The sequence below is a fragment of the Haemorhous mexicanus genome, chromosome 1 (assembly GCF_027477595.1).
Source record: "Haemorhous mexicanus isolate bHaeMex1 chromosome 1, bHaeMex1.pri, whole genome shotgun sequence".
NCBI classification, from domain to species: Eukaryota; Metazoa; Chordata; class Aves; order Passeriformes; family Fringillidae; genus Haemorhous; species Haemorhous mexicanus.
Window position 1 is genome coordinate 15469389 of NC_082341.1, and position 103233 is coordinate 15572621.

Genomic DNA, 103233 nt, shown 5'->3' on the forward strand with positions numbered 1-103233 from the left:
GTTGCCTCTTTCTCTTCTTTTTTTTTTTTTAAGATCTTGGATGTTTGTGTGCTTTGGAAAAGTAATTACTTGACATGACTGATGAAACAGATGCATTGCAGAATCAATAAACCTATTCCTATCAGAAGAAAATAAAATGCACAGAAAACTTCTGTTCCATGTAGACATAAACAGAAAGTAATAGGAATGCTTCTACGGGACAATTTACAGTTCTTCTGCAATCAAGGTTAAACTAAAACTTTCAATTAATTGCTATGCATCTCAGCTTCACTGGTTAGTAGGAAGATAGAGTGGATGAAGTTCTTTCAGAACTGTTTTTTATGGGCAGAATTCAGGTGGGGAGGCACTGGGGGGAGAAACATGTTTAGCAGCTATTTACAATCCCCGGATGTCCTAGATGGTGATGAAGAGAGGTGAATATAGTAAGAGTGGTAGGAACAGTTTGTCAACAAGTATTGCTACACAGCATGTGCAAGAGTTAATAAAAAAAAACATACACCACATTTTCTTTTCAAGCAAGCTTTAAATAGTCCATATGTAACAGAATCATGTGTTACAGACAAGAAACTCTTGCTGCCAAAACACAGGATGAGTGTTTTTCCCGATCGTTCTTTCCAAATTACAGACTTAGGAAAAAATATTTCAAGAAATTACAAGATTTTAAAAAATAAAATTATGCTAAAACCCAGAGAAGGCCAATAGAATAGACTGCTGAAGTACATGAACAAGTCATCAGAAAAATGTTAGTACACAGGTACTTACAAAAAACTTACAGGAATGGACATAAAGGCTTTTAAGACACAGATAATTAGCAGGCTAATTCAGGATCAAAGGGCAGAATGCATAGGCTTTATTATAAATTCTGTAATTCATGCATTTGTGTGTGCAGATAAAATATATTTAAAGCCATGTATTTAAATGCCATCAAAAAGACACCCGAACTTCTCCCCAGCAACACCTGGTGACTTCAGGGAAGAAGAACCCAGTTTTGCTTACTTTTGTGCACTGGCCTAATCCAAACTCATAATCTGTAAAAGGGAACAAAGTATAAGAAAGCAAGCAAGTATTTTATCTGAGCCACTTGGCAACACTGGGACAAAGATCCAAACCCACTTTTTGGTGATCAGCGTCCCTGGAATGGAATGGCAGCAGCACCAGCCTGGAGAGTTCTCAGTGTGCTTCAGAAAGTGGCTCCAAAAAGAATGATCAAAGGGTTGAGTGGGGAAAATTAGAAATTACCCTGTGGTAGATGGATAGATAGATAGATAGATAGATAGATAGATAGATAGATAGATAGATAGATAGATAGATAGATAGATGGATGACTTTTTTTTCAGAGCAAAATAAAGTAGCACTACCAAGTAAGTGGCAATATGGTGTGTGCATTAAGATATATAAGTGAAATCTGCTTGGGGCACCTTCACTCAGAGGAATAAGTCTTCTTAAAATATAATTATAATAATTATAATAATAATAATAATACTTCTTTATACTTGCCACTTGTTAGCAATTGTTTACATCGTAGAAAAATAGATAGTATTCTGTAACAAGAAATATAGTTACTTTGTTAAAATGGGCTATTTTAAACCAGCTACTATTCTTTCATATAAAGAATTTCTAAACAGCAAAACAAAAACAGGTAATACTGAGTGCAAAACAGCCAGTGGTATACTTTGCATTGGTTTGAAACATAGTTGCCAGATACTATAATTACATGTTCTGTACACTGTACTACAAAAGTCTTCCATCTTTTAGAAGCTTTTGGGTTTTGTTTTTCTTCTTTATAGGTGGCAAGTAAGTATTTAATCCAAGTAAATTCAAACTCTGGAAGTCAGAGAGAATTTCACAATCAGTCTTTGCTACGATTCTTTCCCATTCCTTTCCCCACACAGTGCAGCAGCACTTTCTACTTATGGCCAAAAATCCCTTAAGTTAAACAAAGTTTAGAATGTAGATACTTAGAAGTTTAGCTTATAGATTCACATTCTTTTAAAAATAATTTCACAAATTTCCCACATTTACATTTACACCAATGTAACACCTCACTTGATGCATTTCATTATCCTTGCTAAAGACTGAAATAAAGTTCAGATGAAAACTCTTTGCTAATGGTAGGTATTGTCTTAAAAACACTACAAAGCCAGATGGTTCCAACGTAGAAGTCATCTTCCTGTGGTCTCCGCAACAGTTTCAGACATGAATAGCTAATTCCTAGTGGCAGTGGTAAAGGCATTATCAGTACACCATGAACATCACAAATGGAGATAATTTCCAAATGTTAAAGAACAAAAACCAAACAAAAAGCACCCAGAAAAATATCAGTGAAACATTCTTAGTAGAGCAGAAATTTCTCTATTCTCCTCTTCATTAATCTCACACCTTTTCAACTTTGGTGGGGTCATATGTATCTGGAAAAAAACCAAGAAAACTCTATTAATAATGTACTGTGAAATCTATTCAATATTTCTAGCTGTGGAAACAACAAATTTTTTCCCTAGTTTTTGTTTAAAAAAAGAGAAGCTGATAAAGCTTGCTGCATTAAAGATACATATCGCATTCATGACCCAATTTCTGTGTTTTTACCAGCATAATTCAGGAACAACTCTGACCACATGCATGAAGATAGAATTTGGGAAGGCCTTGGGTAGGTAGGAATAAGCACACTGAATGCTAAGTGATTACTTCCAGTTTTCAGGTGCTTTGACAGGAAGAAAAAGACATAAGATTTGCTCCCCCTTGTACTGAACACTAAGGACCAGCAAATGCTTTAAGCATCCTAGCAGGGTGTGTAAGGCAGGCTGAAGGAGTGATTATGCCACGCAGTCATCAGGGTCTTTTCATTTGATTGAAAATCCTTCATTTCAGATTAATTCAACAGAAAATAGGAAAGTACAGCTGCATTGCATCACTATGGTTAGTCTGTCTTGCTTCAGTGTGCAAAACTGCAGCTCATGTTTCAGCCTTACTCACTAAAGCACTGGAATGGCTTGCTAACACTCTTCACTTCCAGCCTCCCTCCTGCCAGTTCACAGGACATACCACAAGTTGGTTTTCCTTTTCCCAAATCCCTGAGGACACTCTTCTATCAGATTTCTTAATTGGATTTATCCCACTGCTGGCCATGTAGTGAGCAGGCATGAACCTTTTACTTCACCCTTGTCCCTCTGGGACAGGATAGCAACGAAAAGGCTTTGCCCTGTGAGCTCTGCCTGCCCAATGCCATCATGCAGACACCTGGCTTGCCCTTGATGTGCATGGTCATGGCATGAAGGAGCCAGGGCTACCTAGGGAGGAGTCTGCAGGCGCAGAGGGGCCCAGACAAACCGGCACTGCAGCCGCGCTGCCGCGTGCTGCTTCTGCTCTTACACAACCTGAGTATCTGTGCTAACCTTAAACGTCCCTCCCGTAGGCTGTACTCCCACTGCACTCACATTTAAACAGCTGAGCATGAAAATAATTCCACACACAAATATCACACTTTGGAGTAAAACATTCATCCTCAGGACTTTTGTGTTGATGTGAGTGAATGTCTTTATTCAAACATAAAAAGCATAAAAATCCTCCAGGGAAATTTTTGCTCCTATGTGCAAGTGTCCATCTGCTACATCCACACTCACGTCAAGGGGGAACTGGCTAAGAAAGGACTTCTGGATTTGGCCCCAGTGGGTGGATTTGTGTTGCAGAATCTTTTATCACTTCTCTTGCCCACCCTCCTTGAGCTGCTAGTCCAGCCAAGAAAGGAGTCTGTGCCAGCAACACCTATGATTTCTGCTAAGCCTTTTCTGGTATTTCCAAACAGACACCACATGAATGCAAAAAATCAACAGAAATAAAGTTTTTGAGGGCTAGTGTGCTCTAGGATAATGCAGCATCTTTTTAAGCTGATAGTACACTGATAGTGTACAAAGATGCCTCTAAAGCAGTAACTTTTTTTTTTTTATGGTAAATATTTTGCCATCTAAAGTGTTAGAACATAAAATTCTGAAGTGTTCTGTGACAGGCTGACCTAAGAATAAAAATGGATTTACATTTCAGAAACCTGATTTTCCTAAGGCCAGACACATTCACATTAACAGAATTCCCCACAAAATTTCAGGGAGTGGCAGGACAGGGGTGGGGAGGAAGGAAGAAAACAAGGCCACAAGACATGGAGCCTCTGCATGGCTCAGTATATTCCCTGAAAGCTTACCCACGTCCTCAGCACCTAAACCTAAAGGACACAAAAGTGCCAGACTGACAGGCCAGGTCACCCTTTTGAGAGCAACAGACATTGGAGTTCTAGCACTGACACAGAAATGCTTATTCAACATTCGGTTAAGCTCATTTGAAATGCTCTCTACAGAAACAAAGCCAGATTAGCAGACTCATGTCTTCCAACAGCAAAGGAGAAAAGACATCCAATGCATTTGGGAACACTTAGAGATGTTCTCCTAATGGCAGTATTTGCATAGTAAGATGAGCTTCTTGCACTCAGTTTTGGCAGGGCTCTTACTCTGAGATGACTGTTCGCCTGCCAAGCCACATTATACATGTGAAAGCCTGTTTCTGCTAAGGGCTGCAGCCTCTGTGACAGGCCCAGTCTGCAGTTATAAGACTAACATCACCCTACCTTGCTCCAAATAGAGTGGCCTTTTAGAATGGAATATTTACTCTTTGAAAGCAACAATACAATGGTTTTCCAGGATTAATTCTCATTTGGGTATTCTCAATTCTCATTTCAATGGTACCAATGAGCTATTGTGAAAATTGGAGTGAGATTTAAAAGAGGAAGACACAACATCAGGCCTTTTTACAAACATGAATCTATAGTCCCTCTGTAAGGTGAAGCTTTTGGGGCCAGCAACAAATCAGGGTCTCTTTGGATGGGAAGAGGCCAGAAGCCACCTGCCTATCCCATGTGTGTCACCCTGGACATGCACAGCAGGAAGGGACATTCATGCCATCCAAACATGGGGAGGGCTGTTATGGCTGTGAGGGAGCTGCTGCAGTGGGAACACACTGCAGAATATAAGCCTGGCATTGTCAGCAAGAGGGATAAATTTAGACCTAATTTACTGCAGAATAACTCTCCAATAAAACGCACACAATCTGTTTTGATACATCCCTGAAGTCATGTCACCACAACAGTTATTTTCTTCACTCCAGCAGAAACCCCAAGGGAGGAAAGCATATGAAATGCATGTGGGGCAGACTAGACCTGATGGGTACAAGAAAGCTGAATCAGTCTGTTTGAAAAATCTGGTCTGGAGAAATACAGTTCAGAGCAGAAAGAGACAAAGATGTGGGATACAGAAAAAGACATGGAGAAAAGGGCTTCAAGGCTGGGGGAGTCAATACTTAGAACATTTCTTTTCAGCTGGAATTGCATAAATCCAGTTTAAAGTATACCTCATTTAATTTCAGTCCCTCTGTACTGGAAAACTGTGAATAGATTTTTATCAATAAGGTTAAATGAATAACCTGAGCAGATTTCAAGGCAAAGTGTCAACTGTAACAGAAAGAATGGAAAAAGGAAGGAGGAGATTAATACTAATTTAACAGCTTTCACACTCTATGTTTGCTCACTCCAATTTATTTAATGGACTAGGCAGGTGGCCTGGGAAATTTATCCCTTTACACAGGTCTATAGCAACAACTGATTTTCAGTTGTTAAAAAAAATGCCAAATGAAAACTGTTTCAGAGAGGGAACTGCTCATTTTACTTTGGGGATGGACTACACAAGTTTATATGTTTTAGAGAGAGATGAGAAACACCAAAAAATAGTTAAAAAAAAAAAAAAAAAAAAAAAAAAGGTGTTCACTGAAAAAGTCAACTTTCCATTTATCCTGGGGTTAATAGTGATTCTCAACATCTGATCTGGAAAATATGCGAGAGAGAGAATTTCCAGGCCCCTATATACAGCCATTTCCCAGAGGCTTCATAGAAGAACATCAGATTTTTATTTTTAGTTTCTTCTGAACTATGATATAGTATGTGTCTACTTAAGTATTAGAGAAGGAAAAAAATGGCATTCAAGGAACAGCTATGATTAAATGACCACATGTTCCCAAACACTGGCATTAGAGTGACTGTCTTTGAACTCCACTGTTTTAGCCTGGCCATTCCCTGAAACAATTAGACAGAGATAAGACCTTAGGGAGCACTCCAGTCTCTGTGAATGAGTTTCTGTATCACAAGTGAGTTTTAAAGTAACAATTCCTAAAATGGGACCAGAGAACACTCATCTTTTCCACAAGGAGAGCAAAGTGGGTGGCTCCCAGATGAGGATAGTACCACCTACAGCCTGTTACTATTTGAGCAGCATTACGTGGGCATAAGCAAACTGATCATGCCCATTACATAAGAAACGAGTACCCATCTGGATCTCCCATAACAGGCTCTTACCTAACGAAAAATCTCTGTCGATCTTCTTCTTGTCCATTCCACCTAAACATCCATTTTCACTGAGAGAGATAACACGCTTGGAAACAGCCCCTGAGCTTGCCAGTTTGCTTCCTCTCTCCTCTGATACCTTTGACAGCTTCTCCTCATCCACCTCCTCTCCCGAGTCTGCGCTCTTAATGCTCAGGCGTCTCATGCGCGACACAGAGTCAACTTCTTTCATTCGCACCAAGCGATCCATGGCAGTCCGGCTGGGTGGAGACGTGAGCTTGCCTTGGAGCGTCTCTATCACTTTAGAGGTGCTCCTCACTCTCTTCTCTGAATGCTGATAAGCAGCTGACTTGCAAACCAAGTTTTGGTCCTCAGTTTGGCTGGGACTCACAGGTTGTTCAAGAACTTGCTCAGTCACCAGTGGTTTAGCGCTGGCTTCCTGGAGAGTGGCCTGGCTTTCAATAGGGTATAAAGATCGCCCTCCTGCTCTGACAAAGAGAGCACTCTCTGTCCAGCCACACTTTCGTCTGCCTTCATAAGAATCTTCTTTTTTTCCTTCTTTGTTACTTGCTGTACTCCCTGTTGTTGATGACTTAAAGTCCTGAGCACCATTTGAAGGGCTAGTCCCTGGGTGGGGTCCAACATGGTCATCTGGAAGGAGAGACTCCACTGCTATATCTATACCTAAAATTCTTGCAGCTCTTGCCTGCAATGACTCATTCACAGGGATTTCCACTGCGTTTGCATCCGAAGAGTGATCAGAGTTGTTAGCACCATGTTCTGGGGCCACATCAAGTCCCACTGACCTCAAATCTGGCTCAGAGCACCTGTGGTTCCTCTTTGTTAGTGACAAGCGTACTACTGACCCTCTCTCTAATACCCTATCATTTGTGGGAGTTGCAGCTTTGCTCAGTTTAACAAAGTCTAGGTAATTTTGGTCTTCATTCATCTCCTGAAAGACAGGGTTATTGAAAGGATTACTGTGACATGAACTACTTGGGCTACTGGACAAAACTCTTTTGACAGGACCCTCATGAACTGGCTGTTTGCTTGTTCTGCTCTTGGCTTCCCTCATCCCCATTTCTGTTATCAGTCTTCCATCTGCTGGCCTGACTCCTTCACTGCTCCCTCCTGGCTTTGAGGAGCCTTGAGAGCCACCACATCTTGGCTCGCCACCATACTCTGTCCCCATGCTCCAACTTTCAGACTTACTTTTAACCCTTCCTGACCTAATTACAGGCACCTCTGGCACAACCATTTCTGATTTCCCACCACGTTTTGGCTCCTGGCTTGATTTCTCATTTCGGGACTCCCTTCTCTGCATAAAGGCACTTGCCTGCAGAGGAACTGCAGCACTTTCCAAATCTTCTTCACTGCTTGAGCTCTCCTCCTGCCCCTGCAGCTCCTTGTTAAAACTTTCTAGCTCACTTATTGCATCCCAGGGACGGCGACTTACAGGTTTCAACAGGAACTGCCCAAACGGTTCCGTACTGTTGCAGGGAGCACCTGGTTCTCCCTTAACTACATCTCCCTTGGAAAGAAGGCCATTTTCCCTCTCTTGGACAGGCACAGGCTGGCTCTGGTGGGCTTTTGGGGAGGGAGACTGAAGGACTGAGGTGCCAGTCCTAGAAAATGCACTGTTGCTGGACTGGCTGAAGTGAGTCTGGCCCTTCATACTGTAACTGCTCTGTCTGCAGCCTCTCTCATCAGAAGGTGACCCTGTCTGTTTTGCCCCCATTGTGGATGTTGTACATCCCGGGAATTTTGGAGATAGCTGTTTGCTACTATCAGGCTTCCCAGGCTTTGTACCATGGAAAAATTCTGGGCTCTCAGATTCTTCAGAGAAACTTGTCTGAGTCTGCTGGTCTTTGTACTGATCACCTGGCCAGGAGCCAGAATATTTGAGCTCTCTGTGTTTTGTAGGCTGAATAAATCTGAGGTCATTCATTTGTTTGAACTCTTCTGGTCTCCACAGCTCTTGTTTTTGTAACTCATTTTTACTGGTCATGCTTCCTGTAAGCGCTTGTAACTCCAAGTCTGTTGAAGACATACTTAAGAGACTTTGTTCTTGCAAAGCTCCATTGTTATCAAACCTATTCTTATCAGGGCTCTGAGTTATGTTGTTGTTCCTATCTGTATCTGGCAGATTGGATTCTGATTTAACTGGGATGGAGACCAAACAAAATATAGTTTCATTCATTTTTTTCTTTGAACTCTTTTTGCTCTGCATCCCAGTTCCAGGTTCAAACTTTTTCACTTTCGTAACAGTCTCACAGGTGTTGTCCATATGTGAATTTCTTACAGAAAGTTTGCCTTTTGTGTAGTCTGTGCTGGCTGCGTTACGGGGGCTGTGATTAGTTGCTCTACAATTGTCTCTTTGGTCCGGCAAGGCACAGTTTTCCTGATCTCGGATGGATGGTGCCAACCATCTGTTGCTATGGGTGGAGCTGTCGGAAGTTCTTTCTCCCTTCGCAGAACTGGACAAGTTTGATGCATCCACAAAGGCACTGTTGTACTGCACTTCAAGATTTCTCCCTTGCAAAGCACCAGAACTGGGACTACATGCATTTTCAGTGTGGTTAGAGTTGCCCTGCAGACCTTCCAGTGGTGCAATTTTAATGTGTCGTATCCGAGGATCATCGAAGGGAATATACTGAATGGAACGCAGGTGGTCAGCAGGGCGCCTTGCATGGCTTTGCTTCCCATGAGGAGAATGATTGTCTTTGCAAGGGTCACCCCCCACTTCAAAAGTATTCATTGCTGGTCGTTGGCAGGGGACAACCCGCTCTGCAGGACCCTGTGGATCACTGCTGGCGCACGTGTTGGTGTTAGGCACTTCACTGGGGGAATGTGGGGTCACGTGTTGGTGAGATGGGGATTTGTAAGAAGGAGGAGGTACATACACTGGGGGCTCCAAACCAGAGTCTGGAATGCCAGCATCTTGCCTTGGCTCATTGACTTTGGCTAAGTAGGAGATAGGTTCCTCTTTCTGGTAGTGGTCCTGGAAACCCACGGTTTCGGCAGGTGCCCGTGTCTGCCGCTGCAGTTCATAGGATGGAGGCTTGAGAGGTCTCCCATACTTGGGCTTCACCAGGGGAAGGAAATTGCCTCCTGTTCCATGGTGCTTGGCTGGTTCCACACTCGGTCTGTTTGGGGAATAGGAGGGGGTTTTAGTGACGCTGAGCGAGTTGTTGGTCAGGGAGGGCATTTCCACGCACCTCATGCTCTCAGGTGAAAGGACCCTCGGCAACGACTGCGATTTCCCCCTGCTCTGGGTGCTGAGGACGTTGTCTCCCAGGGTCAGCGAATACAGCTCTTGAAGCAGCTTCTCCCTGTCACCCTCAGACATTTGCCTCCCTACCTTTTTTGGCTGGTTCCAGCTCTCTACTTCCAGACTTTGCCATTTGCAGTTGCTGGGCACTTCGCAGCTTTCCTGCAAGCCGCTTCTTCTGACATACCCTGCACCTGTCCCCACCTTCAGCTGATTCTCCTTGGGGTGCCGGGGTGCCCCTGGGGCTGCAGCCAGGCCTTTCATCTCCACACTGGCCTTCTGGGAACAGCCCAGTAGCACACTGAAGTCCTGTCCTCGTCTTCTCCAGTAGGCCAGATCTTTATCAGTCTTGGGCTGGGAAGACCATGCTAAATGAGGCCTGTCATAAACCCTGGAAAAAAAAGCAGTGTCAGAGGCAGTGTGCACAGGTGCCTGTTCTTTCTGCCATGGGTAAGGCCATTAGGAGGTCAAATGATGAGTTATGCCAATGGGGTTTTGTGTAATCTATTTGCAACCAGATGACAATTTTAATGAGAGGATTTAAAAGTCAGTCAATTAACATGGGTAAAGGAAGGGAAAGAAGCTCTTCTGACAGGTTGTTAGCTATGCAAAGATGTTAGAAAGAGAGACAAATGCACACAGTTACCTGCTGTGCAAACATGCACAGCCCTCCTTGATGGACATTAGAAAATTCCCTGCCCACAGCAGGGGGCTTGGAACTAGATGATCTTGAAGGTCCCTTCCAAACCAGGCCAGCCTCTGATTCTAAGATGCCATTCTAAAACCAGAAGTGACTGTCTTAAATTACTTCTATATCCTGAAAAATTAAAATCTATAGATGTCAAGGAGACTACTGTGGTATTCAAGTTTAATAGGATTCCAAGAAGCAGAGGTAGGGAGAATAGGTAGATGTCTATATCGTATGATTTCATAAGATTTAGTCTGTAAGAAACACAATTTGCATCCTGGTGAAAGTGCTGAAATTAAACATGTCAGTTCCTGAATTGATTCTTGTTCATCTTTCTGAGGGAAAAAATTTCTTCAGGGTGCTTTGGATTAAATGACACATGTCACAACAATGGTGATGTATCAACACAGTTCTGAATAAGACAGAACCAATATTTTAAATGTAAAATACCTCAAAAGAAGTATAAAATTCTTAAATAAAAGAATCCATCAGTGAAATATGAAAGACATTAGACACTGCATATCAGAAATTCAGAACACAGATTTACATGAACAGAATAGGTTCATTGTCTGTTCTGAACAGACTGTAAACTGTTTCATACATTTCTACAGAACAAAATTGGTACTCTTCTATATAAATAATTAATTTTCTACTTGAATTGCATTCTGCTATTCTTGTACCTAAGGTGTCCAACAATATAACTGCCTTTACACTATGTGGCTGCCACCAGCATAAGACTGGAAAGAAAAATCAAAATTGACAGAAATAGGACAAGTATGTACATAGAATCCAAGAATTTCTTCCTCCTCCCTCCACCCCAAGGTACATAAACAGTGTCATCTGGCTTTTTTTTCCCAAAACCATGATCTATTTAAATGATCTATTTAAATAGGACTTTATGAAGACATAATACTAGTCAAAATTCAGAATGAAAATTAAGCCATGCAGATCCACAGCAATTTTCTTTTATGTATATTACTTTCATCCTGTGAGTCTAAAAGTTTAAAAACCAGACTGGGATAAGGAGCATCTTGTTCACATTAATTCAATTGGATTAAGATTGAACTTCTGAACAAAATGTTCTGCCTCTGAAGCATGAAATACAGTTTGATTGCTGAACCCCAAGAAGGAATAGACATCTCCATTAATTAATGAAATATAACAGGACACCTCCTCTATCAGAAGCTGACTGTAGTAACAACAAAAACTTCCATGTGGAATCACACAGCTGAACAAATGTTGTTTTCTACCTTTTATCTCATCCCCATACTGCTGTGGCACCATTTGTATCAGTGTTTACAAAATGAGGTGAGAAACAGGGTCCAGCAAGAGTGAGGAGAAAATGAACAGGTTGCTCTTTCTGATTGATTTTATCCATCATTGTAAAAGGGTCTACAGAAATTGCAGGAAGTACAGTCGGAGATTCCAAGATCAGAAGAGACCATTAGAATTATTTAGTTTGACATCTCACTCAGCACAGGCCATCAGACTTCTTTGAGATGATTCCAGGTTAAGTGGTAGTATCTCTTAAAAAAACACCTAAAAATTCTGATTTTTAAATTTCCTGTGATGTTGCAAAGCTTAATTCACCATTAAAAAAACCCACACAAAGTAACCTAAAATCCTTTCCAACAGAAGGAGAAAAGGCTCCTCCATTTTCTAAAAGCTGTTTAAAAGATTAAATTTATTTTTAAAGGCTAATAACTAGGCTCCAGTAATGAACTTCAGAACATGATACAAACCACCGTGTAACCTGTACTGTGTCATCCCTGCAACAAGACTGTAAAAAAGACATTTAAAAGCAGGCATTTAGAGCATTTTAAACCTGATCCTTGCTAAGATCTCCTCATAGGACAGACAGTATCTGTCTCTCTAAGTCCTGGCTAAGGCACTAGAAGTGGTTACATGGCCAGCCTCTATCAGGGACGCTGTAAACTTGTGAAGATGACACTGCACCATGTGGTGGGAAGAGGATGCTCCAAGGACCTTCCAGTGCAGCTCCATCCTGAAGTCTCCTCTGCTCCCAGTGATGGAGAGCAGCTCCTGCACACCTGCATGCAGTCATGGTAGGCAGGCACAGCAAACCACCCTGCTTGAGGCCACAGCTGCAGCAGAAAGTGCCTCCCTCCTGGACATGTGGCCCTTCTGGCTCTTGCAGTCAATGAAGTGCTGGAAGGGGAAACTTCCAAGAGCCACTGCAAGTTTAAAATGCTTCACTGCAGCTTCACCAAAGATCAGGTGGTGCATATCACCAAAGAGAAGACTTCACAGCCCCTCTGTGCAGCAGCTCATCTCTGACTCTGTCACTACACAATTCTGTGTATCTCCAGGATGTGCTGGTGCTGATGCACAAAGAAATGCACACCCAGACACAGCAGCTCCCATGTGCCTGACAGCCGGGAGGAGGATGGAGCCAAGGATGGAGCAGTCCCATGGGACTAACTGTGGAGATTTAAGTCCCAGGAACAGAGTGGTCCCAAGGGATCAAGGAGGTGGGTTTTAACATTATGAACTCTTTTCTAACAGGCCTGCTTCTAATGAATATCACATTTGCTCTCATAAAATGCTTTGAATTGATTCTATATAAAGTTAGTTTAATTAAAATTGTTTAAAACCCCCAAAACTATTTCTAGCTTTCTGTGAATTTTAGGCCTTTACAAAAAATGAGGCCATAAGTCTACTCTGCACTGGCTGTATGACCACAGTTCACTGAGCTGTCTTGCTCAGAGCCATGGATTGAAGCTGCCTTTTTCCCCTAGGGTGACACTGGACCAGCAGGACCTCACATGATGCAATAATGGGGCCAAAAGTGAAGTAGCATGGCACAGGCATCCAAGTCCAAACCCTGCAGAATTAGGCCACTGCAAGGCTATGTAGGGAATGCCTGTCCCTGTTGCTGGCTGCGAGAGTGCAAGTGGAAGGTGTTGGGCACTCAGCAGCTCATCCTGCATGAGCTGTAGGCACTGGCACAGACTTTGCCAGAGAGCACTGTTAAGAAAGTCAGCAAGGTGGAAAAATTTTCAGAGGGCTGTTCTGGACACTGGCAGTTTCTGTTCTGTTTTGAGATCCTATCCTCACATACACATTCTGAGACCCAGCACTGGAAAATACCAATATAGTTTTCTAATTGTTCCAGCAGGTGATCTCATTAATGATATCTATTTATCACTAAATTTGCTAGCTACTAACAGTTCCTCCCACACAAACAGCTAAGCAAAGTGCTTCTTCTCTCTACTTAGGACACAATCAGAAGGGAGTTCTCCTGTGAAAAGAACTCTCATCTATACCCATAGGATCAGCTTTCCCATATTTCTTTACTTGTCTCCTCTTCCAAACCTTTACCGTGTGGCCTCCAAATGCTCAGTTAAGCAAGGACAGCCAGGAGAGCCCTCCCACCATCTGCTCCCTCACACTGTGCCTGAAGAGCAATAGGATGGAGCCAAACACCACTTCACCACACCACTGAGGCACCACTCTCCCCTCACAAGCAGCAGGAGCAATGGCTATGAAGCCTCTACCCTCCTCAACAAGGTCTGATTAGCAGAACAACTTCAATAAGCAGAGACAACAGCAACATCCCCTGCCATCACAAAACACCGCCAGCCCTGCAAACCTGCCCGCAAAGGCAGCCACGAGGCTGGCAACATCACCCACTTCTGTGGTGTATGGGAAATGATTAGTTCTACATCTGTGGTATAAACAAGAGTATGGTGTAGATAATTCCCTGGACAAGGAGCCTAAGCCATGCTCAGGGTTGCTGTGGAACTGTCACCATCCCTGAAGGACACACACACAGCCTGCTCAGGCCCTCTCCTGCCCTGTGCTAACTGGGAAAGCAGCACCCAGAAATGGTGGCAGGAAGCCTGCCATGCCCAGAGGGTAACTCGCTGGGCGGTCATCTTCTCTTTGGGCCCAAATTGTGCCCAGGTCTCTGCAGTGTGCAGCCCTTTCCCAGCCTGGGAACCAGAAGCTGATTTCCCAGAGCAGCCCAGAAACCAAGAGCGATATCAAAACGTCTGCTGGAGCTCACCATGGCCCGCCTGTCACCAGCCTGAGCACGCCCACCTGGACCACCACAGGCCCAGCTTTGGAGCAGCTCACATGCACATGGCAGCCTTGTGACTTGGGAGGGGACCTGGAGGGGCTCAGGAGCTGACACGAGGCGCTGGATCCAGCCTGGAGAGCTCCCTCCTCCTTTCCCAGCCTGGCCATGGCTGTGCCATGCACCTAACCAGAGGCACTCCACACTCCCAGGCATGGCAAGGAAGGGATGATACAAAGGTTTTCCAGCTGCTAGTCCCTTGTGACAGTTCCCAGTAGGCTCACTGAGAATCAGATTTTGCTTAACAGTAAAAGCAAGAAAATATTTCTATTTTTATGAAAGTGTGACAAAGCCATTTCCAGGGTTGCGTTCCCTATGTTATGTGGAAAAGCCACTTTTAAAAATCAGTATTAAGATTTAACTATGCTGTAGACTGGCAGGTCTCACCCCTTGCATTTAGAAAGAGATGTTTAAACTGTTAGAGAGCATTATTTGATATTTAGCCAGGGCCAGCAATTACAGGTATTTTTTCCATATCCAAGATGTGGGGCAGATGTGTGAGCCCCCACAGATGCACCCAGAGGAATGGGAAGCAGGGAGGCAGCAGCCCTCCCAAACCCCTGTGCTTCCACAGAGGCTCTGACAAACGGGCTGCAGGAGCAGCAGGGCTGTGGTAGCTTCCAGCTTCACACAGCAAGATCCTCTTCACAACTAAACTGAGCATCAGCTTCAGCACCAGTGCATGCTCTCTTCCCCTGCTTCAAAACCTTCCCTTGCATTCTTTTTCAGTATCTTTCCTCACTTTTTTTGTTGTCCAGTTTACTTCATCCAAAACACACCAGAAAGGACCCTCCCAATTACCCTTACATCTGTGTTCTGTCCTTCCTTCTCTAGAATGGATGGTTCCACCTGGAGACCTTCACCAGGACTTGCTGTCCTATGACTGCTTTAGAAGGCTCATATCTCTTCCTGCCCATTATCCTAACTGGCAACCAGCAGCCATTCCTGCTCCAGGCAAACAGACTTGCAAGGGGAAAAGATGTGAAGGGAAAGAGCAGACGAGCCCAGGAGTAAGGGGACACATGGCTTTGCCACATGTTACTGAAGGTCTTTGTAAGAGGACAAGCTCCCAAGGTGACAGTGTTTGCCCTGCTTTCAGTTTCAAGCCCACTCGGCAGGAGGAAGGGGCTTTTCCTTGTAAACCATCGTCATACTTGGGCTGGCTTCCAGTCCTGCTCGAGCCCCCTTCCTTTGTCCATCTGCAGCACTCAAATAGCTGCAGAACAATGGCCGAGTGTCGGTGTGTACACTCAGCTCTTCCTGCCCAGCCGGCCCCGGCCCCGGCGTGCACGTACTCGGTGCTGAGCAAGCCATGGCTGTACAAGCACGTTTTCTGGAGTGACAACAAGAGCTTCCACTGGCTTGGAGCTGTTTGTAAAAGAAGTGTACAGGCACCTTCTCATGTTTACTCCACAAGAGCAGCCTTAGGAGAACAAGCAAGTCTTCAATGAATGTAGGATCACCCACCAAGAGCTGCATGTGGCTGAATCCACAGTAAAACCTGGGTGTGTAAGTGGCAGAAGAAGCTGGGTGCAGTTTTAAAACTGAAGAAAAGGATGACTTTTTTCCCTTTTCTTTCCCCCTGTGCTGGAACTAAGCTTTCCTAAGTCCATCAGAAAGGCCTTTCTCATTAGTAAAACACATTTTCCCACACACAGCCACTTCCCATTATCCCAGTGTTCCCAAAGGCCTTTCTCTAGCAGAAGGTGAATGGATGTGTCACTGGATGTGGACATCCAGTGAACGGAAATGGTTACTAGGATGGGAGCAGGAAAGGATCACAGGAAGATTGTGTTAAGGGTTAGAGTCATGATTAGTTATTTGTCAAGACCAAAAGAAAGAGAAAGCAAAGCCATGGCATGATGCTGAAACTTACCCCCCTTCTGAAGTATGAAAAGTGGACAAACCCTGAAGGTCATGGTGGTAACCAGGACCTGCTTGCCTCCCTTGGCTCCCATGGCTGCTTTCAGTGCTGCTTGAGCTGGTTTTCACCAGAGGTTTCTTGCTGTAGGCCCCAGCTCTGGATTCTGCTTCAATCCCATTCAGTGCTGGTCTCTGAGCAGATCTGCTCCCCGTGACTTCATGCCGGTATCCATCGTATCTGTTCTCGTATGAAACAGGGGGATTTTTCGACAATTTGTATCCATGAGAAATCAGAAGGTCTTCGACACTGAACATGTTGTGCTGGATTCACTCACAGCTGTGCCATCAGAAAGCTCTTTCCAGCTGGACCCATCACTACAAAACATAACAAAAAACAATCAGAAGGCCACTTTAGACAAGAGATACCTTTGATCAGCTGGTAGGCTCAGGAAGCTAGAAGTCTCATCTCCTCTACTCAGTTTTTCACCCTCTTAATAAAATAGAAGAAGCAAAGTGCATGCAGATGCTGATGAATCATGGGCTGTCCTTCCCTAGACAATACACCTCCCTGCACTCAGCCAGGCAGCAGATGCTGTGCTGCTGCTGCTGACTCAGTCCCTTTCACTCAAGAATTCACTGGTGATTGCAGCTTTCAGGTTTCACTAATGTAACCTCAAAATAAAAACTTTGCACTGGAGGAAAGCCTACAACTTGAGCAGGCATTTCCTTAGACAACTATCCTCCAGTCATGGAGAGGTGTGCTCTGTATTATGATTTAAGTTACTGCAGGAGGAGGGGGTGGATTACAGAGCAATAAGCCTCTCCCTACAGTTCTGCATATTCCAATTAAAAAAAAATGTTCACATGAACAAGGACAAAATATGCATAAGAACAAAAACGAATTATGCAACCACATGAGAAACCCAGGTAATATCATGCAATACCCCAGCTAAACAGTCCTTTTTACAGATTGCTTTCTTTTCTCCCTGCATTAGTCTGCTGCAATCCTCAGCTAGAATAACACAAAACCTAAGATTTCAAATATGCTGTTTTTACAGCACACTTCCATTGTGTAACATGACAATAAACAACACGTGATGCCCATGTGTATTGTATCTCAAGGATCTGCAAGACACAGGATGGTCAAGATTTTTCTTCCCCAGTGACAGCCCTCAATTCCGCACTGACTAGAGCAAAGATCCAGCAAACTGATTTAGTTGGCTGAAAACAGTCTCTATTATCTATACCACTCTCACAGCTTATAATGGCAATCATAGAATACCCATTCTTCCAGAGTTTTAAAATGTGTGGAAGGTAATGTTCTGTTCTGAAGCTTGTACAAATCAATGGACCCATCCTGATACATTCCTACCTGTTTGAACTGTGTTAAAAAAATAATGAATTTTTTAAAAGGTGGATAAAAAGGTAAAACACACAAAACACACAGAAACAGATTTATGTAAAATATAACCACAAGATTCTTTTCCTTGCATGAAGAGTTCATTTAACACATCTAGTGAGTACTGTGTGTCCTTAGTAGCAGCAGGTCCACCTGAGGATCATGAGTCCTGCACTGGCAGCTCCTTAAAGGAGACTGTCTCTGCAAAGATCATAACAAAAGTGCACTTTATACACTGCCTCTAATGCTCGTCCTGGGCATGAAGAAAGGGAGAAGTCTGTTCACTATTGTTCACAAGGATTTACCTGAAATGGAGCAACTCCTGAGATGGCTGTTCCATGTTTACTAGTACTAAATCTCTCAGGCTCCATATACACAGAAGTGGATGGGTTGGCGTGCTATATAAACCAGTTTCTGTGCTGCAGCACTCCATGTGTTATGGCCACTTTTTGCCTATCAGTGCCCAATCCATTTTCTGTCCCAAGTTGACTCCTGGATGCTGTGCCAGCTGTGGAGCCAGTCTGGCCAGCTGTTCTGGGCCAGCCTGCAGGAGTGCAGCTCCAGGCACCCAGGAACCCTCCAGCTATTGCTGCACTGCCCACAGTGGCCACAGCACTCACCCAAGAAGAGCTCACAGTGTAGAAAAACAGGCACAGTTGTTATGCAGAGCCACAATTTAACCTGGAACACTGCAAAAGTGGCTTTCCATCCTGAGCGCCTCCTGAACACCTAAACCAGTCTGTTCCTAGAGCTCAATGAATACCCTCCCTTTTCACACATGCAATACTACACACCCTTTCAAAACAGAGAAATAAAGCCCTGTGCTAAAGATATTAGCCCCTGCTAGAACAGAACTCCAAATTCCCAGTAAGAGCTCAGAGTAGATGAGCCAGCAGTAAGTACAAGCAGGCAGAAAGCAGGGAGGAAAGGGACCCTTCCCTCATTGAAGGAAGAGAAGGCTTTGTGGGTTATTTTTGAATGCTGACCTAAAAAGCTGATTTTCCATCCACCCCCTGCCCAGACTGTGCAAGGAGCCAGGTACGAGCAGAGCAGAGGGAACAGCTGGCTGCTAGAGCTGTTCAGCTTCTAACAGGAGAAAGATCCAATGTGACTACCATAAACAGCAGAAAGCCTATCGAAGTGCTCACAGGTGCAAGGAAGAAATGTGCTTTTCCTGCTGTTAGAGGGCTGCTTTGGAGAAGAGTTTAACCCCCTCTCTGCCCTGCACTGCAGCATCACAGAGGCAAAGCTGCGTGGGTGAGAAACCTCCAGCCCATGGGGTTTACTCTGATCCTTCTTTTGGCACCCGTGGTGAGGAGCAACAAGTGGAAGTGTGCCATGAGGAACTGGTATGACTGTCTCTTCCTGCTCTGCAAACTCACCATGTGTGGAAGGGGAAACCCCATGGTGTTATGTGTGCTGGGGAGGCCCATCTGGGAGAAGGATGCTATCACTATGCCCACCACAGCACCGCAATGGGAACAACCAAGGGGGAGAATCCTGCTCCGTGCTCATGGCACAAGCTCCAAGGAGCCAGCAGCAGTGGTGGCAGATGGCCACTAGTTGGGACATTGTCAGGACACAGCCTCAAAGGGCAGTGCAGAAGTCATAGCCAATCAAAGCTTGCAGGACATCAACCATGTCAGCACCCATCATCTGCAAGGATGCTGGCCAGCTTTCTGAATCTGGCTAGAGTTCTGGGACACTCACCCCACCCTCCCTTAGATAAATAAACCTAAAAAATAAAATCAAAGGAATTGGATTGGCAGGAGTAACAAAACCATTGCTGCAGCACTCCATGTAAATAATCTGTCAGTCTGGACCGCAGAGTAAAGGCTGTGCAGAGCTTCTAATTTGAGGGAAGATCAACAACGCTGCAAAACAGTTTGTTTTTCCAGCCCTCGTTTGTTTTGTTTGCAAATGACATCACTGCTTTCTGATAGGGTTTGCTTCCTGAGGATGCCTGCTATCTTGCCAGTGTTTCCGACTTGTCCCCGGCAGCCGGTACAACTCTGCAGTACATTGGAAACAGGGGCCGAGCTTTTCTCTGGAAACTTCTCAGCAGCACTCTCAGATGCAAAGAAACAAGTGTGAACGGCGGAAATCAGCATCAGCCCCCATGTAGACAGACACAATGGAGACCCACAGCCTGGGCAAGCGGAACACAATGGGATCAGCAGATGGAAACGTCATCAGAGCACCTCACCTTGGGGTGCTCGTTCCAGGAGCACGGATCTCACCTCCGGCCTGAGAAAAGCCCAACGCACTCCTGAAAAACACCCTGAAGAAATTTGGTGCTAGCTTCCTTTGAGCTGCTTCTGGAACTCATTCTCAGTGGGGGAAACACATTGTTTTCTATTTATGATCTGCCTTTGTCTGCAGTTGTTTTCAGTGGCAGGGGTTCCCAAGCCTTGTTATTTCGGGGCCTACCACCCCCATCTGCAGGATGACCAGTACCAGTGATGATGAATGCCAACACCTGCAGCAATGGCAGAAGCAGGTCTTACCTGTGTGCTCTGAAATGACTTGCATGGCACTGAATGCTCCCTTCATGGTGCTCTGAGCAGCCCTTGGCAGGCTCCTTCCTTTGGCCCAAGTTCCACAGAGTGCCCTGGCACAGCAGCCACATATTGGGTGGGAGACCAGAAGTGTCAGAGGATTTGGTCCTGGCTGCCCCCTGTAACATCTCTCCTGCCCTCCACTATTTGAAATGTAGGGGAAGGTGTTAACCCTTTAACTGGCTGAATACAACCCCTGAAGTCCTTCTTGAGCATGATTTGCCCTCCCACCTCTGCAGAACTATTTATAAAAATAATATAAATGATTTTGTACAACTTTCAAGAAAATAAAACATTGAAGGAACATGATTCATACTGCAAAATGATGCATACAACATCAGGAATTGCCAAAATCAAGGACACACAATTTGCTGCAGTCTCTAATTACATTACTTGAGGCTACTGAATTCTGCAGGACTCTGGCCTCAATTGGTGTGCAGGCTAGGTGATGGCAGTTCTTCCTGGGCTGTCTCTACAGCAGCTATTCAAACACTGCTTTGAAGATATAGTTACTAACAGGCATCTGAATTACAAAGACTATTATCTAGATGGGTCACACATTAAACTAGCTTATCTTCACTCACGTCTGGGTGACATTATTCTCATTTCATATCAGACATGTGCCAGACAGAATATTTATGGAGACAGACTAAAGTGAAACAATCCTCTCCACTCTAGGCACGCAGTCTGAAGTGCTTACAACCTGATTTTTTGAAGGACTAAGCTCTAAAAGTGAATTAGGTACATTCAAAGCAACTGTTGCAAGAACCTAGTGCCTCTACACATGAACCTAAGTATGGCAAATAGCTGTCCAAACAATGAAGACATGGGATGAGCCAAAAAAACTGGTTGCAGTAATTTGTGTACTGTGCTTTCCTCCATCCCTCTGTCCATCTAATCCAAACTCCAACACTTTTGTCCAGGAAGCCTCATATCTCCCCAACCCTGTTAACTCCTCACCACCACATAACCAAGTGCCTTCATTTCCCCCTTCCCACACTCACCAATCCTTCTTGCTGTCCTCCCCCTCTCCTCCAGGATCTCTTCTCTGCCTTCCTGTCTCCTGGTCCCACCAGTTGAGCCACTCTTCCCACACAGCCCACCACTGTGGCAGTCAGCCCATCCTTCCTCCTGCACCCCTCACAGCTTCTGCTGGCCAGTCCTCAGTTTGCATCCATCACCCCAATTTCTTCCTTCCCCATCTGATGAACACCTACTGTCCTGTCTACACTTGCAGCAGAAGAACCTCTGTGCCTGCTCCCAGATTTGAGACCCCATCTCACCTATACTGGATGAAGCAGGAGCTGTCATTACAGGCATGATCCCAGTCCAGAAGCACAGCCCTACACAGGCACACTCTGCTGGCACATCCCTTGAGCAGTGAGGGCACAAGCACAGGGCTGGGTCACCAGTGGGCTGCTTAGCACCAGAGGCTGAGGACTGCTGATGGATGGGGAGAAAAGTCTTCAGAAAATGGAGTAACTCAAAACAGAGATGAGTGCAAGCCAAGAACATGCACAGATGTCTCCAAGCCTTGTCACCATAGATCCTGTTCTTGTACATGATGGCACCGCAGCTCTTAATCAAAAAGCTGAAAGATATATTTTCTTTCCCTTTTCTAATGTGGGCAAAACAACATTCCTTCTCTCCTCCCCTCTAGTTTTTCTTGGAAATGGTTGAATTGGTTTAGCTGACAATATTAAAATAAACCTAGCCTGAGAGAGAGACACAACCTGAAAGTCTCAGATCAAGTGATAAAAGCCTGACAGACTAGAGCAATGGAAAACAGGTTCTTATGGTTGTTTCAATACTAGATGGTGCTACTTGCTCTAAATATAACCCTGAGCTATATCCCAGGAGAATATCTAAGGCTTTGGACATTTTAATTGCTCCTCTTTTCTCACTCTGTCTTTGCATGTGTGCATATAAAATAGCCTATCAAAAGGACATTAAACAAGGTTTTTACCTTGCTAATTTCATCTTTTGCAGGACAATAAAGTCAGACGGTACTGTAACCAGCAGGTTGCAGTGGTGCTGTGCATGCAGCCACCCCAGAATGCCATGCCCCTGCCCTCTGCATGGAAACAGCCAGCACCACATCCACTGACTTGCAGATACATGCTCCATTGGGAAAGATAAAGATAATGTGTTTGAAGAGCCTTCCACAATAATGTTCACTATGATCAAATGTTAGCTATTTAATGCAAAGATACTGTAGAACACAGGAGAAAGAGACTGGAGAACATTAATGCAAGTTGGATGTATCCAGCTCAGTGGGGCTTAATTAAGCATAGGCTAGGAGTAAGGAAGGAGTAGGGAAATAGTCAGGGCTGCCTCCTAGCCATGAGTAAAGACCTTCTAGAAATTCTCAAAGGATGAGTGAAGGGCAAACATATTATCTGACTTCAAACAAAAGGGGGAAGAAGACAGATCTGAGGTATCATAGACCAAACAGCCTTTCTTTGATATCAAATCAGACAAATTATTATTCCATTCCCTTGAAAATACTTATAACAAATGTTGATTATCGTGGAGCAGGAGGGAGCAAGTGTGCGATCCAAGAAGAATTTCCATGTCCCTGCTTGCCGCCTTGTGCTGCAGCTGCATCCACTCCCACATGATAAAGCCATGAGAAAACAGAAAATACAGACTTGTCAAGAACAAATTAAGCCTAATCTATTTAATTTTCTGCTTTGACTGAGCTGGGAGCATAGTGACTAGGGAGGGAAAAACAGCACAAGTCACACATTGGAATGAGGAAAGCTTTGATGAATGCATGTGATAGTCTTATATGCAAACCAGGTGCATACAATTGAGGTATAATTTACTGTGGGCAGGCATACAGGGCAGCCTTCAAATTTGTACTCCAGGAACAGTAGCAAGTCCAATGGCAACCTGAAAAGACACATAAGGGCTGTGCCTGGGGTCTTGTTCTACTCAGTATTTCCATTAATGACTTGTAAATTAGGAGGAAGATTACAATTACAAATCTCTAGGGAATGCTGTGAGCATTTTCAGGGATTAAAATTAGAATAAAATCTTAATAAATCAAAGACCCAGTCTGAAATGAATGATTGAGATTCAATACAGGCAGGTGTAAAAAAACATGTTGAAGAAGAAGGATGTAATGCAAAACAAAAAGGAGTAGTACAGCAAAAGAGTCTCTGGGGCTGTCGTCACAAAGAGTGTTGACACGATTTGACTCAATGATCTTAGAGACTTTTTCCAAGTTTAACAATTCTATGGTTTCACGATGAGAGCAGTGCAGGGCTTGGTAGACACAAGTGAATAAGCTTGGAGATATATCAAGAGGAGCATCACACACCAGGCTCTTTACTCCTCAGCCCTATATCCAGTTTGTGTCCTACCTCAAGCAAGATGCTCACAGGAATGATAAAAGATTAAGCCAAGTGTGACCCCTAGAGAAGAGGGTACAAGAAGTGGGGTTGTTTAGGTCGAAGAAAAGTGTGGACGAAGGGGGGGTGAGAGAATGAGAGATGATAACAAGTTTTAAATATGTCAGGTTGCTAAAAGGCTGCAATAATCTTGTCCTACTCCCTGCAGAAGTGGATTACCAAAGGGACTGAGTTAGGAAACGGCAAGGGTGATTTAGATTAGGTATTAAAAGGAACTGTCTAGCCATAATGACAGTTATTGAATGTTTATGCTGGCAGGCTGTGAATCAATACAGGTTTTCAAGAACAGACTGAATGAACATCTATCAGAAGTGGAAGCAATCCTGCCTCAGAAACAAGGGACTTGGGATGGAAACTAAACTTTGTAATATTCTTCCTCTGCCTTTCCCCCAAAAAATGTCTTGTTGGCATGCCCCACACATTTCCAAGAAAATCAAAACTCTTTCCCACCAACCTCTCAGCGTTACAAATAGCTACCTCGCCTCAAACACAATGTGACTTTCCCATCTATCCCCAGCCTCCCTGCTACAACTCTGCCTGCACCCTCCTTTCCTGACACCTCTGCACTGCAGGGAAGAGTCAGGGGGTTGCTAAGGGGGAGCAGGTCTGGCACAGGGCTAGAAAAAGAAACTTCGCTTCTCCTCCAGGGATGGGAGGGACAGGGAGGCTGAGACACAAAACACACACCATGGGTTGAAGGCTCCTGAGCAGAGAAGAGGCAGCCGATGAGCAGAGGCACCAGAATGGGGTCCTGACCAAAAGACTCTGAACACATCATGGATACACACCAGGCAAAGCTTCAAGAAAGTTCCCATTGCAGCCAATGCTGTAGTGAAGGCTTCAAAGCTGCTAGTGCTACATGCATAATCATCTCTGCAGACTACATGGGAGGAAGACGTGCCAAAGCCTTTGCTGGAAGATAAGCCAACTTTATGTTGGTTCTGCATGTCTTCCCAGGCCAGTCCCTCCCATCCACCTCAAAGAAATTAAAAAGAAATATGTGAATTTTTGTGTTCAACTCTCATTACCTGCGGGCAGGAGAGTTCACATTTTTTCTCTAACACAGAGATTCACAGACAGTGAAAATTACAGCTCACATCCTCTTTGCATTCTTTGAGCAAAAAGACCTCACTGAAATCCTGGAGGAACTGTGCCAGAGAACAAATTAATGATACAATGTGTCTCCAATAAAATTAGGAAGTGGGAAGGATGAGAGGAACAAGTCTTAAAGAGTTTATTTAACTCTCAGAAGGTAGTTATTCCTGTCTTGTATCTCAGCAGTGCAGATGCATCTGCAAACCCACCATGGCATGAGAGAGAGTGCACAGCATCTCCTGGGGCAGATCTCCACTAGTGACAGCTGCTCTTCAGGTGCTGCCGTTGTTAGGAGGTTTCAGACTCTGCTTTCTCACATTCACCAGGGAAAAATGGTAGAGAGAGAGAGAGAGATAGATTTTTTTTTTAAGTAATATGGGTGTTTGAGTATTGAGGTCACACAATACTGAAAAACATGTCTGACTATGTATGGATGGGAGTTGGTATCCAAAATAAGTTTGATTTTTAAATTTGCCATGGACCAATCCAGGCCTGACTGAGCAGGATGCTCAGGCCGAGGCTCTTGAGCATCCAAATAGATGTAAGTGCCTAACATGGAGAGAGGATATGGCCAAGCATGCACAGATACCACTGTTTGTATTAGCTGGTTTTCAAAATGTCAACAGCTGGCTTTCACTGATGACAGACCAGCACATTAGTCCACTGAAATTGGCCCAGATTTTTTTCAGAGAAGGAGCAATTGTTTAAGAGCACTCACTGATACTCTGTGCTCCAGATATAACCAGTCCTTACACCAATTGGCAGCATATGGTGTATTTCCTCATATGACAGCTTTTGTCTGTCACAACAGGAGAGAAAAATAGTACATTTATTACACAAAGAGTAATTAGTCAACTCTTTGCCTCCCAAAAAGGAACTGCAGAAGAGGATGCTTTTTAGGATTCAAGAGAATATTTCCATGCTGTTTACAGTTTTGTATGGAGCAGTTCACTCTGGTAGAACAAAGCACAGGGGATCACATTTGTTGTTGACATCTCAAAATCAAGATATTATGGGCTAATCATCCCACCTAAAATACCTATGGGCAAAGTCCTAATAAGCTACTCCCACATTAGAATGTCATGTATTTTTTTAATAGAAAAGCTCTCCATCTGTACAAGACAAAAAAAAAAAAAATAAAGGATCTCAATAATAACTGTATTAAATCTGTCAAAGCAAAAATTTTTAATAAGGGATCTATCACATGGCTGAACTTCTTTGAGGTGACAGTGACATGACTTATAGAGCCTGGGCTCTGTGATCAAAAGGATTACACACATTAGCATCCTACTAATCACAGCAGGACAGGCCAGCCCATCAGGCCAGGACTCACGGAGGAGGGATCCATAAACAAACACTTTCTCCTGCTCACAAATGTGGCTGGGAGCAGAAGTGTTCCAAGGTTGGTGTGGTCTTCTCTTCTTTCAAAGAGATAAGGATTGTGTCTTCTGGAGTAAATAAATTCTCAGCATAGTCTTACACATCTGTTTGTTTACTCATTTTCGGACACTACCACCCTCTCCTGTGTGTTATCCCCTTTATATTACCCCTGTACTACAATCAAATGCCCTCTCTTCCGGACTGACCCTCTGCTTCTTCCTGTATTACAGACGCCTTTGATCTTTCTTTCTTGGATCTGTGTGTCCTGACTGGTAGTCTCAGCAGGATTTCCCCCTGACCCCTCGCTCTACCAGAAAATAAATGCCGAAGTAGCATTTTTATGCACTAGCATAGAAAAAAAACCTAGACAGATGCTTGAGAAGGTACACATGATCAATGTGCTGCTGAAGAACTGTGTGTGCTGGGCAGGGCTGCCCACCAGTAAGGTAAGCCCAGGCTGGTGAAAGGTGACCCACTTCCTGAGCACAGATAAGCCCCCTGGACCAACAAGGTAAGCAGTCATCATCACAAGGGGAAAGATTGACCATCCTGAAAATTCAGAAACAGCTGTTCATTTTTCCCCCCTTCATCACACTCTTAGTGACTTGCAGGCTGCTATAAGCATTTTCAAAATGCAGAACCCAGCCTTTAACTTTTTTTTTCCTTTTTTCAACTATCTCAGATTTTCTCCCTTGCCTCCCCATTTGAGACAGCCCAAGTTACGGCTGACAAATTCCATTAATATCCTAACTGTAATACTCTTGGGCAAAGAGGCTCCTGCGGCTTTTCGCTCCCTGCAGGCACTGGCAGTACCAGGGGAACTGAGGGTTATTTCTAGGTAGATGTGAAAAGATGCCATCAGTTCACACAGAGACCTTAACAATCGCATCAGGACTGCTGAAAGGCTGACCAACCCCTTCCTTCACAGCTGGAACTGGTGAGTAAGTTTCCCCAGCAAGCCCAAGCCCACTTGCCCTTGCAACAAAACACAATAACAAGATTGCAGAAAGCAAGATAACCCTTCCACTCAAGGATTAGAAAACAACATCTGTTAAAAAACAAATAAACTGGTGTAATGGCTTCAGCAAGAGACCCAGAGGATTTTAGAGATGTAGCTTGTAGCTTGGTCAACACATTGTGAACGGCAAATTACAAGAGAACAATTGTTTCATACCAAGCTCTCCCACCCCTGAACTCCCTCAAGGTTAATTAGGATGGCCTCTAGCCAAATTAATTAGAGGAGAAGATTTGGGCAGGACTTTGCTATGCACTCATAACTAGTTCCAAGGTGACCAAGAAGTTCAGAAATGCCTCACCTTCCAAGTAGAGCTTGCTTGGCAAAAAACAAGCTCACATGTGCCATGTCATTCTTCTGACAATCAGGAGAAACACTTAAAAGTCGTGTTTCCCTAACTAACAGCTAACGTAGAAGAACTTTCTGCATCCTTCCCACTGAACAATATGCCCTTGTTTATTTTCTGTGTGCTTTTTAGGTCATAAGAGGCCAGTGAAGTTATGCATCTAAAGAACAATATAGTACTGTAATATGCCAGTTGATACACACAGCCTGGCAGACCCTGAATGATCCATCTTTTCCAAGAGCTGGCAAATACATGTTGCAGCGTGGAGAAATACTTTACACCACCACAGGAAGCAAGGATGTAGAAGGGCCCAGCATTTGAAATGACAGACTAAATTGGTGTTTTAGTTGGTATTCTAATGTGCCCTGATGGTGCAGAGATGATCCTGCCTTGAGGGGCACAGCCATTCCCAGCTTCTCTATCCCTCGGCAGCAGTCTGCCTCAACTTCCTCCTGCTCCTGCTGCCCAAAGCGTCCTTGGAAAAGGGAATAGCTGGCAGGACCACACTTTTTCCCCTAAATGGTACCACGGTGAGTGGTAGAACTGCACAGCATGGTAGGGTAGAGAAGATCAAGCCTCTGTGATTACAAACCAAGTGCTGGCACAAATTAAGGCTCTGCAAGCGACTGCATCTCTGATCTCTAGAGCCCTTCTCTGTCATTAATCTGATATTGTTTAGTTTGAAGCTGGAAGGTTGTTATTTTCCATGTGTCTGTTACCCACAAAAAGCAACAGCCATTCTGGGCAGAATCGGAACTTCTGAAGTAACAATGAGAAACTGCTTCAGCTCACGCAAAGAAGTGCAGCTGAATACTTTTCAGCAGGACACAATTCTCATTGTCACTAGCCAAGATTTAATGTCTTGACTCTGTGAATCAGACTGACTACTTAGAACAGTTACATCGTGTGTTCACTTAAAGTCATGGGCTGGAGTAACTAAACGTGCAGAGCCCATGCCAATAAAAAGCCATTATTCTCAAGTCTTGACAAAAAAAAAAAAAAAAAAAAGAAAGGAGAAAAAAAAAGAAAATAAAAAAGGGAAAAGAACCCAAACAACTACCCATCCTTAATAGAGGCAAGAGTCTTTTGGCACAGATCCAGTGACAGACTAAGGCCATGATTTGCAATTCTGAGTCAATTATGAAATGACATAACAGCGCAGATCTCCTTCTGACAGAACAGCTGGGGTTTTGTCTCCTTTGCAGCAGGACATGGTTTAAAACAACCAGCAGAAAGTAAAATAACCCAAAGAGCCATTTAACTACTGTGTAAATACTGGAGTACAGATAAACACCAAGAGGGACGGCACTCGGTGTTTCAGACCCTGGTGCCACATCCTCTCGGGTCGGTGAGAGCCGGCACCGAGCCGCAGCCGGAGCCCCGGTCCCGGGCGCAGGGGTCCACGGCGACCGACGGTGAATGAAGGGGAGCGGCTCCAGCGAGCGGCACCGACCAACTTCCCTGGGACCTCAAGGCGAGCTCCCGGGGGGATGCCGGCAGAGAGCCCCGCAGAGACGGCGGCCACGGGGGGAGAGAAGAACGAGCAGGTGCAAAGGATGGGAACCCGAGGGATGTGCCCCCCACTGCCGCGAACCGCCGTCCGCTCCGGGACACCTCCGAGCGCCGTCCTTCCCCTCCCTCCCGCCCCCTCCAGCCGCCCGCTCCCGGGCCCGCCGGACTCACCGCTCCGGGCGGCCGCGCAGGACCCGCGGGTGGCGGCTGGGGCCGCCGCGCTCAGCGGCTGCGGGAGGCGCCGAGCCCGCGGCGGGCGGGGCGGGGCGGGGCGGGAAGGAGGGACGGACAGAGGGACGGAGGGAGGGACGGTGCCCGCGCCCCGCCCGTCCCCCCCGGCCCGGCCCGCCCCGGGCGGCTCCGCGGGGCAGCGGCGCACCGGGCGCTGCGGGAGGCGGTGTGGATGCTCCGGAAGGTTGAACGGGCAGCTCCTGCCCTCCCTCTCTCTCCACAGACAAGCACAACTCATGGCTCGGCTTTCATCAACTTTCTTAGCTCAGGGAAAATCCGCAGAAGGGAAGACAGGTCTATCAAGGATGGAGAGGGACGTGAGCAGACCTTCCCAAAACTTGCAGTTCCTGCTGGCACTCGGCCACGCGCCCAAAGGGCCTGTCTTCAACATGGTTTTCAAAAGTTTTTGAAGCACTGTTGATTGCCTGCTTCCCCACCTTTCTCCTCCCCATGATCTATTCAGCCTCTAGAAACAGGTGAATAATTTGCAAATCTCTTTAGGGTTAATGACACTCTCAAAAAAAGAGTGTGTTTGTGAATCATTTACTTTAGTAATTGGTTGGGCCCATCAACTGCTTGCCCTGTCTTAATTGACTTTTACCCCAGGCTATCAAAGCGCTCTTACACATGTTCATAAATTGAGTCCTATTCAATATGTGCTCTAGTTAATAGTGAGAAAACAAGAGCAGTAAAGTTACACGATGAGTCCAAGGTCATGGCAGAAGTCTGCAGGAGAGCCCAGAACTGAATACAGGTTTCCTGGTGCCCCGGTTTCCCAGGGCTCTGGGAGTAATTGTCATTGACCTGCTTTTCTACGGACATCTCCTTTTGTCTTCCAGCAGTGACGGTGTGAGCCTGCAGCTGCTGACACATGATGCAGCCACCAAAAACAATGCCACTGACAGCAGGGGGACCTTGAGCAAGACCCCTTGCACCCTGTCCCTGCAGGGTACCTGTGAAGTTCTTTGTGGCTTTGCTGGTTGGGAAACCCCTGTATTTTCCTGTGGTGAAGTCTTGTAGCTGACACAGTAGTCAGTCAGTAGAAGGTTTAAGTTTTGTCACAGAGCAGCTTCATGTGGATGTGACAATAGCAAGGGTTTCCATCAAGGAAGCTGTGCTGCCACAACTTCCAGTTTATTATTTAAATATCTTGACTCTGACAGGCAAATTGGGAGTTCTGGGTTTTTTAAATACTTGTCTCCTCTGTGTTGATAGAAAAAATTTCCAGAATGAGTTTCTCATCTGCGTGGCTGCAGCTCTGAGCTGTTTGTTCTCCTTGGCTGTAGAAGACAGTCCTGTTTAAATCACTTCTTCCCAAGACAAAAGCTTTTGCTCTGGTTGGGTAGCCATGGTGTGCCACATGGAGCAGGTCCTTGTTCATGGAGCTCACAGCTCTCTGTTGGGAAAGCTGCTTTGGCCCTGGATTTAGGAGATGGGAAGAGGTGGGGAGGGCAGGAACAGGCTGGACATTTCATCGGCCCATTTGAAATGGGACCATTAACTGAACGTTGTCAGAGTGAAGGGACATCTTTTTGTCTTCATGATATCGCAGCCTGTAGAGATCATGACAAAAGCACAGAGGACAGCACATCTCAGACCTGTCCTTCAGCACCTGGGGCTAATTTTTGCTAATCTCCTCTGGAACAATTTGTGGGCTGCAAAGGGATGTGCATTCCTTGGAAAGAGGCATTCCTGCAGATTTGTCTGGAGTCCTGCAGTCACTGAAGATTTCCCCCAAGTGAAGTCAAAAGACCTTGAAGTTAGAAAAAACAGAGGAAAAGATCCTAAAAAAAGAAAACAGTGCCCATGCTTCTAGGTCGTCTGTTACAGAGAAAAAACTGAAAACGTGAGCTGAACATAGCTCCACAGTCAGACACCAGAAAGCTAACATGATTTTTGAGACAATAGGAGGGATGCCTTGGGCTGGATTCACAATTAACAACAAATGATGGCTGGCAGCCCCAATTAATGTCCAAGGGGGATTGCCCAGAGGGTTGGTGTAACAAGTCTGTGATTTGGGAAGTCTGAGGACTGAGCTTCTCAGCATCAGTGCAGCTGCCAGGGACTCCCTTTGCTCCTGCAGCACCTTGCCCTCTAGAGAGCAAGTTCTTTGGGCAGATGTTGCTTCTTGCTGTGCCTTTGCCCGGTGCTCGAATCAGTGGGGTTGTGGTCTCAGGTTGCTACTGCAGTGCAGACTGTGACTGCCAGAAGGGCAAAGATGAAGGAAAGCAGAGGAGTCAGGAAAGCAATTCTGCCTTTTGATGGTCAATGTGCATAACTGATGGAGCATTGCTCCCATGCAAAGCCCACAGTCCTGCTGCTGCCTGAGGAGATCTCCCTCTCCTGGCTCTTTCCAGAGAAGCAGACCATAGTCAGACATTCTTGAGTTTAGCGCTTCATCCTTAAAAGGCTAAAAGAACTAAATGGGGCAGAGAGAGGCATACAAAGGGTGTTTGCAGAAGAGAAAAGAGCACTAAAGCCACTCACTGTCCTGCCATGTAGGACTCCTGAGGTGAGTAAAAATCAGTGTGATGGGGCAGGGTGACTCAATGGGGCAACAGAGGAGAGAACCATTGTTGTCCCCCTGCAAGGAGAAGGGCAAAGAAACACGGATCAAAAGCTGCTGATGGCTGTGTGTGCAAAGTTGGGTATGTGGACAGGAGCACAGTGGGGCTGCATGAACCCAGCAAGCAGTAGAGCATCCCTGTGTCACAGCAGGCAGGCTCAGATCAGGCTCCTGTGGGACATGGTAGAGCAGGTCTGCATGCCTGGGCAAGCAGGGAGCACCAGGACTTGGCTCCTCAGGAGATGAAGAGCAGCGCCTGCAAGTCTGGCCTGCAAGTGGCCATTATGGACAGAAATTGTGGAAAAGAGAAACACACAAACATGAGCAAGACAGGCCAGATGGGGGAAATACAGATGAATTAATTTAGAGGGAAGGGAAAAGGAAAAACACAGAGACATGCTGCACACCAGCCAACTCTTCAGCAACAGCACTGCAGCGTGTCATCACCGTGCCAAGTGAATGGGAAGTTGTGCTCTGCTCGATGCAAGTTATTGCTGTTTTATGCCTTTATAATTCTCCCTGGCCTCAAAAACTCCCTGACTGGGAGGTTTTATGTTTATGTTTTATGTCCCATCAACAGTGTCGCTGCTCGGGATTGGAACTCTCCTGCCATTCCTAAAGAACTTGTCGTGGGTCTGGAGCCTTATTTCTGGAGGTGATCATTCATCAGTGCTTTTTACAGTGAAATCAAGCATACTTTTTCATAATTTGGTGGGCTTTGAAGTGATTAGGTGCATTAATTATTCCCCAAAAGACTGTAACAGGTTTTGCCTTAGATCCAGTTGCTGGGAAAATATTTAGGAGCATATGCTGAAATCACCACATACCTGAAGTTTACCATAACTAACTAGCCACAGATGTGCTATTAAACCCTTTGTTATTTTTTCCTCTTGTCCATCCTATATGGCATGTTACAACCATAAGATATTAAACTTACTTAGAACAGCTGCTAGTCAAAACCAAAATAGCTATTACCTTTTCAGAAGAAAAAATTCACATTGCCCATCCCGACAGTAATCACTTGTTTATACGATTGGCACCTCTTTTAAGCTTGGAACAGAGAAACTTCAGATATTTTATTGCTACATCAAGGGAAACACTAAGCATTGCTGTGGAAAAGGGAGGTTTTCATTTGCCAGTTCTCTGGTGCTTCTTTAGCTGTATTTTGACTTGGTTTTCAGGGATCCATTTCTTGAAGAATCCTTTTCTTGAACTGTTTTATTGCTTCCTAGGCATTCCAAAAGAGCAGGAGGGGTGGTGTGTATTGAATAGAGGGAAATAGTTCATGATGTCAGATGGTGACACCATTCTGCAAAGATGATTTAATTCACAGCAATTGCTGTCTGTGCAAGGTGTTGGGCCACAGGCTGCTGGGGAACAGAAATAGTGCACTGATGGAGAGTATTTTCCTTTACGTGTAAGGACTAAGCTATCGGGTCTGTCAGATATACCTTGAAGTCCTAAAGTATGACACATGAAAGTGTGCTGGAGGGAGGGAAAAAATGGGGGGAAAAAGCTAAAAATAAAAGAGTAGCTAACACGGAGGAAGCGTACACCCATATTGTGTGAGTTCCTGAACATTGTGAAGACTGACGAAAAGGCTGAGGGGTGTGGCACACAAATTACCCAGCAGAATTTAGCTGGTTTACATTTGGGAAAATTAGGTAGTGCTTCCAAAACCTTTGAAGTGCTAAATATTGTTAAAATAATCCTTACAGCTCTTTCATTCAAGAACTTGGCTCAGGGTACTCAGAAAATAACTAATGAGTTTCTCATCATAACACCCAAGAGAAATGGGAAGTTATCACAGTAATTACCCCTGTCACCCAGCTGGGGAACAGAACAGCTATGCCTTGTTTTTCAGGGGTGTTTCTTGACCAAAATATTTGTACAGTCATTCAGCTGAAAAGCTCTTGAGAATGATTAGAAGCTCCAGCTGGCCTCTCAGCAAGGTGATGAGGGGGGAAGAGTCATCCCCCAAAGGTAGGGGGAGATAAAAGGAGAAAAGTTATGCAGTAGCAAGGCATGTTGGTGTTGGATCTATCCTAGTTCAAAATTTGAACGCTTTCTACTTCAGAGAAGACTAAGTCCTGCATTTCCTTCATAATGTACTCTAGATTTGATAGTATATGCATTATGTGCCAGGGTCCAGAGCGGTACAATGCAGATGTTATGGCAGCCCCATCCATCTCCATGAAGCTACACATGGAGGCTCAGCTGTGAATGCCACATTGGCATTCCTGCAAGAGATGTGAGCTTCACTTGGTAAGGAGGGAAGACACACAGACACTGTGAAGTGAGACATGTGCAACTGGGAAAAGGTTTTTTTCCAGGTACAGGCTTTAGCTTGATTTCTGTATTAAGAAGAAATTAGTAGGAGCTCTGGATGTCATCAACATAATTGTGCAGACTAGAGCATGAGGAAAACAGACTTCAAATAAGCTGAAAGAAAAGGCTGAGCAGCCTTTGGTCAGAACTCATGAGTTAGCACAACATGTTGATGATGTCTATGGCAGTGCCCACCTCACATTTAGTTGTAAGTGCTCAGCAGCCACCAGGTCATGCCTGATGTCCAGTGTAAGTCTAGTCAAGGAGAGGGTTCGACCCTGTCCTCCCATCAAACATCTGGCTACAGCTCAGCACCATCCTGCTGTGACTCCAGATTTACTGTGTCAAGCTCAGATACTGACCTGTTGGAGTTATGGTGAAGACTGAAAATAAACTGAGGTTACCCACAGGCTTTAGCTAAAAATTCTTTGCCTTTTTCATTAAATAAATTTCAAATTTACTTGGGAAAGAAAGAAAAGAGTCAACTTCATCTTCAAAACAGCTGCAATCATATTGTTACTAGTATAGATAATTTAACTTGCAAATACATAATGGGTGCTGACCAGGTCTTTATTTGGGAGAGTAGACTCTGAAACAGTGGAGCACCTGGGGGAAGAGAAGCACAAGTGCCAGAGTGATAAAGGTATGTGAAGTAATGTAGAAACCGGAGAGGCCTTTTGGGAATGTCTCCTCCCTTTCCTGAACATATATGTATAAACAATAAGCTGGAAGATGGCAAATAGAGTACAGATAAAATCATTCTTATTTATTTACACTGATATGTCTAGGCTGTGAAATCACTGCTATTAAGAGGCAACTGAAGCCCTGGGGTTTTTTAGAAACAAAAGAAAATATATACTGATGGCAGAGAAACCTATAACTACAGCATTAAATATCAAGAAATAGAGTCTGGAAAGGTTTTAGTCTTCAAAACTTTGGTCAGACTGTAATTATTGAGAAGATAAAGGAAAGCTGCCCTGGAGCAGGTTACTCCCTTCTCCCAAGCCCACTCACTGCCATACAGAGAGGCTCAGGGGTGCTGAGGCACCTGTGTGCAGCTGGCAAGGGCACGCAGCAGGAGGGGCAGCTGGGTCAGTGGCCATGGGCTGTGGGCCTGCCATTGCCATGGGAGTCCTCCTGCTTGCCCCAGGAGGCTGGAGAGAAATGCTGTGAGTGACTGTCCTTCCCCCAGCATTGCCACACTTTGGGTATCGGTCATGGTGAAGTCTGGAGTGAGCCCTTCCCTGGGGAGTGCAGATTCCCCCAGGGAGAGGAAAGCATCCTTGAAATTGTGTTTTAATACACAATAAAAACTCTCTTTTTAGTAATGCTTTGTGCCATAGTTTCTGTTAGGTCCATAAGGACTGAATTAATAGCTATTTGACCGATTTCAACTTTTAGCTGTGGTAATATAAATTTTCAAATCTTAAGTTTCAAAAGGCAGAAGTGCCCTTTCTGAAATACTGCCTCCCTCCAGTGGATCTGCATGAGCTGGTTTTATGAGATCAAGGGGAGAAAGCTATTTACAGTAGGTTGTTTGGGTTTTTTAAATAAAAGAATTCGAACACAGTAGCAAGGGCAGAGAGTGAAGAAAGGCTTGTTTGCAATGGGAGCACTCAAAAAGTTCAACAAGAGTTTGCAAGACCCCTTCATGTCAGTGCATTCCCACAGAGAGCCTCACCCAAAAAGCTGAAATTACAGTCTTCCTCGGTTAAGGAAAAAAAATGGGAGAATGGCTTGTAATTTTTGAACCAGGAAAGCTATGTTTATCTTCCAAGACACAGCCCCTTGAAGACATGACTGTCGTGCAGGGTTAAAGAGCAGGCAGAGAGCCCACGGAGGGATGGGCCTTGGCCGCTCAGCACCCAGCGCCAGGCATCTCTCTCCTGGGGCGAGGGGCTGCTCCTCTTATCTGTCTGATACAGAGCAGTGTCACGGCTTCCCGTATCCAAACACATCTTGACACTGGAGATTGCACAGATCCCAGGGCCCTGGAGGGAGGCCAGGGATGTGCCCCTGCCCCAGCAGCAGCTCAGGCCGCGGGAGCTGAGAGGCGGCACGGGAATCGTTATCGGGGAGCAGCGACATGTCACGGCCGTCTCGGATGGGCTGCAGGGTCAAAGGATTATGACTCAAATCCATTCTTCATAGAAAAATCTTTTCCAAATGCCTGGCTACGCTGTGAAATCACACAGGGAGTGTCCTGTTATCTGTGGGGGTGGTACAGACCCACCTCTGCTTCATGCAGAAAACCAGAGAAAGAAAAATACAGCTGTGCAGAGCATCCCTTCTGTACAGGGTCAGCTTTCCAAGCTGCTTCCCTCCCTTTCTACCTGCTTGTGGACAGGTTTAGCACAGTGAGTGGGGATGTATTTCAGTCCCACAGTAATAAACTTGCCCTGTGCATGTATACCTTAGTCCTGAATTTCATTCTTATTCGCTCTTATTCTTTTATATGCATTTCTGCAGATAGTGATGTCATCCCCATTTCTTATCTACTCTTCACTGGAATTGCTTTTTGAAGAGATAGGAAAGGAAATACTTTTTTGGAAAAGTACTGGAACCAAGAACTTATCTGAGCAGCATTATGGAAACAGAGTTTTGCTTGACAACCTTTTAAGTTACAGCAACTGTGCAAAGCATTGCAGCACCAGAATGTCAGCATGTACTGGGCTTCATCTGGATTTGAAAGTCATTGAAATATGTTAGTTATGTTGTTGAAATTTATATTGATATTATAAGGAAATCTTTCCTGGAAGGCAGAGAAATGCAAACTCTTACCAGAAGGTTTTCTTAATTAAGCTGTAAATTGTTTTATCTCCCTCCCTTCCTTCCTTCCTTCCTTCCTTCCTTCCTTCCTTCCTTCCTTCCTTCCTTCCTTCCTTCCTTCCTTCCTTCCTTCCTTCCTTCCTTCCTTCCTTCCTTCCTTCCTTCCTTCCTTCCTTCCTTCCTTCCTTCCTTCCTTCCGCCACTTCCTTCCGCCACTTCCTTCCGCCACTTCCTTCCTTCCGCCACTTCCTTCCTTCCGCCACTTCCTTCCTTCCGCCACTTCCTTCCTTCCTTCCTTCCTTCCGCCACTTCCTTCTGCCACTTCCTTCCGCCACTTCCTTCCGCCACTTCCTTCCTTCCGCCACTTCCTTCCTTCCTTCCGCCACTTCCTTCCGCCACTTCCTTCCGCCACTTCCTTCTTTCCTTCCCCAGAGAGAAAATGGAACTAAGCACCAAAATAATAGAAGATTAAAAATAATAGAAGATTATTTTTAGCAAAGCCTCATTCAGATTAATCAAAAGGCATCCATGTGCGTTTTACAAGGTGGGTTTGTTCTGAGGTCACCTTATGGACAATTTATGCAGCCCCCAATTCACTAAAAGACTTCCAGACTCTTTTGTGGAAATTACACCTCTACCTCACCATATTTTCTCTACTTCAGATGAGAAACAGACACCACTGAAGCCTTATTTATGACATCCTTTCCTTCCCTGGATCAAGCTTCACTGCTGCCATTTGGGCATATTGCAGCACTGTGATACAGAAGCATCATGCAGGCATCCCTTAGAGGAGACAGGCTGTTTAAAGACCAGGGTGCTGTGGGACATTTACACCGCACACTCTTTAATTGCATTGCCACTGTGCCCAAATCCAGTCACCCCCTCAGGCCAGTCCCTGCTCTGGGGGTCCCACATTCCCCTGTCTAGATGTGAGACCTCATAAGTTCTGCCTTCACCTGACAGAGATCTGAACCTGGAAGGAGATCCTTTGTTCAAGCTCTGGAGTGCTCTGGGAGAAAAGCAGCCAGCCAGGCTCTGAATGAATGGCTGTTTGAAAGGAGATTAAACTCTCCCCTGCGTGTGCAACTTACAGCCAGGCAGCCTACATCAGAGAAGTCAAGCTGCATCCACTCCAAGGGGAAAGTTAAAATAGAACTGAATCTTCTTACTTCAGCTCCATCTTTTGTTGTGCCCTGCAGGCAGTGTTCACCTGAACATCTACCCTCCAAAGTCAGAGTATGCTTGCCTAAAGTGAAAAATGGCACACACAGCCCTAGCTTTTTTATTCCCATCAGCTTCTCTTGTTCTTCTATTGAGCATGAACTCAGTGGTCATGAGCAGCACCACTAAACATGTAGGTACCTACATATTTCAGAAGGGAAGCTGAAGAGGGGGTTGCAAAAGTTGTGGGGTCCTTACAAATGGACACTGAGTATTTGGAAATAGAGACAAACAAATCCCAACAGAACTAACAATACTGCTTTAAGATGCTGTTCTCTGCCTGCCAGGATCCACCTTCCCCTCTAACAGTCAGATGTATGGACAGTGGGACCTGCACACCCATTTCCACACCAAGTCAGTGGCTCCAGACTGGATGGATTTCTGGGCTGCACTGGGCTGAAGGTTTTGCATTGAGGGAAGTTCTGCTGAGGGGTGTGTCCTTGTACAAGTGAAGGAAGCAGCCTGGGGCAATGACACCATAACCCAGTACAGCTGCTTCTGCAGCATCATTTGTTCGCATTCTAGGATGCATTGAAATAGCAGCTTGGAGCATTTCTGTTGCTGCTTATGTTCTGACTGGGCTGTTGTTAATGCAACACTCACTCAATGAAGTGTTTGGGATAAAGTCCAAAAAAGCACTTAGGTGCCTAAATCCAAGACAGTGATTCACAGCTGCCTAAGGACTTAGGTTCCCCCCTTTGTATGCCCCTTCCCTGAACCTCTTTAAAAACCTGGACTTCTGCAGAAGGTTGACTCTAGGTGCTGTCATCTTGACTGGGCTTGGCCACCAGAGCCCACCTGCTGTGTCTGTGCTGTCCAGCCCTGCAGATGAGGTGGCTGTGTTTGGGATACCCAGACACTCTGTGGCTTTGTGCCAGAGCTCTGAATTCAGCAGCCACAGCTGCTCTTGCTCAAACTGTGGCTAATGTTGGTTTTTCCAGCTGATAAAGTCACTGTGGGGCTCTTTGCAGCCAGAGGGTCGTGAAGAGAACGGCACAAAGGTGATTTTATGCTGATGAGGGAGGAGGCAGCCACTAGCCTGGCTTGAGTACATTTCCCCCGTGTAACACTCTCCTCCTGCCACTCTCTAACTCCACAGTAGAGGTGATGAAGAAGTCTTTCACAGAAAATGGGGTTTTTCTCCTCCACTGTTCTTGCCACTGGTGGCCTGATGGGGAATGGTGGAGTCAGGTCTGGCACCTGCTGCTTGTGTGGAAGCTGGATGGGTCATGGGATGCCAGGCTCAAATCCACTCATACTGCCACCTAGCAATAGAAATCTATACAAGAATAGCTTAAAGGCATTCCTAGCAAGGTACAAAATTCCTCCAATAGCCAACTCCTCTATTACATTGCAGAGTATGTATGTCCATGTGTCTTTTCTCAAGATAGAACTCAAAACAGTTGCAGAAATCTGGTTATCAAATTGCAGTAACTTACAGGGAGTGAGAAAGAGCATAGCTGCTCTTCTACTACAGCTTATTCACCTTGCTTTTGAAAAAGCCACTTACTTCCAAGAAAGCTCTGAGTAGATGACAAACTGAGGCACACAGTTCCCAGTGCTGGGAGCTGGTTATTTGGGATGGCAGCATCCCTTGCTGCACTATGTTTGGGTGCTCTGACATCTTGACTACATTCACATGTCTTGCCATGAGACCATTACGCTTTGCCAGGTTACTCCTCTTGTCTGATAAAGCAGTTAGGACTCTGTGTGACAGAAACTTGTACTTTTCAAATATAAATCTCAGGTAGAGCTCTACATGCACAGGCTGTTTTCCTCATTAAGCCCTTCAGTTACTGCTCTTTACCTAAATCCAAGCTGGGCTGTAAAAGGCTTAATCGATGCAACACATTCACTCCTGATGATGTCAGGGAGCCACTATAGCCATCTAACAGATGAGCTGATCTGCTAGCCAGCAAATTTGGGATGACAAGAAAAGTTTATCATGTTAAACCAGATGCCATCAGCACCCTTCAGCTCTGCAAAAAATGCTCTAGTTCTTCAAAAAGCTATTACTGAGATGTGTAAGGAAAACATGAGATCTGAGCCACTTCCTGCTCCAGCCTTCTGCAGTTGGCACCTCTTCCCACAATAAGGAGAAGAGCCCAATGTGGAAGCATGTTTCTGAAAAGATTTCAAGGATGAGATTTGGTGTCTTCTCTGCCTACATGTGTCCTCAGCAGGAAAACTGCAGAGCGGCAGAAGAGGGAAGATGAGAGCTACTGTGGGACAGAAAATGAATCTCCTGTAGATCTGTCCATCCATGTGTGTCCGTCTGGGCCCCATCCTCTGGCCCTGCTGTGATCCATATTTCAAAGGGGCCATGATTCCTTCTCAAGTTACTGCTGCTGGCAGAACAGCAGATCTGGCAAGCGAGCTTTCAGGAATGTCTTTATCCTTCACGATCCATATGAAATAGGTCCAAGTAGTAATATTTTTGGAGAGCCAGATACACAGATTTTGCAAAGGTTGGGAGCAGCAAAGCACACTATTAATAAAACAGTCACACTGCTCTTGGTTTTGGTCTTATTGTGATAATTATAAGCAGAAGTTTTCTTTTGTCTGGTCAAAGATTCCGCTGCTTCAAATTCAGAGCTGTCAGAGAGAGCTGAGCAAGAGGGCTTCGTTCAATGGATGGCATTATCTGCTTCAGTGAGTGCCATCATTCTGCTTTGGTAAGATCACTGGAAGAATAAAGAGGAGCTTGTCTGAGGACCCACCTCCCATCCACTATTAACACTACTGTAGCTCAGAGTAGCCTACCAGTGGTGTCTTGGCTTAGAGAAAAAATAGATTTTTTTAAAATATATGTAAGCATATCCATCACTGTATACAATGATGAAAGCTAGAACTACTTTAATTGTCATATTTTTTTATTAATGCTGACTTCTTTTAATGTGGTACCTTCAACAGGGAGAAAAAAAGGAAATACTCTCAAAATACTGGGAATTAGATACAAAGAAGAAGCTGCTTATAATTGTCTTTTTTTTATGCTCAGCCAAACATGAAAAAAGTGCCTTCTGGCAGCATGAACCTGCCTAGGAGTGGGGATTTTATTCTGATAATCAGTAATTTTCTCTTCACATTTTCAACTGGTAAGTCTCAACAGCTACCATTAAGAATCAGTCTTGATGCTCCAGAGGCCAAAGCGCCCACTATTTCACCTCATTTGTAATTTAACAGGTTTATCATTTACACTATGATGTCTCTTTTAAAGGAAATCCCAGTGGAATTAACCAGTACTCAGTTTCAGGTGCAGGAGGAAAATGTGCAGTGGAGCATATTTATGCTAGAGACAGACTTTTGTGCCTGGCCACGCTGCAGTGGATATTGCTGAAAAGGGCAGCTTTTCTGCAAAGTTCTGGTATATCCCTTCAGCAGGAAACAATTATCTGTAATACCAATTTCCCGCAGAATTTTGCAAATCCTTCCCTACAGGGATTTCACCTTTCTTTGTTTCCCCTGCACAGCACAGAAAGTCTGACTGCAGTGATACAAAATCAGATCTGACTCATTTTTATTTTCAGCCTCTGGCAGCTGAAGGGAATAATCTCATTCTTGACTAGAAGGAGATGAGCAAACAGGGTAAGGGCTGGTGATCTGAATCCCCAGAGGACCTCCAGCAGTGCCTTCCCACTGTGTCCATTTTGTGATGAGATGCCCAAAAGGAGGGGTGGAGGATGCAGTGGGGTGGTCCCTGCTCTAGGGGCACCCATGCCTTGGAAGGAGAAGGGGTCCAAATCCAGGCATGCCGGGGCCCCAAAACATCTGTAGGAGGGGGCACTGTCATAACCAGTGTGTGCCTGGAGATGCCCCTTGCAACACCTGCTGCCACCCCAAATGTTGTCTGAAGACCATGAAATCCCCGTGGCAGAGCCTGAGGCTGCCTTGAACCACTTTTCTTTCAGCTGCAGCATAGAGGTGTTGTGAGGAGGATTACAGCCATGGTAACCAGGAGTCACATTTTCAGCAGTTTTCTGCATTTTTTGTCTTTTTCCCCTCTTCCAAAGCAAGATATCTCCTGCACAGCTTCCTGGCAGTGTGGGCACAGCCCTGCCTGTGCAAGCAGTCCTAGAACCAACCCACGGCACATGGGAGGAGTCTGCCTTTTTCTCCCACCCTAGAAAGAAGCTCTGAGCTCAGTGTGGGGGTGCTCAGATTCCATACTGGGCAGGACATGTCCAGGGAAATAGGATGTGTGGGGTTCACAGGGGTGTGGGCATGCAGAGCAGGAACGCTCTCCTCAAGCAGTTCAGCATATTTAGAGCTACTGTATAGAAAGGTTTCCTTGCATAATCCACTTTGTTCCACCTCTGTTGACATTTTTAGAGGGCCTTGGCTATGTGGTTGGGGATGCAGGCATGGTGAGCCTGGGACAGTCTGTTTGTCCCCAGAACCTGGAATTCCAGCAGCAGTGGGGCCTGGCCCGGCCCGCTGACTGACAGGGACAAGTAACAAGTTGGATTATTTCGCTGCATTTCCCACCAAGAGGAGGCTCGTGACGTTGTCTGTCAGTCCATCTGCACCAGGCAGCATGTGGCTCTATATCCAGAGGTGCTCCAAGGCCATGAAGTCCCCATGGGTGCGGGACACGCGAGGAGCTGGCTCTGACCAGCACCAGCTGCCCCTGGCAGGGCAGAGCAGGGCAGGGGGGCTCAAGGCAGCAGCTGAGGCAGCATCAAAGAAGACCAGACCCTGCAGGAAACCAATCTGACAGGCTCCCAGAAGCCACTCCATCACTGTTTGTCCCTCTTCATCCCCAGCTGTTTATTAACTCAGGCTCAGCTGACCTGACATTCAGGTAAGCCAAATCTGATTTTTCCGGCTGAGGGAGCCCTCAGATCTTCACTGTTTCCAAACAGATTTCATCAAGGAAAGCAGCATGCCCAGCTGCCAGCTAGAGGAAACTCAGACCTTTGTGAAGCTCTGGCTGAGAAACAGGGAGGAGAAGGAGCACAGGAGCAGCCCTGGATAGAGCTCCTGGCTGAGGGTCTGACCTGGGAAGTCCCATCAGGTCCCGTGGGTGGCCCAGGGTGCAGCTCCCTCCCTGCATGGTGGGAATGGGGGGATGTTCACCCTCTCCAAAATGCAGAGTGCACCAGTAATGGTGGTCTTGAGGTCCTGGGGCCACTATGGTGAACTGGTTCGGTAAGGAAGAAAAGGCAGGAAGGGCCCAGCCTTTGGGGGTACAAAAGAGATGGACAAACAAGGTGAAGAGACCCCTAAAATATAAATATTACCCTTTGATATTTTTTGAATTGTTATGCACCAGGTACTAAAGATGGACAAATGACATTCAAATTTCTTAAGGTATTTTGTTTTTCAAAAACTGTAGACATTAATCACAGCTGTCTTTTTAAAATATACTGCAAAATACTTGTTCAAAAACAACCTTTTTGTGCAACAAGTGACTTAAAGAAAAACAGTGACAAAATTTTAGTTCTGGGAAGAAAATTTCTCAGTCACAAAGGTCTGCTCTCCACTGCAGATGCTTTCAGACCTGCTCAAAGAATGTGCATGTGCATATGGAGCTGTGATTTGCCATTGTTTGGGATATCTTTGTTGTTGGCCTTGAAGCTGCAGGAGAGCTGCCTTGTTTCCACAGTAGAAGTGAGTACAGAGTAGGCAGCCATTCTGCAGGGCTGTTAATATAATTTGATATTCAGCCCTCTTCATCCATTTTTATTCACGGTGTTTTTACTTGTTAGACCTCTCTAGCAATCTTTAATTTAAAAAATTCCTTTCCCTCCTTAGATCTCAGAAGAATGGGGTAAAAATGTCATTTGCATGATAATCAAGGAAAGGGTAGGATCTGGATAAATTAGCTACAACTTGGCAAGAGTGGGAATATCCATCAAAAGTTTGTCTTCTTAATTCCAGAGTCCAGGTGATCACAGCTTTTTGTAGAAGCAGGGAGAGCAACAGCCGAGTGAAAATGCCCAGCTTGCTCTTCTTGGCCTCGCTCTGCAAAAGGGTTTGGTGGCACCAGATCTCGACATCTTTGTAAAGGATTTCTATTTTTCAGTCTCAGGGTTTAGTTGTTGTTTGAATTGGAACATTTTTCATTCAGTCGTAGCATAGTTGCGATGTCCCGTGACGTGCCGCGACATTTACAAAAATCAACAACAGTCCAAGTCCTTTGTTGACTTGGAACACTCCTGACTATTTCCAAGTGCCATGGGAGAAGCAGGGATCACAGCCTTCCTCCACAGCACATCCTTGAGGAGGATGTCATTACTGAATTGGGTTTTCTGCTGGGTGTGCTCTGACTGACAGCCGGAGCCCACCCAGCTTATGACAGCTTCGTAATAGTGGAAGCTTATCTGCCAGCAGTGCCAATAAAAATAAATCACCTACTTGCCTTATGCTCTGAGCAGATGAAAACAGAGTCATCAATGGTCTTGTGTACTTCTACACTAACTCAACGCCCCCAGCATTCCTTTTTAAAAATCAAATTGCAGGATTTGAGAAGGCTACTATGTGCTGGAGTACAGAGCCGAGGTTCAGTGGGTATGAATTATGAGGTTACAATACATTCATTGTTTGTTTAAATACTGTTTTTTCAAATTAGGTTTGCATGTTTGAGTGTAATGTTCTCATTGACTAGAGCAATGCACAATAGACCACCCACACTTTGGGAGGGTGCCACGAGTTTGTCCCTCTGTGGGCAGACATCACTTAGTTTTTCATCCCCATTCTGTCTATATATCTTCAGCCTGGCCTTACTTGTTCCTTCTAGATGAGCTGGAAGCGTATGTGGATCACATAATTTTCTGTGGTGACCTCATATACAGCAAAAAGATGATCTTAAATTGAAAGTCCTCAAAGCCTGTAGAGTTGAGATCTGTACCACTGATCCAAAATTCAGCTTTAGCATTTCCCACTCATTCAGTGTGGGAGTAAGTCAAAATTTATTCCTCTGAAGTCAGAGATTTACATAACTTTAAGGCAGGGATGAGTGAGCATACCTCATCTGTCAAGGGGGAGCCACATAGCAGGTTAATTTTTTTATGATATACTGGGATCTCAGCTGCTTTGCTGTAGTTTTGTCATGGTCCCGATTACCATCCTCCTACATTCATAAAAAAGCAAGTGAGCAGGCAGCCAAATACGATGCACTGTGTGGAGGAATCACTTCCTCTCATGTTGCATTGAGATAAAGTTACATAACTCAAAGCCACCAAGGGCACAACCCCTGGTTGTATTTCCATCTGGAACACATGTCCTTGCCCCTTCCCCCAGCACTTGCAGGGGAGATGCTTGGACAGGTTGTTATTTATGTCGGCACAAACTGGTGGTACCAGGCACGTCTCTGTGGCAGTGCAGGAAAGCATTAGCTCCAGCACCATTGTGAAGCGCATGTATGTGATGAGATAACACACATCTGGCAGTGAGTAGCTACTGGAGCTCTGTAAATCCCTTGGCTTGTAGTTTTGTGCAGAAAAACTACCTCCAGCACAGTATATGACTGCACAGGCTTGAGTACCAAATTAAAGGTTGTGCTGGTCCTCACAAAGCATGGAGCTGTGTGGTGCTGCTTTTGGATCCCCAGTTTGGCACTTGTGCCCAATTCCCCCGAGGACACTGTTGCCTGAAGAGAGAGACAGGGAACCCTCAGGTGTTTCAGGACTTGCTTGTAAATCTCTAGGGTTTGCTTTGCGGCTTCACACCCCAGGATTCTAGCTGGGCCAAGCAGCTCAGCATCTGCCCTGGGGCTGTGTGTCCCTCCTGAGACCCTGCACATGATGTGTGCTGCCTGCACGAGTCCTCCCCAGGAGAGCCCACTCCACAGCCCAGACAGCCCACACCACTGCCCCATCACACATCAGTGCCAGCACCTCACTGTCCAGGACGTGCCCACCACGTTTTGGGCCTGAACAGATGTGAATGCCACATTTCCCCCTTCTGGGACATGTGAAATGAGTGTTGAGGTTCCTGCTCCAGGTGCAGGCTGAGCATTGCATCCAACTGCTGTTTAGGACATGCAGCCTAAACCCCTGTGTCATTAACTCAAGGTTAACATATAGTTATTCCAAATCGTGAGATTACAAACACCATTAACATCCACCACCAGTGAGAAGCCTGGGAGAGGCAAACCTGCTGTGGAACATCCAGCACATTCAATTCTGAGACGGGTCACTGCCAGCACAAGATCCCTTGGGATGGGTGCCGGACGAAATTCAACTCTCTCTTGCACTGCCCTACAGCTAAACTGACTTCAGTTTGCATCCCCATGGCTTTATGTGGTAAATTGGTGGGATATTTGATCTCCAGTACCAAGAATAGGAATGAAGTGTCTGATTCCAGTGCATGATATTCTGCAAATATCTATTTGAGCAGCCAGGTCTGAGTAAAAGAAAAGAAATCAAACAGAGGAATATGGAAAAATCTCTTTATGCCTATAAAAGGATCACTTCAAAACCACAGGATTTTGTATAGGAACCTTTTTCCTTAAATAGTAGAAACAGTCACTGGGTGCATTCCATCAGTGTAAAAAATGGGGGTTAGAAAAGAGCTGCTGTGTACAATAGCAACTTCCTCTCCTTCAATCTCTTCCTTTCCTCCCCCCACCACTCATGTACCTTGTCTTATCCCCTGAAACTGTGCTTGTAAAAACCATGAAAACAGCATGCTTACTACATGGATTTATTCACATAGATATTATCAAACCCATACCCATATACATACATGTATATGCTGTGTAGTTAAAGAGGAACTGCATGGAAGGATTTTTTTGCAATCTTCATAAAACACCTTTCCCACAAAGATGAACAAAACTTGGCAGTAAATCTGAGCTGGGTATCTAAAACACCAGCTCAGGCTCCTCCTGCAAGTTCACACCTGTGGCCTCCTCCTGCCACCAGCAGCCAGAGCCAGGACTAAGAAACCCAGAGCTCTTTGGCCATGGGCCAAATCCTGCCAGGCAAAACCCCGCTGACATCACGGGGATTAGATGGCTGGCTAATCAGGACGGTGGGATTTGTGTCAGTCTTTTACTTAGGATGCAATGCTGGGTCCCCCCGTGGTCAGTGGGGGTGGTCAGGGGCTGTGAAGGCCCTTGGTGTCCTTGGGGGTGAGCAACTGTGGGGTGGCACTGGGCTTTGGGGTATCCTGTGTGTGCTGCTGTGGGAAGGAGCAGGAATGTGGGAATGGCTCTCCCAGGGCACGAGACTCCAGCACCACTTGGAACAAGGGTCCTTCCCCTGCCCTTTCCATCTTGAGGGTCCCAGGCTAGCAGAGGATAGGAGGGGAGAGAATGTTTCTGTGACTCTGGGGTTCATTGGCCCCTTTGTCTCAGAGTGGGCTGGGGAAAGGAGTCAAAACATTCCCATCTCCAAACTGGAGACAGGCTCAGTTGAGACTGATACCTTTTTGGAGGGATTTGTGAAAAAACAGGGTGGTGTCTTTAGTACTCTAAGAAGGGTCTTGTGTTCACATTAATGTGATAAAAATTTCATGCAAAGGGTCCCCAGGGACTCAGGCTGGCTCCAGTCCATCATTCCATCCCATGCCTAGGTGAATCCTTACAGATGTCTGTATAACCTGTTCTGAAAAATCTTTAATAACAGAACCTCCACAGTCTCCTGAGACAAAGTATTTCAGTGTTTTACTACACTTACTATTAAAAACATTCCTTAAATCTGTATTAAGTCTTTCTTAACTCCCTCCCAGCCAGACCCAGTACACACCCTGACTGAAATTTTAGCATGTGGAGGATATCTACAGCAGGGACAGAGACCAGTTTATTAATTTTCTTGTTGACCAGCCCTTTATGTGCTTGAAAACATTTTTTTCTCTCTTTAGATTTCTGCTCTTCAATCAAACCCAGTTTCTTTTGCCTGCCTTCCTGAACATAACCCTATACACCCTTTTTGAGGAATACCATCTCCTTCCATAAGAAAAATCTTTAGGTGAAGTCTCACACTAGCAAGGGGAGCTGAACTGAGGGAAGAGAGATGTCTTACAGGCTGTGTTTCTATCTGTGTAGCTTACAGTGATGTTTGGGGTTTTGTTTGCAGCATTATGACATTATAGGAAGGCATTAGGGGCAGCCCATGGCCCATCACAACCCGTGGGCCTTTGGGGCTGAGCAGGCAGTGCCAGCCTGTCTCAGGGACACTGGGGAACGCTGTGCACTCATGCCCCCAAACTGCATCTTTGGGGTTTTCAATCCCAAGTTCCAGTTGTCATTCCAGCAACCTACAGTCAGCACAACACCAGCCATAGCTGCAACAAGCATGGTACTACTTTTCACATTGCCTAAGCTGTCACTGAAAATGTTGGTTAGTTCTGTTGTTAGTTTTGGGATGGAGGGAGACCCCCCACAGTCCCATTCTAGGCACTCCCTTAGTCAGCAGGGAAGCATGACACCTTTCACATACAACTTTTTAGTGGCTTCACCCTTCCCACAACAGTTTCACTCAAAATTCTCTTTTCTGCTCATTTCTGCTGCTTGCTTGTGAAAGGGCTGACACTGTCATGGTTGCTAGAAACCAGGAGGGAAGTGTGCTGTGGTGAGAGAGCACACCCTTACTCCTGCTCCGTGTACTGATCTAGAAAACACCTCCTGAACATTTTTTAATGTGACCTGGCAGCAGCCCAGGGTAAATGGCATGTTCTTTTTCCAGTGCTTTGGCCCAAAGTGTGTTTCAGAGGCTTAAAAGAATAGTCAGTCAATTAAATGTGATAAACGAGGCCATTTGTCACCAGCATTTTCACTTTTCTTTAAAGTATAAAACGAGATAATGAACAGGGCTTGAAGAAATCCTTTGTGGAGTTGCAAGCCAAGGTCACATGATATATAGAACGGATTTTCTGCCTCTCCCATCATGAGAATGTGATCTGACAATACTCCCCCTCATGACACAGAAATCAGAGACAATGTTAAGAGAGAGGGGGAAAAAATCACTAATGGTTGAAAAAACAGTGACATGTTGCAATGAAGACAGGAAAAGAAATGCACTTATTTAAGGGCAAATTTACCCCCACTGCAAACTTCCTGTTGTAGGTGCTGGTCAGTAGGAACCCTACCACAGAGCCAGCTGCACAGTACCTTCATCTCACAGCAAAGCCTCGAGCAGCAGCGTTACCAACACATCAGCTCCTCAGCCGACAGCAGGGCAGTACCCAGGGTGCCAGGGTTGGGTGGAGCAGATGGGTCACCCACAGCCCCAGCAGAGGGGAAGGGACAGAGCTGAGATGGGCTCTGGGATCTGTGGGGTCCTGCAGAGTGTGAGTGAGTGAGTGAGTCCCAGTGCCGTGGGGCTCCAGGTGTGGGAGGGTATTCCTTCTGTGATGCCCACAGGTACATCTGGCACACTGGGACACCCCACTCAGTGACAACCACGTAAGCAATGCCACACAGCTATGTGTGACACATAGCCCACAAGAGTGGTGGCTCTTTGGCAGTGTCTGCTTTAGTGCAGGTTCGCATTTGTGGCTGGAGGCTAGAGCTGGATATGAACCCAGAGCTGGAGTGTCTCCAGCTCTCTTTTGAAAAATAACACCTTTCTTTCTGGCAATTTACCAGAATGTGGTTCCTTCTGCATGCTGTTCTTTCCTATCATGTGTGTTTAGGAATTATGAAATATTTACTCCAAGGTGTGAAACCTCTCTGCACCTGTGGGACATGAACATATTGACTGTACTGACAGCTTTTCATGCTGCCCTGCATGCCACGAGGTCAGTGTTACCTCTGCACCCTTCTTCCATCTCCCCTCCACATGCACCCACTTGTGTAAGAAATTATTTTTTCGTTCTTTTTCTTTTTCTTAACCTGTTTTCTCAATCAATCATCAGTTTATACTGAATATATTGAGGCAGAAGTGCCAGTAAGTATGGTTTTGCACAAACAGAAATGGATATTTGAGGATCTGAGAACCACTGACAGTTGGTCTCTACAAGCTATGTTTTATTTATGTCTGCACTGTGCTGTGTTGGCAGCATTTGATTTAGCCCTGGGATGAAACCCCTGAGTTTTTGCAAACATGGACAGCCTCACACATGCCTCTGACATTAAATAAGTGATACACACAGTGCAAAGAAACATGTATTTTAAGAAAACTACCCAGATGCACCAGCAACAGAGGTGTTGAGGTATCTCAAAAGACTAAGAATTAAAATCTTGTTAGAGAAAAATGCAGGCCAGGAGGTGCCAGTCAGGTACCAAACAAGTAAATGCCAAACACACAGCTGAGTGTCTGATTCAGCACCAGGTTAGACTCAAGTCCATGAGTTTTCATCTGGTGGTGGACTGTGTGCCTGGCCTTTGGCAGGGGGCTGTGCAGATGAGTGCCCTCCTCAGCACCCCAGTGACCCAACAGCAGCAGCCTAGAGCCAGCTTCACCCAGCTGAACCTTTCCTACCTCATAGTGGCTGCCATAGCTGGGCTCAGTGATCTTTGGGGGTCCCATCCAACTCAGGATATTCTATGATTCCATGATTCACACCAGTGAGGTTTGTGCCTGAGGGGATTTTTCAGATGAGGTTTCAAGAGACATGACTGGATCCTGTGCTGTATTAAACTGCTGGTAAGAGCAGTTTGTCTGTCTCTACCCCCACCAGAAACAGGCTCAGCCCCAGCTCATGAGTTGCCCTGGCTGTAGCTCACTGAAAGGGTGGGATAATCCTGCCAGAGCCCTTGGTGGGCTGCCCGTTTCCTCTCCTTCCAACTCGCTTGCTTCCAAAACAAATTCCTGTTGCAAAAATTCAGGTCCTTTCAACTCCACATTCCTGCATATGACACAATCCCTTTGAAAAGGAGGTGAACTGGTACAACTCAGTGAACTTGAAAGGAAAAAGATCCCAAATAATTGTTGGAAATGATTGGAAACAAATCTCTCATAGAACAACATGTTTCCAAGTGTTTCCGATAGCAGCAGATAGCCGTGGTCTGTTTGAAAGGCACGGAGACTTACCATGGGCAGGCAGTGGAACGGTGGGAGTCAGTGCCAGCACCATTCCCCTTCTGACAGCCAGAGCTCCTGGGATGGCTGCCTGCAAGAAGAGGTGGTGGTGTGAAGGTGCTGCCACCATCCATTCCACCAACAGCGAGAGAAATCCCCCCTGCAATCTCCAGCTATGGCCCAAGGAACGAATCCTCAACCCCTTCTGCAGCAGAGACTTTCTGGCTTCCATTTAATTTGTTTGGGTTTAAAGAGGAGGACATGGAGAAGGAGGGGGAGGGTCTGACTCCCACAAGTCCGAATTTACTGCTTCAGGAAGATGGTTTCTTTGCAAACTCTTTCCTCATTCTTCTTCCTGTTATCTCTACAGAAGGTTGAGCATCTTTAAAACTGCATAAGCTTCCCTTAGGAAGGCTTGTTTTCAGATCCCTTCTCAGCCCAGTTTGGAGCAGGGACATCAAAGGCAAGGCAAATATGGTCCCCTGTTAACTTGGATTTGTTTGGAGCTGGTCTGGGCAGTTCCAGCCTGCCACGATGCTCACAGTCTTTCGAAATATTTACTTATCTGACCGACAAGAGAGTTATTTAATAAGTTATGATGTCTGCAGTTTTGTGTAAACAATTTACAGTGCTGTGATTGATGCTGGACGCTGTTTGGAGAGAAGCAAGATGGACTGTATATATTGGGCTTCAGTTTGGAGAGTTCAGGCTCAGGACTGGGCAGCATTCTACCAATAAATAACAGTAGTTCAACATTGGGACTCTTGCTGCTTCAGTGCTCACAAAACCACACAAACAGGGCTGAATTAAACCAGAGCAGACATTGGCCATGCAAACATCTAAGACCTTTGCAGGCGTGCCTGGTACAGTGGTCACAGTTCCTGGTTCTGCTTTTGCCCCTTGCCCAGGTTGTCCCCAAACCTGCAGCACTCACTGGGCAGAAGGAAACAGCTGGTTTTGTGGGTAAGACAACCAGAACAGATGTGGAGCACCACACTTCAAGCTTCCCCAGATCTAGGAGGGTAAAGTTGGGAAGTGAGTATCACCATGTCCAGGAGGCAGCTCCAGTCCTTGCAAGAGTACAATGAAATAAGTGGGCTTGCTTCTTTTGGCACAGCTTCAGGTCATACTACATGGTTGGTTTCCTCAGTCTTGCATTTTTCAGGGTCTTACATCAGGTTCCCAGGGGCGAGATGAGATTCCTGCTGCAGTCCTTGGGGTCACGTTTCCAAAGTCCCTTTTCTGAGTGAATACCTTCCACTATAAGTGTGTATGATCTTGAGAAAATTGGTGAAAGGGGTATTCCCATCTCCAGTGGAGCAACACAGGAGTGTGATTGCTGGGAGTTAGGTGTGTGTGCAGCTCAGCTGGCCAGACACAGCTATAGGCAAGCAAGAGCCCCCGTGAGACAGCAGTGAACAAGAGAGAGGGCATGGACTAAACGTCAAACTGAGAGGAAGTCAGAGGCTTTCATTCAGTTCAAACTAGAAACAAGTTGCTTCAGTTCTGAACCATCAAAGTGTTTCGTTTCTGGAGTTAAGCAACCTGGACATGTCTGAAACAACAGTTTCAGGACCATGCAGTTCCCTAAAATTTTCCATAATTTCACTTTCTGACCTGACTGGGGACAAAGGCATCAGATCCCCTGAAGTGGAACTGCCAGACCCTGTGTCTATGCAAGAGCTGAAGGGCAAAAGTTTGGAAGGAGAGGGGAAAAACCCATCTCTAGCTACCAAGTAGCTGTTCAGATTGACTGGTCCAGGCAAAAAACCTTAAAAACACCTTTATTCTGGAAATCCTATTTCAGACACATTCACTGTCAAAGGTCAACTCCAGGCACTGTGAGGAAATAATGGCAGGAAACAAAAAGGAAGAAATTAACCCTAAAACTGACACAAGACGTCTGGGTGGTTGAGAGCTGGATAAAGGCTCTATGTACCCATGGTACATAGAGAGAGAGAAAAATGTGCTTCCTCTGAACAGAGGCAAGTAACGAAGTATTGATTTGAAATTATTGAACTGTGGTACTTCATCCATGCTGCTGACCATGGCCTTGCCTAATGGAGAGAAAAGTACAAGGAGGTCTTTCCCATTCAGACCGGAAAAAGGAAAGGATGTCTGAGGCACACGTTCCACATATTGCATTCACCATGGGAGGAAAGTAATGTTCAATACCCTCCTGATGTTCAAAGCTGTTTCTGCAATCATCTTCAGCTGAGAAAAGGCTGATTGATCTCCCAGCTTCACCTCTAGTGTTAGCTCTAAAAGGCTGTATCTTTTTATTTAGTCTGTTGAAGTCTGCGCTCAGAACAAGAAGGATCTCAAGCAAAATGCAACCTGCCTCTTCCTCCCAAGGGACCATGCAAAGACACATTGCACTTAGCAAAAGAAGTGAAGGTTTTGGGGGGACCTAAAGCGGCAGCAGGTTGATGGCACCACTCTTTGTCTCCTTGGAGATATGTCTTGATGTAATTAATGATAAAGAACTGGAGCAAGAATAAAAATGATTCAGAGCAGCTTTGGTATTTTCCCCCAGTTCAGCTCTATGATTAAACCCACACAGAGCCTCAAATGAGGAGATGAGCTTCAATTATAGCTAAGGAGCAGCATAATGAATTATCTTCTTTGCACTTACTTTAGCTGGTGAGTAACTCAATTTCCACCCAAATCCATGTTGACTATGACTGATTTAGCCAATAACTGATTCATCAAGATGCTGGAAGAATGTGGAATTAGAAATGCAGAAGAAGGGCTGTAGCTCTTCTCCACTTCAACATTACTAATCTAGTGCAAAATTTTTAACAGATAACTTTAATGTTACCTACACTTCTGTGTAAGTCCACCTTTAACAAAAGTTAAATACAAAAAAATGGCCTGCTAAATGAAGAGTTTGAATTCTCTCTTTTATACATAATAAAAAAATATTTTTATTTGGGATAGTGAGTCCTTCTTAGGTTTGCAGACTCCAGCCAAATAGGAGAGAGTATGTTGTGTGGTTTATGTATTTTTAGGGTCTTTTGCTCAGGAAATTCCCAGAACTGCAGGTTATGAAGTTATAATTTAAATACTATTGGAAAATTTAAGCAGCCTCAGCTTCCTCATGCTCCCCAGCAGTTGTGAACTGCATAGGGTTGGCTTTGCTGTGTTTCCAGCCTCAGCCATGGTGTGTGGGTACCAGTAGGAAGAGACAGCCCTCAGAGCAGTTTTCCTGTGTCCAGGAAAGGATCCTGTTCCTGGAAGTTACAGGATTTTTGGGTTCCTGGGGCAAAACCAATATGACTTCTGAAACTCTGCTCTGCAACTCTGGGAGCAGCTGGAAAAATGTGAGGGCTAGGTCCACGAGTCCTGTGGAGCAGGAGCTGGCTTTCAGAGCTGCAGGATCTTCAGCCCTGGTAGAAGGAGGCACTGGCCCACAGCATTGTGCTCAGGCAGAAAACCAGTTTAATTAAATTTTTAAAATAGTGTTTGGGGTTAGTTTTGTACAGCAATTTACAAAGAACTCAAGGGACGTTATTGTTTAAATAAATATTTAAGCAAGATCCCTCTCAATTTAAACACAGTGAACTGTGTGTGAAAAGCAGCAGCATTTGATTACACATATGCAAGAGGCCAAAACAACCCATTATGAGCAAAGGTGCAGGAGGTGGATCAAACATCATTTTGTTTGATTCTGTTTCTCTGAGGGAAGTTATTGATAAGGGGATTTCTGCCTTGTGACAATGTGTAGCAGGGGTACAAACCCTGGCAGTGCTATCCAGTCAATGTGAATTTGTGTCTGGGTAGGGGTTTCCCAAATTCACCGGTGCAAAAGGCTGAAATGCTCATCTTCCTCACCCCGTGCTAGCCTCCTTCTTTTGAAAAAGGTAAGGCCTTTTTGCCTTATCAGGAATGAGTATTTCTTTCCTGTGTATTCACTGTGTATTCACTGCCCTTCTGCATCTGACTTGCAAGGCAATAGAGCACATAAGAAGTCACTTTTCCAACGTGTCCCTGAAATTGGAGGATTCTGTAAAGGTCATGCAGCCCAAGTGACACGTTTCATGGATGCTTTTGAAGGCTTGGCAGATCCCCTGTACTGAGCAGGACTTGATTTTTACAGGAGAACGCTGTTTGGATTACCAAGATGGTCACTACAAGAGTACTCAGAAAGAGCTATGCCTTGATAGGAGACAAAATTTGTACATCCATTCGTAAGCAGATTTTTGCATGTTTCACCCTAACACACATCACTGAAAAGCAGAATAAAATGAAGACATATTTATATTTGAAATGCAATTGCAGGAAAGTAGCAACCTTCTCTCAGGTCTTGGATCATTTTGATTCTCTCAAGCCACAGGATCTGAAGACCTCAATCTTACTCTACAATTACATTCAGAAACCCAAGATTCTGGCATGGATCAGGATGGAAGACTTGGCTCACAGAATCTGTGGAAACATCGGAGTATGCAAAACAGGTAAAAACTGATAATTTGGGGGAAAAATAGCATTAATTTCTGAGACAAAACAATTCAAGATTCATAACTAATTGGAAACAAATGAGTAATAGTATTACACAAAAGACCCCTTTTGTTCATTGAGGAACCACAGAATTAATTGCACGTACTTTAGTTTCCAGCAGAGGCAAAGTCCCAAGGCACAGTGTTGTGATTGTTGAACTAGTCATGTTGTACATACTGGTTTAATTCAGACCAAAACTGTAGGAAGAGCATGGGATTCTCTGAGTGGAGTCTGAGCCTCAAGTAGGTCAAACAATTCATCAAGCAGTGAAGGTTTTGGGTTAGCACTCACGAGGTGACCTGACTCTTGCCCTGGGCTGTGTGCAGTGCGAGGAGCTGGCTGGGCCAGCTGGGGTGCCGGATGAGAAGGCAGCAGCTCCTTTAGATCTGTGCAAGAAACCTTATGCACAGACTGGACTGCTTCATTCATGGAGCTGCTCCCTACCTGTAATCATCTCATCAAAGTTGTAAGAGCAACATCCTCCTGGATTTATTTACTTTGTGACAGCTTCCACAAGGACATTCCCAATAGGTATCTCTGCTCCTTCAACTGTCAACTCCACTCCACACTTATTCAGCGTCAAACTTCAGGGATGTCCATTTTCTACCTTGACACTTGGAGCAGAAGCCCATAAGTATCCACAAGTCCTTTTCCTTTTCTGTTTCAGTTCTTCTGCAAATCCCTGCTTAAAACTCCTGGTTGTGACATCCTTGACTAAGGCAAGGCTGTTAGTGCCTGCAGCACTGGCCAGCAATGTCTCACAGCTTCTTAGGGCTCCTTCCCCCCTCCACAGCTGGCTGTAGGCAGCTCTGATCTCCTCACACTGTTTTCACAGCTCCTGTCCTTCTGTTCTTTGTTTCTGCACAGTCTCACAGGGCTGGGTCCTGATGTGAGCATGGGGCTCACAGGAGCTGATGAAGGTGACAAAACTTCACTGCTAGTCTCTGTGGAAGGAGGGGCTGTCCAGGTTGCTCCATAGTCTATAGTCATAAAAGAAGTGAGGAAAACCACCCTTCCCTGCCACTGCAGCAGGAGTGGAAACAAGCAGGCTGCAGCTCCCTACCTTTTGATGTGGAAGTCATGTCACAATGAGCACTGAGGTTTTGCCATCTGTCTCCAATGTTGCATATGCATTGCATACAAAAATAGGCTGTAAGAATACTGCTATGACTGAAAAATCCACGAGGCAAGAGATGCCAGAATTAGGCCTCCTTTGTGCTATGTGTTATGGTACAATTGTTAATTAGATGAACACACAATATTTTGCCAGAGGTCTCAGCTTTATCCCATGGTACTGGATGGACTTTTTTCACTGGAGATACTCTATAGATTTTTGGGTTTTGCCCTTAGTGTAGTCCTAGGCTTTATTTTCTTCCCAAGTTCTCCTCAATAAAAATGACTGATTTTCCCAAAACTTGGAACTACAATGACAGATTTCCCTATAGTACCTGGGTTCTTCACAAGTGTCCCTGAGCTCTAGTACTTCTGTCAAGGGTGGTGGTTCTTTAGCCATTTGAATAAAATGGAAACAGAGACAGGCATGTAAGCAAGAGCTTGACTGCATCATGAGGCACTATTTTATCAGGACCTTTGTCACTCATCCCAGCTGTCCCCAGAGGGTGACCAACAGACATGGGGCTGTGCAGGGGTGTTCATCATCAGGCATACTGGACATTCTGGAGGCAGAGCTCCCACCAATTCCCCTGCCAGCAGTGGACATCAGGAGCAGGGCCTTATGGCACATGCAGACAGTGGGGCACTCCACAGCCACTGGCTGCAGACTGGCACAGCAGACCCTGCTGGGAGAGTGGGACTGAAGCCAATGCTGAGGTAGCACTCATACTCTCAAAAGGGGACCAAGGATGTGGCAGCTGAGGTTTCATATCCAACTCTGGTGTGCCTGGACTCTCACACCTAGTCATACACCTTCCTGACCTGCTCCCAAGCCCCCTGGCTCCTCATTTGTGCCATGTACTCCTCATTTGTGCCATGTACTCCTCAAACCCTCCAGCTTTAGCATCTGAGTACCAGGTCTTTGCTTAGCCCAGCATTGCCTGTGTCCCTGTCTGCCAGCAGGCTGTGACAGGAAAGAATCAGCGTTGTTGTTCCCTGCCTGCCTTTCCAGCGACCATCAACTCTGCCCTGAGCAGCATTACACAAAGAGCCCATCTTCATTCTGCTCCTCGAGCTGGGATGACTCTTGGATTGCAGAGAGAGGGCCTGGGTCCCTGTCATGCTGTGGGGAGGAACAAGGATCTGCAGGAACTTGGTAGCACTGACTGTTTGCACAGGAGCATTGGGGTCAGCACTGGGAGCTGCTGGGATGCTGAGCTGAGCTCACTCGTGGGAAGGAATCTCAGCAGATTTTGACTGCTCAGCCTTAGCACATCCCTAAGAAGTTGCTATTTTCTCCCTTCAAAGGCTATCACTTAGCCAAATTGGAGGAGATTTACAAAGTTTAAAAAAAAATCACATTCCTTACAGAAAGCTGCCAAATTTCAGATCTCAACTCCAGAGCACAGAGGGATAAGAACTATCCAAAAAAAGGATCACCAGATTCCCCCCTCCTGTTTCTTCCTTTCTTTTTTTTCCAGTTGGACAACAATTCCTTTTTCCCTATGCTCATTCTTGGAATGGACAAAACTGGCTGGACAGTTTTGGCTGAAATTTTCCAGAAAAGAACTTATCCCAAGGCAGACAATCAAGTTGGAAGAGCTCAGCCTAAACTTTTCAAGTCTGACAAGGCTGCAAGCAGCAGCGAAGGCGGTCCTGCAGCAGGACAGAGATGAGTAACCTTTATCACAGGAGCTGCAGCAATCCCACCTCTGACGCACTCAGCATTATAACAGCTGATGATGCTGCTCCATTCAGGTGCATCTGATCACGATTCAGATGTGTCACCAGGAAAAAAGCTTTAAGTCAGTCATCCCACTGAGCCTTCCCACACCCTTCCTACTCGGCAGCTCTTTCCATCTAACAACTGATCACAGAGGAAAACACAGCCCCCTCGCCTCCAGTGTTTGTGAGCCGTGTATGTGAGCTTCTTGGATAGAGGCAGCTGATGCTAAAATGGGATTGCTCTCTGAACTAATGTATTCAAAATTAATAAGAGAAATAAAACAACACACTCCTCTGGCATGTTCCCATGCATATTTTCCATAAAAGTTAATTTTTCCACAAGAACAACTTGTGAGTTTGTGGGGGTTTTGCACTGAATCTTGATACAGAGCTTAGAATTCTTGGCACTGCTTAGGACGTTAAAATGACATCAGCTCCACTTTCTATATTGGAATTTTATAGTTCCTGCCTGACCGCATTTCTTTGTTTTGCACATGTTCTCTCTCTCTGAGCTCCTCTCTGCCGCGGTGTGCTCAGAGAATCAGGAAAAGCGGTGTGGTTGTATTCCTTGCAGCCCTGCTTGTCCCTCCCTGAGCCGGGCACCCAAGTGATAAAGCTGCATTTCTCCCCAGGACAAAGCAGCCCTGTTGGCTCAAGGGACAAGGGCACCTCTTCCTGTCAAAAAGCTTCCACACAGCGCGGCAGCTCCGTGCTTAGAGGACCTGGCGTGTCCCCCTCTTTCCTCTGGCTGAGCAGGAGTGGAGAGCATGCTGCCATGGGGAGTGACATGGCTGTGGGACAGTGGGGACCGGGGTGGCCTGTGACTGCACACAGGACAATGGGAAACCAGTCCTTCTTGCTCATGGAAGAGAAAAAGGAGTGGAAAGCAGAGGAAGGGGAAAGTGAGCATCTCTGTGTGCAAAACAAGGCTTTCTCCTGTACTGGACAGGTAGCACGTGGAGCAGCATTTGTTCGTGCTACCCCGATGGAAGGAGAGAGTGCCCCCAAAACACAACCACACTGTCCCGTGCCTTGGGGCAGGGAGGGGCAGCACTATTTTAAATTAAACAAAAATGTGAGTTACGGTGTTTCCATATTCCCCCCAGCAGTGCCACCCTCTGCCTTTGAACATCGTGGTGCAGAAAGACTGATGAGGTACTCAGGATCCCCCGTGAAAAGCAGGAAAAGCAGCACAGGGCTGGGAGAGTTAACAGACCCTGGCACTGGGAGAACAGTTCCACGGGCATTAGCACAGACATCACGCTTGTTTCCTGGATTTCAAATAAAATAAGGATTCAAGGAAAGATGATGCTTTTCTACATCCCCTGTGACTTGGAAAGCAGTAAGAGGAAAGAAAAGCAGTTAATTATCTGGCACGCCGCATCCAAACATTCCTGAAAGCACGGTTCCGCGGTTCCTGTACGAGTCACGCTGGAGCAACATTAGCATGTTCTCAGTAAACAGACTCAGTGCCATCCTCCAGCACAGCCTCAGCCTCCCAAACGGGATTACAGCAGCTGGACAAGCCCAGGAGGGACTATACCTGGCAGTTAGCAAAATGCCAGGTATAGTCTGGCATTCTGCTGTAGCCTGGCTAGATGACAGTAGTACCCAGGTCTGCTATTTCCTACAGGCTCAGCTTCTCTGATGTGTGATGGAGAATCACTGCTCCTTGCTTCTCTGTGCAAGATTTATCATTTCATCCTTCCACTGCCGTGTGGAAATAGCCAAAACACCAGACTAACATTTCAAGATTGTGAAGCCATTTGCCAAACACTCCTTGCTCTATAACAGCAACATTTTTACAATTGCTTTTGCAACAGCCCTTTTGCAATCATGTTTATAAGCTCCTTTACAAGCGCATGCAACCGTATACAGAATGCAGAAAATCTTTACCTTGCGTGCCCAGAGGAGAGAGCCTGGCTTCCTCTCATGGATCAAAAGTAGGATGAAAAACAAACCCGAGAAAGACCCGTGAACAGACTCATCTGCTGAGAGTTGTTTAAATCCCAAGCCTGCTCCTGCTCACAGCTCTAAGTTTGTGCTCTGAATAGAGGCTGTGTTATTTTAACCACAGGATTTCTAGTCATGGGGGAGGAGAGATGGATTAGGTACGTTTGCAATCTAATGCTTCACATTTACCTCAACTGAAATGAACTACTTTTAGCCTGATGTAAATAAGTACAGCTAAGATATAGATTTCAAGAGCCCACTAACCAATTATGCTTAAACTAACATGCTAAATAACTGTGGAAAATTCCAGAGGAATAAGATAACATACTTTTGTGTTCTTTTCTAAATAAAAGGCATGTGTGGAATTTCATGCTAGATACTATGACAAGTGAGGGGCAGCAGATGAACTCCACAAACTAACCTATGCAAGGTGTTGTACCTCATAAAACAATATTCCTAACACCTGTTAGCATGGATTTCAGCAGGCATCCCAGAAATTTGCATTTTCGTGGCTTGTAAAAAGTACAGATATGAGGGATTTGATTCTAATATTTCAAAAGAGCACATAAAGCTCTCTAAGTTAATAATGCATGATTTTAAAAGGTCACGAGGTCTGTAGTTCTGCAGGAGCACAAACATTAACCCACTAAACTAGTGCCACCTCCAACAGGGATGTAAGCTGGATACCCTCCTGCAGCTCATGGATTGCTACAGAGCGTGTTAAATGCAGCCAAAATATTGTGCCTAGGACAATTATTTGTGGTTTTGTTGTATAACCCAGCTCAAACTCTGCCTTCCTTTCCTGGTTTATGGTATTTTAGTGTCACAGCTGATGTGATTGCAAAGCTTGACTACGGCCCAGGCTTCCATGGCCACTGCCCAGGCTCACATGGTCACCTCAGAGCTGATGGAAAAGAGATTTCCTCACTTTCTGAGATGTATAACTTGTAAATAAAACATTCTTAGACTTTGGGTTGAACTGAGAAAAACAAGTTGAATGCGAAGCTAGAGGACAAATTCCAGTTTGTCTTTGACAGCAGAGGCCTCAGGAACACAAGTTTAATTCCATTTTGGATAAAACCTGGTTCTATAAATAACCTTATCTTACACTTACATAACGCTCTTCATCCCGGGTGCTTTGCAGATGTAATCATCCTTTCTGGGATGCAGACCTCCCAGCCTGGCCCGCAGCACTGGGAGGATGGGGAGGGCTGGGGCTGTGCTGTGCAGGAGGAAGGCAGCAGAGCATCCAGCAGCAGCCTGGCTGGCTCCTGTCCCTCAGCAGCCCAGCTCGTGGGTGCTGGGTGGAATCATGGGGACTCACCCAGAAACAGCTGAGAGAGCTTTCTGTGCCGGTCTGGTGTCTGTAACAGCCAGCAGAGGCTCAGAGCCTGGCACCCAGCTCAGCCTGCAGGCTCCCCAAGGGACTGAGGCGTCTCCAGAGATGCCAGCCTGCTTCTCAGAGCTTAGAGTGAGCTCTCTGAGCTTCCCCTGATGCATGGCTCACCCTGGCTCTCCTGAGCTTGGGGTTTTGTGGGCAAATTGGTAACCTGCTGTGGTTTAGCCCCAACCTACAACTGAGTACTAAGCTCTCCCAGCCTCCCCAGTGGGATGGGGAGAAGAATCAGAAAAGGGTGAAATCTGTGAGTTAAGGCCAGTCTAATAACGGAAACAAATTTTTCTTTTAAAAAATAGTAATAATAGGGAAAATGCCCAATACAATTGTTCACCACCTGCTGGTGATGGAACCCTGCCAGCCAGCTCGCTGCAGTTTATAGACTGAGCATGACATCCTGTGGTCTGGAACATCCCTTTGGCCAGTTTGGGTCAGCTGTCCCAGCCCTGGCTCCCCACCTTCTCATGCATGAGAAACTGAAAAGTCCTTGACTGAGTGCAAGCACTGCTCAGCAACTATTATTAACATCAGTGTGTTATCAACATTATTCTCATCCTAAATCCAAAATATGGCACTGTACCCTCCATTAGGAAGAAAACTAATTCTATCCTAGCTGAAACCAGAACAGATCCCAAGTATCTGTGCCACAGGCAGAGATGTGCACCTGAGCTAGACACAAAATGTCCCCAAACCTCCCATCAGCTTACCTCTGCATCATGAGCCAACTTCTCCTTCCACCACCCGAGCAGCTCACTCCATCCAGGGTGGCTTTCCTTGGCTGTAATTGTCATAACATCAATTCCACTGATGTTTTCCAGCTACAGGCTCCACCTCACCTTGCATGGGACCCCACAAGGAAAGCAGGCATGAGAAATGCTCCCAGGGCAGGGGCAGGGAGGAAGCTCCAGCAGGAAGAGCCCAGCTCTGTCAGTTTGCAGATACTGCTATGTCAGGGACCAGACCACTGCACCACAATGCTGCAGTCTGCCACAGAGGACTTCTCTTGTGGTCCCTGCTGCACCTGGATGGGGGATTTTGTGTGTAGAAAGAAAGTTTCTGTGCTGCAGATGGGCATATCTTTCATTTTCATTTAGCTGTTTCAATAGGAAACAGCAGGAGGAAGAGAGGCCAGCAGACTTTGCTCTGCAGGTTGACCTGAAAAGAGTCCATTTTTCCAGAGAAACTAAAACCACAAAACTGGGAGGAGGGAAAGCAAAAATAATTTTGAATTAAGTGAAAGCTTTTGATCCCAATGCACGGTTTGGTATTTCTAGCTTATCTCTTAGGTCAGGCTGTGCTCAATTTACAAAGAAACAGCACTTTAAAAACAAACACAGAGGAAATTTAGAATTTCATTTCTGAGATGTCAAGGCAAGACATTTCAGCATTCCATATAACTCCTGTTTCTTTGGGGTGTGGACAGAAGTACTAACAGAGGGATGGGTTTAGTGTTTCCTTTGTTCTCCTAGACAAGTCAATAAGCTGAACACAAACTCACCACCAGTTCCTTGAAGTTCACATTATTTTGCAAAAAACCCCAATATTTCAGTCTGAAACCTTTGCCAGCGTCAGACTCTGACACAGCATCCAGCATTTGGAAGCCAAACACCTGCTTATTGATGACATTTTTTATTTTGCCCCTGTGCCTTGAGGCAGCCCAGACCTGCTCCCTGCCTGATGAACCCTGCTGCAGTACAGACCACGAACACACTGCCTCCAAAACAAAGGCAGCTCTGCAGTTCCCTCTCTCTTCATTGTGGTTCCAAGCTGGAATGGCTGTTTCCCAAGCATAAACAGCAACAAGTCATTCCTGGCCTGTGAGGGGAGCGTTCCCTTTCAGCAGCCTCATGCAGTGCTGGACATTTCTGTAATCACTGGCTGAGGTCTGGAAGCTGCAGTGCTCACTTGCCTCCCATTAAAGCCTGCAGAATAAAACACATCCCTGTGTAGGGACTGGGTTTGGCACTCCAGTCAGCATTTGTATGAATTGGGCAACAAACAAAAGGAAATGTGAAGCACAATAAACTGTACAATGAAGTATAATTTTGCAGAATCAAGAGCTCCTACACTGGCCACTCCTCCTGAGATAATGGGATGAAGACTTTGTAATGGACATTGTCAATGGGAAATTACATGTTAAAGGAACTTGAGTAGTTGCTCATTTATTTTGCATGTTTTCTTCCTTTTTATATAGTGAAAACTGGAAGTAAAAAGTTTCTTTTGAATTGGGAACATCTTCTAGAAGTGATATTGCCAATCCGCACTGTTAAAAGATCTTCCATCAGGATTCACACAAAACTTCGTGTTTGATCTAGAAAATGTATGTTTTTGGGGAGAGGAGCCCATTGGGAATGGTAACAGACCACAATTTGCACACTTCTGCTCTACAGTTTCGACATCTGGTACTTCTGTTGTGAAAGAAAGCAAATTTTTTTTTTAGTCAAAGGGCTCTATGGATTGAGGCCCTGAACCAGCACCTCACTATATCAAGCACAATAAGACACAAAACTGTGATAGGTGTCAAAAAAAAAAAAAAAAACAGGGGAAATAGGTGAATTTAAGTTCATGCATCTGAATTATTTTCTTTCTAGATTGCAGTGCTTCCTTCTGTTCTGTTTCTAAAATTACACCAATCATGACCATCAGTGAACATAAAACACCAAATAACAGGACAAGCTAAAATCAAACAAATTTACAGTTAATTGCAGGTTTATCCAGGCAATTCCACCAAAGAACTTCCCCTCAAATGAGGTGTGTGCACCTTTGTTACAAGCCCAAGGGAAAAAGGGTGGGTCAACTGGTCCTGTTGATGGGCACTGGGAGCCAGTGACCCTACGTGGGCATTGCTTCCCCTTTCCAAACCCAGCAGGTCTTTCCCCTACCATGAGGAAGCTGCTCCCAGCCCATCAAGAAGGGTCTCCCAGTTAATGGCATTCAGACTCTGACCCTTATTCAGGGTTGTGTGGGAGACAGCTCATTGCACAGAGCCCCAGGCACCCACGGGGACGTGGCAGGTCCAGGGTACTGGGACAGGGGGGCAACCACAACCCCCAGCCTGTTCCCAGGAGGTCCAGGTGTGCTGAGGAAGGGCAGGGACATGCTGGTGGCCCTGCAGGCTTTGCTGTGTCTCTGGCATGATGAACAACTTCAAACCCATCTCCTGGAATGAATACCTGTGGAGGAAAGTTTAAGTTTCACATCTTAGCCCTGCTTCAACAATCAACTTCACAGGACAGAAACCTCTGAAGCTGTGTTGAGTGTTAGTATGGGAGTACTGGACAAACCCTGAAGTCTATCATAAACCACCTGCAATGGTGCAGGCTCTGCTCACCCACAGGGCTGGGTCACAGGGAACTGCAGGACTCTGCAAAGGAGCAAAGGATTAAACGACTCCAGGACAGACCTGCCACTGGCCATGGACCCATCAGTGACAATGGGTGCTGCCTCTGGGATAATGTTATTTAAGAAGGGGAAAAACTGCCCTGAATAACAGAGGACAGGGGAGTGAGAGAGTACGTGAGAGGAAGAACCCTGCAGACACCAGGGGCAGTGAAGAAGGAGGAGGAGGAGATGCTGCAGGCACTGGAGCAGATTCTCCTGCAGCCTGTGGTGCAGACCATGGTGAGAAAGCTGTGTCCCCACAGCTCCCCACTGGGGCCCAGCTGGAGAACCCCACACTGCAGTCCAGCTGCAGGATGTCAGGATGGAGTCCCTGGTTTAGCTGGTGCATTCAATGGGACAGAATTGAAATGAGCATTCAACAAGACAAATAACAAATCCTTGCTCAAATGGAGCTGTCTGGGCACATTGTGGAGAAAACAGGTAAAATGTAGGCTGAAAGGAAAGGAACATAGGGTTTCAGAAGTCCTGAAAATAGAGGCTAATGAGGAAAACAGCAGAGCTCTCTTCTAAACTTTAGAAAATACTGGTATTCAGAGAAAGGTGTGATGGTTCTTGTTAGGTAATAACAGAGGTTTTCTTGTTTCTCTCACACTCCTGACTGCAGGAGCCCAGGGACCTCTGCCAGGCCCCAGGACCATGGACTGCAAAATGAGCCATGTTAATTGGAAGATGCCATCCCACAGCCAATGTCTGGTGGTCATGTTGGTTTTTCACTCTATGCCATGAAAGCAAATTGCAAAACCAGCCACCTGGAAGGGAATGGGTCTGGCCCCATGGCTGCTCCTGTGGGAAAAGGAGTAATTGCTGTTCATGGAAGCAAGAGTGGGTCTGACAGAAATTGCAGTCCTGTGCCATGGCCTCAGTGGCTCCTTGGCTATTTTCATGTGACAGCTCTTGACGATTTCAGCAAGGCAGGGTGTGTCCATGTGGCAAGGAGGGGGAAAAGTCTCTTTTTAGTGTCTCCAGAACTGCAGCCTTGCCTTCAGCAACTTACCTGCAATTACTTCTGTCACAACTAGCCAAGCATCTGTCCAGGATGCAGTGTGAAAGCCTGTCTGAAGGAAATGCTGAGCCAGAGATATTTCTGAATAAAAAGGCAGAAGGTGTGGCACCACCCCAGTGCTCAAGCTTTGTGTTTGTTTTCCACAAGAGAAGTTACGTGATATTACAAGACTTGAGGTAAGATGCTTCACCGACCTGCTCACAGGCATTCTCCAAGCCTTCATCTCACCTAGCAGCCCCAAGGAATTTGCTCAAAAATTATGAAATGTGCATGGAAGTTCTTTCTAAAACTGTACCAAACCCCGAAGCCCTTTGCACTCTCCAGGGTGGGTAGGGTGTTGTGGGGCTGTCTTACCTCATTGCAGCCGTGTCAGCCCTGACAACATTTCCTCTTAGAGAAAATCATAGAAGCATGGATTGGTTTGGTTTGGAAGGGGCCTTAAAAACCATCTAGTCCCAAAGCCCTTGCAGTGGGCAGTGACACCATCACTAGCCCAGGTTGCTCAGAGCCCCATCCAACCTGCTCACAGAGCTCACCCCAGGAAACATCAAAAGGCCACAAAGGATCTGCACGACCTCCTCTGAGCTGCTTTTTTTTTTTTTTTTTCTGTTGTTATAAAGCTAGACAGCTAAGCCAGAGCTAAATCCTGTCCTTCCCAACCAAGTAAGAGGCCTGAATAATGTACTTTGTTTCAGACATAGGATTTGATCCCCAGATGTATCACAGACTCCCTGTATCCTTTTGGCAAATCACCTTTGATGGATTTTCATACACTCGGCGCCAAAGCCAAGTCGTTACAGTAACTATATGAGGCAAGATCCCCAAAAGATCTCATTTCCCCTTGTCCAGAGTCCTTTGGATAAATTAGCCCATTATTTTACTTACTAATGGAAGCCCAGCTTTTCTGAAAACCTGCCTGCACTTGGCAGCCCTGAGTTCTTAGGAAATTTTATCCCCACACCTCTTTGTCTCCATTCCCATCTGTATACTGAAATAAACCATCTTTCCTTGCAGCCCTAGGTCTGGCTTTTCTGTTCCAGCCACAAAGGCAGGTGGTGAGACCTCTAACCTGTCTTCCATGGCAGGCACAAACCTCTGGCACACATCTGCCTGCCCCAGTTAAGCAAATATACACTGCTGGCAACAGGAATTGAACTTCAAAAAGTAAACTGCTCAGAGGGAGGACAGTGGAAAGGGAAATAAAACATCATATTAGATTCCTCTTTGGTGCACTTTAAACAGTTTTCTCTTGTAAGATCCTCAGTGTTTGGGACCTGTTTCTGCTTTCTACACTTGGAGGATTTGAAGGTACATTTTTTGCAAAAGACAGGGTAAATCTTCTTTGGGTTTTTAATAATGAAGATGAATGAGCATGCTTTCTCTAGGGTAAGCATCAGAAGGAGTTCCCAGGAAGTCGAGAGAAACTGCAGCTAAGGTCAGAGCAAATGGAACTTTCCAATTTTATGGCCATAGCAAGCCTTTTTATTTTTTTCCCCTAAAACTCAGGTTAACATTGGATTTCTCAAGTGCTGGAACTGCTCCTATGAGCTGTGGAAACTTACTCACAGCCTAAGGTGCAAGAGTCATTGTACTCAAATAATGCACTGCCCCTAGCAGACCAAAACTCATTCCTTCCTGTTTGCATCCCAGAAAACCAAGCCTCACACTGTGGGTGTGCACTGACTGGCTATGCACAACTGTTCAGAGGCAAAGGAGAAAAATAAGGCAAAGAACTTTTTGGCAAAGTTCTGATAATCAGCCTCAGATGTAAACTAAGACCAAAAAGCTCATAGTAACCGTTTCCAACAAAAGTTACAAGAAAACAAAGTAAAATTAAGGAGAATAATGCAGGGGCTGGCAGATGAGTTCCCAGCTCCATCCTTCAGAGACACAATTGCAGGCCTGACAAGATGGTATTTTTGAAATCTTGAGGGCATTGTAGAAAGTTGTAAGTGCCAGTAGCTTCTTCCAAAGCCAGGGCATTTGGCATTTTATGGTCCAAACCCTGCTCTGAGGGTGTGCTGGCACTGTCTACCACAGAGCTCATCACAAGGCAGCTGCTGATGTCAGCCCTGTGTCATGGCCTGCTCTGCTTTCACCTGCCCTGCTGCAAGTCAGAAAACTCACAGAAGGCCACCAGCCTTGGTCTGGGCACTCACGCTTCATACTGGTCCTTTCAGTATGGAGAAAGCATCCCAAAAAGATTGACAATTGCATCCATGTTCCACGGATGATGGAGCTGCACTCCTGTGCTTGCCCCCTCGCTGCCACTGCAATCCCAGTTTTCAGTGCCAAATTACCATGCCAGACATACTCAGGGAGGACCCTGCACAAGGACAGTGATGCAGTGACATTTCCCATCACATATGAAGTGTCTCTGAAGACAGAAATGTGAGCATTTACCTGAGCAACACCAAGGTGCAAATCTCTTAGTGTGGTGTGTTACCCCTTCATATGGATGCTCCTGAGTTTGAAGCTGGGTGTTTTAGACTGTAAAGTAACAATCCATGTGGATTTCATTGCTTACCATCCCCTTTGCAGTGCATTTCAGCTCTCTACAAAAAAGCCCAGTCAGGCTGTTCTGGGCTGTGTGCAGGGAGTAGCCTGGATACAAAGTCTTTTGCTTTCAGCAAATCTCTTCAAATCAGTTTAAGACAGGAGCAGTTTGAAGCTTTTACCCTCTGAGAACTACTTGGCAGCTCAAATGAGACGAATCAGGCCAGGCTCCAGAAGATGTGACGTTGTCACAGCAGGGTCAGCAGCAGCCTTAGCCAGCATCCTGATCCCTGTTTGCAGATGGGGTGAAAAAACCACTGCACCCTGTCCTCAGCCACAAGAGGAGATGGGTGAGATACCACAGGCACTTTCTGCTCTGAGCACCACTGGCTCTGTGGGCACAAAGCCAGGCTGCTGCTCCCCACCGCTGCTTGCTGTCTCCCCTGCCCAGATGTGAGGGAGCCCTAGTCCAAGGATGTCCAAGGAGAAGAAGGCAAGGTAGTGTGCTGCCAAAATTCAGGCCCACACAACATTTTCCATTATTGTTCAGATTTGTCTCCTTGGTCTCATTATTTTTTTTTTCTTTTCTATTTTTTTTGTCTTCCTTTGAAGGAGTATTTGTTATGAATTTGTTATGAATTCTCAGAAGCAAAGCAGTTAACCATTGATGATTCCCATGCATCTCTGTGTGCTGGTATTCCAGAATCACCTACAAATGGGGTTTTTTCAAAGATTTGTGTTTGAGGCAGACCAGAAAAACAAACTTCCACTATGGGAAAGCTTTTAGATTTGAAGAAGCTTAGGAAAGCTCTGTTGTGTGGAAGCAGAGATGCTTGCCTGGCTTGCTTGCAGCAGCCTAGCTTCCCTAGGAAGGTTACTTGGAAAGTGGGAAGGGGACCCTAAAGCAAAACCATCTCCCGTTGTCAGCCCTGCAGGTGTGTGGGCTGGCACTCTAGAGCCCCTTGGTGCTGAGGGGCTTTGTAGCAAGAGCCCCCATGACAGTGATCTACCTCCCCTGGCTGCTGCAATCTGTGTCAAAATTGACACGTTCCTGAAGAACATTCCCATTTTGGCCAGCTAGTATCTTCAAAGGGAAGCAAACATTCAGCTGGAAAATATCCAACTGGATCTAGGCCCCACCCTGTGCTGCACCATCACACTGTTTATGCACTGCAGGCTGGCATGGCTTTCACAAGTAAATTAATCCAAGAGGAGCCTCCACTCTGAACCAGAACCAGCTTTTGGAGTATTAAGACAGCAAAACTCTGTGCATTTTTTAGCCAACCCAGGCAGTGCCATAAATGTGACCAGAGCCAGTCCACACCAGCTCCTGTGGTGATGATGTGAACTCATTGATAACTCCAAGTCCCATGGAAACCAAGCTGCCTGAAAGCAAACCTGCCATTTTCCTCCCATTTAGACTCAACTGATGAGAAAAATGGCAGAGAAGAAATTGCATTAATTAGACAGTCACAGTCCAAATTTACATTTTACTGCCCCTTCATGCCTCTTAAGGAGAAGAAGCAGTGTTGCCTGCATCAATTTGAAGATAAAGTCATTTCTGAACTTAGGAAACTGAAGATCAGAGCTCCTTTTTAGTTTCATTTCCTAAGCATCCATAGATATGAGATTAATCATAGCATTGCTTTACAATACGTCACCCGAAGCTGAGTTTCAGGCTTTTTAACTGAACTACTTTGTATGCTCCATTTTACAGTTAAAGGAACAGAAACCTGGGAGGTTTTAAATTGCTGTCTTTAAGACACACTGTTTGTCATTGTCAGATTGATGACTCAAAGAGCAACTCTTGACCTGTGCCTGATTCATGTGACTCTGCTCCCTCAGAAGTTCACAGCAGAGTGATGAGGGTGGTATGGCTGGTGCTGGTGGTCCTACCAATAGCTGCTCAAAACCACTGGCAAATCCAAGTTCATGGAATTTAGCACCAAATGACAGAGAATCCCTGCCACAGCCAGGATCCAAGCAGTGTCCCTTCAGTGACCCTGCTCTTTTCACAGCTTCTCTTCTCCCTCTGCTGCAGTCTTGTGCTGTCATGGTGTGTTGTCCTCCTCCTTCACTGCTCTCCCACCACCGGTCCCTTGAGGCCCCGATAAAATTCGGGAGGGGCTGCCAAATGTTCAGGAGGCTAACTAGATCAAAGTGTGAATCTTAGAAATGAAGGTTAATCCTCCCCCTGCAAAAATGTGCCTCCCATCTATCCAAGTGACAGCACCCTGATGCTCGGGGGATTCCGTGTTTGCACCTCATGTAACAGGCTCTGGCTTTCCTCTAATACTCCAGCTCCTGGAATAATCTGATTATGTGAAAATGCCTTATGTGAAAGTTTATTTAAGGAAAATATTAGTAGATCTCTTGTTTGAGGAGAAAAGCTCAAACATATGAAACTAAGGGGATCTAAATCCAGGAGGAGAATGAAAGAGCTGTTGGATGATTTTTCTCAGCTTCCCCCTCAGCTTGCCATTGCTTGTGAGGTTCTCTCTCACTTGTGAGACCTTTGTCTGCCTGTTAGGAGGCTCTCTAAAGCATAGGCCATGTGCACTTCTGTGAAGCACAATTCACACCATATATCCATCCCAAGCCAGCATCAGGCCAGAGTGGCACGCTGCTGCAGGGCTGGCTCTGCTGGGAGGGGCAGGCACAGGCTGAGCCCAGGGCAGGGCTGCACCAGGAGGGAAGGTGTGCAGTGAGAGCAGGGCCTTGCACTTGGCAGGAGCCCCCTTGGTCAGGGCAGTGGACACAGTGCAGGTGGGTGAGGAAGCACAAGTTATCCAGGAGGGACAGAGAGGCTACACTCACCCAAGTACCCTGTGGAGCTGTCTCCTGAAAGTCAGTCCTGCCTTAAACAAAGCCAAAGTCCCATCCTCTCACCAGAAGCACATAGGCTGAATCCTCTTGTATCCTGATTCAGTCAGAAAAAAACAATTTTTTTGTTTAAATCTTTAATTTCTCCTGAGCATTTTCTTCTGCACGCTCAGCTGGTGGTCACTGCAGAGAAGAGCTGGCAGTAGATGTGGTGTGAGCAGATTTGTCATTAGTGTGCTGCTCATCTTTGGAGCAGCGTGGTGCTCATGCTGCACGGGTGGCATGGGGTGTTTCTCATCAGGGTCACTGCGGGGTGTCTGTGTTGAGTGGTGCCTGCTGGGCTGCAGCCTCCTGGTGTGAAGGCAAGGCCACCCCATGAGCTGCTGGCCATGCTGGGGAGCCTGTGCTGCAGGCAGGGAGGGGCTCAGGAAGGTGCAAGGGAGGGGCTCAGGAAGGTGCAGGGAGGGCTCACACCGCCAGTCCCACTCAGGCTGCACTGGAGAGGGGACTTTGCTGCATCACCCTCAGCTTTTGCATCTTCAGCATCCCCAGCAAGACTGGTCTCACCAGACAGCAAGAAGTATCTCACTGCAGGGAAGGTGAAAACCCTGAATCATTTCCTTGAACAGATGATTTTTTTTTTTTTTTGCATGAGGTTCCCTAGTCTGAAGCCCAGCCATTTGCTCTGATCCTGCAGGGGCAGGATCAGCTGGCCCTCAGGGCATGCTGCAAGGCAATTTGCTTCCAGGGCTTTTCCTGGGGCCATAGTGGGGGCCAAAGCAGCTGCAGTCTGCAGCATGCCCAGCTAGGGGAATGCAGCACTAATAAACAACACTAATTAGTTGCTGTGGTAGTGCTTGAAGCTGTGGATGGAGACAGCTGGTTTCATGGCCTGGGATGCAGCACTTTCACTGTGCTGCACTGATTTCACTGTTTGCCTCTTCCTGGCCAAGCAGCTGAAATCCAGCCGTGGCCTCATGGCCCTGAGCACCTCCTGCTGCTCACAGAGCTCCCTGCAGGGAGGAAGGGCTGGGGAAATGCCCTGAGAGCCACAACTGGGAAGTGAGATGTTATTTTTCAGCCTCCACTCATTAGTGGTGTTCATTACTCCAGCTTTGAGCACTTCCCAGACATGTGCTGAGCATCCAGCAGGTGAGGAGGAGCTGATGAGAGCAGAGCCTGGTTCAAGGTCATGGTGAGGGCTGTGCCTGTACCCCTGCCTGAGCTGGGCTACCCCAGCAAGAGCAGTAAAGCTGTTCTTACTCTCTCCTCTATTCCTGGAACATTATCCATGTAAATTCTTCCACTCTCCCATCTCCTGGAGAAGTCTATTAGCAGTGACATTAAAAAACAAAAAGCCCCAGAACTTGGAGCCAAGGAGTTTAGCCAGTTTAGAAGCAGGTGTGGCCAGGCTGATCAGCCAGAGGAAGAGGGCCAAAAAACAAGTGGTCCCACTGGTCACATCTGATGACCAAAGAGATGTTTGCAGTGGAGGAGCATCCCTTCCTGTGGATCCCCAGCCCCTTGGGGAATGTGTCCTGGCTGTACTGCAGGGTGGCTGCTTGTTTTGATGGTTATCATCCTGCATTGATGAATGGAAGTGCTTCCTTCAATATTTTATTTATTGATCTTTCAGAATAACATTCATAGTTTTGAAAAATATAATTCCTTTTATAAAGGTCAGCTTTTTAAACTACCCATGTATTTCAACATAGTATTGGAAAATATCAATATAATGAAAATATTGTGTTTGAAAGCTTGTAACCACCACAACTTTGGTGAAAGAGGAGCAGCTAGGTATTTTTGGCCTGGCAGATGCTTTCATGGGAGTGCCTTGCAATTCTGCATCTCAGATTTGCGGAGTGACTGTACCTATACAAGCAAGGTGCTCCTGCCAGAGTGGTGAAGGGACTTATCTCCAACAAACACATTTTCTACTTGTTCATATTGGAAGACTGACAGCAAAACAAAGCAAGAGATATTTTCTTTCCCCTCTCTTTCTCCTTCTAATTTAAACAGGAGGAAGCTGTCTTAAAATGACTTCAATTCAGTGTGAGATGGGAAATTGCTTAAATGACTACTCTGAGGAAAAAGAACAAAATAACAGAGAGAGGACACCAGGGGAAAATGGTGCAGAAAGCAAGCAACATTTTCTCTTTTGCTGTTGGTGTAATGGGCAAATTACACACATGTGTGCTGTTTGTAGGGCTTCTGGAGATAGCTCCATGCAGCCAGGCTGGTAATCTCACCCTGTGGAGAGGTGGTTTTGGAAGGGGGCCTGGTGCCACAGAGGCAGGGTCACCTACTCCTCCATGACACTTGTAAGGGGCTGCAGCAACCCCAGACATACTGAAAGGCTCTTTCTAGTGTGCTTTATAGGACTCCTTCCCACTCCGAGGAGACTGTGTCTGCGAGCTGACAGATGCTCCCTAGAATAATGTGGGTTTATGCATGGTTACTCAAGAGCTGAAGGACAGCAGTGGACTGCAGCTGCCCTTAGGGCTCCTCTCTCCAGAGATGCCACAACTCTGCCGGTGTCTGAGTCCTTCTGGTAGCAGGGGGAGCGAGCAGCAGCTGATGGTGGTACCCTGGCTGCTCGCTGGTGGCCCTTGCTGGGGTGTGAGGAGCTCGGTTCAGCTGGGTGTCACCACAGTTAACCTGTGCCAGGGAGAGCTGGGAGGCACCTGGTCAGTTCAGCTGGGTGTCACCACAGTTAACCTGTGCCAGGGAGAGCTGGGAGGCACCTGGTCAGTTCAGCTGGGTGTCACCACGGTTAACCTGTGCCAGGGAGAGCTGGGAGGCACCTGGTCAGTTCAGCTGGGTGTCACCACGGTTAACCTGTGCCAGGGAGAGCTGGGAGGCACCTGGTCTCCATAGCAGGAAGCCAATCCTGCAGGACCAGGAGCCATTTCCCCCAGTGCATGTCCTGGTTTGGGAGGACACCAGATGGTGCCAAAGGCTGGAGGGGCTGAAGGTGGGTCAGGAGCTCAGTCATGTGAAATGTGCTGCCAGCCCCACACCCTCCTGCCTCTCCAGCTTTCCTCACCAGTGTGTCACCCTGCAGAGGCTTCTCTGCCTGGCCACATGCAGGAACCCCAGAGAGCCATGCAATGGCTCCCTTGCAGCATGGAATTCATGATTCAGGTGGGAGCTGGGAGTTTACCAGGGCAAGGACTGAAGTGACAAGGGCCTGTTTTGGCAGGAGTGGTATTTAACAGCTGTCAAGTGTACTGTCTTGGAGCAGGAAAAGCTATTTATGTTAAGCCCTTACAAAAACTGTAAACGATTCAGCACTAATGCCTACATTTCACTTCACTCTCAGTGGAAGATGCAGGAAAAAACTCTGAGTTTTCAGCTTTCTGTTCGAGTGGGCAAGTTTCCCTAGGAAAAATCTCTGGCTGGCTAATAGCTAATACAGAAATTACTCCACTTTCTCCCAGCTGTTCTCCAGCTCTACTTTCTAGTTAGATATGCAAGGGGAATCTAGGAATATCCAGCTGCAAAATGATTGCTTAAACTTGTTGTATTTCAGGATTACAGCCTTGTCTGAAAGAGATAGTGCAAAAAATTTTGGTTCTGGCAAAAAGATAAGCACCAACTCACTCATTGATGCAAAGGATGGAAGTATTATTTCACTGAAATGGAAATTGGCATTTTTTCCCCTCTACCAAACAATTCAGCTAATCAAATCTGAGAAATACAGGAAACCTCAGTTTGAAAAAATACACAAATATACCTTTACAGTTAATCATCCTTGATTCCCTCCAGGGCAGTAGGCTTCCCTTCTTGCCATCATTATACAAACTCAACAAAACCCATAATGCCCATGTCAGGGACAGTGACGTGGAGTGCTGCAGAGATGGTGCACAAGGTGTCAGACAACCTTGGCCAAGTGTCTCAGGTTGTACCAGTGGACAGAGAAGAGCAGTTCCATAAAAGCCCCCTCTGCTCACGGCCTAGGGATGAACATAAATGCTAAGTGGAGAGGTGTTGCAGAACACTCACCTGAGGATACACAGCAAATTCAAGCAAAAGATCCAGGGAAAGAATGAAGAGGCTGCAAAAACAAAGTGGATCTTGAAATAAAATGAGTGGTTGGAGTAGGGGGTATCAAGGCTATCACAGCATAAGAGGTCATGGAAGAAAAAAATATCTATGTAGTGGTTTGTGTTTGGGTAGTGGCATAGGGTATACACTAGCAAAGCAAAAGACCTGGAATTCATTTCAGAATAGCAAACATGTCCTTTTAGGGCCTGCAAATCCTCCAGAGAGCAGGGCTTGCTCTGTTCACTGCCATCAGACACTCTACCAGCTCCCCTGGAGAAAATCTTTATCAAGCAGGTGATTTTCAGTGTGACCTTCAACTGAAGTGGGTTAACCCTGGCCCAGAAGTGGTTTCCTTCAGTTTCTGGATGTGCTGCAATGGGAAAGTCATTGAAGCAGTCATAAGTACTCAGAAAACCCCAGCAGGGGTCTGGGCATCTCCAGGCTGGACCAGGACTTGGAGAACATATTTTATTTCCAGATCTGAGAGTAAATGGAAGTGTGACATTGAAGAAGGCATTCCACCATCTCTGCTTTACTTTCACCACATATTAAAATGAGCATAATTAACATTTCTGTATTGTGCTTTCTGTTCTACTACTAAAAATAATAAATATGAGTCCAGTATTAATTATCATTGTTACTATTAAATAGAAAGTTAATTAGACAGCAGGCCAGATCATTCAGTGCTTTATGCTAAAGGTACTGTCTTTCCCATGTGCTACCTGCTTGTGATGTTGCAGAAATCCTGCTCTCCCTTTCAGTGTGGCCACAGGGCTCGTGGACCCACTGCCTGTGAGCTGGCAGCTACCACCCCAAGCTGGTCTCATCAGACAGGGGATCTCTCAAGGCATGTGCCACTGTTGGTCACTTTGGACAGAGGAAGAGGAAAACTGGTGTGTAGGGAACAGCCTCAAGCCCTAATGAAGGGCCAACATCTAACGAGCTGTACCCAACCCACTGACTGCAGGGACAGAGCAATAATGTGTTCTCGTGCCCTCCCTGCTGATAGAATTTCTGGATCATCCCTTTAGCATGAAACTCTTCCTCACAAATCAGCATGCATTGTCACCTACAAACTACCTTAGATACAGTTGTATTATTTCATGAAGGACTCATGAGGACAATCACAAACTGAAGTAACATAACTGACCTGGCTCTGCTCTCAGCTGGGATTCAGCCTGAGGCTGCTGCATTATATGAGCTTTGGTTTTCTGAAAAGAAAATGCCTTTGACAGCTGGGATGGATTTGAAAGCCCTTCAATAGATGCAGTTCAATGGAAATGTGAAAGAGAATCCTTCACCTCCTTCACCTCCTTCACCTCTGGACTCTGCCTCAGAGACAGGCAGCCACGCTCCTGGCAGAGGAACATTGTGCATATCAATATTCGAGGCTGGCTCTTAACTCACTTGACCCAGCCTTTCCTGTCTGTGCTGCTCTCTACAGCCCTTACAAACCATCTGCCCTGCCTCCATGTCTCAGTGCCTGCAATGAGCATGTTCATGCTCTGCACCAGGTGTTGGAGCAAAGGAGGATGTTCTAAAATGAATTGTCTTGTAGTAACAGCTTCATTCTCAATAATCCCAGTTATTCCAGGAGGTGTGATGTCTTTATACAAATATACATTAAGCCTTAAGGTTTGTCTTTGAGAAAGACACACATAACAGACTTGTGCATAACAATGCAATGTACTTAGCAGTTATTATCCTTCTTAAGGACTGCTTTATATTTCAGGATCAATGCTAGTTACACACACAAGGAAATGGCTGGAAGAGCAAAGACTCAGACCTACCAGATCCATACTATGAGGTGACTGTGGGAATGCCTTTCCCCAGACTTGTGCTCAGCAGCTGTTTTGTTGGTGGAGATTTTCTTAGCAAAGAAACAAGCATCACTGGTTGGGAACCTTCATTGCCTTCAAGACCTTTCTCCAGTATATTGTTTAATTTCCTTTTAACTTTACCTCAATAGACATGTTTTTAAAACAAAACAACCCACTATCCCATGGATCAGTGATGAATAAGATATGGAAAAAATAGTAACAAATAATTGCAGACAATGATGATTTTGTTTACTTCTTAAAAAAAGTCTCTGCTATTGAAGAACTATGTAAAAGCAAATGCTAAGACACAGCTGATGGAAAGTCAGTATGGGATGAACTGGTAGTACAACTAATGGGGAAAAAGTTCAATAGAAACACAGGAATCTCTGTCAAAGCCAGGCCAGGAAGAAAAAAAAAAATCAGCAGTTCTTTGACAGTGATGTTGTCTTATTTTAACATATGTAATCCATTATTACTTTGGAAGCAAACTGAATATACAAACAGGCTGAAGTTTCTCCTTGCCCACATGAACACGAGTGGTAGGACACAGGCCAGCAGGGCTGTGTGTGCTGTGTCCCATGGCAGTGCTGTGTCCCCTGGCAGTGCTGGGAGGGCCAGCCCACCCCAGGTCCCTGCTACAGCAGGGGCTCAGCTCTGTCCTCTGCTGCTGGCTGTGGGTCAGGCTCAGCCAAGCCCCCTTTCCCCCAGGGGAGGATGTTAAACCCCAGTAGCCAGCAGACCACAAGCTGGTAATGCCAAATCATCCTCACCCCATCATGCAGGTAAAGGGGACACTCTGGTTCCCCCCTGGTCATCCTCCTTGTCTCACCAGGCTCCCCTCACCTCCAGCCCAGGTAGCTGAGGTGAGCCCATCTGACAATGGGTGTCTGTCCATCACATTTTATCCAGTGAAATGGGAAAACCTAATAGACATCAGGGATAGGTTTTCAAGGGTGAAGTTAAGGACTGAGGGAACAGGTCAACAAGGGACAGGGCTGTAGGAGGCAGGAGAGGGAAATAAGGCTGGAGGGGACAGGACTGGCAGGGACTAGGCTGGGAAAGCACATATCTCTCAGCTGGATCTGTGCTGTTTGCTCTGAAGTGCCTGAAGCTGCCTGGCTAGATGGAGTGTCAGCAATCTCTCCAGGTGTCCATTCCAAATATGTGAGCAATCCACTTACAGAGAATTTATTGTCTTTTTTTGTGCTCCCTCCTGCTCTGCACATTTCTCAGCTGCTTTGCAGAGGTGGCAATTCCAGTCTTGCATTTAGGCACTGGATGTTTTCCTGGAGGCTGGACTAAGGTGTAGGCAGGTACTCCTGGTTGGGAAAGAGGAGAACTTCCTTCCCTTAGCTGCCATGGGAATGGGAAGCATTCTGGGGACCCAGCAGAGAACTAGACACAGCCCCACAGCAAGCAAGGATTTCTCTGAATTTTCAGAAGTGATAAATAGTCCCAAGAGCTGATGAGGGGAAGGGAAATGAGACCCTCTTGTTTTGGTCTCGGTCTGCTTGCTTGCTTCTTGTTCACAGTGTCCTGGAGAAAGGCCTAGGAGAGATCAGGCATTTTTGGATGAGGTTGAAGTATGCATAAATGGTGCAGGCAAAGGGTGTCCAGGAAGAAGGGTCTCCAGAAAGAACACCTGGAACAGAGTGATGAGGGGAAACAACAGTCCAGGGAGAGCAGGGTGGGAGTGATACACCACTAGTGCTCAGCAGCTCCAGTGGCTGTCCCAGGGGGCAGGGTCAGAACCACCAGTGGTGTCACTGCAGCTGCAGAGCCGCCTGCCTCTGCCATGGCGCATGGAGGAAGCCAGATATGCACCGGCTGTGCCAGCAGGAAGGTGGTGTTTCCCTGCAGAAACCATCTTTCCCAGGCTCTAATCTCTGCTCAGGGCTCGTCCAAGAAGCTTTCCCTTTAGTGAGACTCTTCTCTCTGAGAGAGCAGTAAACTCCCTTCTGGCCTTGACTCTGCAGTATCTCCTTTTTTATTTCCTGCCTTCAGTGCATCCCAGTGTTTGGATGAGGCAGGGGGTAGAACAGCAAAGCTGCCTAGCAAGGGATGAGGAGATGTGCCATCCCCTGGGAGCAGGTCGTGCTTATTTAGGTGTCAGCATCACTGCAAACATGGAGCTGCTAAACAGACCGTGGAGCTCTCCACACAATGAAAACCCCTGAGAAGACAACAATGCCACACCCTTGTCTTGGGCAGGGAGCTCACTCCCTGCTGAGACTGCTGGGCTGGTGGGATGTGGTGGAATCTTGTGAATCATAGTAGCAGCCACTGCAGGAAGGGTTTGGGAAGCTGTGAAGCACTGAGGAAGTATGATGGGCATAACTGCAAGGAGTGATAGCTGTTCCTCGTAAAACAGCATTTGAGGTTCTGAGAGTGGTTTTGGAGTTTGTCAGAGATGAATTCAGAAGGCTGGGATCACTGCCTGCTTGGGTGGCTCTCATCTGACTAAGCACAGATATTATTTAAACTTATCCTTTAGGCTCCCTTTGAAGCCAACTCAGAGAAAATGAGCACTTTAGGGGTGCAATTCTCCTTCTAAAGGAGAGGTGTAAAACAGGTGACAAAAATGTATCCTCAAAGTACCTGTTTCCCTCAACTGAGTACAAAGAGCCTGTGCTGACTTGCTCTGCTGGAGACAGCCTCACTGCAGCTACCCAAAGGAAGGCAGGGTGAACTCCACTGTAAATGAATCTAAAGAGAATAAAAATATAATGAGAGAGCTCATCAATCTGGAACACAAAAGGCAGCAAAATCTAGAGCTGAATGTCAGAGGATGGGAGTTGTAGATCAAAGGGAATGTGTTGTAGGAATGACATTAACCAAACATGGGAGAGGTTTAGCCTAGACTGGGATGGATTTTCAAACCTCAGAAATTTTCCTACATTGCATTTTTAAACAGAAATATTCTAGTTCAAAGGCAAATTAATTCAGGGAACCTCTGCCCTGAGCTGCCTGGGAAGTCAGAGCAAACGTGTATTAGTGTCTTCTGATTCTGTATTTGGCAAATCTAAATAGTAAACTGAAGACAGGTTTCACCAGCTTTAGTACATTTTAAAATTTGCAAGTTGCTGCAATACAGTGATGAGAACTGGATCTGATGGGCATTAGTAATGCTGAGCTCACCAGGGCTCCATTTGCTCTATCTGCCACTCCTTCACCAGGGCTGCTGGAAAGAAAAAAACACTTCTTTGCTTGGACTGTCCAAAGCTGCATCAGGAAAGCAATTATGTTGAAAAGGAAATGACTGAAATCATTCAGGGTTTTGCTCCATAGAACAAAAAAAGGGACACAATTGAAACTGGAATGTTGTGGAAAGACTGGGGAAAGCTTATTTTCTTGACTGAGTCACCCCCACCTTTTTCCCATGTAGGTACTTGCTGCTCACCCAGACACAAAAATGGCACAGAGCTGTTCTAGGGAAAAAGGGCTGAAACAAACTTCAAAGAAAGACAGACAAGCATATTTTCCCAGGCCAAACACTGTAAATGCATTGTTTAGGAAAGGCTGGAGTGAAAAAGGGGCTTGAGGCAGGGCAGCAGGGAAGTGCAGGGCCCCCACAGCTCTGGCCATGTTTGGGCTGGTCTCTACCATGGCAGGGCTCTGGGCAGTGCCCTGTGCTGCTGCCACATCACACAGCTAAGCTCTCCTAGAGGCATCTAGAGAAACAAACTGCTGGCTCTGACATGACCCGTCTTCATCTCACAGTTTTCTTGCTTTTGAGAAGGAAAAGAGAAGGGTTTGTGGCAGCATAGATATCTCTCTCTTTTAACCCTTCATTTTATCAAACTGTGTATGTTGTGATTTTCCCTTTCTTCTTAGATAAAGATGGAATTCCTCTTCCATGTGGAAAGGCTTCGAGAACTGGGGTTGTTCAGCTGGAGAAGGCTCCAAGAAGATCTTATTGTGGTGCTTCAGTACTTGAAAGGGGACTATAAGGCAGATGGGGACACACATTTAAGCGGGGCCTGTTGCAATAGGACAAGGGGCAGTCATTGGAAATGACATTGGACATGTGGAAATTTTTTATTAAGAGGTTGGTGAAACACTGGAACAAGCTGCCCAGAGGGGTGGTAGATGGCCTAACCCTGGAAACATTCAAGACAGGTTGGACAGGGTGGTGAGCAAGCTGATAAACTTGAAGATGTCCTTGCTCAGAGAGGTTAGACTAGAGGACCTTCAAAGGTCCCTTCCTACCCAAACCATACTATGATTCTGCCTTTTGAAATATTTTTTTGTCTGTCTGAGAAACACATTTCACAAATTCTTTTTCATATCCATGCATTTGTCTATATAAATATACAAACCTGTGGCATGGTACCTCCTGCTTGAATACAATATCTGGGGCAGGAGAGATTCCTCAGATCCTTTGGGAAGACTCCTGAGCTTCCTTGTACACAGGGAGATACCACAGCAGTGTAGTGGGATGTGTTGTTCACTTGATGGCCAACTGGGAAACCCTGAGGCCACCCCACCTGAATGTCACACAACCCTTCCTCATGCACATGGTCACTTCTTGCTGCGCCTCCCTTTTTGGCTGCCAGTGTTTCTCCTCCCAGGTCACTCTGTGTGTCCCTCAGTGACACCCTGAAAATGGCACAGCTTCCCCTGCAGACCTGAGTTCTGTCCCTAGTGTCTAATCACTCTGCCTAATCCCCCACATGCAAATTCTTCAGTCACGGCAGATTGCATTGTTATTTTGAGTAACCGAAGCTGGATATTAAAAAGATCTGTTTAATCTTTAAGTCTCATCCCTTTTTCATATGTAAAGGTCAAATCCCTTTTGAGAGGCCACACTAAATATTGAGTGTCATATTACACTTGATCTTCACCAGAAGCCTCTCAGAAGGTATTTGTGAAATCCTAGGCTTAATTAATAGCTGCTATTCTTAAATTTTTTTTTTCTCTTTTACTTTTTTTTTCTTTTATTTTTCTTTTATTTCCCCATAAGAAAGAGCAGGTCACTTTAGAGGCAACAAACAAGAGGAAGCATCGTGGTGTATGAAGGATGGAAACACCCCCAAGGGCATCCTGGCCATAGGAGAGGTGCTGCTGCTCGTCACCCTCTTGTGAGCTCTGTGATGTGGTGCCTGGAGCAACACTGGCACCCGGTGGGTGAGGGTCCCCAGCAGGGCCCCTGCCTGTGGGTGGCCATGGGACATCAAAAAGGTCAGCAAGGAGACTAAAAAATGGACTAACAGGACACAGCAGGGTTCAGCCCCAGGCTGGAAAGCAGAGCACACGTGAGGACGTGCTGGGAATAGTGCTGTCCCAGAGATGGGACACAACCTGTCTGCCTGCTGGGAGAGGGAGGCTTCTGCTAACCTCAGCCTCATTGCTCATCTTCTGCTTGGGTGCTCCCTCCTTGGAGAGACAGAGCAGAGTCCCCAGGCTGCTGCTCCTCCTGCCGGGGTAAGCCTGGGCAGGGGCGATGGTCTGGCTGCACCCCGGGGCTCTGCGGGGCTGCTGGGGGACGCGCTGCCTGCTCCTGCACAGGGCACACACTGTGCTGCTGCCAAGGGTCTGGAAAGCATTGCCACAGTCCACAGCGAGGCTGGGCTGTTGGAAAAACACCTCAGAGCCCCTGTGCTGTCACACACCTCAGCAAGAGCTCCAGTGCCAGCCTGTGAGGGGCAGCTTCACTGGCCAAAGGTGCAACAAGAGGTGAAACAGTAGTTCATGGCTATGTGCGTAGAGAACTGGCCCCACTAAAGAAGTCCTGAGTTTGGCCAGTCTACATAAAAAATAAGATATCAACACAGGGAGAATTTGTTATTGGAATACTGTAAGTCTGGTCCCAGTTTTCTTGGTTTCACCTTTCTTAGGGAAAAGAGGTGATTTTGCAGCAGGATGCTGCTTCTTCATGGACTGCAGCCCCAGCCAACACAGAAGGATAACATGGAAGATTTTGCTTTATGCTGAAGTGATTTTGTTCTGTGCTGAGTGAACAAAAGCATAAAAATACCTTCTAACCCCTAATGAGAAACACAGCAATCCTCACAGTCAATGAACCATAGAGGTTATAGATGAGAAAGATCCGTAAAATTAGGTCAGGTTGAGCATCCCTGTGCCAGTGCCAGAAAACCTTACAGCTTAAAGGAGTAAATTTAAAGCAGAGCAGGCATACACATTTTAAAATGCATAGAGGCTATGCAAGGGGTCTAAGCCACACCTGAGCATCCTGGTCCTAGCCATCCTGCTGAGGTCTTTGGTGACAATCAGCTCAGGAGACACCAGTTTGCTGCAAAACTTCATTTGACCTTGGCCAGTCACCTGCCCTTACGATTTTCTCACTCAGGCCTGTGGAAGGAGAATCACTTTCAGCATTGTGAGACACTCCAGTCTTAATGTGACTACTGAGGAGTTCAAATACCTGCTCTGCTGACCAAGGCAGTAGGTGCAGATCAGCAAAACTAGAGCTTTGTGTGAGGCAGGACTGGGATGAGACTTCTCAGATTCTTGGATATTTAATATTTAACTCATGGTTACAGTTGGCTGAACTAGACAAGCTCATCTTTGGGGAAAAAAATGCTTCCAGGGATTCTGCTCTCCATGGCCCTGGAGAAGACAAGGATTTGAGGTTGTGGGCATAGGGAATAAAAAGGGAATTAATCCCTCACTGTTTCTCTCTGCTGTTTCAAGTGTTGCTGGAAGCAGAACTGGGAGTAAAACAAACATTTTCCAGCTCGCCAACCTCTTCACCTCAAACTCCAGGGTTTCACAGTTTCCAAGCCTATTAAATTCAGAAGGAAGCAGATTCCTTGATGCTCTTGCTCTTTGACAACCCAGTAGTCCTGCTGAAAAAGAGTAGAGAAAAGTTCAGCAGGGATCTGCTGGACCTGTGTGGTACCAAATTCAGGAGAATATTTCTGGGGCCCCACAGCAGCCTGCCTACAATCACCATCCCAAGAGGCTTTAGAGGAACAAATTCAGAAAGCAGTGTAGCTCACAGGTGTAGCACAGGTGTGAGGAGGCACTTTCAGCCCTCCCAGTCTCCTGATTTTGACAAATTTTAGGTAATTTTCAGATTTTGGTTTGTTTTTTTAGGAAATAAGATCCCAGATGCTCTGAGAAATGACAAAGGAAGGAAAGGTCTGGGTGTATTACCCCGGTGTTGCTGCACTGTTGCACCAGGCTCAGAGCCAACAGCTTCCTTGCAGCTGTGAGGCAGAGAGAGAACTGATGCCTGCAGAGATGAATAATTTGGGTGTGCTGCCTTCCTTTTCATGTGTACAGGGTATCTCTCTGTCCCCTGTGGGCAAGGACACAGTGTTTAGGTGAGGAAATGTCTCTCCTCGCACTGGCACTGAAAAGAACCTGTGCACCATCCCTGAGGCATAAACCAGTTGTTCTTCATGGCCCTGTGCTGAGAGATGCTGAAGGATGGGCCAAGCCCACCATGGCTCACAAATTCCCTCCTGACCTACCTGATCAGTGTGTCTAGAGTGAAGCCATGAAGAGAAGTCACAGGATTTTGTTCACAGGACACTTTTTTAGAACTTTCCTTCTACAGTCCTTTCCTTTTCTTCCACTTTCTGATACGTCTCCATGTGTTAGAAAAGCTTCAGAGTGTCCCAGGATTATGTGCTAGCCGTGCACAGAGCTGGCAGATGCTTCTGGTGGTAGCAGTCCAGCCTTCCTCCTCCCCCAGTGCTCCTGAGGGACAGGTTTGCCACCTGCTCCCTCCAAAGTGCAGCTTTCCACACGTAGCACTGGCGCTAATGAGAAACATCAGGATCCCTCCTGCAGAAGTTATAATTATCCCCTGCAACTGGGTGATGATTTCAGTACCTTCCCAGTGGGAAATGTGTCACTGAAGAGCAGATCTAACAAGCAGTACAAAAAACATCAGCTGAGCCAATCTCCTCAGGTACTAAAGGGGGAGAAATGCCAGATTTCCTCTTGTATAAAGGAGGAGCTGTGTAAAGCTGTGTGAAGCCCATGCATGGTCCCTGGTCTTCCAGGGACGGCTTCAGAAAAGCTGGAAGCTGTCTGTGCTTTCTCCTGCCTGGCTGCAGGGGGGCTCAGCACCCACCCATGGGCACGCATGGACTTACTCCAGAGGGTTCTCTTTGCTGCACCTCACACAGTGAGTGTGCCCTTGCAAGAGGCATCCCTGAAGATTAGTCTGTCCAGCACTGCACAAGCAGGAAAAACATTATATCTCCAGCAAATAAACAGAAGGAGTTGTTAGGCTCAAACTTGCCAATGATTGCCACTCTTACAGGAACAGAAATGTTAATGTCATACCAGTCTGGTACTCAAGGGTAAAAAAATGCAATTTTATTTTGTATGACAACATACAAAAAGCCAAAAGCAAAACAAACAGGCAAAAAGAAACATGATGGAATGTAAAAAACCTTGCTGGGTTGTTTCCTTCAGATTTTAAACACATGCCTATCACGTGTACTTAGATACCTGCCCTGCATGTATTTGAGATATTTCCAGGGCTCACATGCTAGCAGCTCATTAGCTGGGAAGCCAAGACGTGTGGCCAGGTGTGAGCTGTGATTTCCCAGGGCCATGTGGTGCCCAGATGCACAGGGCAGCCTCCCATGCCCTGCACACACACAGCGTGCTGGGATGGCTCCTGCCAGCCCTGCTCTCCATCACAGAGTGGTGACAGTCAGCACCAGCACTGCTGTCACCAAAAGGGCTCTGCTTACAGAGACTTGTGGCTTTGAGCAGCAGAGCTTGTTGAGCCTCCTGTCTACTAAAGCAGACAGTCTGGTACAGGGTTTTTTGCTGGTGCTAGGGCTAGCAGATGCTGGATGCAAGGTACAAGTGTCCTCCAGGCGGGAAAGGCCACAGGAAGGTCACTGTGCAGGAGCAAAGCCCAGGTTTGGGTCTCTCTCTGGTTGAAATCTGGCTTCACTCCCAGCCAAAAGCCCCAGGGACAGAGTGACCACATGGACCTGCAGGAAGAAAAGGAAGGGGCAGATCAGCCCAGCTGGTTTCCCCTGTCTGCACCACTTGCCAGGCAGCTCAGTGGTGCCCTCTGCTCTGATGGTGTCTCTGCTCTGGTCCTGCAAAGCACCTGGCTGCCACAGTCTAGCACAGCCTTTGTGCTGTTAAAGGTGGAATTACTTCAGGATGCCTTGGTTAACAAAGGAGAATTAGCAGGAGGAGGATTTTCCCATCTGGGAGGGAGCATGGGAGGAAGTGTGGTGGGTGACTCACACAATGCCAGCCCAACAATTGCAGGAACTTGCTGGAGGAAATGACTAAAATAGCCACGTGAGGCAGCCCTGCAGAGCAGGCTTCAGATAAATAACCAGAACATGAAAGATGAGCTGCACTAGGTGAGGGAAAGCAAGCAGGGAGGGGAAGAGAGGAGGTCTCAGAAGAGGATGGTGGAGGAAATGGCTGCCATTATCAGTGGCAAAGGACCCTCCATGGTGATGGCTTGAAGGTCAGCATCAGTGCCAGGGGTTGCAGAAGGACCCTGGACTTTCACAGATTCTCTAGAACAGGCATTGCACTTCATCCCTGGCTCCTCTTGATCTGGATTAGGTAATAATTAGATGTGCCAAAAAAAAAAAAGCTAAGCAAGGGCTTTTTTCTCCCTCTTTCACTGTTGCAAAAACATAGCCAGAGGCAAGTTATACCAGCCTGACTGCACCAGGAGGGAAGTATTTCCCATGTAACTGAGAAGGAAGGTGCAGCCCCCATCCCTCCCCTGGGCAGGGAGGCAGAGCTGCTGCCCTGGTGCCAGGAGCCCGGAGAGCCCAGCTCTGTCACTGCACTTGCCTTGGCCCCAGCCTCAGGAGCACCGGGGGCTTCGTGCAAAGTACACAAGCTTTTGCAGAGCTTGGGTTAAAATGGGAGCTCTAATAATCAATCTCCCTGCAAAACACGTAAACAGAAGGATGTCACCACACCAGCCTTTGTTTTCAAAGAGTTCTCCCTGTTGGCTATTACTGAGATGAATTTATTTCTTCATCATAGATATTTCCTACACAAAATATATAGTTTAATAGCTTTGATCTCTCCATATGCAGTGCTTGAAGCTGATTCCAAGTTTTATACAGTTAAATACTACCACATGCTTCAAGAACTCAGTTCAGCCTTCTCTATAAACTAGTGTAAATCAGAGTAAGAATGTGAACTACTTCTTGCCAAAATAGAGGGTGTGCCTCTGGCCCACGCTAAATTCCTTTCTTCATCTCTGCTCTGCTCACAGTTAACCTGCAGTGTAGCAGCTGGATTTATGTGACACCCATTACATCCCACACAGGAGCACTGCAGCCTTCCAGCGACTCTGAGAAATGCAGACCAAAGATTAACAGTCCAAATCACCAAGTCTAGAAACTCTTTTTGATCCTGGTTAATCCCTTCAGCATCCTGGTTACATTTGTTTGTCAAAACACATGAAATCTTGGGGAAAAAATAGGAAAGAGGGGGGAAATCATCTGCACGACATACAGGACAGTGAGCCTCTGGAAACTCATCCAGTCCTTCTCCATCTCATTATCCGCAAGGCCATTTTAGGCACAGGGGTATCATTCATTAGTATGACAGCCCAGTTCAGTTCCAGAGCATCAAACATCCTTGTCTTTGTGGGGAAACACATCCTTCAGCATCTTCATGAGAGGACAAAGCCAAGGGCTGGCATGGGTAGCAGGGTCTTGTTGCTGCTGAAGGCAGCCGGCCCTTGGTAAAAATCAGATTAAAGCTGAGCCCAGTTTGGCCTTTGAGTACTTGAAGATTTGTTTCTGAAGGATGCATGCTAGGGCTAAAATAAATAGCACACTTCCAGGAGGGCAAGGAGGGAGAGTTAAAAATCCTGCTGAAAGGGAAACTCCTGGGTAGCCTGGGGTGACAGAAAGACATGCAAACATGTGGGCAGCCAGGGGCTTAGACTGTGGCTTTACTGGGGATAAAAGCTTGTTCCAAAGGGGTTGATGCTTTCCATGGTACTTGGCTGCTGCAGGCAGGAGAGTGCCATGCTATGATGTGTGCTGCAAAGCTGTGTGATTTTCCTCCATCCAAACATCCTCATAAAGCCTGGTTAGCATCAGAACCAGCACACACAGGGCATGGCTGATGCTGAAAATCAAGTGATTTTTGGAAAACTCTCTTTTCCTTTGCTTTGGGTGAAGCACTGCTTTTCTGGTATTTACAGCAGAGGAGACCACACTTTCCCAGGGCAAACAAAAACCACAAACCCATTGGAAATAAAGTATCAGGAGCTCGTGTGCTCACCAGAGGGCTCATTTTCACATGCAGTGTCCAAGGGCTGTGGGGGATCAGAGCCCTGTGCTGTGGTCCCTTGATGTTGGTGGCAGCTGTGGAGGCAGGGCTCGGCTTTCAGGGCTGATCATTGTCCTGCTGCACTCAGAAGGTGACCTAGTAAGATTTGCAGACATTTCTCTAGACCTGTTCCAGTTTGGGTCTGGATACCACCATTTTGGGATTTTTGCTGTTCTGTCCTGTGCAGAGGCCTGGAGCACTGGAGGAGCTTGTCCTTGCCCTGGACCAACGACAAGAAAAGCAAGCACCTCAAGAGGAGAGGAGGACATGGACTGATTGATTTGATTTCAGTCTGTGCTGCTTGCACACACTGAGGGCTCTTTGCAGCTGTCTGAAAAATCCACTTGATGAGAAAATACAGAAACAATTAAGCACTTACTGCTGTTTACTTTTGCAATAGGAACAATTGATCCTTCTTCCTTTGGACTTCCACCTCTAACCCTAATTCCTTGCTCTGCACACAGCCAAGTACAGTTCAGACAGGGGGAACAGTAAGAGAGATTAAGATTCTGGACTTCAGTTAGAAACATAAATCAGCTTTGAAATAGTCACATTTTTTGGCCTAACTAAAGGAAGTCATCTGTACAAAACAGGCTATGGCCACTTTCTTTGTTGTAGCTAGAAATATGCCAATTTCCTGGCTGCTGAAAAATACTTCTTTTTGTTGTTTTTTTTCATGACAGTGGGATCATGTAGCTGGCAATGCCTGAAGAGAGTTTCAGATCAGGGGGAGAAAGAGGGACTACAAAGGCACTGCTGTGGCAGTGGCTGACAGCATGGCCAGGCACAGAACCCCTTGGTGATACACAAGATAGGAGCTGAGTGGAGGATATAGCACAAGGTCCTGGTCTGTAAATGGAACACATTGGAAGGAGAAAAAATGCCTCATGATGCCCCTGTTCCTTTGGGCCATTTATTTTCATGGCTTTATTCTGTATTTGCCTCGCTGGGGATGACACATTTCCCAACACTGTGTTACTGGTGGATTTTCTGGAGCTGGTGACTTCCAACTCATCCTTTGTTAGCTGGCAGGTAGGTCCTGGCATGTCCTGGGACAGGGACATAGGCTCATTTCCACATCAGCAGAACCAGCCCCTGTTCCAAGACCTGCCTGGGCTCAGTGGAAGTTCCAGCATGGGAATTCCAGCATGAAACCCCTGTGCACAGCTGCTGGCACAGCTAGCCCAGCATCTCACTTCACTTGCCAGCAGAAAGTTACTATACTTCTGAAAATTGGTGAGAAAAGTAATGTATTTGCTCTGCTTGAACATATATTAAACAGATGCAGCTTTCCCCCTTTGCCTTGCTGCTTCTTAACCCAAATCATGCCACTGATTTACTTTGTGCTTCAGCTCTCTAAAAGCGTTGCATTGACTCAACTGAAGTGGACAATGGGAATGACCATGATTTCTGCTGGAACAAAAAAAATTCAGCACCAAGGATCCACCTCATGTGTGACAAAGACCAGGAGAGACACCAGAACAGCCTTTGGCATAATGACTTTGTGTGTGAGAGGCAGAAGTGTATTTTCTTTTTCCAGCGAAATGAAGTGAAGTTACAAGGTTACGATTTAAATACTTCAGGACTACAGCAATGGGAGGAGAAGTGCATTGGAGTATAAAACACATTAAATGTCTGATGGCAAAGAATAGCTGAGAAATGTGCAGGAATAACAGAACTTCAGCTTCACATCTGTTCTTAAATATGTAAAACAGCTAAAACTCCACAGGACATTTTCTACTGACAAATCTGGACAGGCTGGACTTTATATTACAACTATTTTTTCTCCATAACCAGCTACAGAAACTTCAAACAAAATGTTCTGTTCTTCACTTTGGTGTCCCACTGTCCTTTTGGTGCTTAGTGTCCCACAGGACACTGATGCAAGATGAGAGGTTATTGCTCCAAAAGCTCTCTTCCCTAAAGAGGGAGCATCTCCTACAAACACAGTGGCTACACAGCTCAGTGGCTTTGAAGACAGGAATACAACCACCTTCCCACTGGCCATGTCAACGTGGCTGCTGCCAACTGAGGCTAAGGCTCTGAAAACAGAGCTCAGAGAGGTGGGGACACAGCTTTGCGCTGCCAGCACTGATGTCCCCTGCAGTGGTTACCTCAGCCAGGACACCAGCATGCTGACAGCACTGCTCCGTGCCTCTGCTCACCTTGCTGCAGCATGTGCTGCTCTCAGGTATCTCTCTGGTAGCAGAAGCCTGCACAGGCACATGGGCTGTCCACAGCCTCCTTCACAAACTGCTCAAACACACACAGGCTCTCTGATTTTGAAGCTCTTTGCGGGCTGCTGTGTTTTTATTGCATTTCTGAATGGTGATGATTTCCCACTGAGCTCCAGAAAAATGTTGCAGGGTTATGGGCGTGATCATGGTTTGTGCTGTGTCATTAGGTAAGTGAAGGGATTGCACAGGGAGGGCAGAACCAGGGTGATGTGAGTTACCAGGGGGCAGTTTGGCTCTGGTGGCATTTAGAGTGTGACACAGATCTGAAGAGAGATTGTTTCATGGAGTAAACACACTATGACCTGGTTCCTGGTGCAGTTAGGTAAGGTGTCCACTCTGACCTTCCCTCCCCTCCCAAAGCAAATGACCAATCTTTACATCTACTTGGAGAAGTACAGATAAATATACTGATATATATGTCTATGGATCCACATAAATATTCTGCTGGTCCAGTGAGGATCTTCAGAGACAAAAGCCTCCCAGAACAGGGTTGCAAGAAGCAGCATGTTCCACCATGTCTCTATCCTTCCATCTCCAACATCCACCATGGAAAAGGACAGCAGTCGTGCAAGTGTCACCATTCATCAACATCCCAGCCCTGGAGAGACACAAAGAGCACCAGAATTCACTCTAATCATCTCTATCCATTGAGTTGCAGAAAGTCAGATGTGATCAACCTCAGAGCACAAGCGATTGCTGCAGTGCTTCTCCTTTGTCACGTCAGAGGCAAAGCAGAGGCTGTGTGGATCCAGTCTGTTCCTCTGGAAGCAGTGTCCCAGAGCAGTCTGGCTCAGCATGGTGAGCCTCCTCCAGTAGCAGGCAGCTAAACATTTAATTTGGTTTCCACCCTGTCAGTGTCCTCCACAGCAGTTTCTGGTGATTCATTTAACAGGTGCTGTGGAGGGTGTGCCTTGGCAATGGGATTATCCCACTGGTTCTGTAGAAATCACTCACTGGTCAAATGCAAATTATTAGAGAAGCACACCAGCTAATTAAGTTTTTCTAACATGCACAAATGAAAGTGCTTTATGGGATGGATTTCATTTTCTAACCAAGCCTATGGGTAGAATTTCCCTCCCTCCAAGTTCATGCACTAGAATGTGAAATCTTTTCAGAAGAATCCCTAACTGTGGGGGCATGGGCTTGAAGTCAGAGACCATCAGTTCTGTCTGTTTAGGGGTTCAATGTGCCCATACTTGGCTTTAGACATCTGGTTTATGCCAAATGCAACCTGCTCTGGGCTTGCAAACATGATCTGTTTGTGCAGGAGTAAACTGGAGATGAAGCCCGGCTCTCCACACTCGCTGCTAACAGATCTCCCAGGGTGGGAGTGTAAGTTGCTACATTTTTTCTCTTTTTTTTTTTTTTTTTTTTTTTTTGTCCTGTAGCATGGGAAATGTTTTCTTGGATAGAAGATCTTCTCAGCTAGCAGTGTCCAAAACCCAACTGTCACACCATGGTGGAAACTACAGAAGGATCCTGTCTCACTGAAAGGGCTAAGAAGGGAAGAAGGATCTGTGTGGAGCAAGAGGCAGGTTTTGGCATCCAGACCAGATAGAAAGATGGAGAGCAGGCTGGGGCCAAGGCAGGTTGCTGGGGTGATGTGGGCACATACTCAAAGAAATGGAGCAGGGCTCATCCTTTCCACAAGTCAGCTGAGGGGCTCTGCAGATGGACAGGCAAAGGCCAGGCCAATATTTCTGAAAAGGCTGCAGTGGTGTATTAATGCAGAGACTGTTCTTCTGCTTGAGGAGGCAAACATAAAAGACAGACAAGCACTTTGGAAAAAGCCTGTCATTTCAGAGTACGCCTGCTCTCTGGAAGCGTGAGGACCAGCACGCTTGACAGCAGCCACCAGGAACTCTTCCCCAAGCCTGTCCAGGGCTTGTCAGAGCACAGTCAGCTCAGGCCAGGCTCACAGTGGTGGGGCAGGTGGGCTGCCATGCCATGCTGTGCCATCCCATGCGTGGGAGAGGATTCCCAGGGAGCAGCTCCGCAGCCTGCACCACCTCTGATGGACATACAGTGCTGCTCTCGCCTGCCATTAGCACATTTTAACATCATTAATCTTTCAGGAAAATTCTGCAGTATTCTAAAGCACACCCTGGGTAGCAAGTTAAATTTGTATGTTTAAACAGAGTCTCTTCACCTTTTCACTGTGGAGATGCAGCAACAGTACTGCTTGCTGGGGATTTGATGATGTCAGCCTTGGGGACAGGATGAGGCAAATGGAAAATCTTCACCAGAGCTCTCCTCCTCTGCAAAATGAAGCTGAAATTTTCAAGCATACACCACAATGGTTTAAGCATGCATCTTGTGCCCTTCAGAGCAGTCAATATAAGTCCATGGACATGCTACACTGCTGGTGTTCTCTCATAGGCACTGAGGGAGGAGGAGGATTTAGAAATAAGGTGCTGGAGGTGAGTGGGAGGAAAAGGGAGGGAAGGAAGGTAGATATAGAGGTTATAATTACATGAAGACCTGGTGTTGAGGTATTTTTTTTTCCTGTAGAATGCTGCAGAACTCAACAGGGAAAAAAACACAACATGCTGTGAGCACTGCAGAGAATTAAGAGAAAATTGCATTTTCTCTTAATGCAATTTTAAGATAAAATTGCAAATTACTGTACTTTGCTATAATTACCCTGAGATCAGAGCAAGAAAGACTTCCTTCCAGTGGTCATGTTAGGGAACAGTCAAACAAACTGGACATATGCAGGCCCATGAGACTTCATGGGATGTACCCATCAGTGCTGAGGGGCTAGCCAATGTCATTGCAAGGTCACTCTGTAACCTTGGCAATCAGGAGAGATACCTGAAGTCTGGAAGAAAGAAAACAGTCCTCCTCTTTCAGGAGAGCCAAAAATAAGGTCTGGGAAACTGGCAAAGAAGACCAATGGTGTCATGGGCTGCGTGAGACAAAGCTTTGCCAGCAGGTCCCCTCATGCCTGCAGTGCTTTGTCCAGTTCAGGGTTCACCAGTACCAGAGGGACATGGACACACTGGAGAGAGTCCAATGAAGGATCATGAAGTTGATTACAGGACTGGAGCCATCTCTTATAGAGGGGACACTGAGAAAGCTGAGGCTGGTCAGGCTGAGAAGGCTCAGGGAGGATCTCATCCTTATGCATAAACACCTGAAGAAAGGATTTACAGGAGATGGAGGCAAGCTCTTTTCAGTGATGCCCAGTGATAGGACAAGAGGCAATGAGCAGAAGCTGAAATGCAAGAAATTCTATTTAAATGCGAGAAAAACATACTCTGCTGTGGGAGTGGTCAAGCACTGCAGCAGGCTGCCCAAAGAGGTGAATGGAAAAAACTGCCTCCATCCTTGGAGGCGTTCAACATCAACTGGACATGACCCTGGGCAATCTGTTCTAGCTGACCTGCTTTGAGCAGGAGTTGGACAAGATGATCTTCAGAGGTCCACCAGTCTTATCCAGCCTTATCAGTCTGTGATTCCAATGTTACCTGGCTTCAATTTGTCATGATTTTTATCCCTTCATTCAGTGATTGATAGAATGATTTTTTTTTAGTGAATTCCAGTTTTTTGTTAGTAAGAACCATGTGATAAACCAGATTTTGTCAGCTCTCAACCCAAACAGAAAAGTCTACAGCTCTTCACAGAGATTAAACACTGCAGCTACTACATGTAAACAAGAAGTCTTGAAAGAATTGCCCTGGAATAATGAGAAATTTGTAGGAAAATGTCACAGAACAGATAGAAACGTTATTCTTACATGTTCATTCTTACAGGCTCATGCTGACAGGACTGTAAACAAACCTTCTGGGAAGACTCTTTCAAATTCAGTTTCCTTACCAAAAAGATTCAATTAAAGCAAACCCAGGACATGGAGAAATCCATAGAGGGATGGGAAAGATTTTCCAGTTCACCTGGGGTGTCAGCAAAGCCCTTCCTAGGCAATGGCCTCATGTTCCACCCTCAGGAGAGAAGTCCAAGCAGGTTGGGTCAGAGCTTGCAAGGAGTGCTTTGGTGTCTCTGAGGTGTGATCCTGCAGAAGCAGCTATTTCATGCTAAAAATATGCATTTTTAGCACAGCAGCTTTCAGCCTCATGCTGAGAGAAAGAAGCTGAGCCAGGGGAGGGAGGGCTGATGCCGCAAGGTCTGTGGCAGGCAGAACAGATGCATAATTTCATGCTGAAAGAAATCACCTCCTTATACAAGCTGCCTCCTTTATCCCTCCCACCACTCTTGGTGGCATTTTTCTTTCTAGAAAGTGAGCCTACCACAGAGAAAAAGTAGTTTATCTCCTCCTTTTAGGAGATGTTTTTGCTGGCAGAGCCAGAGATCTTCTTTGCTTTTCATAGTTTCCCAAGCACTTGTGGTGGAACATTTCTAAACACCCTCAAGTGGAGCCCATCAGCTCAGTGATTGCGTGGCTGGGAGCAGATGCCTGGTGGGGAGAAGTGCTCAGCTTTGTCAGCCCCTTGCAGCTCTGCTGGTGCAGGGCCATGTAGCCCAAGAGCAGGACAACCTGCAGGCTGTGGTGCCACGTGGAACTCCAAGAGCAGCGCTGGGGAGGCTTGGCTCTGCTTCAGCTAAGCAGTAAATGTTTTTTGACAAGGAACAGCAGTGTGAAGTTTAGTCTTCTGTGCTGCACTGAAGTCATCCAAAATTATGATCTACAGCACCACCCCACCCACTGAGTTGCTACTCCTGGGAGCAGACCACCCAAACTCTCTCTCTCAGTGCTTTACAGGCTCCTGCAAGGCCATGTCTATGCTGTCCCTGCACACTGGGGGATGGAGAGCTTTCCAACAGACCATTTGCCATCACCCAGGACTGGTTATGTTTAAACTCCGTGCAGATAAAAGTTTTTTCTATTAATGCTGGGGATAAACTCAAAATCAAAACAGGAGAGGGTGTTTTGCTGCCTTCTGACTGTCATGACCTGCCCTTTTCCCAGTTGCTGAATGTACAGAAGAGAGACAACACTTATCCAGAATGTGGACTTAGCACCAGAAAGGTATAAATGGTGCAGCTGTCCAGCACTGACTAAGCTGGCAGGTGACAAAGTGTACAGAGAGCAGGAAAAGAGCCTACCCGGGGCTTTTCCCAGCACCAGGGAGAGAGGAAAGTAAATTTCAGAGATAGGTGTGAGCAGGCCAGAAGAGGGGGGATGGCACATGCCCAGGCCCTGGCTTGTGGGATTTTACCTTGATGAAAAGTGTGAATCAAAAGGCAGAGAAGCACAAGAGGCCACAAGGCAGCACCTGAATTCCAGGGGGAACTGCAGAGGGCTCACAGTGGCATGCCCTGTCCCCAGCTGCAGAGGAAGCCATGGATACACATCACCCTTTGGCATGTCCCTACCTCCCTGCCAGGCTCCTAGAAAATGAGAGGTGAGTTTGCAGGGGTGCAGGGGTGCTGGCACTGCCAGCTGAGCCTGGGTGACACAGGGTGATGGGGGCAGCTGACTGCTGCTGTGGGCACTCACGGGGGCCCACATCACGCAGGGAAGGTGTGCAGCAGCTGCTTGCTAGGGCACAGCACCTGTACGTGCACATGGGGCAGAGCAGCTACAGCACAGGGAGAGAGCAAACCCCTGAGGATCCCAAAGATCTCCACCCAAGGGAAAATGGGGCTCCAGCTTGTAAGGCACTGGTGTTTCAGATGGGTGATGGGCAAAAGGCCTCCTGTGTTTATCCAACGTGAAGATAATTGCTAACAAATATTAAGCTTCATATTTACACACCACAGTCTCACAAACTGTCCCAAGATTCACATATCAAAAAGTGTCTCTCTGAAAGGTAGGGGTGGGGTTTCTTGTGGACTTCACCATTCAAGAAGCAACCATTTTCCATGACAGAAAAAGTTCTCCTGTTTTGAATTGACGTGGACAATGAGTAAGTTAACTCACTGGCACCTGTTTTGTAATCCAGATTCCTGTAGCAAGCTGGTTCTCACCCAAAGTCCATCAGCAGTGCCTGCTCTCAGGTTTGGTGCAGCACAGAGCCACTCACGTGCTGACAGCAGCCGTCTGCCTGCCTTTGCAGGTTGCAGGTTGTAAAATACAAGTGAAAATTCTTCAAGATGTGTAAATGCCTTGAAAGGGAGAAAGCAGATTTAAGACAGTTTTCATGCTATGTAGAAAACGTCTTCTCCCTCCAGTGTTCTATCAAGAGAAAACATGCTGTGCATTGTATCTCTGACACGGTTGAGCAGCATGCAAACATTCCCATGGACTTTGAAGATGAGATAGGCAAAGGAGGGAATTGGGCCCTTTCCATGTTAACAGATTTATTAACTTCCCTCAGCTGGAATTTCCATTTCCAGGAAGAAATGGAGCACTTTGCCCAAGGTTTCAGGATTGGAACAAAACCCAGGTGTGAAGGGTTTCCTCTCTCCCTTTTTGGAAGGTTGGAGGTGATTTTCACTGCCGACAGAAAGCAGAGGAGTCATCACTCCCATCCCTAGGGACTTCAGATGATCTGGGGAATGCAGCTTCCCAGGGAATCCCCGAGAAGGGGCAGTGGGGCAGGATGCTGAGAAGGTCTCTGTGAGCCACACATGTACTCTAAAACTTCCCTGATTAGAGCTGCAGCTTGTTCAAGCATCGAAGCATAATTATTGCCAGCTCCAAAATCATGTTGGATGCGGACAGAGCTTCTCATCTCATCTCTCCTACAGCTCGAGGAGCGGAAGCTGCTCGGTCCGTGCTATTGCCCAAGGACTCTTTTACTCTGGGGGATTTCCTGAGGAGCGCAGCGCTGGAGCCGCTCTCTGCGTCACGGAGCCTGTGTGGGCATGAGGCGCGTACAGCCCTGCTGGGGGCGGCTGCCGCAGGAATACGGCCCACGCCAGCCTTTTTCTGATCAAACATAAAGAGAACGGGAGTTATTAGAAACTGGCCGGATATTTACTGCCGGCAGGCTGCAGGAGCTCAAAAAAGCAGAAGAAAACCAAGTTTGTCCTTGCTGCGTTCATTAGGGAGGCGGAGGAGCAGGGAACGCGGGCCGTGTCCCGACACTCTTGGGGCCGCTCCTGCAGGGCCATCGCTGCGGGGCCGTGCGGGAGCGCCTGTGGGTCCGCCCTCGGCGGCAGCCGCGGCTGGAGGGTACCGAGCTCGGCTGAAAGGTGTGCGAAACTCAGCTGAAAGGTGTGTGAAATTCAGCCGAAAGGTGTGCAAACCTCAGCTAAAAGGTGTGTGAAATTCAGCTGAAAGGTGTGCAAACCTCAGCTGAAAGGTGTGCAAACCTCAGCTGAAAGGTGTGTGAAATTCAGCTGAAAGGTGTGCAAAACTCAGCTAAAAGGTGTGCAAAACTCAGCTAAAGCGTGTGCAAACCTCAGGTAAAAGGTGTGCAAAACTCAGCTGAAAAGTGTGCAAAACTCAGCTGAAAGGTGTGTGAAATTCAGCTGAAAGGTGTGCAAACCTCAGCTAAAGCGTGTGCAGACCTCAGCTGAAGATGTGTGCAAAGCTGCTGCCTTCCAGCAGCTACAGCCAGGAGTGGCTCATGAAGGTGCAGCACAAGTTTCTCTCCAGAGGCACGGGGAAATGTCTCCTGAGTTTTTTTTGTCTTAGCCTGAGCCACAAGAGAACATGTTTATTTTGCTGTTGACAGATTTCACTCGAGGATGAAGTGGTATAGCCACAGTCACTCTCTGGTAGTGCTAGAATTGCATGTGTTACACTACAGCAGATTTTCTTTTACTGATTATGGGAAAATTTCCCTACTCTACCTCCAATGATTAACTGTGAAAAAGAAAAAATCTTGTATGTGAATATGTATAACATGCCTCATAAATGTGAGAGAGGAACAAGAAAACTTCCATGAGCAACTGAGAAATCCAGCTTTGAACAATGTTGGAATTTTGAGCATCTTCTCAGCAGCACCTTTCCTGCCAAAGGAGAAAATCAAGAGGGACTCCATTTCTCTTAATTTTTATAAGAATCAGACCAAACCTAGTACTTCTTAAAAACAGCTTTATTTAGATTAGTGCATTAAATAAATGCATATAAAAATAACCTAATATAAGAACAATTATTACACCATTCAAAACTAAATACAATCTTTATGCCTGGCAGTCAAAATGTGTGTGATAAAGATTTAGCAAAAGATGTTTTTTTATCCTATTGTGCTACTTCTTGCTCTGGTTTTAGAGATGTTTATATGGAAAGATTAGAGTGTAGCACATGATCTATACTCTTTTTTTTTTACTTATATCAGCAACAAACAGTAGTGGCAGTGTTAAAGAAGGCTATAATAACTTATTTAATTAAAAATATCACCATTATTTAAACATTTGAAATAGCCATCCTCTGCTTTTATCACAGCAACAACGGAGCTATTTGTTGGATCAGCTGGATCAAGTTTCCAGACAACTTCCCGTTCTTCCAGATATACACTGGCTCATTTACAGGAACAAAGACCAAGCTGGAACAGACAACTGGCTCACCAGACCTACTGGCCATTCATCACAGCATGATGCTTCAGCAGAGGACATGCTCCCTTTCCTCTTCCCTGCATTAACTAGTCTGTCATTGATTTTTTTTTTTTTGGTGATTTTTCAAAGTTGCTGAAAAGATTTGGGACTCATCACTGGAGCCCTTTGAAAATTCAAGCTCATTTACATACAGATGCTTCTCTGTATCAGAATGTGGTGCTCTGGTCTCCGTTGGCATGCATTTCACATAAGAGTGCAGCAACAGAAATCAAGATCCCCTCCCATAATTATTCTTTATGTCTTTCTTCATGATCAAGAACAATCAAGATCCTCAGCTAGGGACTGCTGTGGAAAGGCATTAAGCTACAGATACTTCCACAAACACTGTCTAGGGCTTTAGCCCTCCTAGAAGATAAATATCACCTTTAGGCAGGCACGCAGAACTTTCCTGTTATGTTGTTTTTTGAGTTGTTTTTTATTTTGAAATAAGCCTCACCAGCAATTTTAAAAAATAGATTCAATTGAATTCTTTTGATGAGGCTGAAATAAAAATATCAGTTACCACCCACTTCCCTTCTGAACTGTGTTGCAAGCTCAAATTGTTGCTCATATTGTTATTTCAAACTTATTATCACCTGACTGGGTGTCCTTCCTGTATGAGACAGATTTTCATAAGATAACCAGCAAAACCCCAGAGAAAGTAATTGTTATAAATGCTTAGGACTGATAGAGGGAGGAGAACAGTTTCATAAAAGTTTACATTGTGCTAATAAACATGCCAAGACAAAGTATGACACAGACAACATTATGTCCAGCCATTAGGATTTATTTCCTTCTTTCAAAAAGAAAAAACTAGTACATGGTCTGATCTCAGATCTTGCAACACTACCTGCAGCTGCTTAAAAAAATCTATTCAGTTCTCAAGACACGTGACAAAGAGAGAATATTTTGAATGTGTGTGGTGAAGAACCTAAAAAAAAAAAGGTATGGTTTTGGCTGTAATGTTTGTCACAACATATATTTGAGCAATGTTGTAAGGTATTTCACATTTCTCCCACTGGTATGAGAAGAAACTGACAGTTAATTTAAAGGAGATGAATCATTTGGGAAAGAGTTGTTCTCCCCAAAATAGGAAGGTGCCTCTTCTCCTAGCTGTAGAGCAGAATTAGCAGTAATGCTGCTGTTTATGTAAGTGATGAACACAGAGGATCAGAGGGACAAACCTGGAAGTGAGAACATGAGGTGCTTGCAGAGGCACATGCCAGGCGACATGCCTGGTCCAAAGTGCATGACACCATCCAAACATTCCAAACAAAAGCAGTCCCAGGGCCCTCCATGGAGCACTCACATAGGGAAAGAGGGAAAAGCTTTGTTCTTCATCTTCAATAACCAGAGGCTTTCCCAGAAGGAACAGACATCAGGGGAGAGCTGGTGGACTCCCATAAAAAGGCATGTCATTTTCCTGCATGATGTGCAGTGGGGTGTACAGCAAAATGTTTTAATGTGTTACAAAAAATTACGTTCCCAAAGCCAGTTTTGACTGAACAAGCAAAACCCAAACTGACTGCTGAACAAGTTTCTGAAGCACAGACATTAAAAGGCACAAGGCTGAAAAGAAAGTCCTGAGCTAACCAAGTAAACTGTCAATTTCCTCTGATTTTTAAGTACATCATGTACATGTACATCAGCTACTGTGAGGAACTCATACTGGAACAGCAAGACTGAGTATTTCTAAAGGCTTTCTCCTTGGCACAGAGACAGACTTTAATTGCAGAGCTTGGGTAAAGAGTAAATGAGCTGTTTAATGTGAAAAATTAAACCTCCTCATATATAGACAATGTCCAGCTCTGCTAGTTAGACAGCAAGTATTTGATAGCAAACTGTTCATAGATTACTTCCATCAGCAGAACCATTTAAGTTATATCAGAATAGGTTTTTTGCTGTCATGCTTCCCATTCCCAGACATCTTTGTAAAGTCTGCAAACAGAGATGCCAACATATCCCATTCTGACCTACATAGCAAACAATTGGACTTGTGTTCCTACTGTGTTATCACCAAAATGAATCATTGTCATGTCTCCTCAAAGGCCTGGCAAGATGGAGACTTTTCTGCTGGGAAGTGTCAGCTGAATCCTGCACCTACTGCTCTCATGACACCAACTGCATACTTTGTGTTTATCACAGAAAAGAAAAACATCCAGCAGAAAAAGGCTCAGCTTTGAATTTTGCTCTTTGCCAGGAAAAACATGGGAACAAGTGAAGCACAGCTCTGAAAGCTCTAGCTTATTTAACTCCAAGGACAACAAAAACAACAAAAAAAATTTCATCAATCTTTTTTGAAAAACAGAATAAATCTGCTAGATAAAAACACATGCAAACCCATACACTGCACAAGTCTGAGGAACAGAAATGGCCATGCTATAGCATCATTGTTCACTATTTCTGCATCTGAGAAAAAACATCAGGGATATGTCCTGCAGTTACTAGACTCAGGAGGAAAAGAGTCTTGCTAGGAATGGGCAATGAAGATGGCAAACCATTCTTTGCATTCTCAGGCTTCAGAAGTCCTTAGGTCAGCTTGGCAATTAAAGGTTACTATTGGCTTAGAAAGATCAACCCCAGGGAAAGTTGTCCCTACCAGGAGTGAGCAGCTGGCAGTTGTTAATATTTATGGTCTTCTGCTGCAATGGTGGGTAGGACCTAAAAAGTGTAGATTTGGACTAGGTGTCTTTGAATCAAGCCTCCATTAATCTATGTGATCTGAAGCTTCTCTCTTACCAGCATTTGGAGCATAAAATTCTATCACTTATGCCTAACTGCCACATACTTGTAACCCTATACATGTGGGATAAAATTAAACCAAGACAAACAGAGATGCCTGTATTCCCCCTTTATAAATTATAAGGATAAAAAGCAAGTTTTTTGCCAGGACAGGGTTCAGGAACTTTGGATATCTAGCTAGAAAAAAAATTCTCTTCCCATTAAGAGATATCTCACAGAGTTTGTCAGATATCCAAAGTGTTATTTCTGCTCTCCTCATTAGAAACTGTGTTTTGTAAGTGATAGAGACATACTCTTCACAGACCACCATTTAGTTAAACAAATTATTAATCATGAAGTGATTCTGGAAGGCAAGAAGTGCTCCATCTCCAACCATGACTTGACAGCATTTGGTTTGACAATTGTTCTGTTTGGAAAATCCCCAAAGTTAAAAATGTTTGTTGGGTGAGTTGAAGCTGGCTGACAATGAGATTGGATTTTTCAGGGGTTTGTTTTCTTACTTCTTTGGTGAGCTCTGTAGACTAGGGCATTTAGAGACCAACCCTTCAAAACTATTGCTCTTTGAAATGCATCCTCATTTCAGTAATCTCTGCCTGCATCTGAGAAAGGAAAGCACCAGATGTGTTATTCTTTATCTTATCAAATATTTTAACAGCACAATGGAACAGTAACTTACTGAACAAATACAGAGGACATGTTTTTCTTTATTATTTATCTCATAGAAGAAGTAAAAAATTAATCGCTGCAACAGAGTCCAAAGATTGAAAATACTGTCTACATTAAAAAGAAGGACTGAGATCATAACAGCCTAATTGTAACAGGCAGAAGTGTTAAAGTGTGTTGCTAACTGTAAGCATTTGCATTCTTAGGATAACTGAAAATGATAATATTCCAGATTCATAAGCCAACTGCAATGCAAACCCTTTTAAACATGGGGTTTAGAGCAGAACTGTAATCACTAAAGTCCTTAATGTCTCAACAAAACAGATCCTGGTCATTTCAAATGAGCCCTTACTTTGCAAGTTCAGACATCAAGCAATTACAGCAAACCCTCTTTGGATTGGTGTCCAAAGATAATTTTCAAAAGGAAGAACTATGAATCCCCTAAAGATTCACAGAAGAATTCTATACGTTTTAACTTTGGAATAAAAAAATCTCCGAATTTTATTTCAGTTTGGAGTTGGTAATTCTTCTTTTTATCTACTGCAATGGCTAAGTACTCAGCCTCCCA

At 45.8% G+C, this 103233-nt stretch overlaps 1 protein-coding gene across 4 annotated transcripts; it reads right to left on the bottom strand.

Annotated features, from left to right (window-relative positions):
- Positions 1 to 503: 503 nt before the first annotated feature.
- Positions 504 to 60395, bottom strand: JCAD (junctional cadherin 5 associated). Of its 4 annotated transcripts, XM_059840962.1 has the most exons (4): positions 24975 to 25070; positions 16311 to 16672; positions 6386 to 10035; positions 504 to 2408 (listed from the first exon to the last, which is right to left on the bottom strand). In XM_059840962.1, the coding sequence occupies exons 2-4, from the start codon at positions 16610 to 16612 to the stop codon at positions 2374 to 2376; spliced, it is 3987 nt and encodes a 1328-aa protein (XP_059696945.1). In that variant the 5' UTR covers positions 16613 to 16672; positions 24975 to 25070; the 3' UTR covers positions 504 to 2373. The 4 variants fall into 4 exon arrangements, with proteins under 4 accessions (XP_059696945.1, XP_059696955.1, XP_059696936.1 ...); XM_059840972.1 differs by lacking the exon at positions 24975 to 25070 and having other exon boundaries at positions 16342 to 16482; XM_059840953.1 differs by lacking the exon at positions 24975 to 25070 and adding an exon at positions 60270 to 60395 and having other exon boundaries at positions 2389 to 10035.
- Positions 60396 to 103233: the final 42838 nt, after the last annotated feature.

What these genes read in the sequence shown, in the direction of transcription:
- JCAD (XM_059840953.1), bottom strand. Translation starts at nt 16,612, where the DNA reads ATGTTCAGTGTCGAAGACCTTCTGATTTCTCATGGATACAAATTGTCG. An exon ending in TTTCATACTTCAGAAGGGGG is followed by an intron (nt 10,036 to 16,310) that starts GTAAGTTTCAGC and finishes TTTTTTTTCCAG; the next exon opens with GGTTTATGACAGGCCTCATT.